The 135044-nt window shown below is 45.6% G+C and overlaps 3 protein-coding genes across 3 annotated transcripts; all 3 read left to right on the top strand.

The window, feature by feature from the left end:
• Positions 1-8333: 8333 nt before the first annotated feature.
• On the top strand, positions 8334-22962 carry gigyf1a (GRB10 interacting GYF protein 1a; the record flags this gene model as incomplete). The annotated part of the gene is made up of 23 exons (XM_079215951.1): positions 8334-8368; positions 10063-10192; positions 11241-11336; positions 11536-11653; positions 12384-12492; positions 12869-13077; positions 14034-14311; positions 14481-14604; positions 14824-15015; positions 15792-15946; positions 16132-16297; positions 16470-16759; positions 17236-17336; positions 17462-17562; positions 17647-17720; positions 17819-17956; positions 18174-18386; positions 18490-18710; positions 18875-19032; positions 19158-19321; positions 19674-19718; positions 22009-22153; positions 22862-22962. 23 exons carry the CDS (start codon positions 8334-8336, stop codon positions 22927-22929), a joined length of 3330 nt encoding a protein of 1109 aa, XP_079072077.1. The 3' UTR covers positions 22930-22962.
• Positions 22963-29865: 6903 nt separating this feature from the next.
• On the top strand, positions 29866-40488 carry wrap53 (WD repeat containing, antisense to TP53). The gene is made up of 10 exons (XM_079215952.1): positions 29866-29947; positions 30061-30244; positions 31644-31739; positions 32507-32615; positions 33301-33389; positions 35343-35566; positions 36606-36817; positions 37409-37512; positions 37663-37806; positions 38901-40488. The coding sequence occupies exons 1-10, from the start codon at positions 29893-29895 to the stop codon at positions 39130-39132; spliced, it is 1449 nt and encodes a 482-aa protein (XP_079072078.1). The 5' UTR covers positions 29866-29892; the 3' UTR covers positions 39133-40488.
• Positions 40489-52891: 12403 nt separating this feature from the next.
• efnb3b (ephrin-B3b) lies at positions 52892-123417 on the top strand (the record flags this gene model as incomplete). The annotated part of the gene is made up of 5 exons (XM_079215953.1): positions 52892-53040; positions 87855-88144; positions 116187-116279; positions 118994-119056; positions 122984-123417. 5 exons carry the CDS (start codon positions 52892-52894, stop codon positions 123415-123417), a joined length of 1029 nt encoding a protein of 342 aa, XP_079072079.1.
• Positions 123418-135044: the final 11627 nt, after the last annotated feature.

Genomic DNA, 135044 nt, shown 5'->3' with positions numbered 1-135044 from the left:
TGTAGGATGTAGAGTTCTTGGGGATTGAATGATATTTTATAGGGTGGATGTAAAATAGGTCACTTCCATGACCCACAGCGTTATCAGCATTAAGTCAACGTCACCAAAGCAAAGCGTAGATTACAATACACACGGAGGAAGAGCGACTTCATTCTCTGCTCAGGACGACTTCACTCCCCGATATCTTTAAATGGCGAACAGTTTACAGCTTCTACTACTGTTGTGGTTTTCTAATTCAGCACCTTTAACACTGCCTCTATTATAGTTTATTTGACTTTGTCGGCTTTATCCTTGACTGTGCGTCCCATCATAGTGAAACACTGGTCAGGTCTCTCTTCTTCCTGAAGGTGGTTTCTGACACACAACCCTTGTAGAAGATAGTCAGGTCACTGTCTGCGTCTGTCTGGCTCTTCAGGAAGCTCTCCAGAGTCTTCAGAGGGACTTCCACCACACTGTGGTCAGTCTGGTCATTCAGGGCATAGCCCCCATAACCAGGGAACATGAACCTCACCTCGTAAGGAGAGTTATGGTCAAACCGTGGGCAGCAGTAAGCCAACCACAAGTGTTTTGGGATTGCCAGGCGGTCCCTGCTATCTCGTTGGAGGGTCCCCCCAGAAACGGTCACCCCTGTCACCATGAAAGATTTGCCGTGGCAGAAGTTGTTGAGGCGGCGGCGGATCATGTCCAAGTACGGGTTCCAGGAAGTGTCCAGGAAGTGTGTGATTAACGGGACCACGTTGGTCAGAGTGTACGTGGAGGATTTGTCATCTGGCTCTGATTGGTGCAGGTCAGGATTCAGCGGGCCACGTTTATATTCTACAGCATCTGTGTAGTCATCCAACACGGCCTGGCTGTCCTCAATCAGAGGGGGCGTGTCCTCAGTCAGAGGAAGAGCTCTCATGTCGCCACCCTCATCGTCTGAAACCAACTGTAGGGAAAAGGAAATGAAAGGAACGTGTTGCTTTCATAATTGAAGATAATTCTGCCACAAAAGAAAAGTTAAGCAAAACAATTTTATCTATAAGATTTCTCTAAAACGTTTCCAGTTGCTTCTTGTTTGATTGGCATTAACTCCATGCAGGCATTGTCTTTACCAAATTCTGACTAGTAACTAGTAACTGGCAAAATGGCAGCAAGCAGTATAATCTTAAATTAAAAAAAAGGTCCCTTTGCAAACCCATTGTCATTATTGCCCCAAAAAAGTATCTTGCTAAACACTAAGCAATAAGTCAAACTAATACATTGTACTCTACCTGTGGCTCGTACATCCATGGTGTGTCCATCCTCCTCTTCCCATCCGACTTCTTAAAGATGTAAGCTGAGAAGACGGGGAGGCGGCGCTTGCCGTCGTACAACGTGGCGTAGCGCAGTTTGTCTGCGTACTTCTGGCAGACCCTCCTCAGGTTGGCTCCCTCCATCCCTGCAGGTGGTGTCTGCATGTAGAAGAAATGGCTGCAGCCTTTGAAGCTGCTCGCCACACTGGCACTCACCGGGGGGGATGCCGTCAGCAGGGAGAAGGACAGGACCCAAAACAGATGCATATAAAATAACACAGACACTGTGGGGGTGACATGTCCTCTCGCACACCGGCGAAGGAATTCCATCAGACGATGAGTGAATGTTCTGCCTGGTATGTCATCGAGCGTTGATGTCGCCGTCACAATCTGCTGAAGTGTAATGACAGTTGGACATGCAAAGCTGCAGCAGCTCAGGGTGGACCTATTGGCTGGACAGTTGATTTATCTGCAATGTGTGTGCAGCCATGCATCTCTGCACAGACCTCCGACAGGTTGTGTACATGTTCTAGTTGAGCTCATAAATCCACACCCATATAGTCTGTACTGTCCATCGGACCAGATACCTCCATGGCAAATTATAGGTCGATAGATCTGAAAAGATAAGGAGCGTTAAGAGTTAAGAGAGATAAGGTCGTTCACAGTTTGACAGGCCTGAGTGACCTGTATACGAGGATATGACTGATTGAAATATGAAAATTAAGTTAAGAATCATGAGGGTTTAAAAAGTTATCGTGTGGTTAACCTCTAAAATAGCGTTTTTGTTCACCTTCATTCTATACTTATTTCTGTATGCTTTCTTACCTATGATAGTAATCTTCTAGTATTTATTAGAATATTACTATTAATAGACATGCACTTAATTGTAACTAACACCTATTTACACAAAAAACAAATAAGGTGACTTTAAATTGGTGATATATCGTCCCGTTTGACTGTTTTTGTTCTTGTTGCTCTTTGTTATATTACAATTACTAATGAATAATTGTTATTCATACATATATAAGTAATTTCAACCCTATTACACATGATGCTTTATGACACAAAACTAGAGCCTTTCCTATTACGATTAATAATGATGTATGCTTTTATTATATACGCCCAATAATGATATAGCAACTTGTAATTTATTTGTATTAGCCATATATTGCCATTGCACTTATTTGCTGGTTTTCCTAACTATTTCCAATTAAATAATCTCATTTAAATGTTTAATTAAGTGTCACACTATGATTTGGTTGAGATTTGTTTTTTCTTCAGTTTGGCCTTTTGTGTTCAGCTTGATCACATGCAGGTTCAAACATGTACAATATGATTATACATGTAATTAATTCAGATGATACACACCCGAAATAGTGAAGTTTATTTAACATTTAAAACTAGTGTTCTCATCTACTCGAATTCAGACTTCATGCATGTTTACAATATTGTGAAAAATGGCCCCACTTCAGAGGAGCAGGCTATGTGCGCCTATCCCAAATCATTGACTGCATATTCATAAACTGCCACTGTTATTCAACAGCGCCCCCTGCTGACTAAACTCCACACAGCCGTCCACAAAGTCTCGCACATGCTCAGTTCGACATTGCTACTCAACATACTCTGCTAGTCATTCAGTTCCCTTTCAAGGGTATTGATGGCTAATAACTCAAAATATATCATTATGCATGTCAAGCATGATGCTACTGACTGTGAAGTTCGCGAAACAACTTTGTCAGAAGTTAATGTCTATATTTTGTGACTACACGTTCCTGCCTCGCGAATGTGTATTGGACTGGCTGTTTTCGGTCTGCGCCTAAAACACAGTATTGTGCTAAAGTGGGCCTCGCTGCTCCTTTCACCGGCTAATTAAACGCATCATTAGACGCTCTGCGATAGAAAACGCCGTTGCAAAGTGCACTCGCGACGGCGTCCAGGCTCTTAAATAGGGGTGTGTTTGCCCTGCTACAACATTGGTTAGCCGCTTGTCAATGTCCAGTCACGTGGTATCACACGGACGGCCATGTTTCCGAAACACAAACAACAAGAAGAGCAGCGACTAGGAGCCAGCAGACACATACTGATACGCAGCAGCGACCGTTGGAGGAGAGGGGAAAAAATAATAAATAAAATACAGAGCACGACTTTCTGAAAGTACGATTCTGTCGAATGAATACGTTTACAGTGTTTAAAGAGACCAATGCATACGACATATTGGCTGTAGACGCGCCGTGCAGACACCCAGTCTGGTAACGTTAGCTATAAACAGTGAAGGTAAGCCATGGTTCCTCTTTGCAGCTTGTCTTGTAGCTAGCGGGCTAACGGGAGCTAACATGCTAACCTCGGCTCCAGCAGCAGCGGATGGGATTTATCTGTCTTATAAAAAAAAACAAAGAACAAGCTTTTAGAGTTTTTTTTTTAAGGTTAAAACGTTGCTGTGTCTGCCATTGTGTTTTGTTTACGTCGCCGTTGCCCGAGCTTTACACCGACCACGGAGCAGAGGTGGTCGTCCCGCACATTGGCGGAGAAGGCCGGGGAGTCTGATCCCAGCACTCCGCCCCCTCCGCCATCATATCTGGTGTCATTTGAACCTAGAAGCCAAGGCCTTTACGAGCAAAGCGTACCTTTGTGCTAGCTTAGGTGGCGAGCTGGCCAACCTGTCTCTGTTATGCAACGGAAATATGCTATTGTGGGTCGCGGGTCCCGTTGAGGCGATTGATTGGCGCTCTTTTACCCACGAGTAGATGAGCAGGAATTGGCTTGAAAGGCGAACAATGTAACGATGTGCGCTAATGTAGCTCGCAACCACTGGCGGAAGCTAATATGAATTGTTGTCAATACGTTAGCCGTCTGTACGGCGAAACAATTGGCCGTCTTGTGAGTTTATTATTGGTGTACATTGACTGTCTGCTTCAGAGTAGCTTTTCCGTCGGCTTTTCCACTACTTAAACTCGTTGTCCCGCCACATTTTCAGGTGCACAACAGTCACTAATGTTCAAATGCAGAAGAAATGTCAATGTTCTGCAGGCAACGTTATTGCTGCGTGACCTTGCCGTGAGTTTCCTCGGTACAAAGTTTGAACTGGTCAGTAAAGATGCCCGCTATTATTTGCCTGCTGCGGTTGCGGCCCGAAGACCGGGCAGAGTAAAGTTATTAAAAACTTTGAGCCATACTATCCGCATGCGGTCTGCAGATGTTGAGGTTCAAGTGAAATGTCCGTAATTGCTGCGGTTGTTTTTTTCGATTTAATTATGATGATTATTTCAAATCACCAAGTGCCTTACAGTAGTCACAATGTAATAATGTTTTCTTGTTTTGCTGCCTTTTTTAAATGACAAAGGATTGCGAAATGTAGGTGTCACAATGCTCCCCAAATTACCAAACATTTCCTCTTAAGTATGATTACCAGTATCAAATATGTCTCAGATAATTAAAGCATTTACATCAGTAGTTTAAAGAAGTTTATAAAACATGCAACCAGAGGTCTCATGGAAATAGTATGATCCAATTTGGGGCTTTTCTCTCTCTCTGTCTATATATAATAATAAACTATATAAATAGATTAAATAAATAATATCTATATATGATAATTATGTATTTTTTTAAAGTTTCAATATAAGTTGACATATCTTCAGTTTACACACACACACACATACATGGCCAACTTCATCTCCAGCTGATTTATTCAAAATGAAATGTAACCGTTTATACCCACACTGCTGTCAGGTGTTAGTTGAACCTGTCAGCATCCACATTTCCAACTGTCTGTTGCCTTAAACATGTATACTTTATATATATATATATATATATATATATATATATATATAATGTAGTTATGGTAGTGGTTATTGGTTGAGCTACGTAGAAGGTAGACTGTCAAAGTACTGTACTGGATCATGTTGTACTTGTTTTCTGTCATTATATAGCGTTAACCGATTTGCAGTGTGGCATAATAAGTTGCAGAAGTGCAACGCTGGCAGTGAACAGCACAACGCCTGCAAGCTGCGTTCACAATAACATAAATCAAATAACGTTGGTTTATATTGGATTTTAAAATTATTTGATTTAAATAGTGCACCTACACGACGGACGAGCGCCACACTTGTGTCAAAAGCTTGTCTCGACATATGAGAGGACTTTTCACACAATGCTAAAAAAAGCAGTATTACAAGTATGAGGTCCAAAAAACCTGTTGATAGCCAAGTCTTTCATAAAGTTTAAAAGTAGGTGTGTTTTTACTTCCAACCAAAAATATGGGCTTTTCGTTTGGGCATGCATCTCTGCACACTGTTGTTAGTTGGTTTGTGTACATCTACTGTACAATGCTCAGAGATAACCGCAAACAGGCAAGAGGCCGTGTGTCAGCTACTGTGGTTTAAAAAAAGACCATTGACGCGCATATTCCGAATGCGCTGTATATATGTCCAAAGAATGGTCCTAAAACAGAGAACATGTGGGATATATCCCACTTGTCCTAATCAGAAAGACTCTAATTGGGAATATCCAAACAGAATAGGTTGTTTATATATCAAACTTGGAATATTGTCATATATGGAATAACAGTGGATTATTAGTGTGCATGTTAACGTAACATGTGAGGTATTCATATTTGCTACATGTCCAATTAATGCCCTTTTTTTGTTTAAGAATCATAACTTATCAGACATGAGAGTTAAATGCATCTTTTTTTGTAATTAACAAGTTTTAGCTTGCTTCAAACATCAGATTATATAGATATATAGATATAAAAACTGCATATTGATACATAGTTTGAATGCGGACTACAATCTCAAATGGTACTCGACTGGTATGGAAGTGCGAGGGGCTTAAACCACGCAGTTGTCTGGACAACAGACGTATCTGAACAAATTTAACCAGTTACTGATTTCTGAAGTTTTAATTTGAAATGGCATTTATTCTGTAATTCGATTTCTGTTTTTTTTTTTAATTCAGCCAGATATATTTAACACACTTCTATATAAACAGCAGACAAAATCCTTGACCGTTAAACCCTATTCTGATTGTCTCACATTGTATACCGCCATGTCTTACAAAACCCTAAGCAATGTGTTATTTTGATCAATTTCCAAAGTTGGGTACAGCTGATAAAAGTCACCAGAATTGAAGGCCCCCAATATCAATCTAAAGGGAAAAGACATACATGTGAACAAACATTAGTTTGCTTTGAGGGTGATGTCATGGTTTCGACTATTTTCTGATTAATTTCTAGTGGTGGATCGTGTTCCTAAAGTTCTATCATGCGCAGAAGAAAACACCCTCCTAACGTCTTGCTTGATCAAAGGCGGCCTTAATTAAAATGCCTTTTTTGACTGATCCTCTCCTTAGATTATCCTACAATGCCCAGCGACCTGGAACACGCTGCTCTGAACAACAACATAAGTGAATGCTCGACGGTGCTCAGGAAACATAATCTGTCATTGCATAGGATGGCACATCTTGAATTCAGCTTGGCGAGATCGGGCTGGTCTGCTGGCCGCGCGTCAGAGAGCAGTGCTCCGTGCACGTGGAATGTGATGACTACCGTGAATGTTGGGCTGTTTAAGAAATGTCTAGGTTTAAAATGACCGCATCTACCATCGTAAACAGTGGTATAAGTTGTGAGTAATGGTAGCAGCCAGATTGTCAGTTTGCCCTCTGCCATCCCCCGTTGTACGTCACTATTAACATTTCTGAAAGGGACATGGCTTAGTCGCGTAAATAAAACTGCAAAGAAGATGTAAATGTTTAAATAAGGGTATCCGAGGTATACGTTTGTGTCATACAGACGTGCTAACCGTATATGAGCATTGAAGGTTGAAATTCGGTTGCCTGGATATTGGTGTAGTCGCCGTGGCATTTTCAGGAACTGTCCCCAAAACAGCTGCCTGGTTTACAAGATCGCTGAAATATACTGCATGGGATTTCTGTATGGAAAAAATATCCTGTGAGCAGCAGAAAACACAGTTGAGCGCCACACTAGAAATAGTTTGCTCGTTTCATTTATTCTGTGTCGGCATACCACAGTGGTTTTTCTCCCAGCTCCGTGTGCCGTACATAACGGGTTGATAGTTCGGATTGCGTCGGTACCTTTTCAGCGAGTCCACGGGTGAAAATAGCGTGTCGAGGCTACACTGGAAAAATCAAACAACACTGTTTTCCTATCACAATGCAGGCGGACTGCCAAGCTGTGAAAATGAATCTTGCCAACAGCTAATTTATTAAATGTACAGGTGTGACAGTATTCTTTCTGTTTGTCTTGTAATGATTTGATTTATCTGATCTCCTCTCTCCAACTCTGCTTCATTTCCAGTGGTGCAAAGGGAGGAGGACAGGAAATAAAGGAGTTACCTGGAGGGTCTCCGTCAATCCACATTTCAGTTGGAGCGAGAGAAAAAGGCACGGAGGGAGAGAGGGACAAAAGAAAAGAGGAGTGCGAGTCGCCTACTGCTCTTGGCAGCTGTTCCAGCAGCCGGTTTCAGTGTTTTGGCTGTTGATTTGTTCCTGCGTTACTTTTTTGATGACTCAATTGATATTTTTAACTTTAATGTGAGATATAACTGCTGTAAAAAAAAAGAAAGAAAGAAAAGAAAACATTATTACTAGCAAGAGTGTTTTATTTTGTTCCATTGTTAATTTCCAAGGTTCTTTTTTTTTGTTTATTTTTTTTATGTTCATCAACCCTTTTCGGCTGTGAGTAGCAGGAGCTTCCATTCTCCAAACTATAGTCGAACCCCCTTCCTTATCTAGTTAGGACCTGATAACCTGGTATTCCTCAAGCACCTGAAACTGGCAGCTATTCTCTTTGTGTCTGTGTGTTTGGGGAGCTCTGTGACCACAGCTTAAGCACCACTCAGCCTTCTAGTCACCTAAGCCTAACTAAAGCCAGCCAGCCCTAGCCTGGTCCAGCCCAGTCCAGCCTGCTCCGATCATCTGGACAGGGTAAGGCAAACGGGGGCACTCTTTTGTTTCAACATGTCCTCCAAGTTGCTGCATCTTCAGAAGTGAAAACTTAAATGTGTTTTTCTCTCAGATACTCAGTTCTGTGTGGACGTGAGGAATATGACTGCTGAGACTCTTAACTTCGGCCCAGAATGGTAACTGATCTGATTTATCTTATTATTTCTGCGAAAAAATGTTGACGTCACACTGAATATATAGAGAAGTATCTCCTGATTGTTTCTCCTCATGAATATATGTTTTTTTGGGCAGCACATTAAGCATTTTAAGTTGTAATCAAGTTTAATGTGTGCGTTATGGCTGACTCGGCTCAATATGTACTTAACTTGCTGGTTGTGGAGCTTTTGACCTTATCGCTTGGTCTTCATCAGCAGATATTTCTCCAAGTCATAGAACTGTAGGTGTTGTTATTGTGAGCTTTTTTCTGCTTTGAACTTTAAGTGAATCTTGACACATTCTGTTAAACTGTCCAGATGGTAAAAGGCCTTTTTGAATGTGTCCATTACATTTAATGGCAATTTGCCCATGTGATGAGGTCATTTTTTCTGCGTTTACAAAATCCTTTTGGCACTTTGTAAACACAATCCTTAACCAGAAAATAATGGTCAGACGAATTGATGATTTAAAATACTAATTCCAACCAACATCATGGTCCTTAGGGGTAAGAGATGTTTATTTGTACACAATGTGGATCTATCTATCCAGCAAATCACTCCAACTCTCCACATGGCAGCCTTACTTGTAGTCTAAAGTTGTTGTTTTTGGTGGTAGCTTTGAAAGATTGGTTTCTCTCGTTATCACTGACTGTGGGAAGGCGATGTTGGCCTGAGGTCAAAATGGAGGTATTGCTCAGCGGTCTCCTGTCCATCTCTCTGTCTGTCCCTCTGATGTTTCTCCTCCGCCTCTTCAAATGAATGCTTGCGTTAGGGTTATTGTGTGGGAGGGGGCGTAGCCTTCAGTTTGGTAGCGCTCAATCTCTTAACAGCCTGTGACTGCTGTGTGCATTCTTGGTGCAGTGCCAGCTTTTCACAATATTTCTCCCTTTTACACATCTGCAGCGGCTTTGCTCTCGGTGGTCCTTCCTCGCCCACTTTTATCCAGTGGCCAGTTCAAGTGCTCACCACATTCAGCATGTTTACAAGTCTTTTAATGCCTGTTGGTCGTTGCAAAATGATGTCGACCAGTTGAGGTTTTGTTGGCAGTAGAGTCGGCGAGGATGCTGGTCCTTGTGGTAGACTTCAAAGTGAAGGCATTCTGCCTCGCGTTTGGATTAATGCAACTGTTAGTGGAAGAGCACAAAGGATTGTGAATGTATAGATTTAAGTGTGGAAGAACCTGTTAGGATTCATGTTTGGTCCTGTTTGAGGGTAAGCAGAAAAAGGTAGAGGTGAATGCAAACATATTTCTTAGTATCTCACCCTCTGGCATGTTTCCTCAGCTCTCCTCTTATTCATATTCGTCGCTGCACCACTTATTTTTACCCTCTTTGATATGCCACCAACTGGTCTTTTATGATTCCTTCCTTTACCTCTTACACCACCCGCCACCCCTCCATACCTCTTGAGAGTTCCATGTGGTTTTGATGTGAGGCTGCGAGTCAATGACCTGTTTTGTCGAGGCACGTCAATGGAGCCATTGTTAAACAATAGGCCTTGGAATCTGGGCTGCTCGTAATAGCTTTAAAAAAAAAAGAAATCTTCAGATTGGAAAGTTAATATATCATCTGTGTTGAGCCAAGTATATTCAGGGGACCTGCATAGTATACCCGTTGCAGGAATTTACACCATGTTATTTCTAAGAGATTTCACTCTATTTTTCTTCCCTCTCGCAGGCTCCGTGCACTGTCCAGTGGGGGGAGTGTGACTTCCCCCCCTCCTTCCCCCGCCATGCCAAAGTACAAGCTGGCCGAGTACCGCTACGGCCGAGAGGAGATGTTAGCACTTTATATCAAAGACAACAAGGTTGGTGGCAAAGCTTTTGCAAAGTTTCTCTGTCGGGACTGTACGGATCCCAGAATACGAAGAACCGTCTTTAATGTTTTTGAACCACCGCTGCAAAATGAAGACCTGTCAGTTGGGGCTGGGCGGTATGGCCGACAATTTATATCACAGTATTTTGTAAGATTTTTGAGGCGGTTTCACGGGGGCGACTGTGGCTCAGGGTTGATGGTTCGAGCCCCGGCTCCTCTAGCCATGTCGATGTGTCCTTGAGCAAGACACTTAACCCCTAATTGCTCCCCGTTGCTGTGTCTACGGTGTGTAGATCAAAAATGTAAGTTGCTTTGGATAAAAGCGTCCGCTAAATGAAATGTAATGTAATCTATATCACGGTATTTACCGCTTGCTGGCCAACTCGCTTGCAACTGGCCAGCAAGCGGTGAACAGCTGTTTGTGTGGTGTGTTTTCCGGTCTGTCTCTTCCTGTTTTTTTTTCACCTACATTCCCCTGGGTCCTAAGTCCCTCCAAGTTTAGCTTCTCATCACTCTATATGTACCAATGTACATAACAAATACCACACAGTAATCAGCATTGCATATGTGTCTATTTGTATTGGTGCATCTCTGGTCTCTCTTTGTCCCTCCTGCATCGCTCTTTTCCATTTTTTTTATTGTAGCGGCGGAGTTTCTTCTTGTTGTGATCGTGGGCGAGCTGTACCCAGCATGCAGTTCGGCGGTGTAATTTTATAAATGTACAATTATTAGTGTTACAAATTGTTTGTCACAAACTGTTGTGTGGTGGGGTTTAACCCTGTTAAAGAGCGTTAGTTGTGGGTTATTAATTGTTGTTGTAAAGTTATAACCATGACGCTCAGCGTTGAGCTGTGAAAAATATATTTTGCTGCCTGCCGAAGAGCGACAACAGTTGTTACGGCATATGAAAAATTCATACCGTATGGAAATTTGAAACCGGTATACCGTCCAGCCCTACTGTCAGTTGCTTTTAGAATTCATGGGGGGAAAATGGTATTAAGATACTTTTTTCATCTAAGTGCCCATTGTTGTTGTTTTAGGTCCCAGAGGACATGCAGGATAAGGAGTTTGCTGCTATTCTGCAAGACGAGCCCATGCAGCCACTGGCACTGGTGCCACTCACCGAGGAGGAGCAGGTTTGTCAAAAACACGTCCACTAATACACCGGTACCTGCAGATGTCGAGCCGTTTGAGCTCGTCGTGTGATATCTCATAAGCAATATGACCTCCCTTTTGAATGCTGTTCTGTTAGTTAACAAATATGGCTGTGAGCTCACATTACTCACATTCCTCCCTTTTGCTCTTTCCATTCTCTCTCTCTCTCTCTCTCTGCAGAGGAACTTCTCCATGTCTGTGAACAGTGTGGCTGTGCTGAGGCTTATGGGAAAAGGGGTGGGCGGGGCCGCCCCAGCTGGAGTGGTCCGAGGACGAGGGGCCGCACGAGGCGGTCGAGGTAAAAACTAATGGCAACAACAACAACTCCCAGACACCCATTAGAAGAGAAATGGCACTACACATATAGAACGGCATTGATTCGGCCTAAATACACTTGTGATAAATCCACAACAACTTACGCTCAAACTAACACGAGTCCAACAGCAACAGAAACGCTGCCCAAAACCCTTGGCTGGAACTACAATGGCTGTTATCCAAGGAAAGTAACAGTTTATTCAAGCCGACGACTGAAGTCTTTATTTCCCCCTTTTCTTCCACCATCTTGCTGCAGCACACTTCCTCTTGGCCTGGCTGCATAGTCCTGCTTTTGTCCAGCCACACCTGTCTAAAACGGCCGGGCTTGTGAACTCACCTTGTGACTCACACAGCACGCCGCGCACTTGAGCGGCCAACGTAAACACTGGCCTTCCGGTTCAGGAAGAGCCAAGGAAACAGCTTGGAAGAACAGTGCCGTGTGGTTTTCATGAATTTGTGTGCACGTGCTGCTGTTTGTTTCCGTCTGCAGCTCGAAGACATTTTTTGTTGATTTTCTTAAAGTGTTTGTTATTTGAAAAAATATATAAAATGTTCGACTGATAGTGAACAGAAAATAAACGAGAGAAAGCACATTTGACTGCAGGGAGTGAGTGAAACAATCCCAACTGTCTCATCACATGTTCTCTCATTCAGCTGATGATGATGATGATGATATTAAATAAACACCTTCTTCTCCGTGTGTACATAACCAGGACGAGGTCGCGGTGAAGGTGGATTCTACCAAAGAAGTATTGAGGAACCTGAGGTGGGTTTCGGACGCGGCGTCCGAGAGATACACCGCAGCCAGAGCTGGGATGACCGGTAAGAAAGAACCGGCACACACCACTTCAAGGTTTAAATATGTCACAGCTCTAGTTCTCCTTGGCATAGCAGAGGCATCTATCCTAACTCTGGAGAGAAGCTGTCATCCAGTGTCATATGCTCAATAATCCTCTTTGGGATTTTTTGCTTTTGCGGGATGATTTCCCACTCTCGCAGACATCGTCTTTTATCTGCCGAGGCTGAACCGTATCTGCATGTCGTATAGCTTCACCAGTTGTCAGTGGTATCTGTAGTGATGAGATTTTTTTTGCCGGCCATATTTCTCTGAGATAAAGACGACTTCATGTTATGGGCTCGTTTTCTCTCTCTCTTTATCACTCAGCTGATTCCTCTCGATTTTCCCTCCTTTCCTCAGGGGTGAGCGCCGATTCGAGAAGCCGGTGCGGCGGGAGGTGGCCCGTCCCGGCTTTGAAGAGGCCGTAGCTCCCGTGGTTCCGGGGAGGAAGGAGTTCACAAGGGCTGACAGCGATAACTGGCGCATTCTCCGGGAGGAGCAGAAGGAGGAGGAGGAGGAGGGGGTGGAGCCGGGCACCAACTGGAGACTGACTGGACTCCGCAGGGATGGTACGAGAATTACAAGCATTTGTTTATTTATATTAGTGAATCACTGTATGGCTTACCGCAATTCTCAAACCGCAGAAGGCACAGTATTTGTTAAAGGCAAAGTGTGCGTCAAAATGTCATTTTTATGCTGCAGAGATGTCCTGGTTTACACATCATATTCTACAGACTACAGAAAAAAAACAGGTGTAACTAGTGGTGCAACGGATCATAAAACTCACAGTGCGGATCAGATCAGCACAAATACAAAAAGGGAGCAAATACAACTTTTAGAGGTCCCTGATCAAGAGTTTTTGTCGTGATACTAATTGCTAATCACTGATGGACCATATGGGCAGATACAGATCCCTTTTGTTGTTTTATTATAGTAACTGGTCTACGAGCTCCATTCAACCGCTCCGAAGTCAGTGTAAACCATAGCAAATTCTAAATGTTATCCTTTTAACTTTGTTATAGTCATCTATAGTGTTTTTTCTTCTTAAAGACACACAATTCAAATGATAAGTAACTAAGATTGTATTTGTATCACTTAAAACAAATCATTGACAACGGTCCGTTACACCACTAGCTGGGACCATTTAAATCTGTGTGAACAACATTTTGTATATATATATATATCAATATCCTGGGTAGAAGAAAATGATGTATGTTGTGACTGTGCAGCAGCTAAACAAAAGATATAGTGACACCTACTGGCAGTAAAGTGAATCCTAAATGACAGTCAGGTTTCAGCTGAAACAGAACTGGACTTTAAAGCCTCCACAGTTTCTGCGGGCAGTCAGGTTAAAAGACCACATGGCCCGTGTTATTTTTCTTAGACTCTAAACAGGAGGTGAGATATAACAGATCCCAAGACATAACCACATGATTGTCCAAGCAACTGCTGTAATTTGGAAATGTGTATCTCCTGAAACCTTGATGCTGTACCCTTGTTTAATACTTTATATTTGTGACTCCAGTCCAGTTTGACACTGATGGCAACCCATTTCTTTTGGGGTTGTCAGATGGTGGTCCTCGCTCAGCAGGCTGGCGGGAACATACCGGTCCAGAGAGTCGTCGTCGGAAGTTCGATTTCGATTTCCGGGACTCTGATGGTGTTCATGTTGGTGGGGGCCGCCGGCGAGCAGGCAGTGAGGGACCAGGGGATGACCGGGACGGCCTGCCGGAGTGGTGTACAGACGATGAGGACGGGGAGATGGGCACGTTTGACTCCTCTGGAGCTTTCATGACTATGAAGGTGGGTTCTTCATTTATCTTCCAGGCCCTGGTATTGTAAACATATTCTCAATATTTTTTATTTTATTTTACGAAAACAGTGTTGGAACAACAGGGACATCTTCTTGTATTTCGACCCTCATTACTATTTGTTACACTCTTTAATTTCAACTTTTTCTTTTGGTCAAAAGGGTGGGAAGGATATAATCCTGGAGGAGGAGTTTGAGTTTAAGGGCATAGATGAGGAGGAGGAAGAGGAGGAGGACCGCTTCGCTGACATTGAGAGGAACAATGCTGAAGGAGACAAAGACAAGGGTGAGGAAAGATGATTTTGTTTCTGTGTTGTTTCTGTGACCAAAGTGAGTTAAAATCCAAATTGTTAATAAAACAACTATGTATGAGCCTTCTGCATCCTAAATGTGCAAAACACCAAATGGTTGGCTCCAGTTTTCCCCAGTTGATCACAGGCCCAGGAGGAATGAATTATTCATGATTGTGGCATCTCACTTCCTTTCCTCCGCTCTTACCTCACAGAGAGTAAAGAAGCAGGCTCTGCTGGAGGGGATGGCGAGACAAAGCGAGCGTCTCCCTCCTCCTCTCCTCCCGCTCTCCGACACTGCTCCCCTCCATGCCTGGAGCCTCGGCCCAGCAAAGCCGGCCCAGTGGTGGACAACCTTCAGCTGAACAACAGCCACCTCGTCATGGCCAGCAGCACGCCCAGTGAAGGTACGTCTGACTGCAACAACATAAAGATATATTTAGTTAGCAGCGTTATTATCTATCTAATTCATATACTTATTTATATATATATATATATATATATATATATATATATATATATATATATATATATATATATATATATATATATATATATATATGAGGCGAATAGTACGTGTGAAAGGAGACTCCATGATGTGGAGAAAATACAAATCGTATAAGTTAATTTGTAAATATGTGATACAAATAAATACTGTGTCAAAGTACAGCAGGTTTACAAATTTTCTTCACTTTGTCAGTGGATCAGTTTGAGAAATTAAAAGGGACAAGTGAATGCCATCAAAACATTGACAGGATCTCATTCTTACATGAATCTCATATTGACTGATTCTCACCAATGAACTCAAGTTGGAAATGTTCTCTTAACCTCTAAGTCTTTTTGGAAGCCCCTGGAGCCACCAATACGATGCCAAAGAGTTGACTTCCAGACCCTCACTAGCCAAACATTTAGCGACTCGCACGTCCAGATTTGAAGGGCTGATAATCCTGGCTCTGTAACTTTAGAGCTTTTGGATTCTTGCATTGAGCCAAGCTCTTCAAGTCTCGGGAGTGCGTGTGTGGGAGGAATTTCAGCCATGTTGATATTTTGGTTTGATACACAATATGTTTAGCCCCAGTCACTTAATATCTTGTTTACTGAACCCGCTGTTCCAGCGCCCCCACACACACACACACACACACACACACACATCTCCTAAATCTTTTTTTTGTTTTTGTGTCAGACATGGTTACGGTCGGGGGCTTCAAGGTCCAGCTGAGCTCCGGCGCCCCCACCTCCTCTGGTCTGCCTCCCCCACCCCCTTGCTCTGCTGCTCCTCTTCTCCCTCCACCTGGAGGAGACGCAGAGGACGATGAGGGCATGAAGCACCTGCAGCAGGTAGGAACAACAGAAGGCCCATTTTAAGATGCCGTCTCAGAAATACGAAGCGCAGTCGACGCTAATCAACGAGGGATTATTTTGCTGCAGAATATTCAATTTAATCTATGAACTGTATCCATATTCATTATGTATATAAATGTATGTGGTGGTGTAATGACACGCCTGTCTGTGTGCACACATAGGAGGCAGAAAAGATGGTGGCATCACTGCAGGACACTTCTTTGGAGGAGGAGTGCTTCACCCAGGCTCTGCAGCAGCAGGATAGCAGGAACACGGCAGCCGCTCTGCCGCTGTCACACGAGGCCGCCATGAAGTGGTTCTACAAGGACCCACAGGGAGAGATCCAGGGTACATTCATAGATGCTTGTCCACTCATACAGCCAAGTGTAGCACATGGATTCATCAATATTGATATTGTCTGGACTAATAGAAAGGAGGTATGCAAGGGCAGTCACATGGCGACAGGTTTTGCTTTGTAAACTCATCTCTTCCTCTCTCTGTGTGTCCGGCCCACGACCAGGTCCGTTCACCACCGTGGAGATGTGCGAGTGGTTCCAGGCTGGCTACTTCACCATGACCCTGCTCGTGAAGCGGGGCTGCGACGAGGGCTTCCAGCCCCTGGGCGACGTCATTAAGATGTGGGGCCGCGTGCCCTTCGCCCCAGGGCCCTCCCCGCCGCCCCTGCTGGTGAGACAGCCACCACCAACGCAGCGCCCGCAGCCCACCCGGACTGTCAGTCAGAGCTCAGCCAATGTAGAGGACGCGGAGGGCAGGATGCAGAGGAGAGGGAAGATTGATAGACAGATTACGGTAAATCAATGATTCATTTTACATTTCGTTTTACTTGAGAGATTTGTGAAATTGCCCCCCACTTGTTATCAGACTTGTAATTGTACCTGTGTTACAGCCAGTATCTTAATTAAGTTATAAAACCATATTATGCAGTGGCTTGCAGTAACATCACTGCTTGCATGTAAGATTCAAATTAATGGAGCAGTAATATAGCATCTCAGATATTGTCACATGTTTTCTTGAGTACCTATGGACGTGGCACATTTTCAGATGTTTGTTTATGCATCTTTTTTTACACCATATTTAGGATATGCACAGTTCCTGTTTGGTCCATTTGTAACGTATCTGTACGTTACTCATTTGTAAAGCAGTCTGCGGTTGTAACTAATGGATATTCCATACAAGCAATTCTCTCTTAGCCATATCACACTCTATATGGATGTCTTTTGGTATCGTGGGTTTGAGTAATGACATGGTAATTGTCATTTTTTCAGGCAAACCTGGACCCGGATCGCCTGAAAAAGCAACAGGAGCTGGCAGCTGCAGCTCTTTATCAGCAGCTCCAACAGCAGCAGCTATTCCAGCTCATTAACAGGTAGAAATATAGGGGAGAGGGTGTACATGTCTGGACGAGTGTACATAAATTGATCGGGCTCCTAGTTTCTGTAACTTTACAAAGGCTTTTACTTTCAGTGTTTGACTTTGCTTTGTTGGTTCCAGGTGCAGTGAGCAGGGTATCATGCCTTCGATGAACAGGTCGATGTCAGTGCCAGATACAGGGTCCATGTGGGACATGCATACCTCAGCTTCACAGTCGTCAGGTACGTTCCAGACTGCGACCTGGTTGTGAGCCACAACACATGTACCTGATTGTGCTAAATTAATCCAATTTTGTTTCCATGTAGGCGGTGAAGCCGGTCTTTGGGACATAACAATGAATCCTTCTACTCAGGGTCCAACTCTCGAACAGCTTCAAAAGGTGGGTTCAGCTTGTGAGGCGTGTCGGATGCGAAACCAGATTGCAACTTTTTGTGGTGTATATTAATCTGTGCCTTTTACTCGATTTGACTCCTTCAGCTGCAGCAGGAGAGGCGAGACGCTGAACTCAGGGCGAAGCGTGAAGAGGAGGAGCAGCGTAAGAGGAGGGAGGAGAAGAGGAGGCTACAGGAGGAGCAGAAGAGGAGGGAGGAGGAGGAGCTCTTCAGGCGCAAGCAGGTGAGGAGTGAAGCATTTCCCTTATCACTGTCTGTTGCCTTAGGCTACACATATTTAGCCAGTTTTTTTTTTTTTTCGTGTTTTGTACAAGAAAGGTTTAACCTTTTACATGAAGATGAAACGCAATAAGAATTGCTGTTAAGAGGCTTTAAGTGCTGTTCATTGAGTTGTAAATGATCTCTTTTAAAGTGTTTCCCTTTGTCCTTTTTTCCGGTAGTGTCGTCAGCAGCAGGAACTGATCATGAAGTTGCTCCAGCAGACCCCCCAGCAGCAAGGTCCTGGGGCAAGTGGCTCAGGCTGGAGCGGGTCTCCCTCCTCTGGGCTATCCAAGTCCGGGAAGCCCCCGGCTCTGGCTCTGCTGGAAATGCAGCAGGAGGCGGAGAGGCTCCTGAAGCAGCAGCAGCAGCAGAGAGCGCAGCAGAGAGAGCGCGTGAGTAAATTAACCGTTTCTGGAGTTTCAAACAGAGAGCCTGTTGTCGGGAACGCAAATAGAAAAAGACCCTCGTCACAATTATTTCTCTATACTTTTGCAGCACTCCGCCCTTTCGATGGGCAGCTCCTCCATGGGAGGTCAGTGGGCGGATGGAGTTAGCATGTGGGGCGGGCCTGGCAGTATGGAGGGCAAGGGTGGCAGTGTGAGCTCTTCCGGCAGCATGGGCATGTGGGACGAGGCTGTGAAGAACCAGGCCGGCCTCCGCGGCAACAGCAACAACAACATGGGCTTGAAGAACAGCCGCAGCAGCCCCTCACTCAGGTACATGGACAGATTGGATGAACTCAAATGAATATTTATGCACACCAATGCAATTTTTGACGGCCTGCTAGAAATACTGCGCACCTCTTCCACACTCACCGCAGCAGACATTGTTTTTCATGGTGAACATATTTAAGATGCACTGAACCGCATGTTTTCTGCAGTGAGCAGTACATGATGCGTCGCAAGAGGACTGAGGAGGAGGAGAAGCTGCTGAAGCTGCTGCAGGGCATGAAGCCTCAGGATGGCTTCACGACCTGGTGTGAACAGATGCTGCACGCTCTCAACACCTCTGCCAACAACTCTTCCTCCTCTCTGGATGGTAGGCTTTTTCACCCTAAACCTAGATAATTTGTGTGTTTCAAGTACTTTTAAGTAAACAGATTTCAACACATTTTCCCAAGTTTTTAGCATCGCTAATCATTTCAACCGCATGTCTTTATTTAGTTGCCACAATTGTGGCCTACCTGAAGGAGGTGGAGTCTCCCTATGCAGTACTGGACTTCATCCGGTCCTACCTAGGGGACACAGTGGAAGCCAAAGAGTTCGCCAAACAGTTTCTGGAGCGACGTGCCAAACAGAAAGCCAACCAACAGAGACAGCAGCAGCAGGTAGGCTTGAGCTCGAACTGTCTTTAAAAAAATATGTATAAATAATGAACCGTGTATGTCTAAAACATAACCTGCCAGCCTGGACATACAATACATCAATACAACATGTTTTGAACCATGGCGAGGATGTGCTGAATACCAGGTACATTTTGAGGGACAAATCTGGGAAATGGTTTCTGTTAAGATGACTATCAAGAAGAGGGAAGAAAAGAGCATAATTGTGATTGTTTTTATATGAAGGTCAGATTTTAAACTACAAATAACGGGCTACGTGAAATAAAATGGAGGAACCTTTTGAAGTGTGCTATTTAAATTTATAAATCCCTCCTCTTCCCCTCTTTATGTATCCCAGTTATCAAAGGAAGTGGCTGGATTGAACATGAACTTCCCTCTGCAGGTAAATGCAGATGTGCTTTTGTACTGTACATGCAGACACTGATGGAGCTGAGTTGTTGCGATTGTGTCTTTTTATGTCTCCCGCTTCTATTTGTACAATTGCAAACTTGTTGCTGAATATCACACCTGGTCCGGCAACTTCAAATGTCTAAACACAAATCCACATATTGGACATCCTTCAGGGGGAAACATGGTCCCTCAGAGAAAACCGGGAGAAATCCCAATATGCACACATGACAACATCACTGTCTAAGTGCAAGACTGACATTTAAGTCAGTAGTCAAGTCTTTTGTGAAGACATAAAGCATGAGCAGTTACTGAACGCTACGACATTAGAAGGTCATTCATTTCTTCACGGAGGGATGGATTCGTGGATTGAAAATATGGTACAAATGGATTCTCATAGCAAAAAACACTTGACTATAGGGCTGTGGGAAAAAAATCGATACAGCATAGTAGGGCTGCAACTAACAATTATTTTAATAGTCGATTAATCGGTTGATTATTTTTTCGATTAATCGATGAATCGGATAAAAAAAGCAAAACATTAATTTCCAACCCTTTTGTTCAAAAACAGAAGTGACAGTGCAAAACATGTTCAGAAAGCACAAACAGGTTGCTCCTTGAACATCCCCGAGCTGTTAATTAAACAAATTAGATTAAAATGGACTAACACTAAAAACATACACATGTATGCTTTACATCTGCCTTTTTACTGTAATTGATCTCCTTGGAGTAGAGGCTGCTTGAGCCCTGCTTTATCAATATGTATGAAACACTGGACAGTGGGAAGCTGTACTGCTCCTCTCACGTCTGTTTGGACCGAAACCTCCAGGCTCAGCTCCACCTCATCTCAGCTCTGCATCAAGCTGCGCTGCATATAGAGTCCTCTTCCTTAAACTATTTCATTCTGGGCCTCTTACGACCATGACATCATGTTGTTGGCTAAGCCCAACTACGTGATTTGATTCAGTCTACTTTGAGTAAAAAAACAACCTGCTGCCAGATCCGCCAGTGAGCCGATTAAACGTTAACGAGTGACAGCGTGAACTGAACCAGACCGGGGGGTTACGGCATGTTTCACCACGTTACGGTTTTCTACAAGCAAGACTGAACTGTAACGGAACATACCGTAGCTTTAACGACAATACACAACCCAAACACGTTAGCTAACGTGATAGCAAGCTGACTAGCTTCCATTAACAACAAGTTTGAGGGAAATAAAGCCGCTGTAGACGCTTAACGCTGGTTGGCCAAGACTCGACACGTCACATCCAAGATGTTCTATTTTTGCTAAGATCACGACTTCAGCGTTTCTCAGTCTCTCACTCCAATCTCAGACACGCTGGCGGCTCTGCGCCGCTCTTTTTTTTCTCCGCGACTTTATGACTGCCGTAATAATCGCGCGACACAACGAATCGATAATGAAATTCGTTGCCAACACTTTTGCTAATCGATTTTTATCGATTCGTTGTTGCAGCCCTACAGCATAGTATCGTGATAGTTTGCGTGGCGATATTGTATCGATACACGGAAGCCAAGTATCGATATTTTATGTAATCAATTATGGAAGGCATCGGAGAAAGAAATGAGAAATGCGCCGTCCGCGTGTAAATCAAACGTCTGGACTTCCTGTCACTCGTAGCGCCGCTGCTCGCACAGCTGTTGCACGGCGAACAGGACAAAGTCTGCGACAAGGCGCTGGTCAATGACGTAAAAAAAAAACATAAATGAAACTGCTGACAGATTTTCCTGAAATTCCTACGGATAATAGTATGAACCCAGACACGACAGCGTTTGATGCTCCGACGTCTTTGGGATTTCCACATCAAGTATATAGCAGAAATAGTAGTTATTTTCATGGTGGATGGCAGAAATGAAAACTCTTTGCACGGAGATAAACCACAGAGATAAGCCCCGCCCCCTCTCCGGCACGTCCAGCTCGAATGACGCGACTATGCAGACTGTAACACAAGCAGTTCAGTTTGTCAGGTGCAACATTTATGAAAGTGTTGGTCAATTTGTTCCATTTTCTGCAATAAAAAGTGAGATGAACAGACTGAAAACGTTATCTTATTGGAGGAAATATGTTGACAGTTTTCCTTTGGGGACAATTTGCGGATGAAAAAAGGTAATAAATCGCAATATATATATATATCACAATGCTCAATATATCGCAATACTCAATGTATCGTGATAATATTGTATCGTGGGACCTCTGGTGAGTCCCACCTCTACTTGACTATCATTTGTACGATTGTCTTTATTTTTCTTCTCTTTTTCCTTTTTAGGACTCAATGCGAGGCATGAACCCGAGCACCCTGCAGTCCATGTTTCAAGCCAACCACATGAGCAAGGCTGGTCTCTATGACAACCAGGGGGGAAAGATGAAGAAGAAACAGCCCATGATGCTGCACTCTGACCCCAGCATCTTAGGTACGTGACCTCACCAGCATTTAATATTCCTTCCTTTTGACGTCGTTCATCTGTAAATAGTCCAAATCTATAAATAGCTAGCTTTGAGTCTCTGACCACAACACAACCTGTGCACACACGCACAGCAGCGACACACTTGCACATCAAAGTTAGATGTGCAAGTGTAAAAACAAGCCAAAGTGGAAATCAATTTGGTCTTAACAAAAGTGACCAAGGAAGATTCAGCTTTCTGGAGCACCAGCCGGAAAGTATTGCATCTTCCCGATGACTTGTTTGCACCCACTCAGGTGGTGAGTAGGACGTGCTCGTAGGGTAGGCTTATGTCTGAGGTTTATTTATGTCCCCATGAGCTGTCGGGAGTGTAAACCTGGGGACGGGATATTGCTCGCTGTAAATCGATGCAAACAGGTGACCGAACAACAATCCATATCGTTTCAATATCGTTGTCTTCTGTAGAGAAAAGAGATTTGTGCTGATTTTTAAAACATTTAAATCATTTTGACCTGTGCATGTTTCCTCCTTGGCTCGGATGTGACCCATATCTACGTTTGATTGTTAATCAACAGTACGTAAATGTAATTTGTATGCTTTGTTTTGTCTTTTTTTTTTTTACATCCCCTGCCATCCCTTCTAACTCCCCCATGTCTGACGATCCTTCTCTGATCTTACTTTGCTCTCCCTGTCTCTTCTCTCTCACCCTCCCTGCAGGGTACTCATTCCACAACACGGGCGAGTGTCTGAGCCTGAATGAGATGGAGATGGTGGAGGATTACTGATGTGACGCAGCGCAGCAGCAATAGCTACCTGAGGCCTTCTGTCTTTTAATCAGACAAACCTGATGACGAATGTGCACTGCTGGGGGAACTGGGGGTGAGGGTGGGGTGGGATGTGGGGATAGGAAGGGAGCTTGAGGGGAGGTGCAGGGTGGAGGCGCCTGGATCTGCGCCTTCCACTCTTTCCTTCTCTCTAGCAAGACGAATAAAAGAGCTCCCTGCTGCACCAGTTGATCACTTGAGCAGAGGAGAGGGGGGGGGACCGGGGAGGGGGGGGGATGTTAAAAAGGAAGATGGGTATCCTCTGGCACTCAAAAGATTAAGCACCTTATATTGAACTAATGCACTTTATTGAGATGGGATTTGAATATTATTTTTTTGTTCATGTGTGTGAATGCGAGCGTGTTGGGAATCAGTGCGCATAAACAGTACGTGTACATACACACTATCTGCGTGCGTCAGAACTGGAAGGGGGCGGTGAAGCAGTCGGCGGGGCGAATGGTCGGGCTGTTAGGTTTTCAAAGTCAGGGGGACCTTTAGTTGAAACCTTATCAGAGAGCAAATCCTTTCTCGAAAGACAAACACTGTTGATATTTCTCTTGTTTAGCATTTTTTTTTACGTTTATATAAAAAGTAAAGCTATTGAAAAAACGGATTATAAAAAAACTTGAAGATTTGCACTTGCCTAAAAAAAAGAATAACAAAAACAACAAAAAAATCAAACAAATGGGGTTAGTTCTAGAAGTGAATATTTTTGTGAATGTGTATGTACGACTGAGTGACAGATGGTTGGTTTGTGTCAGTAATATACCAGTCTGCACAAGTATTTTATTTTTCATTCTTTTGTTGCGTACCAAGATGTATGAAACATAAGAGGCCATTTTTGTCTTTTTTTTTGTTCAGATGGTAATTTTGTATTCTCATGTTAAGAGAGAGAGAGTGTGTGTGTATGTGTGTGTGTGTGTGTGTGTGTGTGTGTGTGTGTGTCTCTCTCCGTGTGTCCCTTCTCCAAACAGGGACTTGATCTGTATGTCTTGAGTGACGAGAGATGTTTTGAATGAATGAATGAGACCGAGAGAGAGAGGGGGCAATTGCACAACACATCCTTTCTCTCACCAGCTCTTCATCCCCAGATAGACGAAATAGAAATGCATACATTTGTAAATGTTAGCTTTGCGCTCATCACACGATGACCACCACTGGTTTATTTCCCTAAGCCTCTCCCCATGGGGAGCTGTCTCTAGACCTGTGAGGCCTAGCAGGCAGGGCAAATCATGAGGGACATTACTGTGTGTGTGACTTTGTGTGTGTATGTGTATTTGTGTGTGTGTGTGTGTGTGGGTGCGCATGTTCATTTTCTGTTCATAGAAATGAGTTTAAGACTACAGGTACTCATTTTTGGATGTGCTGTTTTTGTATGCGTATGAATGCACATTTGTGCCTAAGAACTTGGATAGGGTGCGTGGCCATTGAGACATTAACTCTTTTTTCGAGAGCGAGTGTGACGTGCGTCAGTGCTCAGCACAGTGTATGTAAAGTATGTGAGTTTATATATCGTAAATATTTCTAGTTCAGTCTAGGGGTGATCCATCGGAAGGTTAGTCCAGTCTGTTGTCCTGGGGTGTGATCACGTTGCCTTTTGTCAGCTCTCGAACTTGTGAATGAAAGGTGTCGAGTTGCTGACTGAAAAAAAATACAAAATAGCATCTTAATGTGCAAGTGCACAGAGCGGTGCATGAAATGTTAGCATATTGTGTTACTTATTCGTTGTTGCAATTTGATAATGACGAGTTTTCTTTTTTAATGAAAAATATATATGAATATATACATTATATACAAAGTTTAAAAAGTATTTGGACTAAGATAATGAGCACTTGGGGCTGCTATTTTTTTGTTGTGTTTAAATTTCTTTTCCTTAATTTTTTTTTTTTCCATTTTTGTTTCATTATCGCCATGTGAAGTGTGTGTATTACTTCTTAAGAAAATATTGAATGTATTCCAAAAAAAATGACAAGAAACCCGTGCTGATACAAGATTTATTTTTTTTCCCTCTGAAGATTTCAAAAATGAAAACAAAATACAAAAAAGCTTCAAAGAATTTAGCGAGAACTTTAAAAAAAAAAAAAAAAAAAAAAGACACAGACAGTGGAGAAGAAGAAAAAAAAAAACTCTTGATGGATACAGTTGAACACACTGCCTCTACAATCCTGGTCGTACAAATGGTGACTACGAATTAAAAGAAAGGACTCTTTCTATTCCATACTGGAGCTTTGGTTGTTTACAAACCACATGGATATCTGTGGGTGCAGTTTTTATTTTCATTTTCTTTCCCACGTAAGACGGGTGGGGTTTGCAAGTGCGCTTCTGCCATATGGACATTGAGTGGTGTTTTATTTTTTTATTTTTTTTCTGAGGAAGAGTGGCAGGTATCACAAGAACATGGACAAGATCCTCTAACTGGACCTTTTGTGTGTGGTTGTGGATCCTGAGACTTAATGATCAACCATGGAGCGGAGGCGGGAAAATTAAGGATAGGCTCTGTTTTTTTTTGTTTTTTTGTGGAGAACAGAGTGCAGGGCCGCATTAACCCTCGAGGGAACTGCAGGGGTGATGCGAGGCCACCTGGTTAGTGCACTCGTCTTGGCCCCGCCCCTCATGAGCGCTCACACCCTGCCCACTCACCAACTCACCTATGCACTTTTGTTCATTCAAGCTGTGAGGTACCATTTTGGGGATGGGAGCACAAATTACAACGGGAGGATTGCTACGACTTTGACAAAGTCACCGATAACGATATTCCCAAACTGAAATAAGAGACTTGGGGAGCGCGTCTCCTCCCACCTCCTGTCTGTATATAACCATATTTTTGTATTATCTTTCAGAGCAGAAAGAAAATGTGCAAATGGATGAAGGAAAAATTCATGAGACGTTGATTATATGGAGCGAATGTTCTTCAAGAAAACCAATCTTTTTGAATATAGTTTGAGAGACTCGCTGTGAGTTTCCCCTAGTTTGCCAGTAACCCTGAAATAATCAGGGACGGAAGGGAGATGTAAAAATAAAATAAAAAAACAGGAAAAAAAGAGGACTGAGGCGTTGGGCATGCAACAGTGGCTCCAAGACTGACTGATAGTTACTTATCAAAATGGAGGCTGCGGTCGCGACAAAGAGCCCCGCCAAGAGTGTTTTGATCAAGATGCACAGTGAGGAGGCAGGCATGGGGTTGAAGAGCTTTTGGCAAGGAGGCTTCCACTTCCTCCCCCAACCTGATGACTGCCTTGAGTGACTGCAAGAGGAAAAAGCTTTGGCAATGGTAAGGTATCATTCTTTGGTTTTTCTTGGCACTTGGTTGGATCTGTTTGCCCCTGGTTGATCTCGGTAGCACTGTGTTGGGACGGTGTAGTTAGTCTTTGTTTCTGTCTTCCTGCAGGAGTCTGGCTGTGCTTTATTTGCTGCCCTCCGTGAGGAGGATCTAATCTACAGCCAACCGATGAACCAGTTGACCCTTAACCTATCATTTGAACTTAACCCCTAAGAAACTTTTCTGTCTTGACCTCGGACCGGGCAGGCCATCGGCATTATCAGTTGGACAGTTACCAGATGACGTTAACAGGTTTACCAACCATGGATCCCATCTGTGTTGGATTTGAGATTTCAGTGGCGAGTAGGAGTTTAAAGAGCATCATCCACCACCTCCCTCCGCCACACCTCGGCCTGAAATTCTCCGGTGGCTGTGTGGATGACTTCTAACCGGCGGGACAGAAGACTCTCCCAGACGTCCGAGACTTGAGAGTGGGGCGGGGGAGGGGATTGGGTTTCGGTGGACGTGGCTGGATTACATCGAAGTCACCAGAAATCTCCGGCGGCCGTGAGGCTGGAGGAACTGAAAGAATTGTACAAACAGACTTTGAAACATGACAAAACACAAACGCGTAGCGACGTGCCACATAGATTCCAGAGTTCAAAAGGAGGTGTAGACACACTACATGCACACACACAAACACACACACTGCAAAAGCAACGTACACTCAGCTACAGTGGCTCTCTGGAACCACATACACATACATAACAGGGCTACACCAATATCAAATCACACACACACACATCCATCTCATTGCGCGTCAATATAAACACTGAGCTTTGTAAATAATGTAAATGTTTGTGTTTTGATTTCTCCTCCCATAGTGGTTTTGCTTTATTTCTCTGTTAAACATGCCTTAAATTGTATAGTTCAGTCCTGAACGGCGAACTGAAAGTGTCCTCCAAATGATTAATTTTAAGTTGGAAACCACCTCCTTAAAAAGTCCTCTAAAGTGAAAGAAAGATGGGAGCTTTCTACAAGTCTGTTTACTGCTGGCAAACAGGACCGGTGTGCTCTGTGCTCGTTTTGTTATGTGTAACACGGCGGGATGGAGCAGCAAGCGGTCTTCGATTGATCTGATTTTGCCAGTAAGCTTTTGTTGCCCTTTTGGTTTCTCAAAAAAAAAAGAGTGGTTTTGTTCAGATTTCCTGTTTAGATTGTTGCTGAAGCTGCAGGCTTAATAAAGGGCTGGAGTCTCCGCTGTCCGGAGCTGAGCTGACAGGGTCGGGTCTTGCCGCTGTTGGATGTACCGCTCTAGGCGAAACTAAACCAGAGCGACAGGATACAAGTTGGGGCTTTTTTTTTTTTTTATTACACTCCGGGGTGACTTGAATGTCTTGGAAGCAACTAGGTACTTTTTTTTTTTTTTTTTACAGTTTTGAGTTGTCCGATCAGGCTTGTAGGAAGCATGATGGGTAATATTTGTGGGTTTTTGACACTAAACCTTATGAGGTGGGGTCATGCTTGCTGCAGCCTTGCCGGTGAGCCGGGTAGTGCTGCTGACTGTTTGTGGTAGCGCTGAATATACAGGGAGTTGAGCAGTCAGTTGGGTGTCATCTTAAAGGAAAGTCTGCGTCCTGAACGCTTGGGAAAGTGTCTTGTTCCACGTATATGTAATTGGATTTGAGAGATTAATGCTTTTAGTCAACCAGTTTATTTTTGTATCGTTGATATCTGAACAATATGCAGTTTTTAATCCAAATGACGGCTGATATTCAATGAATATCCTCAGCTTAGACTTGTAGTACACTTGTACATTTGTTTGGGGTCTTGGTGGATCGGTACCGGCCACAGCGGACTATGTCACCTGAAGTAGCAGCAGTTGGCTCCAGTATGTCATAACTGTCGAATTGTGCTAAAAAAAAGAAGTTACTACGTTTAATGTTGTGATCAGTTGCTAAAACCATGAATATACTATCAAGTCTCTTATTGGTGAATATCTTTAAAGAATACCTATGTTTGACATTTTTAATACGCTGATGTTGCGTGGTGTTAGTTGTTGGTCGGTCAGTCAGTCTTAGAGAAGTAAAACAAGGTTGTTTGCAGTTAATTTAACTGCACTACACATACTTTTATAATCAGGTAAACGGCAATATTATGTTGTCAATATGTTGCCCTGGATGTTTGGTTGCAGTCTTAGAAAAGAGTCCCCTCAACGGCACGAGGTCATCTGGTTTATTTTAGTTCTGGTAAATGTAGTTCCAACATTATGTCATTGCCCAAAATGACATAATGCAATTTGTATCCCTGTCAGCTCAGCTCCTTTGCCTAATAAGTCTTTGAATGTTGTTAAAATAACAGCATACTTGTAATGAAACTGTTTAGGAAAAGAACAACTGAAATGTGTAAATAGTTTGGCTTTTTTGTTTTGTTTGAAGAACAAAATAAATACTAAATAAATAGCATTTAGCAGTGACGGACTTAGTATTTCTTTGTGGTTTTTCGACTGCGTGTGTGTGTGCGTGTCTGCAAAAGGAGTAAACATACAAGACATCACATAAGCGCTGATGAGCGCAGACGCACCGTGTGAAACCCACACGAGCGTGGCAGCGTCATCGGCGCAACTCTCGCGATACTATGAAAACACATGGCCGCCCACAGTCTTCCCAACTTCTCGTAATGAACTGATGACTAGAAACACTGAAGTCCCGAAGAAGGACGCCGAATATTTCTGCGAATCATTCGTGGCCTCCGGCTCACAGTGAAACCTTTTTCCGTCATCGAGGAGAAACGTGTGTGCGTAGCCACATTGCGAGCAGGCCACAACGCAGGTACGGTAGCTTCGGACTGCTAGCATAGGCTAATGCTACCGCGCGCTAACGTCAGGCGGTTGTCGTGTTTCTGTTATGGACCGACTGTTCGCAACATCTTGGCTTATTTACCAACTTCATTCAAGTTACGTGACTGGAGCATGGCGTGTTTGGAGTGAGGCGTGTGCGGATTTGTGAGTCAATTCCTCGCGAGCGTAAACTTAGCAAAAAATATCCTTAATGCTCGTCTCCAGCAGTCAGCACGTCACGACTAGCCACAGGTGTCAATAATGTGTGCACGAGCAGTTTGGGAGTGCGTTATGTGTTCCTCCCAACAAGCAACGTCACGTCCTGTTGTGGTCAGACTTTTGCTAACTCTCATGATTTCGCATTGTTTTGATATACGCTTTCCATCTTTGTGTTATTGTTTTACCTTCGTCTCCCCCTCTATCGTCCAGGCCAGTCGGTGCTGTGATGTCCTCGACCCCCAGCAGACTCAAACACCCACACTGCAGGAAGAAGCACTATCCCAGCAGCACCTACCTCACCCACGTCTGAAAAGCCCACCGCTGGACTTGAGGCCTTTTTAGAGACGTCAGGCAGAGGACTTGAAAGAAGAGATCGAGGAAACCTGAGATAGAGATGTCCGACTCGGCTGAAAGTGGTGAAGGTGGTGGCGTGGCGGGCGCAGGGCCAGACGCAGAAGCGGACAGCGAGCCCCCTCATCAGGTGACTGCTCCCTCCGTAGGTGACCGCTTGGAGGTGACCTCAGAGGACGGGGTGCCTTTGTCTGCCAAGCGGCCCAGGATGAGCGAGGAGGAACAGGGACTGGAGCAGGATGTGAAGCCTGTCACTATGCATGGAGAAGCACCTGCAGAGACGGGCTCGCTGCAGGAAGATCCAGCACAAAGTAAAGTATAAACAGCTGCACGTATCTGATGAAATGCAAGAAGAGATACAAATGCTTTCAATCAAGTTCAGAGATTAGTGACCTAACCATCACAAATGTATCTCCCTTGCCAGGGACAGGAGAACCACTGCAGTGTGAGTACGCGGGGGAAGAGGGGCCCGTAAGTGTGGGAGGTGAGGAAGAATGCCATCCGAAGGGAGATGGAGAGCATGATTCCCTTTTAGAAGGAGGAGAGACAACGTCAGAGGAGGAGCACCACGGTAACGGATCTGCAGACAGCCCCAGTGACGGACAGCGGTAAGTGGGGGAAGGAGTCCGGTTTATTTTTAACCTCTTTAGTTTCCACTGAACTACGGGTAAAGATACAGCAACAAGTGAGCTATTTAAAGGAGGAATTTTTGGTGGGGTTAGAGGTGTTGCGTAATGATTATGAAGATGTGTTGAATGTTTCGGGGATGTAAAAATAAATCTATCTATATTTCTGTACCGTCTCCTATTTCAGAAACATGTTCAACACATCTTCATTATCATTATATATATATATATATATATATATATATATATAGTAAACTCATAACACAATATCGGTATTAGATATGGTATTTTAGTAAATAGCTCTCCATTTACTAGTCGGTCTACGTTCCAACCCTCACCTACGGTCACGAACTCTGGGTGGTGACCGAAAGAACGAGGTCTCGGATACAAGCGGCCGCAATGAGTATGATGTCCTCCGTAGGGTGGCCGGGCTCAGCCTTAGAGATAGGTTAAGGAGCTCGGACATCAGGAGGGAGCTTGGAGTTGAGCTGCTACTCCTTCGTGTCGAAAGAAGTCAGCTGAGGTGCTTAGGGCCACGGGGAAGACCCAGGACACGCTGGAGGGACTATATATCTCCCAGCTGGCCGGGGAACGCCTCGGGATCCCCCAGAATGAGTTGGTAAATGTTGTGGGTGAGAGGGAAGCCTGGGTCAGCCTGCTAGGCCGGCTGCCACCGCGACCCGACCCCGCATAAGCGGATGCATGGATTTTAGTAAATGTCTGACATCATTAAGTGTCAACAAACGGTTTACTTGGCAGACTTTCCACCAATGACAAAGTAACTTGGGCCTTTCATATAAGTAACACATGTAAAAAGAATACTGTTAATCTATAAGCAACTAGACCCTGTTTTCAGTTTCCTCAGCCAAAGCCCAACAGGAAGTGGCGGGTAGGTGAGCAAGGGACTTGTTGTTTACATCTGAATATTATGGTAATTGCACAGTCAGATGCTGCTCTGCTTCCTCTGTGCATTTTATGATGGCACCGACGTCAGAAGTGTGGCAGCCAAATGCACCGCAGCATTAACCGTATATATATATATATCTATCTCTCCGTATGTGCGAGATGTAATTAACTACCCCATCCACTGTGTGGTGACACTGTCTGCTTGGTTTTCTTTGTGCAGCTCGATGCTGTGGTTCATGTATAGCAACAGTTTGGTCCTGGGCTAGTAAATTCATCGGCTGATATTTAACAGAACTAAAACCATTCTTGGCAGAACTACGCATCAAAGCTGTGGTTTCATTCATTCTGGTAACTCGATGCCCTTGGTCTTCGGGAGATGGAAAATGTAGTCTTTCAGTTTGTTGTGGGACATTCCCATTCCTGTCTGTTAAACTCATTAACTGAAGACTTTCCCTTCTCTCTGTCTTGCTTCCAGCATTGGCCTTGATTTTACCCAGAACCCCCAGATGCTGACTGGTTCCTGGACAGAGTACTCCAACGTCCCAGAGAATTACCTCAAAGGCTGCAAATGGTAACGTCTTCTAAAATCAACACGACACCTCCCATGAGGACTACGTTTTTAAGGTGTACGTCATAATTATGGAATTTGTTATTTGTATGATTACCGTTAAAAAAAAATATGATCATTGCATTGGTACAGTTTGTGAAGAGCTGCACTGATTGATCAGCAGCCGATCCGCTGGTTTTCAACAATTCGACCACGACCAGACTATATTTCAGCCAAATTTACACACGTGATTGTTTTACATTGGCACACAGCAGCACAGACGGTAAAAACACACATACACACGTCTGTGATGTTGAAGTTTGAGTGAAAAAGACTACAAACAAACAACTAAACACGGCTAAAACTTATAACGCATTCAAAGCACATATTTAAATGAAAATACAAACATGTATTTATATGTGTTGTGTGTTTTCTATGCAAATAACCACTATAGATGCTAAGACCAAATTAAAAGGATAACATTTAGAATTATTTACGGTTTACACTGAAAGGTTAAAATAATAATTTTGGGACAGTGGTGAAAGGTTATAGTTCTTAGAAAGACAATCAGAATCCGCAGGTCAGACTTTTAATATTACAGAAATCGGAATTGGCCAAGAAAATGACATGGTGCATCTCTTATGTGCCCAGGAGCAGATATTGGTCCTGGATGACTTTCACTAAAAATGAAATAAAAAGCCCCTTCATGGATGCATACAGTAACACAAAACAAACTGTGTACATGTTGTTCTCAGTTCACTGCTATTAACACACCACCTTTTCTAAACTAGGGCTCCTGATGGGTCCTGTATCCTGACCAACAGTGCAGACAATGTGCTCCGTGTGTACAACCTCCCTCCAGAGATCTACAGCTACAACTGGGACTCTCTCCCTGAGATGGTGAGCACCGTCTGGTTGTGTTAAAGCAAAGAAACCTTAAAGGAAAGAACACACTATACTTATTTAGTTTCACTGACCACAGTACATCATTGACAATTCACGTATCGTTTGTGGGGTTGACATTTAGTTAATAGCAATATGAAATAGATATGAGAGGGACAACAATGACATATTTAACTTAACATTTAAATACACTTGCATATTAATATACATTTCAACCCACATTTTATTTACCGTGATATCAAATTGAGTATCAAACTTCCCATGTCTTGGTTTTGACTAATGTCTGTTATTGTGACAAGAAAAAACATGTCAATAGAAAAACAATAGCATAGGAAAGACCTTCTGTCCTTTTAGGTTTTGAGAAATATGAAGTGGCAAGCCAGTCTCTTCATTGTATTACAGGCTGGTAGATTGGGATCACTGAACAAAAATAATTGAAATATAATCCATTTCCCCCATTAAAGAGATCTCGCACCACTTGTTAACAGAAAAACTGAGCTTTTATTGATCATTTATCACACGCTGCCACTGGCTTTTGAATGTTGCGACAAGGCAAAGCCGAGGTAGCCACATGTTCAGTGCCAGCATCACAGCCGTTAGCTCCCATCGGCCATTACGATTCGTTGCCACTGTATCTTTCAGTCTTTACCTTCCTGATGGGTTTTCTTTCATTCTGTGGCAGAGTCCGGTGCTGAGGATGGCGGAGGGGGACACCATCTACGACTACTGCTGGTACCCCAAGATGAACTCTCTGGACGCGGATACGTGCTTGTGAGTTCAACTAGATCTCAGCCAGAGCGTTCCCTGACGCTCGGCTCGTAACAGCTGGATCGATGAGACACTTAAAGTTCACTTTGAAGGTCGGCCTGTCATACGGGGAAGGATGGACACACAGAAAAAGGCGCCATGTTGTGTATCAAGGCTGCTGTCAGTCAGTGATTGGTGCTTTTTTATCTTGATTCGCTTGTGTGTTTTTTATTTCTTCAGTTTGCTCGAGCCCGTCTAATAGACTATCTGAATATGCGGGACATTGCTGTACGACAGTGACTCATCCCTTCATCTCCGTGGTATTCACCCTCGGCTGCCAGCGCGGAGATGGCTGGAAAGGCTTTCTGATGTCTCATTATGAGTGAAGAGTTGTCCTTCGTCTTGTCTGCCTCAGCCGCAATGCGCTCGGCTGTTTGAGGCCCACGGTGCTTTTCAGCGTGATTCAGCCCACTAACTGCTCTCCCGGGTCCAGACGACACCAAAAGGGCCTTATCATTCTCTGACTTGGGGCTCTTTTCATCTCTGCCTCTTTTTTTCTTTTCTTTTTCTGCCGTGTGTGTGTGCAGCCGAGCGCGCTCTAGCAGGCTTTTGAAAAGCGGTAATTGTGACATCACGGTGTTTCTGTGCGCGCGCTGTTAAACAGAGCAAACATCCGCTGGGTGTCAATGTTTTGACTGTGATGGCAGTCGCTGTGAAGTTTTTGATTTTTTTCAATCTCCACCCTGCCATCACAGTGGAGATTGAGTGTTGTTCGTGCCGAGTGAGGTGGGGCGGTGCTGACAAGTGGTCAAGTTGCTAACGTTTTTTTACTGCATACTCCCCTCCCATCCTCCTCCAGTTACTGCCTCCACCCTCCGAAAGAGCCGGCGGCTGATCAAGGCCCAGCGTTGGCACCGCTCCACCCCTACACCAGGCAGCCTTCACTGTGTGACAGGAGGGGGGGCTGGCGGCCAGGGGCTATATGCCCGAAGATGAGTTGTTTAAACGGCAAAATCGCCAACAAACGACTCAAGTGGACAGTGAACCACTTGAGAGGCCTGTGTGTATCTGCCAAAGCCTGTCCGTCATGAGGATGAGGATGCCAGCTGGAGCTGACAGACGATATTCTCCATCTTCTTCAGATCACTGCCACATATCACAAGGGAGCTCCTGCAGGGCACCGCTAGGTGGGCAGACAAGCTCCGAGTCGATTGTTAAGGGCAGAGGAACGCGTTTTCAGCAAACCTGTTCTTCAAGGACCTTTTTTGTTTCCCCCCTCCCTCTTTTCCCATCTCCCATTTTGTTTCTCCCCCTGCGCTCTTGAACTTCTGTCTGCCAAAAGCCGTGTGTTGTTGATGCCCCTCCTGTAGAGAGGGAATAAGGGGCCCCTGTTATGGCTCGGTTAGGTTGCACTGAGTTCTAGGCATTGCTCCAAGCTAGCAGCAGTCTAGCATTATAATTGGGCATTTCCCTGCTCTGGAATAAAGCTGCGGCGCTGAGGGGCCATAACGAAACACGGCAGCAGTGGTAGGGGCTAATTTCCTTTGTCTAATTGAGCCGCAGCGATGTCTCGGCATTTGTTCAGCACCCAGTAATTAGAGTTAAAAAGGCATGGCTCAGTCTTTGGCCCTGATTTGAATCAATAAGAATGGTCTGTGGTCTTGTCCCCATAATGAGGCATAGCGCAATGCTGTGTATCTGTTTTGATGCATTGATGCATTGAGGTGGAGGCGGTGCAGTAGAGGTTAGGAAAATAATCAAACAAGACGTTTTGTGGCCATAAATAATGTATATTTCAAAGAATCTCGGCAGCTTATTTCATTTGAATCTAGTTTGTATCCTCTGCGATGCTTGTACAACACTATTTGATGCCACGGGTTACTTAGTTGTACTGCCACAGTCAAATGTGCCACTGTGCTCGAAGTCCTTTTCCAGTACGCCTTGATAACTCCGCCCCCTTTGCCGTGCTTTCTGCAGTCTAGCCAGCAGTAGCCGGGACAACCCAGTCCACGTGTGGGATGCGTTTCACGGGGAGGTGCGAGCCAGTTTCCGACCCTACAATCACCTGGATGAGCTGACGGCCGCCCACTCCATCTGCTTCTCGCCCGACGGATCGCAGCTCTACTGCGGCTTCGACAAAATGGTCCGGATCTTCTACACCGATCGTCCGGGAAGACACTGTGAGCAGCGGCCCACCGTCGGTCAGTCATCAGCCGCTCTCACACAGTCTCAGCTCAAAGCATCACACTGGTGGTTTTGCACGATTTAGCCATTAACAAATCATGTACACTTCACGGTACAGGGTTTAATCTTCCATATATGTTTATTGCAGTTGCTTTACATCAAAAGTGAATAGCCATTTAAACCAATTTGATGTGTTCGGGCCTCTCGCATTATGTATTAATTTAAAGACGGGGTTGTTATGAAAACTCTCCGTGTTGTTTAAGGGTGCTTACTTTGAGTGACGAATAAATCAAATCAAAAGATTTGCGTTCGCAAGCTAGGATCTCAGAAAATCAGACCCACAAGACAAACAATGAGTAAGCGGGGACGAAGGTAATGTTGAAGTCGGTTGTTTTCTTGTATTCAAAAAGTTGCAGTTTGACAGCTTGCTGTCACATCTAACAGGCTCGAGTCTCCTTGAACAAATCAACAAGGACAGCTTTTATTGTGTGCTTCTGACAAAAGAAAAAAAAGAGAACTAAATGTTTACTGTGAGGACTTTCTAATCTGTCACAAACTTCAAGCCAGTTTCAGCTCGCTGGCAGTCTTCTGTAACGCACAGCCGTTGCGGTTTCAAAAGTTTGAGACTTCATGTCCTTCACGATTCCTTTGTGTTGTTAATTGCATAAAGTGGCAAGATATGCAGGATGAGTTGTGACTTTTCAGATGGCAACAAACAAACCTGATATCAAATCCAAAATGCTAAAAATATTGTATTTGTTATGAGTAAAACTCAACCCTAAACTTTGCTCCCCACTCACCATGTTGCTCTGATAGATTGTTGTCTTTTCAGCTTGGCCTGATAATGAATAATTGCACAAATGTATGGTAAATCTCAAGAACACGTTATGTAACCCGCGAGGACTCTGCCAAGTCCTCTGCTGCTTTGTGCAGAAACAAACGTGCTGAAAGCCATTTTTAAGGAGTCGACTTTGAGTCAAAGTGATTGGGAGCTGTGTCGTCTTGTGAGCCTTTTTAAAAGCCCTGCCAAATGTCACTCTGTCGTCCTCACTGCAGTGAAGAAGCAGGGCCAAAGTGGCATCATCTCCTGCTTTGGCTTCAGTCCCTGCCAGTCTGTTTACGCCTGTGGCTCTTACTCCCGCTGCGCTGGCCTCTACTCCTGCCAAGACGGCACCCTGCTGGCTCTGCTGCCGACCCGCCACCACGGAGGCCTCACCCATCTGCTCTTCTCCCCTGACGGCAACTACCTGTACACCGGTGGGCGCAAGGTGAACACAAGCACACTCACACACTCGCATACAGAAGAGACCTGCTTGGTATTAGTGCCCAATTCTGCTCCGTGGCTCCGTTTTTATTTTCCTTCCAGACAGTCTGGAGGCTCCTCTCGATTTGACATCGCACAAATTGTGCTGAATGTTCTATTCGGGGTTCATACGGTCATGGAAAACCTGGAAAAGTCATGGAATTTTAAAATGTTTTTTTCCAGGCCTGGAAAAGTCCTTGGAAAAAAATAAAATCCCAAAGATTTTGGAAAAGTCATGGAAATTTGTTATATTCATGTTCATGACGTTCATTTACGCTGAGTTTGAAATAATTGCTTTTAAAAGAAAGAAGCTCAAAATATTAGCAGGCATACGCTCTATAAATGTTTATTCTTTTAATCAAACTATAGTCTCATTCATTTGTCATTTAAGGTAATACTGTATGCTTTGGAATTCTCATTGTTAGTTTAAATACTAAATTTTCTCACTTTTTCCATGTATACACATGGACTTAATGTACACTCGTTAAGCGTGTGTGTGTGTGTGTGTGTGTGTGTGTGTGTGTGTGTGTGTGTGTGTGTGTGTGTGTGTGTGTAGGATCCAGAGATCCTGTGCTGGGACATAAGGGAGCCGGACAAGGTTCTGTTTTCACTCAAGAGAAACGTGGCCACTAACCAACGAATCTACTTTGATCTGGACCAGTAAGTTTACGTCACTAACTAAAACTCTTAATCTGTGATACTGCCCTCGAGACCACATACCGTATTAATATGAGCAATCTGCCGTTCATCTAGTTTTCCTGCATGTGGTTTCACGTGGCTGATAAACGTTGCATTATGTTGATTGTAAAGGTCGGGCAGGTACCTGCTAAGTGGTGACACAGAGAGAGTGGTGTCGGTGTGGGACACCAAGACAGCGCCACCTGATGGTAACGAGGAGCTACTGGAGCCTGAGCTCAGGTTCCAGGCCCATTGGGACTGCACCAATGGCATCAGGTATGAAATCTAACACATTCCATTAGCCATTGAAGTATAACGCCACGATCACATTGAAGTTGACTGTACTTGGACTGCCATGGAATAAAATGATTAAATGAGCCCATTGGCATTAGTTGTTCAAGGTGAATTGTAATTGTAGAAAATATAATCAGCAGAAATAATATGTAGAAATGGAAGCTTCTCGTTTATCCAGGTCACCGGATATGAAATACAGCCACACAGGAAGCCCAATAGCTCTCAACTAACTGTTAATAAAAAAGAATCATGTGGAGTTGTGCTGATCGAGGACCATCTCGGGGTTCGACGAGGCTCAGAGTGATCACCGATTCCTTTGTCAATGTCAAGATAATATTTGGCTCGTTTTGCCATTAATGTCTGAAATTATTAGTGGTAGTATGAAATAATCTTTCCACGTCAGCTTCCCTGCATCTAATGAACACAACGCTGACACGCACGCACGCTTGCATGTTCTAAACGTAGAGCAGGAGAGACGGAACACATCTCTTCGGTTCAGCTTTGCTTTTCTTTCGTGGTCGTTAATATAACGTTTGAATCCGGGTTGGCTAAAACCTAATTGGACTTCAATGCAAACGGACAACTGTGAATAGGGGAGAGAAAGTAAGCAGTCCTGTTCAGTGACCGTGTTGCTGTTATTGTTTCCTCCCCCAATTATCATTCGCACGAAAGCGGAGGAAATGCAAAACAAATCGTCGGAAATATTTCAGATAAGGGAAGAAACGGTGTCCAGTTTTTGAGGTTTAATTTTACCTAACAGTATGGCTGCTTTGTGAGAACGGGGAGCAATAACCAACGCTTCTGTGTGCGCTCATGAAACATCCACTGGTCTATTAGAAATGATGTATCTGTGAATGTTCTATTAATATGTATGGAATGTGGACATCAATAATTCAGCTCTTAAGACTGTGAAATGCCTCTCTTTAGTTCCTTGTGTTTAACATTTAAATGTACTTTAAATGCGTAACAAGTGCAGCGCTGCAGCGCCAAATATCAGAAATATCGCTTTTCTTGAATCCCTACAAAAACACATTCTCTTTTGCATTCTCCTTATCCTCCATTTTCCTCCTCCGCAGTATTCATCCCTTCATGCCGCTGCTGGCAACATCCAGCGGTCAGCGTCAGTTCCCGTCTCCCGGCGAGAGCGACGGGGACTCGTCCTCTGAGTGCGAGGGAGGGGACGCCGTGGCGTCGCCTCAGGAGACCCGACAGGACAACGCCCTGACTCTGTGGTGGGCCGGCCCGCTCGGCCCCGCCGCCGAGGGGAGCCCGGAGCAGCCTGAAGCTCTGCCGGCCCAGACTGAGTGACACCTGCCATGTGATATTTATTTCGGGAATGCTTTCTATGGAAAGCTCTTTTTTTGTGTGTCTTTTTGGTCATCAGCAACATGAAGTCCTCGGGTGGGAACGTCTTTCAGGGTCATTTTTAAACTTCTCGTTACCTTAAATATTTACAGCCCACGTAACTTGCGCCCTAACATATCATCTGCAAGTTTACAACATTTACCGACACAATTGCAGAGATCAAAGTTAAAAGAGTTGGTGAGGGCAGAACTGATTTGTAGGTTTCTGTGTGCAAAGTCTTCACTGTTGTAAAACCAGTTCAGTAAATATGAATTGGAGCGATATGCCCGAGACTGGTCAATGCTCAACGTAGGGAGGTTTAGACCAATGTCAAATAAATTGGATTGGGACCTGATGGCTCTCAATTTAATTAGCGGAAGAATGTTTGTTTGAATACGATGAATGCGCTGAATGTGCTTCCTGAATTGGAAAAATTTGGAGGGCCTTGACTGGCGTGAAGCAGCCCAGTGCCTGTCTACTGACGGAGCCTCCGACCTGAGTTGTATCTGTTGAGTGTTTGTTTATGTGTGTGTGTGTGTGTGTGTGTGTGTGTGTGTGTGTGTGTGTGTGTGTGTGTGTGAGAGCGATCCCTAACTGCTATAGTTACAGGAAGTGCCATTTGTTCTTGAGCTTTGCTTTTTGTAAACTGAGGGGATCTTTTTTTACCGTCTTTTTTTAAAACTGTTGTCCTGTCGCCCCGTGCATGCCCACAAATGTATATTTTTGTAAAGCCGTGATGATCATTCTTACTTTTTCCGAATGTAAACTCTAAGCAGCTAGCTTGATTACCATAACAATCTGTGAAAGTCTGTAAGTAGTAAGCAGTAGTGGGTGCACCTGGGAAAATGAGGGATGTTTATTGTTTTATTGTTAGGTTTTTTTCTTCTCCAGATTGGGCTACATGTATATGTGTGTGAGTGGCCATGTGGCAGCACAAAGCACGTTGTATTTGTGTAGTTGCATTAATACTGTACTGCAGTGATCTGGTCAATGCTAATGTTGCCATCAGTTGGGTGTGCTTTGCTTTAAGGTTGTTTCTTTGCAGGTAGATAACCGGAAGCACAGCATGATCCAACTCAAGCCTTGCATCTTTGACACAGAGGGATCGATCCACTCTGAAGGCTCTGCTGATCCAGATTTCACTCCTTGAACTCAAATTTGTTGCCAAGCGATAGCAGCTGCGACTGTGCAGCCTCCATTAAACAATACTACACAGGTCTGCATTACAAGGAAGCATTCAGAACCATGTAGGCCTCGATCATGTGACCTGTAGATGTTTTTTATTCAAACTGCAGTGAATTAAAAGCGTATCTCTTCCCACTCTTCTTGGTTTTTGTCCTTTTTGTTTAAAGTGGTTCAGAGTTGAATGCCCTGTAATACATCCTCGGTAAATGCACCATGATGCTCTACCCGAGTCGAGGCAGCGCTTAAAAGCTAAAGGGACTATTTGGCTTTCGCTTATGAGATGGAAGCTATTCATAGCTTTCACCTTTTCCACACATTCTGTATCAATGCGCGCACACTTGTGTATTTGATTGTCTGAAACCACGGGGGCAGAAAGCCAAGTTGGAGAGCTGCACTGCTGTGTTGTGCAGGTTGCTTAGCGACCGTCTCCGCCTTGGGAGAGGAAAGTAGATGGAAAGACGGCGAGGATGAATATTGGGGGCAGAGAGAGAAAATAAAAGCCAAGCCTGTGTAATAAATAATCCAGTGGTTAAGTTATTGCTACCGGTTCGTCTGATGGTCTGGACTCGGCTTAATCTCAACCTGACCACGTGTGAAGTGTTGCGATGGAGTAGAAACAGAAAGTGATTCGTTTCATGGCCCACAACTTTACTTCACTTTTTGTTTCGCTCTCACCACCTCATCTAGCTTTGGCGAAAGCAGCACCAGGCCACAATAATTTGTGATTATAAAACTCACCGTATGCTATTTCCCCAGCATGGAACCACAAACGGCGATTAGCTTGTGAACACGGTGGAGCGTTTAGCAGCTAAAAAAGACCCTGTGTTTCCACTGAGGCTTTTTAGAAAAGCAGAACGAAGCTAGAAAAAGAGTGTTGGACTAAAATGTTGCTCCTGTCAATGTTTACAGCTCGCTGTCACCAAAAATATCAATCAATGCCACAAACCTCTTGAGCCTTATATCTACAGATGGAGCGGGTCCTCTTCAGCCATGTTTCCAGTGTAGCACAGAAAGGGCCAAACACTAGCTCTAGAGGGGGCGGGGGCATTCTGCATATTTACATGACCTGAAGGCCACCTTTTGTTAAGATATAGCCGTGGAAAGGGAGGGATGAGCGGAGGGCTGTTCAGTTGGTTGGAATCTGCAGCCTCACCACTAGATGCTGTAACAAAGTGTGGGATGTTATTATCCTGATTTAAAACAACTGCATTCATCGAGTTGGTGCTGCCGCTGTAATCAGATTTCTGGCCTCAAAGATCTTTAATCCACTATTCTGGATTGTATGCAGTTTCCCCTCACAACGTTGATTGCATCTCATGACAGGATCCCAGTGTTGGATTAAGCATGTTAAAACAAAACGTACAGATTGCTTTATCTCATGATTCATTAGAGTCCACCTTGCCAACAATTCAATTATTGCATTGAATATACATTTTATGATATTTTTGAACATTCGTCTACACTTTGTTTGTATAGAAAACGCTATATGTGGCTCCTTCGGGAAGCCCTTCGAGCTGCCGCACAGACGATGCCGAAGCCATTATCTTCATCCCAAGGTGGCTGCAGTGTAGTCTTGCCACTTGTGCAGTTAATGAGCCAATCCACATCAAGTGTTGCTGTGTTCTCGGCCTCCATTTGCGCCGCATCCTGAGTGAGTCTCCATGGCCGCGCATAAGTGGCTCCCATTAGAAGGCCGTGCGCACACACCAACTTAACGGTCCGCTTACTGATCGCCAGAGAGCGTGCGGAATAGTAAGTAATGGGATCTCGATATTAAAGAAAGACATTTGAAAACAATTATTCAAATGGGGTGTCTGCCTGTTGAATCTCCTAATCCCACAGTGAAGCACTCAAGCAAACACTCAGCGGCGTGACCCCGGCTGAATTAGCATGGGGGGGAAGAGGAACACAAAGATGCTCAAATGTCTAGACGGCTCTCTGGTTTGTCACTCTTGCGCCTTTTTGAAAGGAAGAAGCTTTTTAGAATATGAAGCGGGGCGAACAGATTTGCTGTAGCTTTCAGAGGTTGTCATACGTGGCATTTCTCGAAATGTCAAAGGGACGGCTCCTTTATCTCCGGGAGACTCTTGAGTGTGTTTGGCAGGCGCTTAGCACTCTGACCCGGCCCTGACACGCCGGCGGAGTGGAGACGTTGCATCCAGTTTTTCTTTGCCGACTTAATAGGCTGTGGGCCGCACGCACGCAGCTGCCACTTGGCGTCACCCAAACCAAGTGTTAATCGTGCCGATCTCAACCCAATCACACACTCGGGCGACAAGATGTACCATCATCAACAAACCCCCCAAAAAACTTTTTATCCTGACTAGAGAAACATGTCAGTGCCTTGTTCGATCCATGCGTCCAGTGGCTACAAGTAATGAAGTGGCCCCTGACTGTTTATATTAGCTATCACCTAATTATTCGTACCAGGCAGCTTTAAGTCAAAGTCCAACAATACCTGCATTTGATACGTCTTGTACCCAGATCTAGAAAAGAAAAGACAATTTGTTTGTGGTTTTGTTTTGCCAATCACCGCAAAGCGATCCTTTTGATTTAATGCGATGAGATTGGCCCACTCCCCCGGCAGCTACAACACATTCAGCATTCAGCACATTCTGTTTTGGTGAAGTTGAGCAGGGCATGCTGGATGGAGTTGGCAGTTCAGATTAGCAGGATCCCTCCACATTGTTGGAAAGTATGACTGTACATGCCTGATTAAAAAGTATGGTGGTTGTGGAGGCACATGATGCAACTCGGCCCATATATTTGATATACAAAACCCATGGAAGTGGCATTACCTTAAAAAGTAGGAAGCACTTTTACACATCAAAACCCCAACCGTACAGGATAATAAGCTGCAAAATGAATATGTTCCTTTATTGGGTGATGCATCAGTAATAGTATTCCTGAAATGGAGCTTAAGCTGTAGTTCAGAAAGGAAGACTCTCTTTAGGCAAGTTAGGCAAGGCAAGTGTATTTGTATAGCACATTTTAACAACAAGGTGATTCAAGGTGCTTCACATAAAACCATTAAAAGCATCAAAACATAATGCAGAGAAAACAGGATTTAAAACAGATAAGAAAACATTAAAACAGTCAAAAAGCTAAATAAAAAATGTAAATGTTATAAAAGTTGCAGTGCAGTTTATGAAATAAAATGCAGTAGTGAGATGCAGCAATTGAATCTGGATCAATTAAAGGCAACAGCAAACAGAAAAGTCTTCAATCTGGATGTAAAGCAGCTGAGGGTCTCAGCAGACCTGCGGCTTTCAGGGACCTTGTTCCAGATGTGTGGAGCAGAGAAGCTGAACGCTGCTTCTGCATGTTTAGTTCTGACTCTTGGAACAGAAAGTAGACCCGTCCCAGACGACCTGAGGGGCGGGGATGGTTCATAAGGTAGCAGTAGATCACAAACATACTTAGGCCCTAAACCATTCAGTGCTTATTAAACCAGCAGCAGGGTTTTAAAGTAAATTCTTTGTTTGACAGGAAGCCAGTGCAAAGACCTCAGAACTGGAGTGATGTGATCCACTTTCCTGGTCTTAGTGAGGACTCGAGCTGCAGCGTTCTGAATCAGCTGCAGCTTTCTGATTGACTTTTTACAGAGGCCTGTGAACACACCGTTACAGTAGTCAAGTCTACTGAAGATAAATGCATGGACAAGTTTCTCCAAATCCTGTTGAGACATAAGTCCTCTAACCCTTGATATATTCTTCAGGCGATAGTAGGCTGATTTTGTAATTGTCTTGATATGGCTGTTCAGGTTGAGGTCTGAATCCATAACTACACCTAGATTTCTGGCTTGGTTTGAGGTTTTTAACATCAGTGATTGAAGCTGAGCGCTCACTTTCAATCGTTCATCCTTGGGACCAAAAACAATTACTTCTGTTTTATTATTATTTAATTGAAGACAATTCTGGCACATCCAGTTATTGATTTCTTCAATGCATTTAGCCAACCCTTGTATGGGACTATAGTCCCCTGGTGATGTAGTTATGTAGATTTGTGTGTCATCTGTATAATTATGATAACACACTTTGTTGTTTTTCATAATCTGAGCCAGTGGAAGCATGTAGATGTTGAACAGAAGAGGCCCCAGCCTTTACATGGCTGGTCATTCATAAATAACTCGGTCTCTAATTCTCCCTGTGATTACTCTATCAACTGATTGGAGGGTGTCCACTTTAAATCAACCAATCAGATGTCCTTAACCTTAAGTATCCTTAAGTCAATCATTTCGTTGCTGTCAAACTTTTAAATAGGTTCTCCACTCTGCTGCTGTCAGTTGTCATTTCAGTGTAAGACGATATGCGACCCTCCTCCACCCAAGGCAACTCCAGCCAGCATTCAGTCATGCTCCTTATTCATCATCGGATTGCAGCAGCTTCATTCTTCACCACCACCACCACCAGTGTCTGGACCCAGGGGAATTCTGCCTGATCATCAGAACTCAGCATCACTGCCCCCGGATTGTCCTTTCAGGATAGAGTCCAATCGCCAAAGACTTTGCACTATTCAAATGTTTTGGATATGTAATACATGTATGGTTAAACTCAAAATAAATCTCTCCTGATTGAAATATACATGACGCTCTGACTGAGACCCTCTGATCATACTGTGAGTCAACTTTGCTGATTGTGAATGAACTCGTCGTCGAATGAACGCTGTCGCTATGCAAGCATGACATTTTGTTCAGCCGTTCGCGGTTCCCAGAGGATGGAACCTCCTTTTCCCCAGCGCCACCACGAGGTCCGTATTTGTGATTTTGTGTGAACAACTTTTTGGATGGATTACCGCGACATTTGGTCCAGATGTTCAATGTCCCCCTCGGTATGCATTGGTAATAATTTTGGTGACCCCTTAACCTCTTTTCAAGCGCCTTCAAAAGTGCAATAGTTTTGCTTATGATCGTAAGCCTCAACTGTAGCGGTTTGAGTTTTGTGCTAATTAGCAGATGTTGGCATATTAAACTGTTTAAAAAAAAGTATTTTAACTATTATACTTTCTATTTTATTGTCATGTTTTATTCTGATGTTAGCATTCCTCTCGAAGCACCACTGTGCGGCCCTCACAGAGGTGCTAGCTAGCTCTTAGAGGTGCTAGCTCGTTCTCGTGTTAGCGTTGTCTTGTTAGCTCGTTCTTGTGTTAGCGTTGTCTTGTTAGCTCGTTCTTGTATTAGCGTTGTCTTGTTGTCCGTCTTGTGTATCTAGTGTCGTGTAGCATTCCCGCCTACAGGTGATCAAGGCCTCCTCCTGTTAACACAGTTAGGATAGAAGCTGAATCACAAAGTAGTAAACGGCTTCATGAGCACGTATAAAAAAAATGAAACTCTGATTGATCTCAGCCAGTAGTCGAATATCATTTTCACTCAGCCACACTCTCTGCTCATTATAGTCGGACCAGTCTGAAGTTCCTGATGACTTAAGGTTTTCTTCCCCTTCTAGAGCCCTGATTCTGCATGGATTTTTTTACAAGTCCCCACCGACCCATTTCATCAGCCGCCAAAATAGCCGCATTCCTATGAATACATCCCATTTCCATTCCGAGAGGCGGCGACGACGGCTGTGATTGACGCGTCCTTGTTCTCTGGTTTACATTAGATGTGAAAATAATTGGCATCTGTATTCTTGCACATGCTCTGAAGCTAGGGAAAAAGTGCAGCACCGCAAGGTTTCAATTCACTCCGGAGACTGATCCCCCTCCTATTCACTCCAGATGTGGAGGCACGCACACGGATATCTATCTGGAATGGCTGGGAAGATTAACACAGAGTAAAGACGTGTCGTATCATTATATTCCACGGTTGCTGACAGGTAGAAACGAGTAGCGCCGCATTGATATTTCCCTCACGGATATGTAAGCCCGGGAATATCAACTTTAAGATATGTACTCGCATGTGTGCCTCTGCCGTCCCTCTATCCTTCAGCCTCATCCTCTTCTCATCAACTCCTCCTCTCCCAATCTCCTCTTCCTGCTCTCCACACGTTCCCTCTGGCGATCCCTGTAGCGAGTTATCATGAGGGTGAGCCTTTTGAAGTACATTAAGCATCCAGTATCCCGGCCGGCCCTGGCAGATTGGATGTGATCTCGGCGGTTTAGCCGGGTGTGTGATGCCGGGGGAGAGTAATTGCTTGGGTAATTGCACTCTGGGGGGAAAGGTAGAGCGGGAAGGCCTAAATTCATCCTCCTACTATGCCCTCAGGCTCCATGGACAACTGTTGTCCCAGAGCCTGGCCCTTCTTCACACCTTTCCACAAACCACCCTCCCTCCCTCCCCTCCCCACAGTGGCTGGAGGGAGAGTTCTATGGAGGAGTCAGCGGGTTGAGAAGGTTGGAGGGCGGAGCGGTGTCGGGGAGGAGCAGGTGGAGCGGTGGGCCGGGTCAGAGGAGCCTCTGCTCGGGGCTGAGGAGACAGATGGAGGAGGAGATTAGGAGGAGCCCTGATGATAAACTGGGAGGAGGAAGAGGAGGAGGAGGAGGGGAGAGGGATGAAGACACAACAGAGGCCAGGAAAGCCAAAGTCCCATGTGCGAAGAGATGTGTGTGTGCGTGTGTTCTTGTCCTCATGAAGACTGGAAGGTGAGGAAAACTCCTCCCAGGTAGCCACGTCGTGGGCGACCTGCACTTCATGAGAGGGATGCTTCAGTGTTAAGATTTAGGGGTTAAAGGTCAAGTGTGTAGGATTTAGTGGCATCGAGCGGCGTGGTTGCAAATTGCCACGACATGAACACCCCTCCCTTTCCAAGTGTGTTGGAGAGCCACGGTGGCCATGCAAAAGGTTCCTCTCTGGAGCCAGTGTTTGGTTTGTCCATCCTGGGCTACTGTAGAAACATGGAGGACTCCGTGAAAACGACCTGCTTCCCGCTATGAAGGGCACATTCTGAGCTAATAAAAACCCAATACAAATAAATTTGCACGTGAATACGTTTCCCCGTGAGACGTAACTGAGAAGGCAGTTTTATGAGAGACGGGGTGTAAATCCTGAACGCTGGATAGTACCTGGCTTCACTCCCGGGGCCCGAAGTGAATACAGCTGACTGTCATCACTCTTTATGTGAGGCGGGACAGAAAGGCCACGCTGTGACCCAGTTCCATACCACTCATCATGTGCTGCAGTGGTTACAAGATCACAGCATGAATCTGAGGGACTGGGAGGAGGAGAATTATGCTAATTCAATTTATATGAATTTTCTGACTTTAATGACTAATCTTTACTCTCTTGTAAAATATTGGATATATATTTATATATATTCTAATCTCTTTAGGCATCTAGGATGAAACAAACAACGGTTGTGGGCAGACATCTTTTAAAGAGGGTTCCAGCCAAAAGGTCAGTGTATAGAATGTACTTCAAATGACCTTCTATGAGTCACGATGCCACCAAACTTTATTTTTCTCAGTATAGCTGAAGGAAGGGTTTAAGATAAAGCGATCGATCACTTCCTGTATGGAGGATTTCTGGCCTGTGACCATGGAAACACATTCAATTGCACCTGAATCACGCGGGCGTAATCCTGCAATGTGCAGCTGTGAGGTTACGCTGATTACTGTCAGGCGGAGGATCTGAGGTGGAGGGCAGAATTAGAACAAGAGTTATGTAAATTAGGAGAAAGTCCTCAGAAGTGTGGCTAAAGAAACACACACAGGCACACACACACACACAGGCACACACACAGGCACACACACACAGAGCTTAAGTTTGCAGCTGGAGGTGGGTGTGTGGGCGAGATCAACTGTCAGGTACAAATTGTTTACTAGTGCAGAATCAGAGAGTCACTCCTTATGTGTGATTTCCACATCACATGTTGCTCAACCCCTCACCTCCCCCTCATTGAATCCCCCCCCCGTAACAGGAAGATACGACGAGGTGTGTGTGTTGGCAACAGATGAGTGCTGCAGCTGGGAGGAGGAGGAGGAGGAAGAGGAGGAGGAGGTAGAGGCTCACAGAGACAGACAGATGCTGAAGGATAAAGACGTGCAGCTGAGATCTATCAACTACGAGGGTGCGCCGACACAGACCCACATCCTCCTACACACACACACACACACACACACACACGGTTCTGTACCACCCTCGGTGTGAATTTCACTCCCACCAGGGTGCATGTTTTCCCGGTCTTAGGTCTTTGTGTTGCCGCCACCGTGGGTGTCTGTGTATGTGTCCGCCCTTCACCTTAACCCTTAACATGCCCACTGTTCACCGTGCACTCCCTGTGATTGCCTCTATGTTTGCAGCTATACATGCTGTGTGTGTGTGTGTGTGTGTGTGTGTGTGAGTGTGTGTGTGTGTGTGTGTGTATGTGTGTGTGTGTGTGTGTGTGTGCGTGTGTGTGTGTGTGTTTGTGTGTGTGTGTGTGTGTGTGTGTGTGTGTGTATAGTCCATAATGTGTGTGGCGAGGTCTGGCAGCTGGAGCAGACTGTAGCCAGAGTCACCAGGGAGAGGATGCGGTTGTGAGGAAGAGTTGAAGGTCGGTGCAGCAAATGAGGTCAGCGTGAGTAAATAAGCCCTAATACACACTGACAGACTGGCTTCGGGTGTGTATGAAGCAATACAAATGCATCGTTACATGCCTTCCTTCCTTCTGCATCGTCATATCGCCCCAGAAAGTACATTCAGTTATTCAGCACGGCAGATCGGCTGTAGGTGGTATGGCTGAGTCACGTTAAGCCTGAAACCGGACAGTTTTCCCCACACAGATAGATTCCCCAGACAGAGCAGGAGGTTTGTTTTTCACACCAGCGCCACCTCTGAACTACTGTTGTCTCCAAACCGGGCCGTCTTCCTCCGCTACATTTAGCGCCGTCATTGGCCCTGCCAAGGTCACAAGAGGTCAGCGCAGCGGAGACGACTCCTTCTCTGCTTTTCTTTTTTCCTTTTTTCGTTCCTTTTCTCCGACCATCTCCATAAAGCCCTCCCCGCTGGCATTTGTTTCTTGTTTGGATCTCCAAACCTGCAATTACATTTTTTTTTCTCGTTGAAAGCATGCTGTAATTTTGCATCGCAGAGGAAATGCACTTTAGTGTTTACTTGCAGATTGCCGTTCCGCCTGCTTCGAGCCCCCGTGAGGTCACTTGTCTGCTCTGCTGAGGGTGCCCTTGAGCAAGACACTAAAGCCTTGCCAGCTTCAGGGCTGCCGCTCACGCAGATCAGATTTTTATATTGTGTTTTGCCCCCCTCCCCCTCCCTCCATATGCTCTCCTCTATCTCGGTCTCACTTTCTCTCCCTGGCTGTGCAGGAACAGCGGGAGGTGTGTATTGTGCGTTGGGTTTTGTCTTCCCCTCCCTCTCTCGTTTCTAAGTGAAATATTTTCCATTGAGAAGTATTAAAGGTATCTTCCCCTCTTTGTTTCTGTGTGTGTGTGTGTGTGTGTGTGTGTGTGTGTGTGTGTGTGTGTGTGTGTGTGTGTGAGAGAGAGAGAGAGAGAGAGAGAGAGAGAGAGAGAGAGAGAGAGAGAGAGAGAGAGAGAGTGTGTCTGGATCTGTGTTGTATTGCAGCAACAGTTTGAGGAACTCGTGGATTTCTACAATGAGGCATTGCGGGCAGGACTGGGTGCTGAGCTTTTGCACACGATGGGTTTATATCATGTGACCACTGTTCAGACAGTAAAATTGAGAAATCTGGGGAAAAAAGTTTTACTTAACATGGCACAGAAATAATGTGTTGACGGTTTCAAACTAGATTTTGGAGGCGGGGAGGGGGTTTAAAAAGAAAAAAAGGAGCCAAATGCACCGTATACTTCTTAATGTGGGGCTCCAATGATTTAGCATTGCACACATTTTCGGGACTCTCAAGTGTAGATAAAAAAAAATGACCTGGTCAAAATCCTCAAAAAAGTTATCCTGGTTTTTAGCAGAGGTCAAACTCAGACGCCAGATTAACAACCTCCTAAATGCCCACTTATTTCAAACCCCTCTCCTCCAATCTACTAAAGCAGGCTCGCTGTTTTAAAATATAGTTTTAAAGAGGACTTGTGAAGAAACCCATCCGATTATCTCAACCCACAGCTCGAGAACTAGCACCATATTTGCGTGCCATATTTTTTTGTTTTTTTGGGAGGGGGTATAGGGCTTAAAAAGACGGCCCGTAAAACGGAGTGTTTCAGGTAAATTCAGATTATATTTTTTTTGTTTTGTTTTACTACATAGAATCTGAACATGTTATAATAGAAAACCCAAATAAAAGCATGAACCTGCACATGAGCATGTATCCCTATCCCCTTTAAGTCTCAAAGCTAAGATAGCCCTGTTGTCGTCACTATGACGTCACCTTTTCTTAAAATTAAGAAAGTTCCCTCCAGAGCTTGAAAAGACATTACACTACTGTGTTACAGGCTGATCAGAACTTAACGAGTACACTGAACCTTATGCATAAAGTGCTCCTCAACGACGTTTAGGTTTGTGTCTCAATTGTCGTGTACTTGATTTTGATTCTGTGGAAAGTGATGACATAAAGTGTGGGATTGATGGAGAGTAGGCTGAACTGTAACACTGTAGGATCTGATTCTGGCCTGGCAGAGACTTACAAGTGCAGTGGTGTCATGCGGCGTGTCTACCGCATGGGGGCAGTACAGTCTCAGTTTTGCCCGGCTAATCCCTGGACCGCATCAAGCTGAATGGACCACTTAGAACTGTCGCTGCTGGATGCTGGGACTCTTCCCCTGCTGTCAGCGGGAGGAGGGAGGGAGGGAGGGGGGTCGCTCTCACCCTCCCACACAGAGAGAGGGTGTTCTTTTTGTTTCGCCTGGGCTGCAGACTTATGAGGTGAGTCCAGTCCAGTGGTCATGGTGACATCACCCCTGTCAACGAAGTATTTCTTTTGTAGCAACCTCGTAGTGTAAGATCCTACTTTTAATTTTATTGTTTTAAACATTGTCATAATATCATGTCTCATGAGCTCATGCTGCTATCTCAAGCTATGATCTCTATATTTTGTTTAAATAGTTTAAATACTCCCATAGGGACTTCCAGCATTGCTGTGACGTGTGTGTAATATCCTCACAAGAAGTCCAGGTGGATCTTTTCAATGGGCCACATGTGATGCCCGCTGCAGGCGTTGAGGGCGCTCTTGCTCTTCCATCACGGCGCTGAGCACAGATGGGGGGGGGGGCACCTTGGTGTGTGTGTGTGTGTGTGTGTGGTGGTGGTGGTGAGCAATAGAGCAGAATAGAGCGCCAGGGAGTCCAGAGGTCCGAGCCGGGCCCTCGATACCTCCCCCCCCCTCCCCTGAAGAATTGCGCTCCGTCAGTGCGCCCAGCCTGCCAGTCCCCCCCCCCCCCCACCACTCATCCACGTCCCCTCCCTCCCTCCTCCTCTTCTTCCTCCTCCTCCTCCTCCCAAACAAGCCAGTCGGTCTGTCAATGTGCTGCGAGCGTTAGAGCCAGTCAAACCAGTGGGATCGTGGAGCAGAGAGACGGTTGAGATAACGAATGAAGCGAATCCAGACGATGCGCCGCAGCAGATAGCCGGCAATTTCCCCCAAAAAACCGGGGACCGACGATCACAACTCGCATCTTTATTTTCTTTCTCTTTTTTTTTCGCTTCTTTTTTTTGGTGGGGAAAAATAAAAATCACTTCACAAGTTTCCCGCTGGCCTCTCGTGACACCGTGAGAGCGGAGGTGCTTTTCTAGCTTCTCCGGGTTGTTTCTCTTCAGTTTGAATTGATTCTTCGACTTCGGATCTAGATTTTTTTTTCTCCATCGAATCCGTTTGCTGAAGGATTCGCGGATTTACAACCCGAGGTTGAACCTGTGCGTCCTCACAAAGGGAGGATAGTCCGGATTGCAATGCGCATCGAGCCCACCCGAGCACCAACATGTCTCTAGGAGGATGGAGCCGCGGACACGAGTGACATCTTCTCCGTTTTAAACCGCGAACCGGCTCCTTCCTAACGGGACTTAACGACACATTCCGTCCTCCTCAGCCCGGCCTGACATGTCGGAGGGCAGCTCTCCTTTCCAGAAAACAAGGTAATGGGAGAGAAACCACGCAGAGTCGGCGCGGACAACAAGGGAACATTGTTCGGAAGAAGACAATCAGGGCGCACCGAGAGGCAGCAGAAATAGCTGCTGGGTGGCGAAACGTGTCCACAGGACTCCATTCCGTGGAGTTCTATTTGAGTCGAGGAGCACTGATCGGTGGAAGAAGAAGAAAAAACGACAAATTGATGGGGAAAGTCATGGGATTGGCACTGAAATAGTAGCTACACGACCGTGCACGCGCACAGCCGCTGACGCTTTTGGAGAGCCGGACGCGCGGATTGAACAAGTTTCTCCTGCACAATTTTTCCAGAGCCAGCTGCTTCTTCTTCTTCTTTTTGTTGTTGTTGTTGTTGTTGGTGGTTTTGGTTCGATCCAGTCCCATGAGGTTGTACACTCCACACTTTGACTGCCTCTACCTATCAGCCCCCTCGGCTGCAGGCGCACCTCCATTGTTTTGAGAAATCTCCTCGCTCGCCTTAATACTCAGAAGCAGCAAAACACACACACACACACACACACACAAAAAACTAAGTATATATTTGCCCATTTCTTTTTTAAATGGGGCCACATGTGCTGGGCGTCAGGGTTGGAATGGCGTGTCGAGGAACTGGGAATAGATTGGGGATCCTGCTGATATTCTTACTGGATTTACTGGCGACGACGGCCAGCAATATGGAGCCCATCTACTGGAATTCCTTGAACGAGAGGTAAGAGCAGTTATCACCGGCTATTTACACGTTTCAGATTATATATATATACATTTTTTTTTTAACTCATCCGAGTAATCGCTTTGATTTGAAGAGGAGGATTGGGTTGACGTTTAATTTATGTAAGTAACTCTTAAGTGGCAGCAATGCAACGCGGCAGACACAAGACGTTCCATAAGGTCAGCAATTTGCTGCTGTGTGTGTGTTTTTTAAGCCAAGTTCTCTGCACTATCTGTTGTTTGCAATATGGTCCAATACAAGCACATGGATACACCTTGAGTGTCCCACTGGCTGCTCCAGCTGTACAAAATAGAAGCGGTGTGGGATGACAGAGAGGTGAGAGAGAGAGAGAGAGAGAGAGAGAGAGAGAGAGAGAGAGAGAGAGAGAGAGAGAGATAGAGATATGCTCTAATTGCTGTTGCCGGGTGACCTTGATCTGAAGTCCAGGCCCTGGCCCGCAGGCCTCCCAAACACCCACTCGGCCCCTCTCGCTCATTTGCATCTTTCTTCTTTTTCTCTTCCTGTCCCCGGGAGGAAGGTGTCGGGCATTAGCTGAGGAAATGTCATTTTTAGAAACACCTCTCGGCCTGTCCGGGCCCTAACGACCGACACCACTTTTCTCACACCTCTGCTAATTTTCCAGTGTCTGAATGGACGACCGGTGGTGGCGGGGAAGAGGAGGAGGAGGAGGGGGGGATAACAAGACGGCCTCTATGTATGGAGTTTATTTTTATTTTTTAAGGGACACCAGGCTTTAATTCTGGAGCTTTGACATACATGTTATATATCTCATCTTAAAGCCACCAAACTATCCGCCTCAAGGCAACGCTGTCCTTGCTCTCATTTCTTCAACATTTGCCGACATGACTCACTTTATAATGCCCCCCCAAAACAGCTACAAAAGCAAATTCAGACTCACTGATGCATGCTGTAGCAGCCTACCAAACCGTGCCATTCCCAGCTCACACCCATGCCAGGGGCCTTTTTTCTTTTAAAGAGTGTAACAGGTTTTAACGCGCTGGAGGCCATGGCCTGCCCAGTTTCTCCACAGATGTGACTGTGCGTGGGCCCCCGCTGTGGAGCCAGGCATGAAGCCCTTAATGAGGGCTTTTTGTCAGCAGTGGGCGGATTCACCCAACAGGGAGTAGAGTTGGACACGCGAGGGTGGCTCTCAGTGAGAAGCCAGCAGCTCGGCCTTTTGAGGCCTCGCAGGTGATTCCACGCCATTGTCTCCTAATGGAGTTTGGTGTCGGGTGGGTGTCAGGGCTCAGTGAATGGGGGGGGGCTGGCTGGCAATTAGAGGGGTGGTGGCTCCGACGGCAGCCTCCGCAGTCATTCCCACAGATTTGCTCACTCATATATTCAAAATACAAAGCCTATTGTATACTATGGAGCTTATTCGCGAGGCTTACTATTCATAGTTAATCAGCTTAGTCATTCCTCCAGTTTATTTTCTTGGCCCCTTTTTCTTTTCTTTTCATTTTTTTCTCTTTACGCACTTCCATGTTCTTGTTTCTCCTCGGCCCCGACGAGAGCAGCAGACTACTTTACTTTCAGCTGCCTGCGGGTGAAATAGGTTTTTGGCCCTGGGCTGAAATATGTTGAGAGCCCCAATGCTCGTCCAAATAGTGTGCGTCTTCCAAGGACTAAGTCCTGAGCCCACACGCATGCGGCTTGTACTTCTGAGGCGAGGCGCAAAGCGAGCGGGAGCAGCCGTCTACATCAAGCCGGCGCAGGAGTGTGCGTGTGGTTTCACATCTCGTCCGTGCAGCAAATGGACTGTCACATTGTTAACCTCTCGACCTCTGCTGGTTGCTCTGCTTTGAAGTTCAGACCGTCCACCTGCAGCCTCCTCTCCTCCCACCCTCCTTTCCGCTTCTGCGAGCAATCTCCAGCTCCCTCTTCTTCTTTCTTATTATTTTTCCTCCTCCTCGTGACGCTTCGATTCCAACGGCTTCTCGCCCCCCCCCCCTTTTCTTCTTCTTATTCTTCTTCTCCTCCCTGTCACTTTCCGTCTGTCTCTATCTCTACCTCGCTCCGTCACTCCGCCCACCCTCCGGTGCAGTGACCAGACGTAGCAAATTGGAAACATGTGTCACATCCAGCCACTAATTATAGCGCTACAGCAGCCACTGACGGACCGAAGACGTGTTAGGAGTGACAGAGGTGAAGAGGAGGCCCCCTCTGGGCCGAGGACACGCTTGCCTCAGACTCGTACTACCTGAACACCTTCCGGAACACATCATAATAATAACTAGAAACGGTCACGCTGACGTAAGTTGCAGTAAAATAATAGTATCGAAATGCTCGCAGGCCGCCAAGCGCTGCATCCACCCTTTTATTGACTGCTCCATCCGTTGAAATGACTCCGGCCTGTCGGAAAGAAAAGAGACAGTGGTGCTCAGGGAGGCATATAAGCAGAGCCCGGAGCCGGGAGGTGAGTGAGAAACACGGGGAGCGGTGGAGGGAGCGGAGGCAGCCCTAGCCCTAAGTAAATCAATAGCAGTTAAGTCTCAAGTGCCAATACAGGTTTTGCTTGAGGAAGAGAGAACTGAACCGGAAGGATCACCTTGGGAAGTGCCCCCCTCCCCCCACACACACCCGAGACATACATTATCCTTATCTCAGCATCTCCTATTATTGGCCTTACACGGCTGCCCTAATGAAAGATCGAATCTTACATCACTGCTCACACAGGTCACACTAGTGGTGGACACACACACACACACACACACACACACACACACAAATAAAATGAATGCAAGTAGAAGTGCGTCTCTGGCTTTGGTCACTCCTCTGATCACGGGATATGGAGTTTGGTAGTTTTTGGCCCTTTTGCGAGTTTGATTTCCGTGTCTGTTCTGATTCACCCCCCCCCACCCTCGCGTTCTCAGCTTCTCTCCTCCTCCTCCTCCTCCTCCTCCTCCTCCTCCTCCTCCTCGTCCTCCTCCTCCTCTCCATATACCCCAGTAAAAGGCTGTAGATTATTGTAAACGGCTGCTGAGGGTGGGCGTCTCCCTCGCTCGGCGCTCGCGGTGACTTGTAATACAACTATTCCCCCTAAGATCCACATTAATATTTAATCCCCCCCCACCACCCTCCCCACACACACACTTTCCCGTTTCTCAATAATTCATTAATCGCCGGCTAATTGGCGCCGGATAAAAGACTAGCTAACTGGGCTAAGTGTTTCAACTACAAAAAAAAAAGAATCAGTAGAAAAAGACTCCTTAAAAAAGAAAAATCACTGGAAATCTTCTTGGTGAGGGCATTCTGGGACTGAGAGTGGAATAAGTGTTAGTAGGTCAAACAGGGTGTTGTATCAAAGGAGCAGCATTCCACCCATTTATTGATTGTTTGGAACCCCACACCCGTCCCCCCCCCTCCATAATCTCCACCCGTAGGTTTCCCCGTCATGAATAATGCAGGCCTCCGCCGGGGCTTTTTCTGGGCTGTGTGGATAAGTAAGCAGGAGCTCGGTAAGCCTACACGCATCCTTAGGCGAAATGATTAGAGAATATCCACTGGGTAGCTTTTATTTTATTTCAAGAGCGAGGGTGTGTGTAAAAACAAGAGAAGGAATGTAGTGGAGAGGAGACAGAGAGAGAATAGGAACCACATTGCTCGAGCCGCCCGGCAGCAGCTCCCTTTCTCTTCCCATCTCCCCTTCTCCCTCGGTGGAAAAAAGAAAGAAAAGAGAGGAGTGTGCGTAAGTTTACGAGCTGCGAGCAACAGGAGCTGTGAAAAGAGGTTTCAGCTGATGTGGCAGAATGGAAAGGCCAGAGGGGGAGGGGGGGGGTAAATGTGGCCAGAGGCTGGAACCATTTTCTTTCTTTCTTTGGCCATTGCAGGCAGATGGACACACAGGTATGCAGACAGACTGTGAAAAATCCATACACGTGAACGGACGGATCTATTGCATGTTCTCGACAGACGCCCACAGACACACACACACACACACACACACACACGTAAAAGAGACTCAAGGGGCTCGACTTCCCCTCCCATCGATGTCGGACACATGTGTAAAGAGTGTGTGGTCCTGATGTATCTTCTTTGTCGCAACAAACACACACACACACAGACAGGAGAGAGGTGAGGGATTTGGCAGGCGTCACGGACTGTTGTTCCACTCGGAATTCATTCATTATTTTATCACTCGATTATAACTTTATTTGGCAGGGGCAGTGCACATTCATCAACATCATAACAGCCATAAAGTGCTGTTGTAAATGTGCTGGGGTTAGCTAAATAACTCATTTACTTCCCCAGTCCCTGGGGCTTCAGAAGTGACTTTGGGATTTTTGTAATTGTTAAAAGTGCTGATGATTAGGATGAAGGAGATTAAGAGCGTGTGGGCCGGCTGAGCTGGTTCAGAATGTTGGAACACAAGCGGCAACAAGCGGCAACTTTCCTCGTCTGGAAGCACGCACAAACTGGAACGCGCACACGTTCACAAGGGCAGTGGTGGTAACAGTTATCCAGGCCTATAGGTCTGAGGGGAGGGGGGCGGTCACATGTGACCCAGCATCACTGGGCAGATTGCCCAGGGTGGCTGAACCCAGAGCCCCTCAGCAAAGCCAGACAGCACACACACAGACACACATTGGCCTCTCATTAGCTTGCTTCACAGCACACCCTTCCTAAGCAGGATCATCCAATCCTCCTGGCAGCATTTGGACTCGGCCAGGTCAATCCTCGCTCCCCCCCGGGTGGGACGAGGAGAGCCGTAATGAAAGTGTGTGTGGACTTTATAGAGTGCAATCTGGAGGCAACCTCTGTCACGCTGCTCATCACCTCCTCTATCCTTTCTTTTCCTCACAGCCCTTTTTTCTTTTTCCTCCTCCTCCTCTTCTTTCCATCCTCCCCCTCTTTCTCCCTCCTCCGTTTTGTTTGGGCTCAGCATCACGAGACGCCCCGCTCCGCCGCTCGCCCCGCACGTCTCCACAACTTTGGGTCGGGCTGCTTTTTCAGCAGCTATACCGCGGCTTCGCCGTCATTCCAGATAAACAGCACAGCAGCAGGAAGGAGTTGACGCTCTTGTCATTTCATTCGTGTGTGTGTGTGTGTGTGTGTGTGTGTGTGTGTATTCTGGTTTGTGACAGAGGATTTGCTGGTATGTGTGTGTTTGTGCCATGAATACTAAATGGTGTGTTAGGATCTCCAGGCTCGAAGCCCTTCTGATGTGTGCCATGTGCAAAAAGTCTCTTTATTTTGTCTGCAATTGACTCATGAACCCTTGTTTTCTCGCCAAAACCTTCCATTTTAATAAGTTTCTTTCCCCCCTCCCCAACCTGTTTTCAATAAAAATCAGATTGTTTCAAGTATTTTCCACGATTATGTTGAAAATGTCTCGATCCCAGTGCAGCAACCTGCATTATCCTCACTTCTTTCAAGATGCAGGCACTGGGGAAAATTCTAGAAGGGTGCTGATTTCCGACTGAAAACCTGATAAGATTTCTTTCTTTTTTTTCTTCTTTGAAGAAAATCAGGATTTTAAGACTCTTATAAAGCCCTTTTCCCACTGGAAAAAAAAACACCCGCTAACAACTGGCTTTTGCCTTCAGTGGGAAAAGTTGCAATCGGCCAGTTCATTCCCGGGACACATGACTGAAGTAATTACAGGTATTTATCAGCTGCAGCAACAATCGCCAATTTTTTTGCAGATTTTAACATGTTTAAAAAAAAATGCCGAATACGTGCACATTTTGTAGAAAAAGAGTATGCTCCCCTCAAGCAACTAGGTGGAGTCCCCTTTTGCATAGCCCGACACATGATTAAACACAACCTGTAAAATGCAAAACAAAAGACAAATGTTGTTCCTCGGCAGCCGGAGTTTAATTTCAGTTTTCGGCCTTTTTCGCGTCCTGTCACTTTCCTCAGCACTGAGCGCTCCATCACTCTTATCTCGCCGTCTTGCTGGTGGACGCCGGCCCAAAATGGTTTTGTAACTGAACGCTAGAGAGAGAGAGAAAGAGAGAAAGAGAGAGAGAGAGAGTCTTCACAAGAGAGACAAATGAGGGGGTTTGCTGTTGGACAGCTGTGCCTTGTCCCAGCTGAAGTTTTGGCAAACATCTCTGGACCGACATGAGCAAGAGGGCAGAAATGGAAGGAGTGGGGGCGTCGTCGGGGTGAGACGAGGGAAAGGGAGAAGGTCGGGGAAGGCAATGGAGAGCATGAAAGAAGACGGCGGGGGGAAGGCCGGTTATTGAGAGAGAGATGGATGGTTTGATAGCGGTAGTGGCCGATGTGACGCAGCCCAGACAGGGAGGGTGACTGATGAGCTACAGGTCACCACCATGACTAGCTGCTTCCTGCTCACATACAACCCAACCGGCCCCTCATTCCTCATTACTGACACGTCCCATAATATTTATCCCTGTGAAGTCCAGCATGAAACCTGGTAAGCCTTAAAGGAATTCACTCACTTCTCTTTGGGCAGAGTGGGCTCTTTGATCGAGTCGGCGTGGAGCGGTTTAGGAGACTGGCAGCTGTTTCCCCCTCTCTGTGTTTACTACAGCTCATGCGATGAGATGCCGCAAACACCCACTTTGTGCTTCAACTTCACACGCGGCATCTTGCGCGACTAACCGCTGCCAAATGCCTCGTAGCAGAACAATGTGTTGATAGACTTAATTTGCCAAAAGCTAAATCAATTGCTTTTAAAGAAGAAAGCTGCAGTGTTCCACTGTATAATCAATATATGAAGTTCATTGCACTCCAGGATGAAGCATTGTAATTGACCACCTTTCATATCGTAAAAGAGAGTGCTGTGTGTGTGTGTGTGTGTGTGTGTGTGTGTGTGTGTGTGTGTGTGTGTTTATGTGTGTGAGGGGATAGTAATACAGTGATTGAAAGACGCCCAAGTATTTCTTGTGTAAGAGTCTTATTCAAAAGTCAACTTTGATTCCGGTCTATTGAGGCTCCAGTCAAACGGGGCCTCTGCCTCGTCTTTGATGGATTTCATCCCGCGTCATTGCCGGTGAGTCTCGGAGTCCTCGCTCTTTGATTCCGCAAAACGCACTCCAAATAACCCGACGTTCTTTCGGATGCTTTTCTTTTTGTTCCTCCATTGTAGCCGAGGTGGAACACAATCTCACAAAGTCATGTCAGGAATAACAAGAAATGCTCCGTCAAATGACAAAATGGACCTAGAAATGCGAGGCGCCCAGCCGGCAGCTGTTTCTTTTATTTTTTTTTTTACTTGCTGAAGTGGTTACAGGTGGCCTTTCCCTTTAAATACCTAATGTCACATTAATATGTTTTGGCATGAGAAGCTGTTACCAGTAGATACACAGTAGAACACACGAAGCCGCAAAGATAGTAAACATACATGAATCACCATGCCTGCAAAGAGTCTGGGAACAAAGCAGAGCAACTAAAAACACAACACAGTATATGGCTTTTTATTTGGTTAGAGGGGTGGATCCTCTGCCGGTTGCAACAGACGTTTGGTCTCTTGTGTGGGAGACCTGTTACTCCAAAGCATCTTAGCTTTAAGACAGTCATTACAATGGGTCAGAGATGATCCTTTTGCTAAGAGGCTTCGGTATGGAGCCTTGTCGTCCCCGTCCCCCCCTGCTGCTACAACGACCCGTCCTCTTGAAACTCGGGTCCCTTCTAAACAAGCGTCTGCATCGCCCCATATGAGCACCGGCCTGCTTCTCTACCTCCTATGTTTTGTAATATCAGCCATCTCCGACGCCCAGCACCTTGATTATCTTCCCAGGCTTCACACTTTCTTCTCTTTTGATGCTTGTGTGTGTGTGTGTGTGTGTGTGTGTGTGTGTGTGTGAGAGAGAGAGAGAGAGAGTGTGTGTGAACATATGCATAGTTCTAATTAGGAGGTAAAAGACCATTCAGTCCATCTGGCTTTGGCATTAACCAATCGTTCTTACGGTCTATGGGGAAACTGACCTTGGCTAGCTGAGCGGGGGGAAAATAATTCTGCTCTATTTTCCTGCGTTCTGCATCGAATATAACTTAAGTGAGATTGACGTTAAAAATGAAAGATTGAGATGTATTCTTCACTTTTGAATGCAGAAGGTTTGGGTAGCTATAGCTGTTACTGGAAGTTGTCAATGGGCTTGGATCACACACTGAGATGGAGTGTTTCTGTTTAAATTATATTATGTTTTTATTATAACATAATAGTCTCAACATTACCCTCACAAATTGATTCCCTTAAAGGAACAGTTCCACATCTCAGGAAATTTACTAACAAAATACTGACTTTGATGACATCATGAAGTAGCTCATGGGAGTTGTTGTCTTCGTTGTTAAAAATCGATTTGACGAGACTCGAGCAGAAATAATGTTCACGGACAAGCTAGTATATTAGATTTGTATTCATGTAATCATATTAAAAATAACTTTGTAAAAAAGTTGTTAAAATGTCACTGTGGGTATTAGCTTGGTGGCTGGCGTGAGCCACTTGTCATAGCGGTGTATTGTAGTGAGGGTATTGAAATATCTTATCAATAAATTTGATTACTTTGTTGCAAAATGGCATGCAATTGATTAAAAAAAGATGCTGTGTGGTTGAAAAAATGCTCAGTGGTTGGCAGACTTCCTCCCTCGCTGATGTATCATCTGATGTATTTTGCCAGTAAAAGTGTATCAACCTGAAAGCGGTGATTTAGGGACGAGCACAGAAGTAAACTGGCGGACTGCCTCCAAATGGTGTTTTTTTTTTTTTGCAGTACATGGAGTGCTCCGCAGTGCTTTGTTGTGTAGGACAAGAAACTCTAACACGATCCATCTTGTATAAAAAGAACGGTGAAGTGGATTGTTGTTCCCCCACCCCTGCAAAATGGCTTTAAAACACGACAGAGCTGCTTCTTAGCGTTCTTACCCTCCTCTGCTCTCTCTCGCTGTCTCTCTTTTCTCTCTCTGTCCCTCCTGCCTTTGTCCTCATGTCTTGCAGTCAGCGTTAACACACACCACCAGCATTCATATTCACACACACACACACATACACAGCCAGCCATGCATGCACACACACAGTGGAGGGCTTGTATACACACACATATTCATGCATGCACAGATGAAACATGTTATTGCTCTCAGTGCTGGAAAAAGTCCAAGTGGAGGGGTTGAGTTTCTTCAGAGGTACATACCCCCCCTCTCCCTCCTTCTCTCTCTCCGTCAGTAGCGTATCCCTCACTCCTTCCTTTTCTACTCTCTCTCTCTCTCCCTCCTTCACTTCTTCCTCCTCCCTCCGCTCCCAGTGAACAAAAGACCCCCCCCCACAGCGCTTTCACTGAAAGCCCTCACACACACTCGGCACTGAGGCTTCGCACTCTCCCACACGCACTCTTACCCCTCTCGTCGCCTGTAAAACCGGTCCACTTCTCCGCACTAATCCCCCCCTTCATTTCTTTTGTTTTTCCTTTCACTTTCTCTCTCGTTGCCTGTCTCGACACCAGTGTGCATATCCTTGTCTTCATATCCAGCCGTTATCATGTTACAGCTAGTTGGCAGACAGTAAGATGTATTCCCTCCCTTTAAAAAAAAAGAAGAAAAAAAAAGAATTGCTTTCTTCATTTTCTCCCTTTTCCCCCTCTCAGTTTGTCTCTCTTGTTCTTAGTGGGTGGCTTTTTGATGTGTAGTCTCTGTTTCTCCTCATTCGCTCATCACTGTCCAGCAGTAAATAGGTCCTCTGTAGTGAAGACAGGATGAATAATCGTGATTGCCTATCACTGTGGTGTAATTTGGGAGGAACTGTGAGCCGAAGCCGGGCCTAGACACACACACCCACACAGACACACACAGATATATATATATATATATATATATATATATATATATATATATATATATATATATATATATATATATATATATATATATATATATATATATATATATATATATGAGCAGCTGTACCACTCCCTCAAAATCAGGAAGCCTTTCCCTCATTAGCTACCCCGTCCTCTAACATCCCCTCTAAAAATCGTTCTTATTCTTTATCAGTCTTGCTCTCCATCGGACTGCAGCTGTATTGGAGGTCCCCAGCCACATGAGGGGGGAGAAAAACAGATGGATCGCCTTCCTTTCTTCCATCCTTTCTTTCATCCTTCCTTTCTTTCCTCTCTCTCTCCCTACTTCCCCCACAAGGCAAATCAAGCCAGAAGAATGCTGGTGAGCGGGGGGGGGCAAAAGCTTTACTTTTCGACAGTCTCTCTCTTGTGTCATTTGGTTTTCGGTTGATGGATGGGTGGAGCCACTGTGGGTCACTGTGCCGAACACGTGCAGTCCCGTACCTTGTGCACACATGTTCCCGTTGCGTGGCTCTGCTAGCCCGCTAGCTCTCTGGCTGTTTGGTGTTGCCGTTTGAAAAAGTATGCGTGTGCGCGCGTGTGTGTTTCTTTGCAAGCTAACACACACAGCTGCTGTGGTATTTGTATTTGGTTCCCCACTCTGTGCGTTACAGTAAAGCCACTGGTCCCAGTTAGGCCCATAGCCCATCTGGAGACTTAGTCTTGGGTGGCCGTTATATATATATATATATATATATGTGTGTGTGATTGTGTGTGTGTGTGTGTACAGCTGAGCATTGCAACGTGTCCAGTTGGAACTTGGTAAATCACCCGTATTATCTGATTTATCAAAGCCTTAACATGGCTGCTGCAGAGCGGCGGGAACAATGGAGCGATCATGCCCAAGTGCTGTAATTCAACTGTTTGTTTAAAAAAAAAAATGTTATCTCCTTTTAATCAAAACCTTTGCTTTTCTCCTTATGTTTCCTCTTAAAGTAATCACTGCTGTGACGAGCGAGCTAACTCTATTATGGCGGTACTTAGCTAGAACAAAAGAATTCACTGAAGGTCTTGTTTAAGTGCTTCTGCACCCTCATGATGCCCTTGCATGCTGAATAGAGTTTTATGTGCGCGCGTGTGTGTGCGCGTGCAAGTGTGATTGTGTGGATGTCAGGCATGCGTCATGCGTGGGTGCGTGCACTTGTGTACATGCCCTGCGTGGGTTTGTATACAACCCCCCCTCCAGCACACCCCCACCCCTGTCCCTCCATTGCCGCATTAGGCATTATTTGCAAAACAACACAATCATGTGAGACAAAGCGAGGTTTCTGGGCGAGCATGAAAAGAGAGCGTGGTAACAACAGGAACTGGCCTGTACCACTTGACCCCATCTCGGGAGGGACGGTGATGAGGTGGTGATGAGGTGGTGTGTGTGGGAGTGGATGGGGGGTGGAGGTTGTAAACCAGGGGAGAGATAATCCCTGCAGCCACAGCGGCCTCCGTGTGCTCGGGCTCTAACGTGGCGTGCTGGGCTGTCAATCACTCAACAAAGCTGTCTGTAAGGGGATTATGAACCCACGGACCCTTCCTCCTCTCCCTCACCCCTCCCTTTTTCTCCTCCCATTGCCTTTTCCCCTCTCTTTTTCGCTCCAGTCAATTTTGTTCTTCTTTCTCTTTCCTCCCGGGGGCCAACTCTTGCATCCCCGCCTCTGTTTTTTCCACCTTCAAACCGACCCGTCAGTCCCCTTGTCCACTGTCCCCTCACAACAAAATGCGTCTTTCTCCCAACACACATTCTGCTTTGCTGTCTGAAGCTTAGTTTATCTTCAGCTTTCCATCCGTCCTCCCTCTGTCCTCCGTAAGCCCCGTTTCTCTCTCTCTCTCTCTAATGCCCGTCTCGCTCCTTCTCTATCTCTTCGTCCCACCCGTGTGTTATGCCTCACCTAGACAAGAGACAGGTGTGTGTGTGTGTGTGTTTTTGGAGGTGACAGGTGTCCCATACTCAGGCTGAGGAAATAGTCCTTGCACCTAGACACACAAAACAGTCAAGCCTTGATCGACACCTGAGACTTTCTGTCCTTTTCGTGGCCTGTGCACCCTCAAAACCCACTTGCACCAAGAAGCTGTCGTCTGGATAAATGTCACCTCTCCCATAAATGTGACGAATAGCTCGCAGTGCTATATCTTATCTCTCCGTCCTTAGCCATGCTGTCTTTAAACCCAACCACTGCTTCAACCGGCTCCTGCGAGGTGCTGACAGAGGCCCCTCCTCCAGCAGTCACCCTCCATTAATTCCCAGTTTTTCCTCACCGGCTATCTCTCCATCTATCTGTCTGTTAAACGTCCGCTTAGTTTAAACGTCTGTCAGTGCGCAGACAAGCTCTCACTCTTCACCTCCGCTAACCGGTCCTGTTCCATCTCTCTCTGTCACCTTTTGTTTTTAACTTCCCCCCCCCTCTGTTTTTGCACGCGCCATCTCTCTTCTTCGCCGTTTGCCCGCTCGCTGGTGACTCGACCAGTTTGGCCAGTGGATTACATTAATTGGTTAATCTGCCACAACCCTGTGCACACTGTCACTGCTTTAATCCAACGTCCAGCACTCAGAAATGGAGAGTGGTCTTTCTGTGAGGAGTGAAAGAGATTAGGGTCAATGTTTTTACAGTTTTACATTAACTTTTAATTAAAGTTCACATCTTTCGGGCAGTTGTTATTTATTTACAGGTTTAGCGTTTGTCTATTTCTATGTAATATTACAAAAAGGTAGTTTACTCTCTAAAGGAGACATGATCATTTTAAGGTTCATGCGTGTATCTTGGGTTTCTACTAGAACATGTTTGCATGTGTTAATATTCAAAGCCACACATATAGTCTGTATTTACTTGTATTCATCCGTTTTAGCGCCTGTCTCTTTAAGCCCCCCGCCCTCCTTTTCCCCCGGAAAAAGCTCAGTCTGCTCTGATTGGCTTAAGAGAAAGAAATATGGCATACCTTTGCAAAGGTGGTTCTCAAGCCGTGGGCGGTACATTTTACTGAGCATGCATGTGACAGAGGAAGGGGAGCCTGGCTTGTTGAATCACTTTTCTGATCTAGCCCCTAAAACACTGACTCTATTGGGACTCCAGATATCCAAAATATGTGCACAAGCAATACCCAACGTGTGTTTTTCATGATACGTCCCCTTTAAAAAAATAATTTCTCAAAAAGCCATTTTTATTTTGCATCAGTTATTTAAGGAATATATCTGTATGTTGGCAAACACATATTATTTTTGTTATTTTATTCAATAACCTCAGGGGCAAGATTAGATTTACTTTTTCCCTACCATCATTTTAAATCAAATTAATTAATCCAACAGTGGTTTTCATGGCTAGATTTAGACTTCTTGTTAACAGTAATAACCCTGAAGGAAACCATGACGCAAAGAGACTTCAATTAAAAACAGTGAGAGAAAAAAAGAGAAGATGAAGAGACGCTGACATTTAACAAGCATTCACTTCAGCATTAGGAAAGCACGATTCGACAACGATGGAGAGTAAAAGTGAGCGCGATGGGAGACGAGGCAGATAGCGGGAGACTTAATGCGGGTGACAGGGTTGTTATCTAGCAGGCGGCTGATGGTTTTAACAGCTGTATTATCTTGTGTATCTTATATTGGATTAAGCTTCATTCTCTCACGCGCCTCGCACCCTGATTGACGCTCTGATTAAAGACATCCACTGGCTGAGAGAGAGGGAGAGAGGGAGGGTGAGGGATGGAGTCAGGGATGGGGAAAATAGAGTGGGCAGTGCTTGATGGGCTGTGAGGGGTCAGCCTCACCAGTCTCTAATGGATTAATATAGGCATGTGGCTCGCAAGAGAACAAATACCGCACTGCATTTTCCAATAGAAGGCTCCCAGCGGTTTTGCCGCTATAAAAGTTTTAATGGGAAGCAGCGGCACAATTTGGCGCAATTAAAGTGGGCTTACCTGGGCCCGTGGAAGAAGGAAAAAGCAATATAAGCATCAGCCAAAATCGTCTGGTTTCCAGCTCAAACAAGCCAAGAGGGGTGAAAGGGGAGAGGTGAGAGGAGGTGCGAAGACAATATGAGGTCTGGCTGAGTGAGAAAGCTCTTAGATTTCTGCTCGCACCTCCAAAATCCTCTGGCTATAAATATTATTGCGCAGAGCCCAGCAAGTGAAATTGTGCAAGTGTTTTGTGTTGTGAATGTGTAATTTATACCCTCAAATAAACAATTATTTTGCGTTATTCATGCCCACCCATGTGCATGTAGATTCTGTTTTTCTTTTTCTTTTTACAATTTTCTTTTACTCCAGTTCAAGCACTGTTGACGGAGGGAGCAAAAAGGTGGAAAGCAGAATTGTATTTTAAAAAGAGGAAGCATTGTAAAAGACGTGAACGCGTCACACCTCTTATTAGAAACTGTGACTCTGATCTATTGGCTCTCATCTCACACTCCTTTTATCTCTCTCTATCTCTCTATCTCCCATCTTCTCAAATTCTCACCCTTCGCTCGTACCTATCTCCCGCTATTTCTCACTCGTTCTCTCTTTCATACCCTGCAGTCTCTCACCAGCAAAAAAAAGAAAAACTTCTCATGCTCAGTTTGGTGTGCAGCCTGTCAAGCTTGCTTTGAATACACACACACACACACACACACACACACACACACACACACACACACACACACACACACACACACACACACACACACACACACACACAGCAGCAGCATATACTCCTATAACTCTAGCATACAGCCAAGGGAATAATAGAATCAAGGAATACTCTGAGATAAAGCGGAGGAGGGGGCGAATAAAAGGATAAAGCAGACTGAGAGGGATAGAGAGCTTCATATTATTAATTTAGCTGGAGAAAGAGAGAGAGAGGGAATTTCTTTCAATCCCCCCCCTACACCGCTGCATCCATAAAGCTCTATAGTGGCACACAATGAAGAGATTGTAGCAGGAGGGGGGAAACAGAGAGGTAGATAATCCATCCCTCTATAAACCATGGAGTTAACTGTTTCATAGCACCGGCCTGGCCCACTTTCATTCCTCCGTGATCGAGCCTCTCGATCTAATTTCCGTCTCTTTTACGTACTTACTTTCATTTTTTTGGGTCTTTTTCATCTCCGTCCTTCCATCCCTCCCATAGTTCCTCCATCTACCTCTCTGTGGGCTCTCTTCCTAATCCGCCAACATTTCTTCCAGACCTATGGACTGGAATAAACCTGCCCACACACAGCCAAGATTGGGTTTGTGTCTGTTCCTGCACACACATTCAGTACATGCACACATACACACACACACACACACACACACACACACACACACACACACACACACACACAGCTCTCTGTGTCCTATATGCATGCGTCACATGCCAGCGTATGATTTCAGAGAGAGTGTATGTTCGCAGTTGGCAGAATATCTCCTCATCTGGCACGGGAAGAAGGGAGGGCGTCCCACAGCGAGGGATTACACCGAGTTACACACACACACACACACACACACACACGCACACGCACGCACGCACACACACACACACACACACACACACACACACACACACACACACACACACATTTATTGGCACATATTTTCACATTAAGAAATGCAAAGCCCCACGCTTTCAGCCACACACAGACTTATTTGGGGTGGCTCACTCATTCATACAAATGTTTCAGAATTTTTTTTTTTTATTAGGAGTCGAAAAAGTTTGAAGAGGAGTTCAGCCCCATGTGAGAGAAAGTGTAAAGCCTCAGAAGGTATTGTGCGTCACTCCCTGAGGTTGGGGGATGCGTATATATATCCGCATCGCGGGGGGATGTCGACGCAGCTTCATGTTGCCATAAACCGAGCTGTCTCGGCAGGATGCGTCTGGCGCTGGGTAGCGGCTTGCAGCCTCTCTGCCCAACAAGAAGTGAAATACCAATGAAATGCATTTCTGTAATGGGCCTGCTGACAGTGCAGTAGCTACAAGCACAGGGAGGAAATAGTCTCCAGCAGCAGGCTGTTACTGTAAAGTGTTTCTTTGTCTCGGAGGAGAGATTGAAGGAGACCCAGCTCCAGCTCCAGCCCTTTGTATAAACCTGATTGATAGGTGGGTCTGACCTTTAACACCTCTTGAGAAATCCAAAAGTCATTCTCTCACCTTATATTTAGTCCCCTCTGTATCTGCTACACATGCACACACACACACACACACACACACACACACACACACACACACACACACACGCACACACACACGCACACACAAACACACACACTTCCAGACAGGCCCTGGACGGAAACCTAATTCTGTCTTTTCTTTCGCTCCTTTTAAAAAAACAACCTCCCAATTACAGCCACTCCATTCTCCCCCTCCCTCCCTCTCTCCTTCTTCCCCTCCCTCCTTTCTTAACGAGCAATCTCGTTAATGTCAGGGCGTCTCTTTCTCTCTCTCATTCCTTCCCTCATTCAGGCTTTTGGCCCATAGAGAGAGAGATATGAAGAAGAAGAGATAGAGAAATCAGAGTTCAGCGGAAAGAACAAGTGCCGGATGAAAGAGGGTTGAGGGGAAAGGCAGGGTGTGGGCAGAGAGAAGCCAGAGCCTCCGTAATAATGGCCAGACAAGTGTGTGAGATTACTGCCCTGGTTTCACGGGGGACATAATTATATGCTGCACAGGCTGTCAGAACGAATGAGATGAGGGGGGCTGTATTTAGTGATGCACCACTGAGAGATTGGTGAGGCGAGGGCGATGACTAAATCTTCACCACAGCTTGTGCACTTCCAGACCTGTGTGTGTGTGTGTGTGTGTGTGTGTGTGTGTGTGTGTGTATGTTCGCGGGATGAGTAATGTTAAGCCATTGAAAGCTGTAAATTATTCAGGGGCTTCATGCATGGAAACATTATAATTCCATGTCTGAGTGTGAATTACCCTCCGTTTTAACCCCAGGCACATATCTCACTCCAGCCCAAGGCCTCATGGGAGATTAAAGGGAGTAAATACTATGGAAGCCGGACCAGCATATAAACCACATACAGCACCTCGGCTTTACTCTGAAAGGAGTCGGTTTGAATCCATCTGACTGCTTGTTATCGCTGTCTGCTCCTGAGTGTCCCACATGCCTTAGCCAAGAAGAGATGGCCAAATTAAAATCCGGCCCCTCTGGTGATTGGTGTCAGGCGGTTCACGCCCGCACTTCCCACCGAGTGAAGGCCGCAGGTGTTTCCAATTCATCTGGTTCAATTACCCCAGCGTCCTCTCACTGGGATGTTATTTACTGGCCGCCCCTCTCCTCGAATCCAACTTGTTTTGGGCTCCGTTAGGAGGGGATCTCCGAGATGGGTATAACTATCTCTGTGATATCAGTGCAGAGAGATGCTGACAGCTTTTTAGTTTTACAGTGAATAAACCCCAGGACACAAAGACAACGAGCGCTTTTGCAAACGACAAAGATCCAGATCCATCCACATGGGAGGCATGTGAATTTGTGCTGAAATACTAAAGAGATGGCCAATCGGGGGATACAAATAATTAAAAAAGCACAATAATAATGTTATATACAGTACATCACCCAAAATATGCTCTCTTTGCTGTTGACAAAGTATTTTTATTGACGGAATATATGACTTTCTAGACACTGGAAATCTCTCCCGGGCTCTCCATTCCCACAAGGGTCAGCTCTATTAAAACATTTTCTAAAGGTCATCAGCCCAAAATTGTGTGTCACCAATGTTGGGCTCAGGGCGAAAGATTGACGTGCTTTTACTTTACCCTTACGGGTGAATGTGAGTTTTTATTTTTTTTAATGCTCGTGTCATTTGGCCTTCATGCATTCAATATCATAGCAGCACAGCATACAGATACACTTATAAGGGAAAACAAGGTTGGTGGTGGATTTGTTATTCATTCAGCCTGTATTGTGTGTTTGTAATGCCACCACTGCCTCCACATGCAGAAAGTGACAGTTTTATGACCATTCATTAGGATCTGTCTAAATACACTCCGGAACAAAGCACTGACTTATGTTGACATGACAAGAAGAGCAAATGGGTTCAGCGAAGACCTAAATTATACATCACACAAGACATTAAACATCACGAGCTGGTAACGCACAGCAGAATGTTCCTTTAATCTGCAGCCGGTGGGCCGTCTTCATGCCCTCCTCCGACTGCATTGTCACACTAAAGCTTTCTCCTCCAACAAGTCTGTTTCCTCCTCGCAGCTGACAGGAACTCAAGTTTGGGAGATGCAAGGTTGGAGTTGGTTTCTAGGGTGTGTGTTTAGTTGGGTGTGAGTGGGAGGTGAACTAGCATGCAGCATTAGTTCTGCTTGAGCTGATGTGTTAATTAGCCAGCCGGGTGCATAGATAATTAATGAGAATCATGATTAATGATTATACAGTATGTGCGGCTAAGGCGGAACGCAACCCTCTGATAAGGCGGAAGGAGGAGGAGGAGGATCACTGGCGATTCACCCTCTGCTGCGTGCCCGTCGTGTCTTTGTGTGTCTGCGAGAGCTTGCACGTGTGTGAGTTTTTGCATCTGACTGATGTGTGTGTGTGTGTGTGTGTGTGCGCGTGTGCGTGTGCGTGTGTGTTGCCAGGCGTGGGCGTTGATGCCAGTGTGAGTTAGCAGGCCTGGCAGTCGGTCGGCCTAATAACAGACTGCAGCAGGTCAGGGGGGCATTTAACACTTCTAAACACACGGGCAGAGTTGCCCACTGATGCCAGATCAGGAGGAAGACCTCACACACAGATCAACAGTGGAAAGAAGGACATCAGAACTGATCTGTTGTTGTTACTTAGGCAGGAGATCATTATTTACCCTGCAGACAATCTCCCCATCAAGTCCTTAACGTCTTAGTCTTAGCTTTCTCCAACACGCTCTCTGTGCAGCAAGATTATTTCAAAGGGCTTTCCAAAAAAATCAACTTGTTTCACTCATTTTCAAGTCAAGTCACATTTGTCTTGATTCTAGAGCAGCAACATTTCTTGTCTGGAGATCAATGAAATTATTTCTGAAAATTTTTGGTTGAAATATTCTCAACGCACATCCTCCTGCTCAGCCGTTGCCATGTTGAGAGTCATATGGAGGCAATATATATTCTCTGAATTTGGCATTTTAGTTAAAACAAAAAGGTTTAAAGTTATTTTCCCCTCAAAAACAAAATTCCATGGGTATATTTCATATGCGGTCAATTTTTAAAATCTTCGTCAATTTGATTATTTGTGTAATCAGTTAATTGATAAACATAAAACATCTGCTGTTCTCAGCTTCTACTACATTCTCTCTTATACGTCACTGTAAATGCATTACCTTTTGGTTGGGTACTGTTGCTTTGGCACTGAGAAATTGCATTGGCATTCCCTGACATTTCATACACCAGTTGCATAACATCATTAAATGTCTGCTGAGCAACATTGCGTCCTTGTGGCTAGAAAAACTCTCCTCGAGGTGGAGGTCCAGGTTGGCGAGTTCACAGGACAACGTCCCACTGCGGAGATATCAAATATGACATTATTTAAGCTGATAGCATAAATTGAGTTCGCATATTAATCTTATCTTAAATTCCCTGCCAGAGCGGGGTCAGACCAGAAGACTAAATTAAATTAATTTTGAGTTAAACACTGCCCAGATAACATTCTTCTGATTCTTATTGAGTTTAGAGACTGAACTGAGGTGATCTCATAGATGAGTGAGTGGAGCGGTAGCACCAGCACAGGGACCGGGTTCAGTCTCCAGGTGGGCCCCATTAAGTATGAATAACAAGATAAATGTGTGTTTGGCAGATAGAAGCGCCCACTGAACGGCAAACGTAGCAGTCTGAGATGTGGAAGAACGCTCAGGACAACCCATCCGCAGTTTGTCCGCTATGAATACTAACTCCACGGTGACATCAGCACCCCGTGGCAAGAGGCGGTTTGACCGCTGACCCGCGCACAATCGAGGCCTTGACCTCTCATTGGTGCAACCAGCAACATATGATGCTATCTCGCCCAATGGGGCCGAGGCTTGGGAACAAGCTGGGAGGGGGGAGGGGTCAGAGGGATGACATACCACTGCTCGCCCTGTTTGTGTGTGTGTGTTAATCTGCTTTGTCTGACAGGATGCACCATCAGCAGTCAAGCGTGACCCTTGACCTCTAACCTCAAATAAGGGAGGATAGGTGTGTGGAGGTCCACCCCCCTCCTATTAACAGAGAGTTAGAGCTATTTATATATGTGTATACATATATGTTTAAGGGTGTTTGTGCGTCATGGCATGGGGGGATCGAGGAGGACGGAGATGAAGAACAGTGTGTTCTGTACTTTCTCCTCTCTCCTCACTGCGCTCTCTGATGAGGAGACAAATAGCTATTGTCATCAAAGAGATGCTGGAAAAAGCAGCTCGCGCTGACGCTCCCTTTGTGGGGATGACAAAGGCCATTTTCAAGCTCTGCGTCTATCTCTGTCACCTCCTCCTCTTTCGCTCCGCTCCCTTTTATTTAAACCCCTGTCCTCGCCGGCCGGCCCAGGCCGCCCTCCTCTCCTTTCTTCCCCCTTTTCTCTCACGCTGAGCCTGCCGTCTCCTTAGTCATGCCTCTGGCCTTTTCTTTTTTTGTATCCCTTTCCTTCTCCCTTTTCCTCCTGCTATGTCCTTGCCTTCAACACTTTCGCTTCATCTCCCGCCGCCCATCCATCTTTCCAACCTCGCTTTGCCCCCAACCGTCCTTTCACCTGCCACGCTCCTCTGCCGGGGGTCGACCCAATTATTCCTCACTCATCCTTTTTTTTTTTCAACATTCCCTTCCTTTTCTCCCCTGCGACGCCTTGACACACACACCTGTAACCCAGCATGACATCTCAGAGGCTTTCATCCATCCCTCCTTCTCTCCTTGCTCCTTTTTTTAAGACTATTTTTCTCTTGCACAAATTTACGTAAGTACTCTAACTCTCCGTGTTTTCCTCTAATTCCACGTTTGCTCTCTTTTCTCTCCATGTCTGATGTTGCACCTATTTATGCGCCTGCTGCCTCTCCTTCTCGCCATCTCCCTTCACTTTTTAGCTGTCAATCAACCAGTGACGGAGGTTTCTTTTTGCCAAACGCACGAACATGCACCCAATTCCAACCAGTTGAGCTCAGTCCAATTTCTCTCTTTGAAGAAAGGAAGACGTTTGCAATCCAGAGATTTGGGTGGTATGTTCATGGGAAAGCAGACGGAGGAGAAACTACTTCTCTTCCTCCGTCTCCCTCGTTCCCTCCCTCATTGTCAGCCGGTGGTCTCTCCGGAGTTCCCCCCGAAACAAAGGGAGGAATAAAACAGTATTTTTAGACCCTTTCATTTTTCTATTACCATAATGATTCGGGCTTTGTAGAATCGTTTCATGTGTATTCAACTGTGTGCCATGTTTATGTGTGTGTGTGTGTGTGTGTGTGTGTGTGTGTGTGTGTGTGTGTGTGTGTGTGTGTGTGTGTGTGTTCAACAGGGTGTGCTGGGTGTCTTTTCTGCTGCACTGCTGCTATCCTCACTCGGGAGCCCAGAGGTTGAAAAGCAGAGCACACACACACACGCACACGCACACACACACACACACACACGCACACCCTGCAAGTCAGTCATACTCATCCCCAGCCGGGCCTCCTGTCTATTTATTCCTCGATTCATCCGATTCTTTATTTATTTTACACGCTGCTTCCTAATGCAAATAGGTTTGTCTGCTCCCTGCCGAACGGTGGGAGCAGCATGGGACCCGGAGTGAGTGTTTCTCTGTTTGTGTGTGTGTGTGTGTGTGTGTGTGTGCAGGCGAAAACGTGAATCTGTTTGCATGTGGGAGGATGGGTGAGAGTTTATGTGTGTGTGTGTGTGTGTGTGTGTGTGTGTGTGTGTGTGTGTGTGTCTGCCTGTCTGTGTCTGTGTCTGTGGGACCCAGTGAGTAATAGAGCCAAAGTCCTTATCTGTCACCAGAGAGCTGCCTGGCTCTCTCTCAGCTGTCAATCATCCAGCCCTAGAGACAAACACTTTGCTTCAAACACTATGAGAGGCAAAGAGAGAGCGGATGAGGGATGGATGAGGTAAAAAAAAAAAGAGAGAGAGAGAACTGCAGGTGGGGAGCGGTGAAGAGAAGGAGGGATAAGGAAGAGATGGAAAGAAAGAGGAGTGCAGCGGGAGGAGGCAGGTGTGGAGGGAAGTGAAGGACAAAAGGATAGAAGTTGTGATAAAAGTGAGGGAGAAGGAGGCGATGGGAGGGGGTATTATTTCAACACCTCTGTTATGTGTGCTGCAGGCCCCGCAGGTAAACTGGGAATGGAGCTTTAAAACACTTCACCTGCATGAATTAGACAGGCCCCTTGAAAATACCCGGACGACTTTTGAAAAAGCCACTCTTTAGAAAATAAAGTGGGAGAGAAGTGGCGAGGGGCGCGCACAGACGAGCTCAAGCACACACCCACACACGGCCATGTGCACACACACACACACACATACACACACACACACACACACACACTTTCTGGCAAAGCTATCAGCACTGAAATATTGGCATGACACACTTCAATATCCTGACGTGAGTGAATAGGATTTTCGATGACCTGGAGGCTTTCTCTTTGAGCATGTTTGTGTGCAGATGTGTGTGTGTGTGTGTGTGTGTGTGTGTGTGTGTGTGTGTGCATGTGCATGTGATTGTACTCATGTGTGTCTGTTTGCAATTGAGGCAGCCCCCAGCGGGCCCCGGACCCTGTCTGTCCTACTTTCATGGACGCATCCCTCCCTCCCGGACTGCTCGGACTCTCTGCTGTAGTGGCGGGCTAACTGTTGATTTTACCGCGGGGCTCCGCAACCCCTGGGTCGAGCCGGGACTGCCGCTCCAGCGCTTTCCCATAAGCCCTTAAAGCTTCCTTCAGCCGGGAATGGGATGAGGAGTGAGGGTGAGGGGGGGGGAGCCAAAGAGGAGGGGAGGTGGAGGGGGGGTGGGGGAGAGCAGAGGGTTTGAGCCCCAAATCGCTTCAAGATGCGTTCCACTGGAGTCAGAGCTGAGAGTCTGGGAGTCGGGTAGCGCTGCTCGGAGCCTGTGGGGGAAACCGAATGGAAGCCAGGTTCCCATTTCCAATGGTGGATTAAGCGCTGCTGCATATACACAAGTTCCCTGTTGGGACACACACAACAAACACACACATATCCTGGGATTTATATCCTTAAGAAAACCGTCTGAGTATAATAATTCCCTTACCATAACCTTATCCTTAACCCAAACACATAGATACTACATATTTTATTCATAAGCCTAAGCTTCAAAGATGAAAAGTGAAGATGGAATACAACAACCCCAATTTACAGAGATGGTGTCACCTAAAAAATATAGTTCAACATTTTGCGAAATATGCTCAATCTGTATACCAACAGATCCCCAGAAGTAAACAATACATTAATTAATTATACAAGTCTGTGTCCATATCCTGTACCATAGACTGATGAGCTGATTGATGTGTTCCTGGTTTTTGGATGGGACTCTTTATGTGGGTTTTTAAGGTCGTTGGAACCTTTATAAAATTCTCCCACCAGGAACCAACAATGGTTCTCTTATGGGGGACAAGGTGAAGAACCCAAAATGGCTAAATGGAGTGTAGGAACTTGGAGCTGAGTTGACAGGTTCCGGGAGTTGGAACATTTAGTTGGAAAGACAGACACACTTAGCAGCTTGGTTAAAAAAAATAAAAAATCTATGTCCCAGGAGCCCTGCATACTTGGTGGCCCCAAGGGGCCCCTATGGATTACACTGCTCTCCTGACACCGTGGCCTGACTGAGCTTAAGTTGAGTCGCCTTTAACTAAAGTTTCAGACTCCATGCACCCTGTGGCCTCTCTGCAGCAAAGTTGAGCCTACACACACACATCCTCCGGGGTCACAGATGGGGAGAGGGGACCCTCGACTACATGCATGAACGTATGTGGAAACACACACACACACACGTGCACAAACACACATAGCTTTGGAGATGTAAGTGACCCCCACTGTGGCAGGTCAGCGTCTCACCTCACTCCTTCACTCCCAGAGGGACGGCCCTTGGATGGTTCTCTGCATGTGTGTGTGCGCCTGTGTGTGTGTGTGTGTGTGTGTGTGTGTGTGTGTGAGAAGCATAGAGAATGAGAGCCACTGCATGCATTATAACCTTCAGTCCTCCAGAGCCCTGTGTGACCTAATTAAATTAGCGAGGTGGTTGGAGTGAATGAGTCGAAGCTCAAAGACTTTTCCCACACCAGGCATTAAGGCCAGCTGCCACCATCCATGTGTGTGTGTGTGTGTGCATATGTCATCGTGAGCTGTACTCTTAAACACACTACCGACCTCACTGGCAGTCACAGGGGGTCTGGGGCTTGTGTTTGTGCGTGTCCGTCTCGAGGGTCTGCTTGAGGCTCTGTCGAGGGGTTCACATGCGGAGGTGTATCCATTTGTGAGCTGGGGGGCCCTCTCAATCTCTTCCTCTCTCTCTCTCTCACACACACACACACACACACACACACACACACACACACACACACACACACACACACACACACACACACACACACACACATTTGTCAGGACTTGCGGTGCTCTGTCACCACACACCTCCACCAGACGACCTTAATGGGCTCAATCCAGACTGCTGCAAATCATCCAGAGTACATGCTGAAAATAGTATCTGGGATACTGTTTTAGGTTTGTATGATCCCCAAAGAAATGGTTGGGTTTTATGGTAGGACACTACTTTAAAAAAAAAAACTACTTTATTTCTCCACTGGGGCTTTAGTGCATGTCATCATGTGGAATGCTGCCAACACGGCTGAAAACATGGCAAAATAATAGGAGGACAGGAGGAACATTAACAATGTTGCTTGTTCCAGCTTGTAAAATGTTTCATATCATTTTCAATTCAATGTCTTAAATATAGAATATGAATTAGTGTCACTGTCTTGGGGTTTGGACTGTTGGTCAGACAGAATTTGCCATTGGAAGACATTACGTTGGGCTCTGGGGAATTTGGATGGGATTTTATTGACAAAAAGATTAGAGAAATCAATCAATTCATCAATAAAAAATGAAAGTAATCATTATTGATAGTCACAGACATGGGAAAACAATCGTTTACTATTGATTTAGTAAACAATACATAGTTGCTGTACAATGTAAATCTCAGAATGTGTTGAATCTTCAGATTAATTGTATTCAGCTAAATGAATCATTTTATGAAATACATACTTCATAAAAAACACTGTAATAAGCATTAAAAGACAGTAAAAGTAGCAAGGTTTTATACAGAATATTATACAAAGCAGAACATTAATAATTTAAGGATTAGTTTTAAAAATATATAAAAATAGACACCACTCAGCTGAAGTACGTGTAAAACACTGAGATTTAAAAGCATGTTCCCAAGATGTTCAAGTGCGTTGTAGATGAACATGCGATTATTAAACCATTTTTCAAACACATCTTCCTGGCTAATAGTTTATTAAAAAAAAATATTGCATAAATCCATCTCTGTAAGTGTTTTTGAACTCAAATGAAAGCAAAGCGCCGAAACCACTGAAGTGACACGGTTTTGTTGGAGGAGGAAGAAAGACGGGAACGCAGAAGGGTAAAGAGAGGTGGAGGAATGAGAAGTGGAGCGAGGGAGGATGGGGTGGGGTGAGACATGAACAACAGAGCAGCGTCTAGAAGTCGCTTCTCCTGAATGTTTGGAGGAGTCAAAAGAAGCCACGAACAAAAGTTCTGAGCTGCAGATGCAGGAGCGGGGGAAAAAAAAACAGGAACATGGATGCAAATGAGAGAGAGATGAGGAGGGAAGAGAGAGAGAGAGAGAGCGAGCGAGCGAGAGAGAGAGAGAGAGAGAGAGAGAGAGAGAGAGAGAGAGAGAGAGAGAGAGAGAGAGAGAGAGATGTTTGCTTGAGAAAAGTTTCGGCTGACCTGAATATGGATGCATTGTTCTGCTTTGTTCAAAGAGGAGAAGAAGTCTTCTTCCACAGTCGGTTAGTTAGTTCTGGTTTCTCTTCATGGTGCAGCCACAAGTTTCAACTTAATGTGATACGCTCGTCTGCTGCATTGTATCATATGGATGGTAGAGCACTGCAGGAGCGCAGCAACAAGAGAGATGAAGGTTGTGTGTGTGCGTCTATAGGAGGGACAAACTGTGTGTGTGTGTGTGTGTGTGTGTGTGTGTGTGTGTGTGTGTGTGTGTGTGTGTGTGTGTCTATGCGTGATCTTTTTAAATGCCAAGGCATCCAGCTTGCCTCCATCCTGTGTCTCCGTGGCTACGCCGGGTGTGATATGTACTGGATGTGACACAGACGCTGCAGCATTCTGGACTCTGGACAGGAGGATGTGTGTGTGTGTGTGTGTGTGTGTGTGTGTGTGTGTGTGTGTGTGTGTGTGTGTGTGTGATGACAAGGACACAGTTACCTTCAAAGTCCCATGATGCCAACTAACTATTCAAACATCCTCTGCATCCTTACCTGCTGACTGCCACCTCCCGTCTCTCCCTCTCTTTGCATCATCAGTGGTGTCTCTCTACCTTTCCCTCCACCACCTCACCCTTCTCATCTTTCTCTCTCTCTCTTTCCCTCCCTCTCTCACCATATGGAAACTATTACCGCAGTTGTCGTTTCTCACCACCAACATTCCTGAGGGCTTTCCAGCTCTCACTGACTTTACATCAACCTTGTGCTTCTCTCTCCATGTTCACGCTGCTCTTCATAGTTGGCTTATCTGTCATTATGTGGCTCTAATTGTTCTGTTTAGCCCTTCAACATCCAGCTTTCTGTTTCGTTATGTGTAGATTAAAATCTGCATTAATTACGTTCTTTTTTTGTTTGGGGCTACATAGAGTAACAAAGTGAAACCACAACATTGAAATATCATTGCCTTGTTATGGTGTAATTTTAACCATGTTTAGAGTACATTTTGGTCTCCACCAACCTCCTCCCACTGTGAAGTGAAGCCAAAGCATCCCAAATACTGGAGCTGCCATCTTGCGCCTTTGACCTAATTTGTGGCCAGATTGTGCGTAGTAGTGATCGTGGCAGTGGAGCCGGAGTGTCGAAGCCCCGCCCATACATCCACCTGAACCAATCACACGCCGAGTACACCCACAGCGTAGTGTTAGCACGTGAGAATCCCAGCTGTCAACCGTGGCCTTTTTTTATAGCGTCAAATAACTAGTTAAAACAAAACGTCTCAGAAAATGAACACTTGAACATACATCAGCGTGACACATGGAAGGGGGTGGGCCTTAATGACCTCTACTGCAGCCAATCACCAGGGGGTGAAGGAAGGAAATATATGCTTTTATAGCTCGTTTGCTGCTAAATGCTCCACAATGTTTACTAGTGAGCTGCCGCTGTACCGTTCCATCAAATGGTCATAGTCCTCAAAGTTTATGCATCATGTGAAACACAATTCCCCCCAAAAAAACATCTTCTATCTTGGATCTCGACTAGAGGTTTAAATAAGGTTCAGCGTGTTTGGTTTCTTTTATATTGAAGACATTTGTTCAAACTGTGCTACTTGCATCCACCTTTTTCTAACTAAACGGATGATAATTTCTAAACAAAAGTTCTTGGATGGTAAGTTCCTTTCTCCCTCTCCCTGTCCCAGTTGAACGAGCATCCTTTCCATCATTTCATCCATAATAGAAATGTTCGGAGGTATCTGGGCCATGCCTTCTAGAGAGACTCAAACTCTCATCAATTTACATTATAGCTCTCTCTCCCCCCTCCCTGTCTCTCCCTAACCCCTCTCTGTCTCCCTCGATTTCGTACAAATGTATCTCTCTCTCTCTCCAGCTCTATACACACAGTCAAAGACCACTTTCTGCAGTTCTTCTCCTGGGTATATGGTTCTTTAATGAAGACAGTAATAATGATTATGGATATTTTAAAACCCTCTGACTGCCCTGTGCACTGACGGAAGCAGAGGCTGCCGTGCATGATGCTGAATTTAAAATAACTAAATCATGAGCATTGATTATTAATTCCGAGAACAGCTTAAGATGACAAATATTATGTCAAAGATGACACAGGAACTGGAAAATGTCCTTTTTTGTGTGTGTTTCCGAAGCACTTAGGTGCTTTATGAATTTCCAATGAACAATTTAATCCTCCTAGACTGATATACGACTGAAATAATTCTGAACAAAGTAATTCAGTAATATTTCAGAGGATGACCTCACGCACTGACAAAGCTACAGAGGATAATAGCATTTTATTTTCTATATTTTACGCAAGGCCTCAAGTTCAACCAGCAAAATGGGCTTCAAACTGCCGTGTACCAGCATTGATTACAGAATCAAAGATGAGGTCAAGATTAAAGAACGCAGTGGGAGTCAAATTGAACAGCTCCCGAATCTTTTATTGTAAACCCATCAGATGGAGCAGTGGTCCGGAGATGCACAACCGGCCAATTTTGATGGAGCTGCTGTCCTAGAAACACCGTGACCGAGACGGGATGTTTTATATACTCCCGAGCATGTGTTTCACATTATATGTGGCTGGTGCTGCACGGCGTATAGGGCTACTGATTACTACAACAGAACAGTGGAAAACGATAGCCGCTGCAGTCCCCTCTCTGTGTGGCGGCTCAGAATATCCATCGCAGCAAGTGATTTAATCCAGCGCTGAGGCCTGGAATAATATTGTTCTTAAAGTAGGTAAAACAGTCTGTCAGTGGAGTGAGATAATTTTACCCCTCCAAATCTCTTGAATCATTTCCATCATATTAGAGGAGGCGTGTTTGAAAAGAAACAATATGTATTTTAAATTCTTTCTTTTGAGACTTTAACATTTGTTTGAAAGGAAATTCATTAAAGCAAATGAAGGCGCGTTGGAATGAAGTGAATTACGGCCGCAGAGGTTTCCCATCCAAAAGTGCGGTTTAAAGATTCCATGTGGGCTTAAATGACATGTTCAAAATGGACGCCCCCCCCCCCCCCCCCCCTGTGTGTGAGTGCGTTTGCCTGTTCTTTGTAAAAGCACCTCTCCTGCAAATGAGACCCAGCGGATTTACTCGAGACAGCTACTAGATGGCCTGCAGGTGTTGCAGCTCAGCGGGTGTGTGTACGTGCACGCTCGCCCTAAAGAGCACGCTCTCCTCCCGTGGCCGATCGGTTCGCCACTCTTGAGTGTGCGTGCTCCCCTGCCGTGCGTCTGACAGCGTGTGTACATTAAAAGAGTGGGGTTTTGGGGGGGGCACTCAGGAACCCCTGTGTGTGTGATTACGCTGTGTATACCATGAGATTAGTGCAGACAGCTTTATGCGCTCGGGCCCGCCATAAATCTCCCGCCGCCACAGAACCGAATACCGCCATCGTTTATTATTCCCTAATAGATCGGTTCTTTGCTGTCTCTCCTCGGCTTCCTGCTCACACCAGGTTGTGGTTAGCTCAAGGACAAAACCCCACAGAGGATGGAGGAGGGTCAAAGTTCATGTGGAGCTTGGAGTAAATCCGCCACGCTGATTCCATTTGAGTTTATTTCATGTCCACTTCGGTGTCCTTCCCTTTAAAAAAAATGTTTTGCATCCCCCTTCTGTCTGATTTTTGCACTTTTCCCACGTTGTGATCTGTTGCAATCTGTCCGGCTTCTTGCTCTCGCTTCGTCCTTATGTGTTTGTTTTATCACTTTGAATACCACCGCTCTCTTTTGTCTCTTCATTCTCTCCATCTCTTCGTTCCTTTTTGGGGGATTTTTCTCTCACGGACTCGGTGCTCACAATCGTCTTCCCTCACCCACGCCTCCCCCTTCATATTCTCATGTTCGCACAGAACACACTGGCACACACACACACACACACACACACACACACACACACACACACACACACACACACACACACACACACACACACACACACACACACTCCCTTGTCTCCTCTTGCCGGCTGCACCTGTGTGCCCGGCTTTGGTCCGGACACGGCTCGGATTGCCGCTGTGGAATCTGGGAAATGTTCGAGCTGTCCGATACGCCGCCCAGAGCAGGTACAACTGCAGACAACATGCAGATGGACACGGAAAAAAAAGACAGAAACAAGCTCGCAGCTCACAGGAAAAGCGTCCAGGATGCCACTGCTGACTTTTTAAATGCCTTTAGGGCTTTTAAATCTCTTGTTTTTTTCTGAAATTTGTTACATTGGATTTTTAAAGCTTAAACGTTGACAACAGCATTGAAAGGGTGGGAGAGAGCGGAGGGTGAGAAGCAGGAGGTGTAAGAGGTCGGGGAGGTCAGGCAGACTAACACTTGAGTCTTCTCGGCTCAGCTCGGGGGTCGCGGCGGGGCGATACTTGGGTTGAGAAAATGATGTTTCTTCCCTCATAAAGGAGCTGCGCAGAAGAAAAGAAAGGAAAACCCACACACACATCCAACTCTTCTTCCTTCTCCTCCTCTTTCTCCTCATCCCTCCTCAGTGTCACCTCTGGCCCCCTCCAACCCCCCATGCCATGTTTCAAAGTGTGGCCACATGAATGGCTCTATTGTTAACGGCTGAGAAAAAGGGAAGGGGGGAGAGAGTGGACAGCCCAAAGAGAGATGAGGGAGAGTAGCCGAGAGAAAAAAAGAAGCAGACCCTCAGAGACAGAGAGAGAGAGAGAGAGAGAGAGAGAGAGAATGTCTCTCTCACAACAAAATGTGGCATACAAAAATGAAGAGCAAAGGGAAAACGTATGTCTGCTCAGGGCTGTGTCTGAATGATTTATTTAGACGTTATTAGACGTCACAGACGAGCTCCATGAAGTTGTTTATGAGTTCACCTCACTTCCCTTCTCCTTCCTCCCTTCTGCACGGTGAGCGTGTCCGACCCGCACGAACTGTCCTGCACTTTCACTGCACTTGGATTTAATACATCCCAAAACCGCATGCGAGGGATTGTATATCCCTGCACTTTGATTGCAGCGCGGGTTTGTTGACACTGAGGGCGTCACACAGAGGACAGGGAAAGTGTGAATTCTGAGATAAATGCACGCCTTTCTTTCTTTTTTTTTTGCTCCTACCACATGATTGGATTGGGACAAGGTGTCCCTACCCCATCGTGTTTACAGTGCACACACACGCACACTATCATTCACATACACACACACACACACACACCCAAGGTTAACCTGGGTTAACTCAGCAAATCTGAGCCTCTGAACATGGAGCCTATCAGAAAATTGAGTTCTGTCACAGGAATGTGCTGAAATTTAGTTTCCTTCTTTCCGTCGGTCTCGCTCGAGCCTTCTCATTCGCTCTCCGTTTCCTCTCTGCTTGTTCACCACATTTCTTTGGAATGTCGATATCGATACCAGTGTCATAAATGCCTCCATTTCAGCTCTAAAATCCTGCATCGGCTATCGGCGAGTGAGCAAGTCTATGCACCGAACTGATATCACGTCATTTGTCAGCCATTTATTTATCCGTACATGTTGCCCGGTCGCTACTGTACATGTGCAAATTTGAATTAACACAGTTGTTTGAAGGACATGTTTTCACAGCACAATAAAGTAGATCTTAAAGAGACTCGGTATCAAGTCCAGGAATCGAAATCTTTATTTCTTTGTAGTTGCTACATACCTTGCATGACATGTTCAATATTTTTTTCCACTCCCCTCTCTCTCTCACTTCACTGATTCCTCCATCTTTTTTTCTTTCTTTCCTTCTTTCTTTTTCAAGCACTGCACCTGCCCAGTGGCATTTTAGCTCAACACTCATACCGTCCTCTACTCAGTGTGTGTCTTTGTGTGTGTGTGTGTGTGTGTGTGTATGTGTGTGTGTGTGTGTGTGTTTGCTCTGCCATTCTGCAATGCAGCTCGACTGTGACTCAGGGTACCATCAGATACATTCACAGAATGCGTCATGCAGGAAGCAAAAGGGGCTTGTTTTTAGAAGAGATAGAGAGAGAGAGAGTGTGTGTGTGTGTGTGTGTGTGTGTGTGTGTGTGTGTCTGTGTGTGTGTGTGTGTCAGTGGGTTGCATCGTTCATGTTTAGGGAAAACTAAACCTGTGTGTTTGGATGTGGGTGGATGTGTTTGGGCAAACCTTTTGTGTTTAGCAGGAGGGCATTTGTGTGTGTGTGTGTGTGTGTGTGTGTGTGTGTGTGTGTGTGTGTGTGTGTGTGTGTGTGTGTGTGTGTTTGATAGATTTTTCTGTTTAGGCTGTGCTGCAGACGCCTCAGGAACCTCCGCCATGTTTACAGTTCCTACTCTATAAATGGCGCGAGTGCACGGGCTCGCCTGTCTGAAGCCGACAGGAGGGTGAAACATGTGCGTATGTGTTGAGTGAAGCTGAGTGCCTACCTCTCCAGTCTAAGCATTGCCTGATAACCCCGAGTGACCTGGGTAATGAGAAGTGGAACAGTGGCTTCCCAGCAGGCCTCTGGGCCCGCCTCAGCGAAAGCTCCTCCGCCGCTCCGTCTGCTTTCTCAAGTTCCCCTCTGGTGTACGCCGCCAGCCCAACACGCCAACAGATAAAGCTCCACATTTACATTTACAGCAGGTTTAAGGCTATTAGCTGGCAGTGCTAAGAGGTGGGTGTGGCCTGCATGGAGAGGGGCAATGTGGTCGGAGAGATCCCTTTGTCTCTTCCTGCTGGAGCTCTAATTATGTGTCCTGTATCAGCTGATATTGCCCTTTAGCACACAATGTTGCTTTTAGGAAACAAGTGTGTGAGTGTTGTGTCTTTTGTGGCAGTTTGGGCAAAGTTTGACCTTCACTTTTTAAATGTGCATTCCACCGCTTTTACACATTGCTACCCGACCCGTGCAAACAGTTTTATGTCTTTTGTAGGTCTGGTGGGAGACCTCTAAAGTCTGGGGAAATAACACTGCTGATGTCATGGTGATGTCATCAGCTATCAGCGTTTGGGCTCGGAGGTCTCGATATTTTAATGGGAAGCCCGTAAAAATCTTGAGTTTCACAGATTTAACAGGCAGTGAGCGCCTGAAAAAATGCTATAAAGTTGCACTCTGTGAAACGTAGGATCCGGTGTTTTCAGAGCACGTCCCACATCAGGGAAGTCGAGATATCGCAGCCCTCTTCTGCTTCTATTCGGACCGTTATGTGGAAAAATCTGTCTTTTGCCAACAACGTTATGAAGGGCAATATTAACTTTCTGGGGTGCTCCTTTATTAATTTGCACAAGTTGGTGTAACTAATGAGACGCACGCAAAGGGAATTGATGTTTTTCCAGCTGAAATTGTAACAATAAAAAACAACTTAGCCCCTTTCTTTACTGCCTATTTTTTTCTAATAGTTAATTGGTATGACTTTTTGTCAGCCTTGAAGTCGAAGCCAGAAAGAAATAATCACAGATTCAGCCCATTTGGATGAATGAAAGTGTAATTTGTTGCTAATGTGACATTAGTAGGATTTATTTAGTCATTTTAAAAGTAGAGTCGGGCAGCATAATTCTCAGTGCGCTCGTGCCTTGTGATTCTGTGTTGTTTATTTTTTAATGGTCAAACAGTTGTCTGACAGTGGAACAGAGAGAATAACTAAGCCGGTTTGAGTGCTGCGACTCCCAAGTGCTCATGTGGATTTGTTGGAAGCAGAAGCGGCGCGAGAGTCTGTGGAAACAGAAAACGCGCTTCTTAACATTACAGGCATTTGCTTCCTCCCACTTAAACATCAAAGTGTCACTTAACATTCTGTATGGGGGGAAAGAAAACCCAGCAAATCTCCTCCTTTTCATCTTCTTCTTCTGTAAACACTTGCCTTCTTTCTGCCGGTGGTGACATTTATCTTAACCTGAGATAAAGACATGATGGGTGTGTGCATGGGCCAGGACTACTTTCTGAATCCCCACCGTTAGCCACGCACGCTTGTGTGGAGCGTTAAAGTCATCACAGGCCTCAGGGGCTAAGTTGATAACTCATAGTATTTGGCCTTATCAGCAAGAGATGGCCCCGCGCCGTGAAGGCAATGACAGACTTTTGAGTCATTTGTGGAGTTTATGCCCCTCTGACTGCTGTGTTTCATGTTCTCTGCTCGACCTCTGAAAGCTGTGCTGTACAGGCATACAGCCGCCATTCTGCAGAAAAAAACCGCAAAAACCAGGGTTTTGACCAATCGGCAAGATATGCAGAATTCATTTAAATTTCCATGTGAAATATATTCGTCAAAACCTGCTGCAACATTTACCCCCTTTAAGATCATTAAGACCATCAAAAGCTGTCGGCCACAGTGAAATGCTAATGATGATGATGACGATGATGAACCTTTTTATTTTTTTCACCATTTTTGTTGTTGTTGTTGCATCGGTTCAGGCTGCAGGTTTCTCCACAGATAGCAGGTGTCAAACCGTCAGGTAGGCCGTAAACAAACAGACGGCCCATCATTCATATCACACGAGGATGACAGACATCAAAACAGCTAATTAGCAAACTAATTAACTGTACCTACCTGAGATTTGGCAGCTCGGTTCCGCGGTGATGGTTGTCTGCCTGTGTGTCTTCCTCTATGGACGTGCTTCAGTTCTCACTTCCCCGAATACGAGGGGCGGGAAAGAAAACATGAAAATGAGTTCTGCCAAAAAAAGAAAGTAAAAGTTTTTGTTGTTTTGCGATATTTCCCATGCACACACTCAAAGTGAGCGTATTCATTGCAAGTCATTTTTTGCTGACTTCACCTCACATTCGTTTGCAGTATTTTTCTAGTAGTTTTGGATGTTGCTCCCGTTCCTCCACTTTCGCATACATTTGACGACTTCAGATGTCTTTGTGATCTAAATCTACATCTGAGACCAAGCCTATTTTATATTTTTTGCAGTTGTGGTGAGCAGGAAGAAAAAGCATAATCGAATGCTGTCCTAATAAATATGTTCTCTTTGGCTTTGGATCGGGGCTTATTTTCCCCATGTGGACGGTCAGCCGGTGGTTATATTTCCTCTGTTTTCCTCCACCACTTCACGGGGTCAACCGGGGATCGCGTGCAGTTGAAAATAAGAAAGAAGTAGGAGAAATACGAGCGTCAAAGGAGCCATCTGTTGCTCATTCAGCAGCCAGGACAGGTGTCTCTGAGCTGGTTTCTACTGCAGGAAGCAAACGACTACATTTAATCTTTCTCTTCCTCGTTCCTCCCTCCAGGTTCAGGGACGATAAGGGCTACGTTCTGTATCCTCAGATCGGGGACCGGCTGGACCTCATCTGCCCGCCGCTGGACACGGCCAGGTCCACGCCGGAGTACGAGTTCTACAAGCTCTACCTGGTGTCGCTGCGGGAGCAGGCGGACCGCTGCGAGGTGAGCGGCCCCCCGAACATCGTGCTGACCTGCGACGAGCCCACCCGTGAGCGTCGCTTCACCATCAAGTTCCAGGAGTTCTCGCCCAACCTCTGGGGCCACGAGTTCAAGAGCATGCACGACTACTTCATCATCGGTGAGTCGAGGGAGCCGATCCAGAGATTAGGGGACGGAGTGTGTGTGTTTGTGTGTGTGTGTGTGTGTGTGTGTGTGGGGGGGTTGTTATGATTGCACGGTTGATTTTCTGATTGTGTCTGAATGTGTTTGTTTATTCCATTCATGATGATGATGATGATGATGGGGATGATTGGGCGGTTGTGTTTAGAGTAATTAGGTTTGATCCAGCCCACGGGTGGAGACAGTACAGGACTTACACTGCAAAAAATGACCAGATGAGTTTTCAGGAAATTTCTAGGGTCTTATTTTTTTTGTATTTGACATGCTGAAATTCATTATTCATGGAGAGGGACCTAATGAACTTTCACTTGTTTCTCCTTAAACATACTTATTTTTCAAGCAGAAAGAAAGAAAAAAACGTAGATTCTTCATGTTTTGCAGCGTGTCCCTGGATGTGTCCTTCAATGCAACTTGTGTGGGATTTTGTGTTGAGTGAAGTATGGTTACATTTGTTCTTCAGCGTCGTTTTTAAGTGTGTGTGTGTGTGTGTGTCTGACATTGCTTTGTCCGATGCTGTGCGGGCCTTGGGCCTGTTTATTGTTACTGCCAGCCTCGCAGTGACTGCAGATGGAAAAGCGCAGTTTGTTTTGGTTTACTCAGAGGGTTTGTTTGGAGTTATGGCCGCGTGAAGACCCGATGAGGTCATCGCAACGAGCCAGAGCCAGAGCGCTTGTATCGGACGAAGCAATCTGCAAGTAAAGGTCGAGTCAACCGAAACCTGTGGGTTGTTTTTAAATATGGCACAAGAGCCAAGAACGAGCGTGCGGCGCTCACAATTGGACACACACACACACACACACACACACACACACACACGCACACGCACAGACACACATAAATATTCCAATACAAATACAAGCACTGTAAAAAAAAAAACACCCCAGGAGTGAGAAAGAGTGAGCAGCATAGAGAGACAAAGAGAGAGAGAGAGAGAGAATGAGAGAGAGAGAGAGAGACAGACACCCTGTTTGATTCCCATAGCTCTCCTCCCACGCACCTGCAAGCTCTTTTCACTCAGGTGTGCAAATGCTCTTCTCTCTACTTTTCATCTGCGTAGAAAAAAACAAAAAACAGAACAACAACCCCGAAAAAAACCAACGTTAGAACAAGTAGAGCCAGGAGGAGCAGGAAGCTGGGACAGAGATGGAGAGACAGGCCGAGAGAGACGGAAAAAGAGACAAAGAGAATATAAGATCTCTCGAAGTCTGTGAAGTCCCTCATGCCTCTTTGTGTTCTATATTTGTTCGCCGGTTTCAGGTGCGCTCGTTTTCTCCGCTATCAGTCCTCACAGCCGGCGTGTTTGTGGAGAGAGGTGAGGCACTGTGCATATCTCTCCTGCATCATTATCAACATATAAGTATTTCTCTTAGATTAGATATGAGGAGGTGAGGTAGCAATGCAGTAAGCGGTTTGTGTGTGTGTGTGTGTGTGTGTGTGTGTGTGTGTGCGTGCGTGCGTGCGTGCATGTCCAGGGACCAAATGATACAGGAATGTTGGCTCGATAAGCAGGGAGTGAAATTAATGCAATCTGATACCTGCTGATACCCGATTCAATGACTGACAGATGTTGAACAGCCACGTCAAATATGGCTGCACTAACAGGATTCATAAAACTGACACGCTGATGGCTAAATTAATCTATTTTGGCGTGGAAAATCTTTTTTATGTGTAATAACACGTGTTAAAAGATTGGGCCTTTGTGCATCTTCATGTCAGCACCGGGACCTTATCTTAGTGTGCTAATACTTTATGGTGTGCTAATGTGGATATTTATCATATATACATGAACACATATATCGGTGCATTTCATGGCATTGGTGTTCTAGTATGCTGTATCTTTTAAAGTCCATTATGCTCTGTGCATAGTATGAAAACTCACTTTACTTGAGTTGCACCGTGTTGCATTACGTCTTAGAGGTCCATTCATTACGTGTGGACTCAAAGCTATGGGTTAAAAACTAAACTTTGTATCATATTTGCTCAAACTGCCACTATATGCTGACAGCAGCACATAAGACAAATAATAATAATAAAAAAAAGACAGTTCCTTTTCATCCTTTTAGTGCTCCGAAAGGACATTGCAAGATTCCGAGGCGTCCCAAGAAAAACAACCTATCGGAGCCCAGAAGTCTCTCAGCTGTTAATCATTGCAGCGTGAAGCTCGTGAGGCTCGTGAACTCTGATCCAACCGTCAAACTACGGCAGCATCAATATGAATCAAGGTTCTGTTACCGCATTAGCTATATCTTGCCGCAAATGTTTTCACAAACATGTTTTAGTTACCGAGAGTGTTTGCTTGCTTTTGGCTCTACTTTTTTCTCCAACATGGCAGCCGGGTCACAAACGTTGTCATTGTACCACTAAACAGCACACTAACATGTTTCTGAAAACATGTGAGGCGCGAAACAGGCGGCGCAGTAACCGAATCTTGATTCATATTCATCCGTTTGAATTCACGAGCAGTGATTGACAGCTACATTGGAGACTTCTCGACCCTGATTGGTTGTTGGTTTGTTTCTGTTTAGGGGGGGATTAGGGGGGGTGGGGGGACTTGCTCAGGTCAATATGAAAAAAAGATAACAAATAATCAGCAACATGCTTGTTATGCACTATCAACAACGCTTTTTTTTAAGGGACGGCTCCAGTTTGTTTCCACCTTTTGCGCTCTTGTGCAGATCTTCCATCAGTAAACATTTTTTCTTTCTTTTCTTTCCAACATCTGTTTAAAAATGTATTGCCATTGCAGTAAAGTACAAACAGTCACAAAACCCGTCGCGGGCACACGGAAACATGCAGGCAGGTGGACCACAGTCTCCATTTTGCACACGTCCTCTCCGTGATAAAAACACCTTTATCTTCGCACACAGACCAGACTGATCGATTGACAGCTCCAGCCTGATCAATGGCGGCTGCAACACAAGGTCACACACGCACACACACACACATTTGAAGAGGGATAGAGTTGAGGGGACGCTGGAGTAGCTGATCATGGAGAGCATTTGCTGCTGATAACTTATAATTGATAACGTCGCCAGATAGCTCGCGTGCAGTGTGTCCATGCCCTTAATGAAGAATCGCATGCGGCCTCTCGCCAGAGCTTCTGTGCACTTAATGAGCCCGGGAGATAATTGATAATCTGCTGCTCATTTGGAGCCACGTATCCTCAGTAGCTTGCGCGTGTGCCAACCGAGATTTTTACAGCGGGAAATCTTGTGCATGCCGAACACGCGGCGGACCGGCTTGTTCCCTGAATTCAGTTACAGTAAATGTATGTTTGTGCATGTGTGCGAGGGCGCCAATGTATGCGCGAGCCTCGGGGGAAACCGCGCTTTAATTAACCTATAACATAAGAGGGTTTCATTTGCACAGTGCAGCCAACCATGGCGGCACGCGGCTCGTGGTGATGCGGTTGGCGGTTAGAGTGGCGGAACAGTGGGGGGGAAACGGAGGGCAGTGGAGGTTAATTTTCAAAGTTAAACTCATTACAGATTACCGGTAACTTGAAGTCCACTGGGTAATCTGTTTCCTCCGCAGTCGGCCACCGTGCCGCGTGGTGAATGCAAAACCAAAAAAACACCCGCTTTAGGGGTTTCATTCAGTCGACACCATCGACGCGTGTCAACTGCTGATGGCTTCTGGAGAAAACCGTACAAGCAAAAAAAAAAGAATCCCAAAGTTTCCTTTGTTTTTGCGGGTCACTAACGCATCACAGATGGCACTGCGTTGTAATCAGATTACTCAAATCCCATTAAATGTAATTCATTACTTCTGTATCCCGCGGAGAGGAGCGAAAGAGTGGGGAAATTGATTAGTTATACTCGCTGATTGATGTTTTCATTCATAACGCGAGGTCAGAGTTTATGTAAACCCATTTCTCTGTCACACTCTCTCCTATCCCCGTCCTTTCTCTCACTCACTCTCTTTCACTCTCTTTCCAACTGGTTAGTTTGTGTCTCCCTCAGTCTCTTCCACCCTTTTAGTTCCTCCTCCTTTTCTTTCGCCATTCAAATCCCACCACACACACACACACACACACACACACACACACACACACACACACACACACACACACACACACACACACACACACCAAAACCTCAGATCAAGCCTTTCACTGCTTTTAATGAATCCTTTGAAAGCAGGCGCCAGGGCCTTGTGAAACACACACCGCTTGCATGCATGCATGCATGCACACACACACACACACACACACACACACACACACACACACACACACACACACACACACAGAGCTTGGTCTTGATGACGTGTTTCCTTAATCTCGTCGCGTCTCCATGAAGATGATCTGCAATTTATAGGACAGCGCACACATGGGGAGAATAGGGGAATTGTTGTTAAAACTGCTCCATGATCAGCAGATTTTGAAAGGCTCAGTTCACCCAATTGCAAAAGGATTATTTCTCATGCATGCAAATATTTTTTATTTAAGTTTATTTAAGTGTCGAGATATTTTCCTCTGAGATTTTTTATATCTAGTATTGAGGAAATCTACAGCATCACTATCCTTGTTGCTCTGGATAATCCAGAGGCCTCACTGCGTCCTGTTATATAAACAAAATAGTCCCTATAACAGCTGATGACTACTTGTACTGTGGATTATTAAACATACTTCTTCCAAAGTAGTTAAACAACTCCCATCGTGCACTAGAATGGGATCAAATACAACATTACCAGTAATGGGCTTGGCTAGCAGTCGAAGCAATGTCTCTTCCTTTGGAGATTGAGTGATGGAGGTGAAGGCCGGGAAGACGTAGAGAGGCAGAGGCAGAACAAGGAGGGGACACTGGGAGGACGTTGGACCATGTCTGTGCAGAGGGGAGAGGAAAGAGAAGAAAAAAAGGAGGTGGGGGTAGAGAGAGACAAAAGTAAGAACGATGGATTAAAGAAGACAGGGACAGCTCTCTCGTTGTGTGTGTGTGAGCCGGATGGGAATGGGATGTGAGTGTCAGTTGACAGGCACAGACCCGGCTTCTCATCTGCAGGGTGACACTGAAACAACACGGCCACTTTCAATCACGGTGGCTGCGGCTGCTGCCGCTGCTGTCGGGGGACACACGCACACTCATATATGTTTGAACACACACCAACGGGCACACCAGCAGTGAATGATTGCAGCCTCACAGTCTACATCCATATGACCTCATACAGGAGTGACCTCTCTCTCTTTCACACGCACGCACACACACATGTCACTGATGTTCCTTGGTGCTCCCACTAACATATGCATGCTCACATCGCCGTACACAGAGGCTTTCGCATAAATATATGCACTCACACACACACACACACACACACACACACACACACACACACACACACACACACACACACACACACACACACACATTGACGTAGGCTTGTGGTTGTAAACACGAAAATAGTCTGGAAATAGCCCACACACACACACACACACATACACACACACACACACACACACACACACACAAAGATTGGTTGCAGTGAACAGGTCAGTCGGCGTGGGACTGCAGTGTTGTTGTCAGGCAGAGTGTGTGTGTGTGTGTGTGTGTGTGTGTGTGTGTGTGTGTGTGTGTGTGTGTGTGTGTGTGTGTGTGTGTGTGTGTAAAAGCGTGCGCACGGATGGTGGTTTGAAATTGTGCATTTGTTTTGTGTGTGACCGCGCGGCCAGCACGTGCACGTATGTAGGGTGGACATGAAGGTATTTTTTTTTTCTGTTTGTGTGCACATGAATGACTCCCAGCGGTGTGTTTAGGGAGCAGGGCCCCCGGGGCTTTGCGGAGAGCCCGGTGCTTGCCGTCGCACAATAGCGGAAGATAAACAAGCCCTCCTGCTAATATGAATAATAGAAGAGCTGACTCGGGCCTGCGCACCTAGAAAAATAATGTGTGTTTGTGCGTGTTTGCATGTGTGAGTCTTTGTGAGTTTTTTTGGGGAGGGGAGTTAATGGTGTGTGTCTCTGTATACAATGGCGTCTTTTCTCCAAAATTATGTTCTCTCTCTTCGACTTGGTATTGTTTTCCACTTCTCGGTCTCTCTGTTTGTCTTTCTTGTCCATCCATCTGCCTCTTTTCCTGTTTTGTGTCGTGTGTGTGTGTGTGTGTGTGTGTGTGTGTGTGTGTGTGTGTGTGTGTGTGTGTGTGTGTGTGTGTGTGTGTGTGTGTGTATGTGTATGTGTATTCATATGAATTTGTGAATCTTTATTTGCAACTTTTGGTCAGGGTCTCTGTGTGCAACTTAGGACAGGGTGGGGCTACGTCTGGTGTGTGTGTGTGTGTGTGTGTGTGTGTGTGTGTGTGTGTGTGTGTGTGTGTGTGTGTGTGTGTGTGTGTGTGTGTGTGTGTGGTGTGTGGTTGTCGGACAGCGCGGGGCCAGCGTGGGGCCGGCGCAGCGCGTGCAGAAAGTGATGTCGAAGTGTTCAATAATGCAGAGGTACTCACTGGTTTATTTATCAGGGTTAAGCTGAAATAAATGACACAGAATCCAGATGGGGGAGAGAGAGGGATGGAGGGAAGGAAGGAGAGAAAGCACGAGAGAGAGAGAGAGGGAGAGAGAAAGATACAGACAGACAGATAGACAGACAGATGAAAGGAGAGAAAGATGGGGAACATTAGTGAAACGGAGAGTGAAATAGAGGAGAGAGAAGAGACAATGGAGGAGAGGAAGCGGAGAGAAACACTGCACTGCAGCTTAAATGAGCTGCACCTCGCCGCCGCTCTGCGTTAGTTTATGATTCCCCATGTGCATACGTGCGTGGCTGTCTGCGTGCGCGTACGTGCGTGTGCATGTGTGCTTGTGACCGGGCAGCACACAACTTTGCGACTGCAGTGAGGTGAGCCAAAGTGAGAAATTCAAGGAGCGGACGGGCGGTGGGGAGCGGTGGAAAGCAGCAGGAGGGGGGGGGGGAGGATCCAGGGACTGTGAGAAATCTATATCTGCTGAATATTTGATCAAGTTTAAGCCCTCAGATTTGAGCCTCCTGCCAGGCTCTAAAGCAACCGCAGACACAGGAGAGAGAAGAGGAAGCTGCAGGGAGGAGGGCGGAGGAGGTAGAAGCGAGATGACCACGGTGAGGGGCTTAGAGCCACGGTAGGGGTTGTTTTAACAGAATAATCCCTCTGAATACTAAAGGCTTGTGCAGCACTATATATCCCATCGGCGCGTCTGTCAAAGAGGAAGAGAAAGTCTTGAATGCGAGATGTGAAAAGTGGTCGTACATTCCATTAAACATAAAGTAATACTAATTTCTCAGTCATTAATTTAATGACGTTAATGGTTTGAAACCCCTAAAAAGCACCAGCTCGAAAACAGCCCCAAAACGTAATGTTGGGTTATTAAAATGGTTCACACACACAGAATATTGAGACTTTTTCAAGTCAGGTAACAAAGCCTCCCCACCCATATAAGGGCGGCTGCTTGTGAAAGGTTTACATTTGTTCTTTCGAGAATCACATCGTTAAGAAAAAAACTGAAATCCCAACAACATTAGTTCGAAAAAAACAAACAATTTAAGGCTTAAGGGGGACCATTTAGTTTTACATTTAAGCTCCAATGTTGGAGAACCAACTCCCCCTCAGTGTCGGATCAGATGAGTCAAAACCCACCTGTACAGTCGTATATAATATTTTTTCAAAAATGTTATATTTTGTTTTATCCCTCTATGTTTGATCACTTCTCAAAACCTCAATTTTTATTGCATTTTCTGTGAAAGATGTTATTTTAAATCGTTTGTGAAGCACCTTGTAACTGCACATTTAAAAAGGCACAAAAGAAATTAAGTTTTATTATTATTATTATTATTATTATTATTATTATTATTATTATATGACCACCCACGAATGTGGTCTGAGTGATCAGATCTCAAAGTGTCCTGGTGCATTCATACCTTGTAATCGGATCACCTGACAGAAGTGCTTCCATCACCTCAGGTGTGAACAAGGCCTGAACTCAACTGCAAAATCTCTGCCAAACTCTTTACCTTTTTTCTTTTTTTTTCATTCTCTTCCGACCGCCGTGAGTCCGGCTGCGCGTGCGGTGGCACACAAGTAAAAACTGTGTTGCACCTTTTTTCAAGCGCGTCGAGGCTCTCACATGTGTTGTGGCCCTCGGGGGACACGCCTCGAGTTCGCTGCAAGGCGGCCCCTGACAACTACTTGCGAGGTGGACATGAGACTGCTTCTCCAGCCGGCAACACATTTTTCACACTCCACTAAACACATCGAATTCTCGGGGCGAGCCGCCTCAGTTAAACTCTCATGTGTGAAAATTGCTTCAAATAAAGTGCAAAAGTGGAAAATGGAGTAGAATAGGCCAGTACGGGGTACGGTGCAACGGACCCGACTAATTCTCCCTCTAGAGATGAAGTTTATTTGCATCCCTCAATGGATGAGAGAGAAAAGACAACTCTATTGAGAAGCACCATGGTCAACTCAAGTGGTTTAGATGATGAGATTTCCCTGAGCTGCACTGCACTTTGTCCCTGCACTGTCTCATATGTAACTTTATTATATGCGTGCGAATATGTACAGTACACACACCGCTGTGAGAGCACTGTAAACATGCAACATACTGTGTGTTGACACCTAAGCCGGGGGACACACAATAATGTGGCAACGATAATAGGGGGAGAGGAGAGGGACGGGAGTGAGCTGATGTGAAGTGACATTGGGGGAGAGCGAGGGATATTTGGGGAAGGGGGGGACAAAATAAAAAAGAGAGAGAGAGAGAGGGAGAAGAGAAAGGGGAGGGAAAAGATGAAGAAAAAGAAAAAAAGATGTGTGTTGAGTGTGAGTAAGAGAAAGTGACAGATCGCCTGGCCGATTTAGGTCAGCAATCAGAGCGGCGCTACTGTCTGGGAGATTGGCTGTGAGTGTGATGTTGGTCTGGGGCTTTTTGTGCGTCCGTGCGGGCGGGAGGGAGCATTCACCAGTGTTGGCGTGCGCTTGCGCGGGCGCCATGTTTGTGTGTCCGTCTGTTTCTGTGGAAGGCTGACTGTGACAGTTGTTGTGTGTGTGTGTGTGTGTGTGTGTGTGTGTAGTTTGGTTTGGTGAGGGTTGATTGCGTGATACGTCTCTCCTGTTAAAGGTCAGACAAGAAGAATCCCTCCCTAATTGGATTGAGCCTGGTTTACATTGTATGATCCATTTAACCTCCCTACACTGTCTGTCTGTCTCTCTCTCTCTCTCTCTCACACACACACACACACACACACACACGCACACACACACACACACACACACACACACACACATACAGGCGGATACACAAACTTTTCTCGTTCCCCATCGCAGCTTGACAAACAAAGGCGTCATTGTGCTGCAGCCTTCTGTTCAGGAACCTTTTGCAGAAGGATGTGTTACCCGGCAATTAGACATGGGGGAGTTCAGAACGAGCGCACCTCTCTGCTGACCTCTGCCATCAGGAGAAGGCATTAGCCCGCTAATATAGCTTTGATTTAGTGTCCAGGTTCACGCAAACATGACCTCCGATCAACACAATGAAAACCTTCACGCAGACAGATGCGTAGCCGAGCACAGAGACCAACTCTGTGTTTGAACGTTTCTGAGAGTGTAATTAAAAAATGGCTGAAGTAAAGGCATAGTTAGCCTAGTTAAGCATAAATACTGGAAACTGCTAGCCTAGCTTCATCCAAAATACAGAAATAAAGCAACAGTTGCTCTCTTATTTACACAATGAATCTGTACTGGCTTTTTCCTGAGCGTGAGATGAGAGCTGGAGTTAGCTGTTCAGTCTAGCTTAGCATAATCACAGGGCAAACAGCTAGCATCCCGACAGCCAGGAAATGTATATACGTCTTCTCCTCTAACCTTTAGAAAGAAACAAAATGATGTTGAACTATTCCTGCAAGAGGCACACCGCTGCTGCTTTTTATGGGTTTGTCTATAAGTTTCAGACGTGATCTTTGCCATGTGTGAGGGAGATTATGGTGCTCTTGGATTTCGAGTTGGACCCGGCAGCTGTTCAGTCGAAGGAGATGGAGAGAGAGAGGAGGGAAAGTAAATTACAGGCAATCGGGCGAGCTGGCATAATTTGAGCATGCAGCAGGAGCGAGGGGGTAGCAGAGGAAGAGGTCGTCTTTGGACACACTGATGAAAGAGGATTTCTGTGGGCTGCTGCGAGGAGACAGAAGAAGAAGACAGTGTTGACACTCAGTGGAGCAAGAAGGCCCGCGGCTCAAAGACACAAGGACAAACAATCGGCCGCAAATCCTTTTTAACCACCATTTAAGCGGGCCCTAATTACCCCAAAAACTCCACAAAGAACATCATTATCACTTTGCGCTCGTGCACGCGCGCGCTGTGTGCGCGTGTGCACGTGTGCTCCACTTGTTTATTGAAGAGTGGATCATTAGCGGACTGGCTGTTTACTTGTTCTCGACTAATCGTCATTGTTGTGAGATACTTTGGGGGCATTTCACAAATACAACAAGGCATTTTCTGCAATTTTCCTCCCCCCCTCTCACCGTCAGAGCCCAAATCCTTCCCCTCCACACACCCCTCCACCTTTGTTGGCTGAAGGATCTCTTCCTTTCTTCCTTGGCCCGGTGTATTTCTACTCTGGGGTCAACCCAAAAAAAGCTTAATTTGATGCATGTTGCTCCGGAGAGCCAATGGTTTTGATAATCGCTTAGAATGCGCAAAAAGCATGAGCCCCCCAAAAAAAGGCTGGGAAGTGGAACGAGCGGCGGAACTAATGGTTGTGATGTTGTCACGGCCCCTGTAAGTCTGTGTGACGTGCTGCAGGGCCAGACAGGGCGAGGCTCCACGCTCGCAAATCAGCGGCAGAGTTTGGCATCTTGAATGTCACGGCGGAGCGGAGCTCTGAGTAAGTGATACAGTACAGGGGTTTCAGATGAAGACTGCTTCAAGGAGTCCCTGTAGGTCTAATATTAATCCGTACTGTTCCCTCTGGGGGACGGGGACGGGGGGTGGTGGGGAATATCGCCCACATAAGTACCATACATCTGCCTCTGCTACATACGCTTATTACATATTGATGACAAAGTGGGGGGGTTGGATAATTGAATATCCTCATCATGGAGGAGCGCTTGGTCTCGTTTCTCCACTTGAGACTACCTCAAGTGGGTGGGGGAAGGTGGAGTTGGTCTGTGTGTGTGTGTGTGTGTGTGTGTGTGTGTGTACCCTTTTGTCCGCCTGTGCCCACCCCCCGTCTCCAGTTGTAGATCCAGGCCCCAACCACGGCCCCAGCTCTGCTAACCATTGGTTTAATATATACAATTAAGAAGCTAATTAGAGTAATTAATTCAGCCAGGGCCGAGGCCCAGCCTGGCCCCTATTCACAGCTTTGGAGCTGCCATAATCCCCCTCCCTCCACACAACCACACGCACACACTGAGTGCACAAAGAACAACACACACTCACACACCGCTATGCCCTCATTATGAGCGGGGGGCTTTGTCGGCCGTTGTGTGTGTGTGTGTGTGTGTGTGGTGCCAGGGAAGTCGGAGATGAAGAAAAGGGTGTAAATAAAGACAGAGAAAAAGCGAGGCAGTCAGTTGGGTATAATGAGTGAAAACAGTGAACTAATTCATCGGCACCTCCAGCCGCGCTCGGTTGCTCTCTTTGGCGGCGCTGCAAGAGAAGAGGGCCCCGTTGTGGCGAATAGTGTCTTACCTCATCTGCAGCAACGGCTCGGCTGTCATGGCCTCTGGGAGCCGGCCGGCTGGGGGGAGAGACGCTGTTTAGTGGAGAATGCTCGCTCTGTTTTATTGGTTTAACCTTTATTTGTCCAGGTTTGTCCCTGCAATGATTTAGGAACTGTTTTCACAGGCCTGACTTTGCCAGGCAAGCGCCATTACATTATCGCGGGTCCATTTCAAATTATTTGAAACTTTAATTAAGAATAAAGTCCTATTTTGTACTTTTATTTCACAATATAACAAAGTGAACAGGGTGGCTTGTTAGTCTTTGGTGATTTATGCACGCGCCATAAACCTTTGATTGCTTGCTTTTGGCTCGACTCTCGCTGCACAGAAAGAAGAGAGTAAGTAATTCCAGGTTTGTTATTTTTGGAGTGTGATTAGGAAATGTGTGATGAACTGAAGATTAGGGGAGCGGGGCAGATTTACAGCATTTTGAGCACGCCGCTTTAAACGGATTACTGATAAAGTAATCGAAGAAGTTTTGGCGGCGGCTCTCTGGAAGAAAAAAGGTCACTCAACCCACAAATATGACACCGGGTGACAAATTAGTCGCAGCTTATTTAGGGCTGCCGCGTTACATGAGATGCTAACACGATTCTGCCTATGTGCTGGGATTTGTGCTACCTTTTTATTTTATTTTTCTATGCTCCTGTGGAACTGATATTTTTAGCTAAGTACCCCTCATTGAAGACATTGACGTTGAAGTGCACTCTTTTTGCTCCCCGAGTTTCCAGGGTACATCACACTTATATCAATCTTTACGCCACCAAATCACTTCTTGTTATGTGAGATTTTGTCAGTTTGCGAGAGGAAAATGTCTCCCATCTGCCATGTTTTGGCATGCTGTGGCACCTTTTTTCTATTTTTTTACGGGGCCTTTAAAGAGCTGCTATCAGTCCTTAGAGGTAAGAGTTGTGGGCTTGTGATCTTACAAGAGCTCTGTGTGTGTGTGTGTGTGTGTGTGTGTGTGTGTGTGTGTGTGTGTGTGTGTGTGTGTGTGTGTGTGTGTGTGTGTGTGTGTGTGTGTGTTAAAATATGAATAAGCCTGAGCTGTATTTACCATAGAACCTCCTACTTGACCCTGTTAAAGGTTCCACTCAGGTGGTCTTTCTCTTTTTTTGTTCTCCGCTTTTGTCTGTCTCTCTCTCTCTCTCTCTCTCTCTCTCTCTCTCTCTCTCTCTCTCTCTCTCTCTGCATGGCACACTCATTACTCCTTCAGTTGCTCTCTATCCTCTTCCAGTGACTTCGCAACTCGAAGACGGCACAAAGAAAGTGAGCGGTGAAGAGATGTAGTACATGCGTCCCCTTTCGCTATCGGGTCGAGCAGAATAACGACTCACCCGCTCAAATATCACGTGCGCAAAGAAGAAATCGGGAAATAAAAATGTTGCTATACATTTCCAGAGCGGCTCAGAAAACCCACATATTGTCTATATACATCATCTGAATGCCCTGTAGTTTAATGAGGCGGTGCATATCCTAGAGGTCACAACGCACCGTTTTATACAGTGACTTTGGGAACTAGCGTCATCACGCATGAATACAATATGGCTCAGTGGATCCACAAGAGCCTTTCAGTCAAACCCAATCGACGCAATTCCAAGCCTGTTTAGGGACCCCAGTATGCAGAAATATGAGAATACATCATTTCTAGAATAACTTTATTGCCTTAAACTGCATTGGATTAGCATAATGTGGGCATGCCTGTCAAGGGGAGACTCGTGGATCCCAGTAGAAACCCTTTCTATTCAGATATCTTGAGGTGAGAGGTCAAGGGAATATTTGTTTTTCTCCCCATTCGCCAAAATAGCCTAACCTCGGAGCGTTATTTCGATTTCTTCCCGACATCTACAGCCTCCGAAGAGCCGTAAAGTCGGCCAAGGATGCTGGTGTCCATAAGAAGGAGTGGAAGAGGTTAACCAAGCACGTATCTGCAAAAATAGTTGTGACATATACTTCGGGATAATTTACAGTCACAGTTGCAACAGAGGTTTGCTTCCCACACCTGTTTTGATCAACCTTGACAGACTCTGCGATACGTGGTTTACTTTGGCGGCGCGAGGGTGATCTTATCAGGCTAATAAAGCTTGCTGAACTTGAAAACGGAGGTGACGGAGGGGGACGGACAGATATCTTTCAGTTGTCGGATGAAATAAACTCCCCGTCAGGCAAACGGGCACGCAAAACAAGCGCCGAGAGAAACCTCGCACTAATGAGCACGCACAGGTTTTTCCAGTCCCCGCGTGCTGCGGATGATTTCACTTAAGAAAGCGAGACCAGGAGATTAGACGCTTAAAAACACACATTTGGGGAGGAGACTCCGACGGACTCCGACGGACTCCGACGCTCGCATGCATCAAGCTCCGAGACTCGTGACGTGCAAATAAGATTTACGACGTTCACATAAACACACCACCAACCTGAAGACAGACTGACACATGCGAAGAGCAAACACACCCACATTTCTGAAAAGCAGACAAGCAAAGGCATGCACGCACACACACACACACACACACACACACACACACACACACACACACACACACATGCGATGAAAAACAGACAGACTGCCGTACAGCTAAGCACACAGCTTCTAGCAGGCTGCTTTAATCACAGAGGAGCTAAACAAACACAACTGTCATCACTCTCTCTCTTCCCTCACTGTTGCACACATATAGAAATATACACTGGCACACACATTCAGTACACGCACACACACACACACACACACACACACACACACACACACAGTATATAATTGCCCTATGCTTTCTGCTGTCCATCATCTTCCCCTTCATATCCAACCCTTCTTCTTTCCACTTTCTCTCTCTCCAATCTCTCCCCCGAGCAGTGTGCAGGCGCAGATGTCAAGATGTATTATTTCGGCTGGCTTGCTCCCATGTTTTGTGTATTTGTGTGTGTCTGTGTGTGTGTGTGTTCCCTCTTTTGGAAACAAGAATAATGGTGTGTGTGGGGGGGGGGATTGGTGGCGAGGAAGAGGAAAAGGGGCCGTACTGGTAAAGATTAGTCAAACATTTCTGTGTTACAATGTACATGCCTGTGTAGACTAAAGCATACATTACGAGGAGAAGAGCACACACTCTGTATTCAAGTATTGCAGTCATGGTTCAAGGACATTTAAGACAAGTATACACACACTGGAGCATTGAATTGGATCTGTGTTGATCCATTAGAAGGACCTCCATGCTCGTCAGGATTGTGTTATAGCTCAGTCTTGGCTGGTGCATTTAAACACTCGAAGTGAGCCAGGTTTAAAGTGCTTCTGTGTGTGTGTGTGTGTGTGTGTGTGTGTGTGTGTGTGTGTGTGTGTGTGTGTGTGTGTGTTTCTGTATACACAGTGTCTACAGCCTATGACATAGCTGCTGGTTGAACGAATGGTATGCAATGAAAGAAGGAAACTTAATGGAGAAAGAAAAGAGAGACTGTTTTTCCATGTCTGCAGTGCTTCTTGATCTATGAGTTGGGGCCTTGCAACAGGGTGATGGCCCCTCGTGGCCCCTAACATGGAAAGAAATGATAATAGTAAGAGTGATAGATTAATAATAGCCGTGGTAGTTCAAATGTGTCACTTCTTTTAGCTGATCTTCTTTATACCAACTATAAAGCGAGGAATCTCTGTCCTTCGCAGATCCTAAGACCCGTTCATGCGTTCGCCTTCACACAAGGAGCCCGGAGATGAGTCAGCATTTTGTGTTTTCTGGTTTCTTGTCTCAAAGTCAAAGGACTTTTTGATTGCGTTTTTGGTTAGATGCCTGACATGAGACAGAAGTTTTGTTATATGAGATAAAACTAATAACTAGTCCATCGTTAGCTTGGTGGTGACCGTGCTGCAGTTGGTTTAGCGCTTAACGTTTGCAAAATGTGTAAGTATCAGAAACGTTTGATTGCCGCAGAGCTTGACTTCTGCAATAATTAAAAATCCAATGGAAAAATCCCATTGGCCTTTTCCTTGTGGGTCAACCTACGGAAATCCATCATCCCTGCAGCACTCGATTGCTGGAGACCCAAGGGCGTGCAACAACAACTTACATTTTTGGCCAGTAACTTCTTGTTTGTTGTTGTTGATTTAGTCCTTCCAGATAAGCCACGCCCAGTTATAGCAATTTTGAATTGTGTCCAAATCAGATTTTTAGCTGCTCCTGCAATTTGGAACAGGAGATTTTTTGGGATGTTCCATACAATTTGGCAATAGCTGGCCCTCCAAATCCTGTGGCCAAGGTTTATATTACAAAAACAAAACAAACAGGCACTGCACTAGTGTATGTTTATTTTCCTATAATTTGAGTGAGCAGACCCCTTAACACAACAGAGAGCGTACCCTGTGCCATGGTTTCACCCGATTTAGTTTGCCCACCCAAAATCAAATCTTGTTTGATTTTGGTTATTGCTCTCTCTATCTGCCGCTAGATCAACACCTAACTTTTTTCCAGGCTTCCAGCGCAATCTATTTTCCTTTAGCTGGCCAGCCAACAACAGAGTGCAGCCAAGAGCCTAATGATGTATAATGCAGATTAGCACTCTGTAGGGAAGTACTTTAGCTACAATCCTAAATAAAGTTTTCCTTAATGGCAAATCCAATTGTTTCAAAAGGTCCAGTCCAGCTCCTGCAGTGGGTAGGGCTTCAACACTCTATCACCAGAGAGAGTGCGACAGGAATAATTAGTTCTCTCTCTCTCTCTCTCTCTCTCTCTCTCTCTCTCTCTCTCTCTGTGTGTGTGTGTGTGTGCATTGCAATAAAAGATGAGAGACCCAGGTATTCATGTTTATTAGACGGTGGACCTGAAAGCTGCACTCAGACTCATTAAAATGTTTGATTGTGTTGCCGTTTATGTGCACGTTTTTCCTTGAGCGCACCATTTATCTCTCACACACCCACACACAAACACACACACACACACACACACACACACACACACACACACACACACAAACAAACAAACGTGCACCATGTTCCAGCGACTTTTTGTCCTTTCTGAGCTCTCGTGGAGTTCATTAAAAGCCTTAATTAGACTGACAGCTATGTGTAATTACAGTCTTTAAGATGTACAGCTCCTCGGCAGGCCCACTCCCTCACTGTCTCTTTTCAAACGTCTTTGTCTGAGGGGAGAAACTTGGCGTGAGAGCACTCACACATGTGTTTGTGTGTATTGAGGAGGCCCAACCTGTAACTTCTGGGTCTTTGACATTTGCCATTAATATCACCAGAAAGGGCTGACATTTACGAGGCCATTTCCCCTAACGGCTCCAGCCTCCCATGGACTCTGCCTTCTCCCATCTTTCTCTCCCATTTCCACCCTCTCTCGTTGTCCTCCTCCTCCTTCACACCCTTCTGCTTCCCTTCTTCTTAATTTAGAAACACCTCCCCTCTCCCCGCCGCCATCTTCCCGCTTGCTTTGGCTTTCTCTCTCTCTCCTGCTGCGTGTCACAGATCGCTGTCTCGTTCGTCCCTTCAGACCGTTGACCCACTTCCCTCTTCCCTGCGTCGTTCCGAGCTTCCTGTTTCACCAGACGTTTGTCCTTCAGCCGAGCAACTAACCTCCCCCCTTTGCTGCCCCGATCTTTTTTTTTGATTTCGCCAAAACAAAGCATAACCCATATATCAAACCTAAAAAGTAAGAAATAGACCTGGTGTCATTTGATCGCTTGTCCTTCAGGGAGGTTTTGTATCATGTCAAAATTACTTTTTTCCCCCGTCTTTGTCAAGCATACCATTTCAACACTGGACACTGAGATTAGTTTTGATTGTAAAAGGAATGGAAAGATACAAAATACGAGGTATCCACGCTGTATTCTCACCGCGCCCTAAACAGGATCATGCGAAATTCCTCACCAACACCCCTATTGTCTAAAAGTCCCCATCAGCTACAAAGTGGCCTCACGTCTACTATTGTATCTGACAGCTCGGTGTCCCAGAGAAAACTTTTGGCTTCTGACACATTCAGTGTTTTTCCGTGCAGCTGTTTTTCCTCGTCCGAGGGTTTGCCGCCCGTGGCAGAGCCCAACGCGCACACGGCGAAGGGTCGCCTCTACGGCGTCTTCGGCATGTGTTGTGGCAAGCTGCCAATGCTGTAATCCGCCAATGACAGACAATGTCACAGCGAGGTTCTGCCTGAGAGGAAGCCTCGACAAAGAGTGGGATGGCAGCGAGGCTGGAAACATAAAGGCAATAATTGAAAGGAGAGGCAGAGGGAAATGTTGGAAAGGAGGGGAAGCAACAGTGACTGGAGGAGAGCGTGATCGCTGCAACATATGGCTGTTTTCTTCTTTCTCCACCCTCCTTCCCTGTAATGAAAGTATGACAAAGTGATAGGAGACGTGGAATTGCAAGTTAGGTGTGAGTTGTCTCCCGCTTTCCTCTTCGCTGCACCGAATGCATGCTCAAATTGAGACAGTAAATCAGGCTAATGTGAGACTGAGGGCTTTTATTTAGCGATTGTGTGTGTGTGTGTGTGTGTGTGTGTGTGTGTGTGTGTGTGTGTGTGTGTGTGTGTGTGTGTGTGTATGTGCGTACATTGGGTGGAGGGGCAGGGGTTTGAGGGCACCCTACTGGCCTAAAAAAAATGACAACATGATGAATTATGGGAGCATTAATGTAAGAGAGGGAGAAATCTCTCCTGTACTATTAGTCATGATATGGTATCCAGTAACCTGTGTCGTGTCTCACCCCCTCTCATACAACAGGTGTGTGTGTATGTGTGTCCACCCTGAAAGCTATAGCCAGAAGGAAGACACAAAGCAATGGTGGGAATTCCCTGTGACAAGTTTTCAGTTGAGGCACAGTCGGCTCAGCGACATGACAAATCTCCATTCATCAAAATCACCATAGGGCTCTTCAAGAAGTGCTCATGACACAATCGTAATGACAGGAGACGGCAAGTGTTTTGGCTGCTAGGAAGTAAGGAAGGAAAGAAGGAGGGGAAAGAGGGAAGTGAGTGATGGACTTCTGGTTTAACCCAGATCCAGGCAGGAGGAGGAGGAGGAGTGGACAACCAGAGGTGTTTCGACTTTATTCTGGGAGCAACTTGGGAATAAAAGAGGCTGGGTAAAAAAAAAAAAAAAAAAGAAGCATTAGCAAAGAGCAGGAGAGACAGTGACAGGGAAACGGCGATGCTGGCGCTGACCCATTTCTCCAGGCCTCCAATCGTGAAGCTGAGAAGATGCAGAGCGGCCTCACGCAAACCTCAAGACGGACACATGCCGCCAGACGGCAGCAGAGGAGGACGCACAGTGGGCTCTGAAGGGCCGCCAGACGGTGCCGTGTTGCTTCTTATTCTGGGCGACCGCTTGCAAAATCATCTGAGCCGGCGCTGGGAAATAATATCACGTTCAGACATTCTGACATTCAGACAATCATCCTGCCGCTCAGCGATGTCAGCCTGCGTCACCTACCGAGACACGTATAAAAAGGCTTTGCGGGCCTTTAAAAAAAAGAAAAGCCTTTCATAAAAAAAAAAGAAAAAAATCAGTGCTGCAGAAGTCACTCCGGGATCCACTGATAAGCATTCATTAAGTATTGATAAGTAGTCATTGAAGTATTCATTCAATATGCATGGAGGTCCACTCAGAGGTGCACTTGACAGGGGTTTGCCGGGATAGCAGTTTCTTACAGGTTTGTGGAAGTTAACGGATAGATACTCGCCACACACACACACACACACACACACACACACACACACACACACACACACATAATGCCCTCGCTGCCCCGGGACGGGAACATTGACCCAGTTGTAAGGAACATTGGTCGTGACTGTCCTACATGGCTAGCACTTTACTGATGTTACACAAGGCTCATCCAGCCACTCACTGGGCCTCTTTTTAATGACTCCCTCTTTTCTTTCTTTCGTTCTGCCGGTCAATTATGCGTGCCTATGCTCCGGCGCTGACATTCACTCGCCGCGGATTATTTTCTCGTCCGGGATTTGTTTCTGTTCTGGTCGTTTAATTAACGTGAGAATGACTGGAGAGAAATCTACATCTGTGTTTATGCCTTGTGATGCCTCCTCCTCCCTCCCCCACCCCCCCATCCCCTTCCCTCTCTCCCTGACCCCTCTCAGCCCCATATATATATATTATAGGAACTGTAAGCCGCTTTAGGGGGTTGTGCGCAGATTGTTTATTGACGCACAGGGACACAGTGACCACACTGTGTTCATGTTGCAGTCGGCAGCCATCATTAACCGGCTGTACATCAAACCAGATTATGAGCTGGGGGGACGTCTCCTATACACACACACACACACACACACACACACACACACACACACTCACACTCAATGACCTCTGCATACATACATGCATGCAACATTTAGATGTATGAAAACGAGAGGTCACACACACATACAACATGACTACACCAAACTGGATTACCAGTATGGTGTCGTCTCAATAAATTATGAGCTGGATTTAGTCCAAGCCAAAACAACCATGTGACAGAATACCGCAGCATTTTTCAGACCTCCAACAATATTATTTCTTTACTCGCTGCCTCCGTACTAAAGCATGAAATGGCAGCGGATCTGTCACAAGCAATCAGACTCCCTCTCAGTGGTGTGCGTGCATGTGTGTGTTTGTCAGATGTAGAGATCAGGTGCACTCCACACTCTAGTCCTCCTTTTTCGGAACTCTGTTGGGCGATGTGAAGAGGAGGAGGAGGAAGGATAAAGGATGAAGGAGGAGGAGGGGAGGAGGGGCTGCTGTGCCGTGGCCCAGTTTGTTGTGTGTGTTTTGGTGCTGGAGGTTAATACGATGTGATTCCGAGTTGCCCACCCTCCAAGCGCACGGGACATCGAAAGACGGAGAGACAGACAGACACAGAGAGAGAGAGAGAGAGAGAGAGAGAGAGAGAGAGAGAGAGAGAGAGAGTAAAGAGGTGGGGTGGTTTGATCGTAATAGAACAGGATGGATGGAAAGAGAATAACTGCTGAGAATTAAAATGTCATCGGGCACAGAGGAGAGATCAACCGCACGCAAGCAAAGACACTGAGATCATTTTTCCCTGGTGGATTGTGTGTGTGTGTGTGTGTGTGTGTATGTGTGTGTGTGTGTGTGTGTGTGTGTGCGTGTGTGTCTATATGTGTGTATGTGCTGGTTGCGTGTATGACATGTCGAGTTTTTGAGGTAATGGTGTCCTCTGTGGAGGCATGTGTGAAATTGGTGGTTGCGTGAGATTCTCTTTGAATTTGTGTGCGTGTGTCTGTGTGTGTGTGTGTCTTTTTGGTCAGCATGTGACACATCATGTGAGTTCAGCCTGTGACCATGACTTGGCTCCCGATGTGGGCCTGTCCATGTCCCACATGAACCTGTATGAAGCAGTTTAAGAGAAGTCACAGATCGCTTGAGCCATACCTGTGTGCGTTTTAAATCACATTATTGCAGAATACAAATGAAAATGGAAATGAAGAGTTCCCATCAGGATTCAGTCAAATTGGTTGCCAGCCAGGAATTTGGCTTTAATTTGTTCGTGCACTTTAGGTAGTAAAGTAATTAGATTTATCTTACCCTTTCAGCATTGCATGGGTCAGATTAAATGTTCTATTCCGTAAAGAAGAAAGAAAGAAGAGAGAAAAATCTAAATTAAAAAAGCAGATTTTTTAAATAGAAACCACCGTCACCAAAGCAATGCCATATTGTTGTGCTATTTCCACATTCAAAGCACAACACAAAGAAAAGTGGACGCTATCTATATTTAACAGGCCGGCACATCTTTATCGGCACAAATCTCGCTTTACAAACACATCATCAACTTTCTCCCAACCGCATGCATACCGCCACGTCACCGCGCGCAACAGAGGCGCCGAACGCGCCGACGCCTTTTGCGCCGTCCTCGTTTTGGGGATCAAGTGCGACCACAACAACAGTCAACAGTGGGCCTTTGTCTGCAACAGTGAAACAAGAACGCTGCACTTCTTGTAGAAACAAAAAGTTTGGAAAGAGATCCACGCTATGTTGGAAGTAATGTAGTGTGTTGTGTATTTGGAGACGGAATGTGAAAATAATACTCGCCCGGTGTGGTTTTTCTTTTTTCTTTTTTCATGCAGGCAGCTAAAATAATGCCGGTTCTGTTTCAGTACACAACTTAATGCCTTTTTTCCCTCCTCGCCGCAGCGGCGAGGTAATGGCTTGTGATGGCTTCGTTAATGCGTCATAGCCAGGTTATAAAAGCGCCATGAGAGATTTATGGAGACTCTTTTAGTTACAGGAAGTTTCGATGGCGACATGAGTTTTTTTGGGGTGGGAGGTTGGTGGGTTGCTAGGATGTGGGGAGAAGGAGAAAATAAGGGAGGGAATCCTTCAGCGTCAACCTCCAGGGAGCGAGGATCAGGTTATATGCTCTTCATCATCTAGATGACACACATGGAGCTCATCAAGCCTCTGGAGAGTGAGGACTACAAATTTAAGTAGGAAGGCAACTGTAAATCCCACCCCAAGTACCCTCTGCACCCCAACCACACTACCACCATGCAGACACACACACAAACACACACATTTCCCAGTCTGCCCGAGTGCCAGACTTAGTTTTTGCAGAATGTGGTCCAAAAGCCAAACAAGTGGAACTAAAAGGAGGATTTTAAAGGCAAAGCTGCTGTGAAGCAACACATTGGTTTTAGGTTGATTTGCACAGATGGGCACACTTTACACACACTTTACACACACACACACACACACACACACACACACACACACACACACACACGCAGTGCCAGTGTGCCTGCAGACAGAGCGAAAAACTCCCACTTGCGTTTGTGTCTTTCACGTCACATTTGCATTCGTGATCGTCACGTTCGCGAACCCGACGCACTCATGATACGGCTACCACGCCATCACACGCCATCACACGCCATCACACGCCAGAGGCAGGCGGGGGTGCTCGGGTAACGTCAGAGAGCGAGCAAGTGAGCTTTGTTCCTCCTGGCCCTTGTTTGCTTGTTTATTCATTCCGTTTGTTCTTTAATCTGCTCTTTTTGCTGCGCGCCACATTCCCAGTGTTGCTCCTTTTAATCTGGCTGTCAGCGGGGGAAAGATGCACCCACATCAAGCTCGAGGCATGTGTGTGTCATTTAGGTGTGTGTGTGTGTGTGTGTACAGTAGCGGGCTTGGACTGTTGCAATAGCCGGGCCACACATCCAGTACTTGGACAGCTTCACCTCTCCTATAAAAGCCTCATAACTTTTCTAGTGACATTAATCTGCCCGGGAGTCCTGGTGGACCCCCTTCCTCTCTGTGTATTATACATCCTGTCATCTCCAAGTAAAACATATTAAATCAACCTGTCTCGTTCCCATGTCGTCAAATCCTGACACTTTGTCCCGCTCCTCGGCGTCTGATTCAGTGTGTGAGACACTCCATGCTTTCCACTAAGCGCAACGTAAACCCATCCGCTTTGTGATGAGACGCTCCGGGAAAATGTTCTGGGGGCGTGATGACGTCATACAAAGACTGACAAAAGCCACACAGGGTAGGAGGGGGTGGAGCAAACACAGCACTTTCAACCAGCATGCTGGGGTTCGTTGTTGTCGAGTTATTCTAGTCATGTTGTTTGTGATGTGCGTTTCCGTACTTATTTGTGTTGTCTTTGATGTTATTTCACTTTACTTTAGCACGTCAATTTTTTTTCAGAAAGGTCTTGATTAAACACACATTTTAATTTTAATAATATCCCCTCTCAAGTTGCAATAAATATTTAAAAAAAATTCTAATAACAAATAAATATTTCATAATTTTTTTTTCAGTTGGTATTCTAAATAGATGCTAGAATTAAACATGAACTGAACACAAGGATGCATCAGTTTGAAGTAGATATATGCAAATATGTGCAAATATGTGTGTATGTATGTATTATAAAGTAGGAAGTCTTTAACAATGAAAACTAAATTCTTATTTGTGACATAATACAGTACAGCAATGTGCATGGCATTTTTGTTTTTGTTTTGTGAGACTACCAATGATTTAAAAATCACAAACCAGCTTGAGGCCAATGACACAGGACCCCCCCCCCCCCCCCCCCCCCCCCCCCCCCGCCCCCACACACACACACACACAAAACCCATTCCCTTAAACAGCACATTACACCAAAACCTGGAATGCGTACGTGATGTCGAAATCCCATTTCAAGCAGAGATTCTTGAAATCAGGCGGTAAGACAGCACTTCTTGCGACTTTTTGAGCAAAGCCAAATGTGAGTCGTGTCCCAAAGTAGACAGAAGGACGTGATGGAAATAACAAAATGGGCGAGCACACAAACTCACATCACTCACACAGGAGCAAGTGTTTTGCTGCGGGAGGCCGGCTGTCACTCAGCATGTGTGGAATATATAACCAGGGCTGCGAAACACACCACAGGAGGGGGAAGGAATAGAGTGAGATGGCAAACACTGAGGTCCGGGGCTGCGTCTTCATGCAAATTAAGTCGCTTTGCATAGTCCGCCGCAGCGGGTGACAGTCAACATGGAGCATGTCAGGAGGGGGGGGGTGGGATTTAAGCCCCCGAGTGAATGAACGATGCGAGATATGAGTCCACTTTTACGCTCGGCAGCGAGGATACAGGCCGAGAGGAGGCCTGACCTTGGTAATAACAAGAAAGAGAGACTCTCCTCCACTCTGATCCTTTTCTATGGACTAGATACACACACACACACACACACACACACACACACATACACACACACACACACACACACACACACACACACACACACACACACACACACACACACACATGCACACACTCCTCCCCCGGCCTGCCTGGCTGCCTCCCTCGGTGTGTGCAGAGGCCCGCTGTGCAGTCTGATCGAGGTTGACTGCGGTATTATTTCATTAATTAAGTTTTTCCACTTCCTCCGCTTCTCCCTCCTGTCTTCCTGTCGAAAACGAGGGTGGCGGAGCGACGCCCTTCCTCTCCTCCGTCCTCTAGCGCTTCACACCCTCCCCTCCATCACTGCTGATCATTGTCTCAATTACTCATCCTTCCCCTGTCTCCCTATTTCTCCCTCTCGCTGCTCTTCCTCCTTTCTTCTCTTATCTCATCCCAAATTGCTCGATACACTCCTCCCCACTCTCTTTATTTCCCATCTCTCTCTCTCCCTCTCCTCCCAAAGTGAGATGGGAAAGAATTGAGGCACGCCATTCCCACATCTCCCCATCTTTCCCGTTCTCATCTCTAGCCTCTCATCAGGATTTCACAGGTGTGATAATTCAAACCTGTGATTTGCCGATATCCACTTTCGCAACATTTCCCGCGTTGGGCACTTTTGATGGTGGGGAATGTTTTCGATCTCTTTGATACGCTTTCTTCCCGAGTAACAGAGCTCCACAGAAATAGGGCCACCACCTGTGACACATGTAATGGATTTGAAAGGGTGGTTTCGTGATGCAGTCCACTGCTTTAACAAAAATGTGCCCTTGTGATATTTGTGACCTGTTGATTATAAATAACTCACATTTGCAAAATCACATATGTGGAGGCTCTCCTGGTTCAATTTGGCTCTCAGCCGCTCTGTCTCCCTCTTCTTTGTATCCATTACTGCTGCACTTTTCCATAATGGAGACATTAGAGTATTTTACCTCTCTGCTATCTATCATGTCATCTAAACTCCTTCCTTAGTTTCTGTTTTTAACTGCTCTACTTTTTCTCTGTTCCACCGCTCTTCCCTCTTTCTATGAACCTTGTCTTCCTCCCTCCTCCTCCTCCTCCTCCTCCCTGTGTCCACTGGGCCCTGATGGGTCATCTCCAGTGTCTCACAAAGTCTCCTGTCCCCATCATATCACAAACAGCGTGTCACAGGCAATCAGTCTCCCCGCCTCGCTCCTCCGCATGGCCTCATCCTCCTCTCTTCCGCCTCGTCTTCGTCACCTCCCTCGTCTCCTGTCACCTTCTCGTCCTCCTTTGTGTGTCAGGAGTTATTACTCTCAGATATCATAGTCATCTGCCCTTCTCTCCCGGACCAGTGGACTCCATCCATTCCTTCGAACTTCAGAGCTGCGACATCTTCATCACGTCTCCAGAGATGCATCTTTAGCTTGAGGATAATTAAGATAGATGATACTTTTCAAAGAATGCATTTAATCATGGATTAATTTGGCTTCATTTGATTCCCCTGAACAAGAATGCCATTAATTAAGTAAAATAAATAAATAAAGGTGATTTAGGTGCAGTGGCGTTTGTTAAATTTGTTTACATTTATCCACTGATAATGGAAACAGTCCCACATAAAAATATAAATATTTTTGTGCATTTTATTATTAGGAAACATACAGAAAACACATTTATTTGCTTTTTCTGTTTTCTGCTTCCTTCTGTATATTAATAATTTAAACCATGGATAATTTGACAACGACTGAATCAGTCCGTTATGTTGTGCTATAAATCTGTCCGTACTTAAAATGATATGTGTTCATAAAAGTGGTTCTTGCTTGAGGCCCAATCTTTTCTGAATAATGTTTTCAAAAACAAGTTGATTGCGACATCTGAGCAGCCCAATTAAATTTAAAAAAAGCTTACTTCGTTAAGCACAAACTTAATTTCCAATCACTTGAACTTCATTTAAATAGATTACATCTTCCTCCTACATAAGTGTAACAGATCTCACGCATACGGGAAAAAATACTATAATTTAAAATGCACGGGCAACACAACAAATAGTTGTGTTGAGTACAAATTTATTTAGAGTACAAACTTATTTCGCAGCACTTCTTTATATATCCCCTCATCCATCCCTGTCTCCTGGCTTCCCCACCATACTGCTGTTCGCCCTGACCCCCGCCTGCTTCTCTCCTCCTCCTGCTTTCACACTCTGCATCCTGCTGAGATGGAGGGAGAGAGAGTGACGGAGGTGTTAGAAGTAAAGCTGCCTCTTTTTCACACCTCCCTCTCTCTCTCTCTCTCTCTCTCTCTCTCTCCATTCTCCATCCCTCCCTCTCTGCCTCGCTTCAAACAGGCTAATCTATAGCCTGAAGCTGAGTGGAGGGGCTGAAATTATTATTTCTTTTCTATTTATTTCAGGAGACAAGTTGAGGGTTAGCCCCGGGGGGCTATAGAGGGAAAATAAGGAGAGACAGGTGGTGTGTGCTGGGGTGTTGATGGAGGGAAGAAGAATATGTTTACTGTCTTTTTTTTTTTACTATAGCCACTGTGGCAAAATAACTCTTTGTGTGATGGAAAGGCCGGAGCGATGAGTGAGAAGTTTGTCTACAAATTACTCTGATTCTCATCTCCATCCCTTACCCCCTCCTCTCTTTTCTCTCTCTCTCCTCCTCTTGCACTCTCCATTTTCATGTCTCTATCCCTCCAATTTTACTGTTTGATCCCACCTATCCGGATTCTCACTGTGTGTTCCCTCCTCCTCCTCATCCTCCTCCTCCTCCACCTCCAGCCTCTGTGACCTGCAGACCAGTGATCTTTAATGCATTCGCAGACATGCTTTATGTAAGAAGAAGTGTTTGAGTGTTACAAGGATTCATGCCCACACACCCTCTTGCCTGTGCACTTAGTCGGCACTGCTTGACCTCCTTCGGCCTCCCTCCTATAGCGTCGCCGGAGAGCGTTGGACTCCAGAGCCGGTTAGGAGGCTGATTGCATGTGTGACGCCGTATCTCTTACTATTCTGATTGAATTGTTGCATTTCTTTTTTTTCCAGTGTAAGGAAAAAACATTTAAAGCTTAAAAATTCACGGTAAATCCCTCATTGCCCGTATTAACGCATAAGTCCCGTAATTTCAAATCCCAAAATTATTTTAATTCGCTTAATTAAAACATGAGCACCAGTGATGGTAATGGGGTATTACACATTGGAGCTTTAACTCATTCAACATACTCTGTATTCTCCCAGTTTCTCTCTACACACAGTGTTTTGTGTCTCAGGGGCGCCGTTTTATTTTATATCCGGCCTTGATTGGATTACCATTCCTTTTTTTCTTTATTTTCAGCCGGTCCACCCCCCCCCCAACCTCCCGCTTCTGCTATTTCACAACCCCAGCAGCAATAGCACCGGCCTTAAAGCGGTTGATACCATGCAGAGCGGTGGGGGTGTTAATGAATTCCAGTGGTCTGCTAAATGAGGACTTATTAAAGTGCCGCCGCCACATGGTTTGACATTTCAGAGTTTCTGGTGGATTTTTAAATCGCTGCCTCTGCAAATGTCACTCGCTGCCTCTGGAATGGCCGACCATATGAATAGAGGCCATTGTTGGCTAGATCGGGAGAAAGTTAATTTGTGTGGCTTTAACGGATGGCTTTTCACCGTGTGTGTGTGTGTATGGTACTCGGCTAATTGTGTCATTTTGTGTTTTTCCATCCCTCCAGCTACGTCAGATGGGACGCGTCAAGGCCTGGAAAGCATGAGAGGCGGAGTGTGTGCCACGCAAGGCATGAAGGTGGTCCTGAAAGTGGGGCAGAGTAAGTCCTGTCAACTCTCTTGTCCTACATTACTTTCACACACACACACACACACACACACACACACACACACACACACACAAACACACACCCGTGAATCCACCACTCGTCTTTGCACGCTCACTCATAACACACACACCATGCATCGCACACCATCACTCACTTAAAAGGGATTGTTCGGGTGTTTTTGAAGTGGGGTTGTATGAGGTACTTATCCATAGTGTGTGTATTATACCTACAGTCAATGGAGAGCAGACAGGAGCCCCTCACGGGAGCAGAGCAAAACGTGTTTTAGACATCTAAAGAAATCAATATCAGTTCAAATGTCAACCATATTTAAAATATTTAGCCTAATACTTAACCCTACTTCAAAACACCCAAACTATACCTTTAACACATGGTACGACTACAGACATCGGCTCCGGGCCGCTGCGTCTCACACCATCTCCCATCTGCACAGTACAGAGCCGTGCACGTTCCTCACATGACATGCAGCCTCTTCCACTTTCAAACCGTCCCCCTTATCTTCCCTCGTTCTTACACACGCCAGTGAAAACACGTACGCACTCGCCTCTTTGTTCGTGTGTTCTCTCTGAGCATATTAGGGCTCGTTAAGTGGTGAGAACAGCAGAGAAATGTGGGATCAGTCAGCTCTAATGAGCCCGGTTGACTCCCTTCTCACTCTCCCTTGTACCGCTGACTCATGCTGGACACACACACACACACACACACACTCACAAACAGACACACACTCAAACACACACATTGCGACTTGTCCATCCCCGTGTGGGGTATACATTCTAGGTGAATTCCAGGTAAACCTAAGTTCACACATGCAAGGAGCTGAGCACATACACACTCACGTTCACAGCAGCAGGACACACACACACACACACACACACACACACACACACACACAGCAGCAGCAGCAGGACACACACATTTCCCCACACGGCTGACCTGCCAGTGAGAGCAAAAATGACTCCATTCAGCGCCGAAGCACACAGTCAGTGATTTTTAATGACTCGTAGCTGCACACACTTCTAATTTGTTTGGAAAAAAGAAATAAATAATTCACAGGTAATGACCCTCACATACAGGCTTTTTAAAAAAACAGCAAAAAAAAAGGAAGGAAAAAAAGGCCATTTAAGCATTTTCACTGAGATGCGCATTCCTACACATAATAGGCACCTGTCCTTCACACGACCCCCCGCCCCCACACACACACACACTGTCCCGCGTTATCAGGCCTTGTGTGTGTCTTGTTGCACATTGCTATGAGCCAAGTGGCGCTTATGTGGCTCTATCAGCCAATGAGATCAGCACAGTCAGCTACGCTCAATAGAAGCACCACACGCGTTTCTTTCCCAGTGCTTTTCCCCCACACGGGCACTGGAAACGCTACCTTCCCCACACGCACGTATTCAAGCCACTCTGACACAACTCTGTGAAGATCTAAGACACACTTCTTTCTGTTTGTCATCTTTCTCTCCCCTTTTCACTGGAGCAACATTGCTCGCCTCCCTTTTCAAATTCCCCTTTTCCCATTTTTCATCACTTCCCTTTCACTTTGCATGCTTGCCACCTCTCCTTCCGACTCTCCCCTCTCGGTCCTCCCTCTCTGTTGTTTTCGCTCTTCCTCTGTCTTCCTGTCTTATCTGCTGTGTGGCTGAAAGGTCACGTCTGTGTTGTTTGTCATCTAAATAAGCGACGTGCTGCCTCATGGTGATCCCTGATGAGATATGCCGCTCTGCTTCACTCCCAGGAACGGACACACACACACACACACACACACGCACACACACACACCCTCCCTCTCGTTTCTATTGATCCAGACAGCACCGCCCCTAACTTCTGTTTGGTTGACTGTCATGAGGGAGCCGCCAACCATTAGCTTTACACTTCTCTAAATGTCAGCATGTATAGGGTTGCCGGCCACACACACACACACACACACACACACACACACACACAGCAGTCCTGCGCATGGCACGTAATACAGTGTGTGGGTTTACTGCACAGTTTCATCCATAAGCACCCCATGGTCATATCCATTTTTGCTCTCCCCCTGCTGCCGCAACGACCAATAACAGACTTTCTTTTTAAAATGTTGCATAAACGGCGGAGCTGAGTCGTCGTGCGTCCCGATATAAAAACTCTATTCTTCCGGCCTCCTGTTGGCCAGATGGCTCAGAAGCCAACAAAATGAGTATTTTCTGAACCATCTCTTTCAGCGGTGAGGAGTGGCACTTGTTCAATATCTGCATCTCTGTGTGTGTGTGTGTGTGTGTGTGTGTGTGTGTGTGTGTGTGTTTGTGTGTGTGTTTGCACGTGTCACACAAACGCACTTTAATGCCATCACCATTACTGAGGGCTTGCTAGACAGATGGCCTGATTTAGCGACTACAGATTACAAGCCGTTATGGCCTTGTGTAAATTAATTCTGGCCAAAACAACAAGCAGCCTCTCCTTAGTTTCCCATTCAAACAAATGGAAAAGTGCTCGTACACGGCCCATAGAAGCTCGATCAATATGTGCTCTCTCATAATGGGTGAGGAAGGGAGGGAAGCCGTTATTACAGCCCGTCCGTCTCTATTTCTCTCTCTGGCTTGCTCTCTCTTTGCTGATGTTATTGGTTCCAGCTCCGAGAGCCTCAGCTGCTGTAGTTCTTGGTATTTCTGCCACCCTACTCATATATATTTTTCCCTTCACAGGCCCATATGGGCTGCCCCCGAAGAAGGAGCCGCCAGCAGGACGCACCACCAGCAGAAACCCAGGTAAGCAGGAGAGCAAACGACGATAAGCCACAGCGGATCTAGCCACAAAATGGATGTAGGGAAAAGACTGGTGGATAAAAAGAGAGGCAGCGGAGAGAGGGAGGGAGAGAGGGAGGCGACAGATGGAGAATGTGCAGCGGTGACATGTGTGGATCTCTCTATTTAAATCCACATCTTTCTCTCTCTCCACTGTTCTATATCGCTCTCCTCCCGGTCTCTGCGCACGGGCCCTCCGAGCTAAGTGCTGCAGGCGGGGAATGGATGGCTAATAGCTACCTTGGGAGAAGCAAGAGAAGAAAAAAAGAAAGGGAAAGGGAGGAGAGGGCAGCAGGAGGGAGGGCTAGACCGGCGGCGACATTTCAGAGAGTTATATTGTCATTAGTTTGGGTGGCCTGGATTCTTGAGTTCCGTCAAGAGGGAGAAAGAAAGAAATGAGAATTACGGAAAGATGAGGGAAGAGAGACGAGGAGACAGGGGAGTGATGGAGCGGGGTGGGTAAGTGGGAGGCACATGAGGAGGAAAAAGAAAGGAATAATTGAAAAGCAAAAAGGAGCAGGGAATAGAACATGGAGAGAGGCTAGATTCATACTCATACCTCAAAGTCATTCAGCGGAGGAGAAGTGATCTGCTCACGTCTCCCTCTCTTTATTTTGACTTCACACCTCGTCCAATCACTTGTCCATACCTCACATAGGTGAGAACTGCATGTGTGAAGTGAGAACAATACTATGCATTGTTTGTAGAAGAGACAGATGACTCTGGACACACTCCAAGACTGATTTACATCGTAATGAGGGATTTTACACATTTTTGACACTCGCACAAGGACTTATTAGCACACACTCATCTGGAATGATTTTGACTCCTGCCACGACAGCAATGCCAGCATTAATAATTCACGTGTGAATCACTTTAGCTAATAACTGGAATATTGCTGGTTGTTCACGATCATTTTGTTTGTCTAATCTGATCCTCTCTAATGATGTAAACGAATGCGTGATTAGGTCATATGAACCTCCCTCAGAGGCTCGAGTCAGTCAAATCAAACTACACAGATATCACACACACACACACACACACACACACACACACACACACACACACACACACACACACACACACACATACAGCCAAATCATTCTTTAAAGTGGTGGCAGGATTCTAAGATGTTCATTTTGGATAAATGGATCACATATCTGTTTGGCGACAATAGAAAATAGTTGTTCTTAAAGGGACAATTCACAACAAATTAAAAAATGCATATTTCGCAGTGTACTCGATAGCGCCAAAATACAATACATTTGAAAAATTCAAAACTTTCCGGGAATCACGACCAGGTAACTCAAGTGAAGCCGTTTCATAAAGGAACTATCTATCTACCAAAACTACACCCACCAGCCATATTTCCGCACAAAAGAAGCGCACATCCATACTGCTAGTTCACCTAGAGCTTAGCTAGCTACCAATACAGCTCAGCCGGGCGCCATTCGTGTTTTTAATCTTGTGCTGCCACAAACACGAACCTCTTGTCCACGATTAGACGCACGGCCTCATAATCATTACATCCAGGCCATCCAGTTGACTGTCTCGAAATAGCCTGTAGCATGGAGGTGTGGATGGCTTAAGGTTCAATATCCTGGCATTTATTCTCAACAACTTGTCATCAGTTTTTGCCAGATTAGTTGAGCACTGCAGGATAAAGCTGGTGTTATTTATACCTCGGGATCTGACATTGAAACCTGGCACTGTGTGTGACTTAGTAATAGCAAGCAGTAAGCGATTTAATGATTTTGAACAGCTTCACATCTCACTCCCACTCGGTTTAAATCTGAATACACATATTTGTGTGAAATAAACAGACATAGATACAAATGTAATAGTAGCTCTGCATTACATCCTTAATCCACTCACTGCTCACGGCGATGGCAGTTTGTGTAATTGAAACAACCTGGGTGAAACTGTCAGAATGTTTTATTAAAAAAAGAGCGAAAAGGACTGTAGCAAGTTTAAAAATTACTAAATAACACTTCTTCTGCATCTTCCATTGTAAAACCAGGTGCTGTCACGTCATCAGAAGCCCAAACTACCAGTGCAAAGAGCACAGGAGTGTATGCCATACATAAATGGATAGATCAATAATCATTTATAAAGTAGTCATAATGTGGGAAGCAGCGATGAAATGCCACGATGCGTCAGAGTTACTGGTGCAGCATTAATTATCTAATCTTCTCGGATCTCCTTTAATGTATTCATTTAGGTTGTTGATGGAAACACGCACTGAATCACACTTTATGCTGACATTTTCACAAATTTACATAAAACCTGTGCAACAGCTGAGTGGGAAGTCATAGTGTCTCGACTCTCTTGCATTAGAAAACGGTTCCAAAAAACGTGTTAAAAAAACATATACATGACCAACTATGTGAATTATACAGCTGGCTCAAAGACTACCACCTTGACATGTTCTTTCATTTTTGACCTGTTGAATGTAAAATGTAAATGTTAAAAAAATGTAGGAAAAATGTACTAGTGAAATAAAAAAGAGGGGCCGGGGGGGTGTTTAAAGTCTGACGCATGATAAAAAAAAGAAAAGGAAACAGAGGTGGGAGTGAGAAGTGGAAAATAGGGGGAGCGAGAAGAGAAGGCGGAGGAAGAGAGGTGAAGGGAGAGGATATAATAAAGAGAGCCGGTGAAAGGCGGCGATCATAATGGAGATGGAGAATGAGGGATGGTGGGTTAATGGAGAGAGGAAGAAAGCGGGAGGAGGAGAGGGAAGCGTAATCGACGTCCGGCATTAGCGCTTTGCTCCCAGTCAGTCCGGCGCGACGGGGGGCGCTGAGCAAGCGGGGGGTGTGGGGGGTGTGAGGTGCGTTTGCACGTATTTCCTCGCCTGCTTGTGTCCGTCCGTGTGTTTGCGTTGCTAGGCACTGAGCTCAGACCAAGGTGGGTCATTACGGCTACAATAACCCGAAGATGGAGAGAACCACGGAGCGAGGGAGGGCGAGGAGGCGGAGGAGAGCGACAGACAGGGAGAAGAGAAAGAGATGTGTGCCAAGAATAATGATAGGCCAATCCAAAGGCTCTATATAGCAGGGATTCGCATTACCGGCCTTAACCAGTTCGCCACACACATGAACACGGTCCAGGTGCCAGAGCTTTAGCTGCCCCCCCCAGTACACACACACACACACATACACTAATGCACACACTCACAAACTCACACACATAACCAGACCATCATTCACCTGCTGAGTTCTGACCCAACCTCCCGCTGAGAAAACTGTGAGCTCCGAGGCTGTGAAGATCTTAGGTTCCAGGCAGACACACAACAGACAGAGGCCGACAAACAGACAGATAGTGTGACAGACAGTTTGATAATCAGACAAACAGACAGGCAGGCAGGCAGGCAGACGGAGTGTGTGGTCTGGTGGTAGAAGCAAGACGGGGAGGCGCTCTTCATGTGGCCGGCTGAAATGCTAAGTAAATACAGTTGTTCAGGCGAGGGAAATAGAGTGTGTTACCTTGATACACTCTGCGGCTTAGCCCGGCTGTCCACAAGAGTTTACACGGCGCAGCACTCTCACTCTCGCACATGGACATCCCTCTCCCATTTTATAAGCACTGCTGTCCACTTCATTACATCAATAAAGAGACCACATGTGAGCGTCTGTGAGATTTGCTGCATTCCTCCGGGTTAAGTCTTCACAGCCATCACTCGCAGAGCTAAACCACCGCCATTACTCATGTCTTTGTGGGAGAGACCCGTCAGGATCGGTATGTTTGTTTAAAAGCTCATGAAAACTTAAATTGCAAAAGCAAGCTGCGTTATTGCTCCGGTCTGTCCGCGGCGATTATAAAAATGTATGTATGGGTCGGAGGGAAACACTGGGAGCAGCCAAGTAAGATTGTTCTGTGATTTTGTTTCAGGCGGAGCGGGGAACTCCACCCAGTCCCGAGGAACGAACAGCTTCGGGGGTGAGGGTGGTGGCGAGAACGGGCCCCTTCAGGCCTCCAACATCGCCCTCATCGCCGGCGCCGCGGGAGGCTCGGCTTTCCTCCTGCTGGTGACGGCCGTGATCTGCGTGGTGTGCTACAGACGGCGGCACGCCAAGCACTCGGACACCCACCACCCGCCGCTGTCGCTGTCCTCCCTCACCAGCCCCAAGCGGGGAGGCGGCGGGGGCCTCGGCAGCTCCAACAACAACGGCTCCGAGCCCAGCGACATCATCATCCCCCTGCGGACGTCAGACTCGGCCTACTGCCCGCACTACGAGAAGGTGAGCGGAGACTACGGACACCCCGTCTACATCGTCCAGGAGATGCCTCCTCAGAGCCCGGCCAACATCTACTACAAAGTATGAGACGGCCTCTGCTCCGGCCGACTGGACACACCCACCTCCCCCTAACCATTACCAAGCAATCCCCCCGCGCCATACGCAGCCGCAGCAAAGCTCGCCATCACAGCTCGCCATCACAGCTCGCCATCACAGCACTGACCCTGAACCCCTCGATACTACCAGTATTGTCCCATAACCCCCCTCCCCCACCACCGCTTACTGCCCTGTGAGCCCGGCCACAGTTATGTTCTTAGCTGAATAACCCTCCACTCTACCCCACCCCATTCTCACACACTGGGCCACAAAGTGCGTGTTAAGGGCAGAGTCGCATTGGTACATAGCCCTTTTTAACAAGGCCCTCACGAATGGGCAAGAGCCTCTGAGAGCCCCCTTTCTCGTTAACTCAGAGCTAAACGAGACCCACCCCGCGCTGAATTGAAGAGTCGTCCCCGTAACGCCAGCGTGTGTTCGTGTGTGTGGCCACACACTTTGTTTCTGGGAGGACGGACCTGGCGTTGGGCCTTGCGATGTTTTACAAAAGAAAAAAAAAGAAAAGAGGACTTCAACAAAAGAAGAACGACCCCCTTGATCCCACTTAGCGCCGGAGAACTCTGATTCCCAGAGGCCATACCTGCCTAGCTCACCGGCCCCACCCCTCAGAGCTCCATCAGCCAACCAGAGACCGGCCCCTGCCACTAACTCACCAATAGGATTCTAGTTTGTTTGTGATAGTTTCTCCTGAGAAAAATAGGGGCCTCGGACTCACCCAATCAGCAAAGCCCGGGCGGCGGTCACATGACCCAGGCCCAGGCCTGAGCCTGAGGAGGTCTGTATATACTCAGAATCTTGTATATTTTAATAATGTGTGTGTGCGTGCGACTGTGCGAGTGTGCATACACATTGGATAATAATTATGGCGCTGCTGCTCCACATTAGACGTGTGTGTGCAGTTAGTGTGCTTCAGTGCAGCGACTTTAGCATATGAGTTTGCATATGCGGGCGTGGGGTTCAGTTTGTGTGCGCTTTGTGTGAGTGACTGTGCGTACGCGTGCGTTCTTTAGACTTGTCTTAAATACCAAAACACAAAATAGTGAGCGAATATCAAAAAAGTGAGATTTTTTATCGCTATCAACCATTATAGATTATATATATGAATATCCAGTAAATAATTTCTAGATGTTTTTTTTTTCCTGTTTTCTATTGCTTTATTATTTTTACCCACTCTGTTAAACTACACTTTCGTTGCTAGAATTTTTTTTATCTGCTGTTTTTGTTTTTCACGATTTAGAACAACCTTGTTTCCTTCCTTTTCCCTTTGCATTGTATATTAATTTAATCCCTTTTTTTTAATTCTCCCGGCGAACAGAGGTTGTGTCTCTCTTCCTCTCTTCCCTCTCCCATTCACTCCCTCCCTCCCCTTTTCTCCTCCCCCTCCCTTCTACCCCGTCTAGGGTCTCTGAACTCTGTGTATATTTTTATAGCTCCTTGTACTATGCTGTAGTTTTGAAGTTTAGACCTCGTTTGTGGAAGTGTTGAGGTAGAACCATCGATGAAAGTTTTTTCTTTTTTTTCAAATGCTTTTTTTGAAACGCAGAAGTGAAAAGAAGTGAGGGGTGAGGGGGTTGATGGTGGTGGGGGGAGGGGAGGGTGAGAGGGGATGAAATGAAAAAGAAGAATAAAGGAAAAAGAACAGGGCGAGAGAGAGAGAGTGCTGTCTGGGGAGGAGGAATAAAGCGGCGTCTGAATGCAGAACTTAAAAAAGAAAAAAGAAAGGGAGGGAGACAAGGGAAGAAAAGACTGTGAAGGAATTGCACACTGAAGAGAAAGAAGCTGAGGGAAGGATGGGAGCGGCAGGAGTGAGAGATGAAGGATCCCAAGGAAAAGAAGGATGGAGAGAGCAAATGACAAGAGTGGCTGGCAAAGGAGAGAAACATTTTCTTTGAGCGGACTGGTCCGAGCCGACGGACCAACAGCTGAAACCCATTTTGGAGGAGTTTGAACTTTAACCATGGAAAGGACAGATCTCATCACACACACACACACACACACACACACACACACACACACACACACACACACCCACACCCACACAAACACACACACACACACACACACACTACTGTGGCACATTCTGGATTTACCCCCCTGATTTCCGCCAACATTTGCGTTGAAATGCATCACACACCCTCTGTTTATTACAAAGGCACACACACAGTGCACTGCAAGCCGCGGACACGCACACAAGAGAAATCCCCCTCTCCAGCAGTCATTTTGACACACACTCACACACACCATCCCACACAGCCCAACACAGATTTCACACCTTTTAATGACTGTCACGAATGCCTACTGATTACATTAAGCGACATACATTTTCTCTCGCCACTGCTTACTTTCGCTCTCTCTCTCTCTCTCACACACAAACACACGCACACACACACACACGCTCACCCACACTCAACAGAAACGCTGATTGCTTTCATATGACTATTTCTGTGATCAAGACTGACCCGATGGACACGGGAGGGATGAAAAGAGCGTTTGTGTGCGCTGTGTTTTTCTCCACTTTTTCTTTCACATGCCCTAACACACAGACACACACACAAACACGCCAGTGCCCAGTACCTCAACCTTGAGGACAATAACACAAAGTTGTGTTCAGAGGTGCAATATGTTCACATGTGCATACTTAAAAAAAAAAAAAAAGGTATTTAGAAAAAAAAAACAGTTTTGTGTTGCTCAAACATGTTTATGGCTTTTGTGTAAAATGGGTGGCAGTGGAAAGGCTTAAGCTTTTTATTTCTTCAGACACACACATAAGGCCTCCAGTGACGTAGCCATGTTTTTCTGTGTGACGCCAGTGTTGAATCTGGACCTGACGACGTTTCTCAGCTGTGTTTTGTATCAGTATCTAACATTGTATATGAAGATATCTTTCATACTTAAGTGTCACATTTGTCTGAAATGGATTTGTTCAACACACGATGATGATGTTCAGATTTTATACCATGGATGAGTTTGGATTGTATTTGACTGTATCAACATTGATTTCAAAGACGAAATGAAGGGGTGGATGACTCCTCAAATTCTTCTTTTTGTACAACTGCCGACTTGTGTTTTTCTTTTAGTTTTTTTCTTTTTTTTATGTATGCTGTTCAGTCTATGTCTATTTAAACATGCTCAGAGTTCCTAAAATATCCTCCAAGCCAAATGAAGTGTCCGTTCCTCTCTCTCTTCAACCACTTCTGCAGCTCTGTGGGAGCATTCCCATCCAAAATGACAGTATTTTGTTCAAAGATGGCCGCCGCCTACAAGGGGGGAAACAAAACGTCTCGGACATTACGGCATCAGCTCCGACGAAGAAACCCCCCCCGCCCGCCTAACCCTCTCAGCAGAATGTCAAAGTATCTCTTGGACTCAAAGTTTTATGTTTTCCCCTCTGCTATCGTTTTTGATTTCCACGTCGATGTTATTTCAAAGCTGTGTCTCTGGCTCTCACTGTTTGTGTTTGACTGGCCGACTCAACGTGTCGGCTTTTTCTAGAAACCACGGCCATGGCCACTGGTTGTCATGTTGAAAAGAGAAAGAAGAAAGTGCTGTTTCTGTGGAGGAGAGAGAAAAAAAATAACGAAGCAACTATCGCCCAGCTCCCTCACCTCTCCGTTGGCGAAAGTGTGTGTGTATGTGTGTGTGTGTGTGTTCATGTGTGTGAGTGCGTGTTTCTTTGTGCCAATCCAAGCGGAGGCAGTGGAGCGAGGTGGTTCTCGTATGTAACGTGTTGAGACTTTGTATTTGGGACACCTCTGTCTGAGAAAGGTTTTTTTTTGTGTCCTCTCCTCTTCTCTCCTCCTTACCTCCTTGTCGATCACGGCGACCCCTTCCTCCCTCCCCCGTCCACTTGCCCCACCCCTCCCAAACACACCTTGAAAAAGAGAGGGAAAAAACTAGTACATTCCTGGTTTGGAAAAAAAGGTTGAATAAAAAAAAAAAAATGTTTAAGCACCACTCTTTTGGTCCCGTTGTCTCATTCATGATCGTGTAAGAGACTGCTGAGGTCTTTTCTTCTGCTACTGTGTGTGTGTGTGTGTGTGTGTGTGTGTGTGTGTGTGTGTGTGTGTGTGTGTGTGTGTGTGTGTGTGTGTGTGTTCCTGAGGCCCACTACTAACCCTGTCTTTAATAGAAGGTCTCTCCCCTTATCTCTGCTTTGGGCTTGTCTCAGCAGGGGCTCATTCACTGCCTGTGCTAATAACCCTGCCGTTTCAAACACACACACACACACACACACACACACACACACACACACACTGGCTCTCCTACTGGCGTTATCAACAAGTTATCAAACCCAGCTTCGTTAGTGCAGAGTGTTGCTTGGCAACGTATTGACAGAGCTGATTTCATTCTGTGTCTCCCTCTCCAAATCCCCCTCCTCCGTTTCCCCCTCTAGCTTTGTGGCATGTTGCTATGGTAACTGTTGGCATCTTTTGCCCCCTTCCAGCATCCGTGTGTGTGTGTGTGTGTGTGTGTGTGTGTGTGTGTGTGTGTGTGTGTTTTATGGCCCTTCCAGAGCACGGTGTGCCATCAGGGTGGCCTGTAGGCTGAGGTGACCAGGCAGCTGCCTTTACCCTTTGATCTGTGATGTGTGAGAGTAGATCACATGCCACACACAAACACACACACACACACACTCACTGACCCCAAACTACACAAACACCAGCACATGTCTGCATGTAATCTTCTGCAGTGCCACCCTATTGATCCTGGTAGACACTCGCCACTGCCTCCGCCATGACAACCTGTCATCATAGCCGAGGCCAAGTACAATAAACATCCGTTGACCAGCGGCCTGCTGCTAATCCTCCAAACACCTGCAGCAAGTGTCGCCCCAGACTTCTGCAGCCATGTTCCTCTTCGCTTTTTAAATGCACAAAGGTTTTTTTGGGTATTTCTTTTTAAACCCACAATCTCATAAACCATAATCATAACCTGCTTGTGAACGGTTTGGAATTTAGAAGTAGTTTCTAATTAGAGCTGGAGCAAATTTAAACCATTTCCTGTCAGTGTCTGTAGGCTTTTTCCCACAGCAGACATTCTGACTTGTCGGAGCAGGAAAAGCACAGGTGTTACCAATGGCATTAACGATGGCTCTGTTCTAGTAAAGGATCCCAGCAGGCCATGGCAGGGAGACGGAGCCAGAGTGAAGGACAACAAGACCCTGGCACCGAAGCAGGGAAATGCAGCTCCAAATATTTCTGATACCTGTCCATCAAAAGGCCTATTTATCTCACACTATGATGTCACTGCACACGGAAAACATTAGAGGTCCTACACACCTAGCGCACGCTCACACAGGTTCCTTCACTTTGCCTGATTAGAGAGCTCTATGGTCACAAACAAACCTAACTCTCCCGTAAGTCCTTGGTAATTAAAGAGTAACTGCACCCTTCATTGTCCATATTTATACATGCGGTTTGTTGACCTCGCATAAAAGCCTGCGTGGCTCCACCCATCTGCAACCTGACCGGCGGTCTAATCAACAACAGCAACTAAATAACAACTGAGCGGCGGTGCTGGGCCTCACGCATTAGGATGCTGTTTCCCACTTTTTTTTGTGGACATGACCAAATTGAAATAACTGACATCATAACTGTAACTGCTGAAACTTTTTCCCCCCTCTTGGTTCCCGTTTATGTCTTTTAGACGAGCAGTTACTGGTCTCATTCTCCAAAGTGATGCAAAAGGGTACTACATGAGTGAAACCCACCGGGAGTGTGTCCCCTGGGTCCTACGTTCCCCAGCTTAATCTCCTCGTAATGAGACCTTTCAAAGGGCTTTATGTTCTCAGCAATGTATGTTTCTCTAGGTCAAACGCTGAAATCACCCGGCTTACAGCATACTGATGTTATACTACTTGAAACCTTGAAACAATTTGCGGGCAAAATGGTTTTCTTCCTCTTTTTCTTCTTCTACTGAAGCCATTGATATTTCCATAGTTGCAGAACAGATTATTACCATTCAAACTGCAATCGAAACCATCTCTCTTAATTTTTTTTTCAATTTGAAATGTGAATACAATCCTTACACTCTCTTACAATCTTCATATCAACAACATAGGGATGACCCACAACCCACCTGGGCCAGAAAAACAAAGCAGCCTACGTTTCTGCTCCATCATAGCAAGTGTATAACTTACCATTTAAAGGGGCAGTTCACCCCGAAATCAAAAGGACCCATTTTTTTCTCTTACCCATAGTACTATTCATCAATCTAAATAGTTTTAGTGCGAGTTGCCTCGTGTTGGAGATATCAGCAGTAGATATGTCTGCCTTCTCTTCACTATAATTAAACTAGATGACATTTGGCTTGTGGTGCTACAAGCTTTTGGGTGAACTGTCCCTTTAAGAGATATACTTCACAGTTTTTATCCCATTATATTGTCACAGCCTGCCTATAAACAGAAAAAAAAATCAAGTGGGTTAGTTGATTAGTTTGACCTGTAGAGTACCTGGATGATTGGTATGTATTACTAATCCGCATCAACCCACCATCCCTGGATAGCGATAGCAAATAGGTAACAGTAAGCTAGTCGCTGCCAATCACTAACTCTAATACCAACCCAGAATAGTGATCATGTTCCTTGAATGGCTCACCACTGTTGCTAATCCATGGAAACCAGCAGCAATATTCCCTTCAAAGAGGAACTAATGCTAATCTAATGGCTGTTAAGCCGTAATGAGTTTGCTTGCTTCTATGCAGTCGGGTTTAAAGGAGGCCTGTTTAGACTACCGGGACTGCTGTGGTCCCCTTATCATTACATGCTCATCATTACTCCTGCTAATCTGTTCTGCTCAATGCACACACAGATGAATATTAATGCCACGGAGGATGATAGCCTGCGTGTGTGCGCGCCGCTTGAACGCACGCAGACAGATGCGGATAGGCGGCAGGAAGTCGGAGCGACACGCGCGGAGGCCCACAAAGACGAACACGCGCAATCTGGCGTGCCCTCCGCGCTTTGCCGAGTGAGACGACTGAGCCTCCTCTTCAACTCCGCGGAAGGAAGGGAGGCTCGACACACACACACGCACGCCGCTTCCCTTCTCTGATGCTTTTATCACAGCAGCAGAGGGATGGAGACAGAAAAGAATCAGTTTTAAGTGAAATCAATAGAGAGATAATCCCCTAAATTAGATTTCGAAAAGCTCCACTGCTGATGCGCAACTTAAAACCTAAGAATTGGCCCACTTGACTTACCAAATAACAATCCTCGAGTAAGACGCAGTTACCATGGGAATGAGCGAAGGTCAAGGATAAGAGGAGAGTGAGGGAGAAGTGTGGCACTCTAAATCAAAGGAAATGTACCCAGGAATCTGCATACTGACTGGGGGTAAAGCTGCTGTGATTACAGTGTCACTGTGATTAATGTAGTGTAGCGCCTTTTACGCCCAGAGGACGAGAGGCGCACGGAGTGCAGAGATGGCTCACACCTGACAGACCTCAAATGTCATGTCGTGATTCCTGAAGAGATGAAGGGTTAAAAAGGTCAAGCTGTTTGATTGGATGCAGAGGCCTTTCTGTGTGTGGCCAGACCTGGGGGCGGACAGATAGCTCTGGCAGAGGCTAATTAAACCTCAGCAGCAGAGGAGGAATTATCAGTAGGAAATCCATGATTTCACAGCACTGATGCTGGCAGCTATTTCTCTGTGCCTCAAGATTATCCCCCCCCCTTCCCCCGCCACCATTCTCTGCTCTGTCTAACTCAATCTCTCTCCTCTTTCACCACCTGTCTCTCACTAGTCTTTTGTTCTTTTTTCTTCTTCCTCCTGCTCTCTTTCTCTCTCTCTCTCTTTCTGTACCCCCCAACCTCACTGAATCTTTCTCTTTCTGTACTTTCCCCTCCATCTCGGAGTGAGAAAATGTTGCAGTTAATAACGCGCCTGATGACAAGTGCAGCTGCGATCTGCAAATGCAGAGCCGATGGAGAGTGAGAGAAAGAGGGAGGGACTGGAGAAAACGGTTGGAAAATAGCTTGGTTGCACAGTGGGGGGGTCATGTTGGACGTTATGCGATTTGCTTGAAGATATAACAACATTAATTTCAGATGATTAAGAACACAAGTTCTGTGATGCCTCTGCTTGTCACGCAAACAACTCCCGCCTCCCTCCCGCTCCCCAATCTCCCCCACCCCTTATGCCACACACACACACACACACCATTATGCGTACACACAACTGGCCGCAGGAAATAAACAAAGTAGGTTGTATTCAATTAAAAAGCTTTGCCTCTAAATCCACAACTGCGTTAGAAAGATCTCAACATGTTTTCCTGACTGCCCTTTTGTGTTTTTCCTCTCTTTGCAAATAGTTTAAAAGAACAAGACATAATATAGTCGAAAGCAATAATATTCTGCCCCAAATAGTTATGACATCAAATGTACTGTTGGCTTCATAGCTTATCAACCAGGCCGCTCATGCTTTGGCTTTCTTCCCATGTGGAAGCAGTAAAAGCAACAGTTTAAACTGTGAGTTAATCTGCTCCAATTTGACCTTCAAACCTTAGCATGTCTGGCTAATTATTTACTATCTGTGTTTTGCAGTAGGATGAATCAACGTGTAGATTTTGAATGGTAAAATATAGATCGTAATCCAGTTACAACGAACAGATATCTCACCTAACACGTTTTTATCCAGTTCATCTCACTGATTACACTGTGAAAACACTTTCTTTCTCTACTCTCCACTTTCTAACATGCACGTAACACTCGCACGCAAGAACAATACAGGACTCCAGCACAACAAGATCCTGTACACAAGTATACATTCCACCCTCATACACAGGGACCGAGCAGATAAACAAACCCGAGCAGACTTTACATAAACCGCGTTCTCAGAGACATTCCAATCCAACCCAGCAAAACAAACCCTGCGTACTGGTGTGCGGGTGTGTCACGACCAAAGTTTATTTCCAAAACACCCTTCTATTGTTTCATCTGCCAGTTTACCAGGAACCTCATTTATTTAGCTCATTGTGAAACTGAAGGATAGGCTTTCTGGCAGAGGAATCTGTGTAACTGGCATCAGGGTGGTCTTGTGGTTGAAGAAGCCCACAGCTGAAGGGTTGTGGGTTCTTTGTTCACAAACATGTACCCTGCTAAACAGGCCCGCTCTAGACTACTTTGAATGGGTGGGGCAGTAAGGTCACAATGACTGTTACAGTTAATGAGTAATCTTTTGAACTGTTGGCCTGAACAGTTTGCTGTAACCAGGAAGTAATGTTTAATGCTAATAATAATATATGTACACATGTCACCATAGCAACAGCTGTCGCATCGCCTTTGAAAGGACCACAACTTAAGCGTGCCTGCGCATTACAGGTCCAGAGCTGAAACCAACACACCTGCTCGTCAGCTGTGTGGGTGTGAGGGCACCGCTGCCAAACCGACCAATCAGACGTTAGTAAAACGTGGTATTTACATGTGGCACTTTTAGGATTAATTGGATTGAGGAGGAAGCAATAAAATACTTTTTTATCTTTTTACTTTTGGGTGCGGAGGATGCTTGGCGGCAACTGGCCAGCTGCTGACATGTCCTTGAGCAAGACAGAAAAACACAATGCACAAAACACCAAAATGAGAAAGTAGTGGAGCAACAGAGTTATTTGCATCCACTGTGAAGACTTTTCTTTCGAAGTGTTACATGACTATTGCACAAACCTGTGAGAAGTATTCACGCTTGTAGTTGGTCTAATCGCTACGCACACCGCTGCTGTACTCTTTCAAAGCGTAGAATTTATATGAAGGGACGCAAAGCCCAAGGCACTGTCAGTCAAGTAATGGTGATGAAACCATCACTGCATATTGAGCACAATTTAAGATCGGATGTACAAAAATAAACATTTGTTTTACTAACTGTGCATTGCGATAAGGAAGCGATTGAGAAATATTTGATTAAAATTTAAAAATCCTTTGAAGCCAACACTGTCTGAAATACTTTCCTACACTCCAAAAATGTTTAATGTTGTTAATAAAAATATAAAAAATACAAAAATACTTATTCTGTCAGGTAAACGCACTGATTAAAAAGAAAATTAAATATTTCCCGCTGCGATATAGTGGATTAAAACATTAAGTCTCCCATTATTGGAATATTGGAGGAAAATACGTCAATAAACCCTGCAAAATGAAAAGCAAATGCTTGTCATTTACCTCTAAGTATTTGTAGGTGAAATTATGAGGATCAACACTACAATGCTTACCCATATTACAATATTTCCTCCCCAGATTTCCACAAAAAATTGCTTTTTTTTGTTGTTACCCTACATCAGAAATAGCTATAGACGCATCGGAGAGAGTTTTCCATCTTAGGATCTGAAATCGGAACAGAAAACGCTCCAGTTGTGTGGAGGCTTCAGGGTGTGCGGTTGCCAGACTCGCTGGATTAGTCTGAACAGCTGAAGCACGCAATTTGCTCTTGCGGTTGCTGATGAAGGGAGGCTTTTTGGATGAGCGGTGCTAGTCTTGGAGGGCTTGTTTGTGCCACAACTTGATTTGCATACATTTCTAAGACAGAGATGAAAAATCTCCCATTATAGTTCGAGCAACTGAAGCGCAAAAAATATGCAGATAGCCCTCGCAAAGCGTTCTGGACGGGAATCTCTGGCAGCAGAGCCTGACTCTTGACCTGCCTGCAGAGGACGGAGAAAAGACAGAACTTCCTTATCAGAAAGCAGCCTCTGTGTCCGAGCCGTATTTCATTTCAGGTATCTCGGGAATTCGATAGGAGCGGGCTGGAACTTCATGTACATGGAAAGCCAAACTAATTAGCAATGAAAGGCTCTCTGTTTTGTCGAAGACGTGTGTGACATGCAAGATACGGAAGCGTTTTCATCATACCAATTGGTGCATGTCACACCTATTTCAAGTCTTTAATGCATCATCATCGCCGCGAGGAAGTGTGTGCATAACAAGATGAGAGGTTGCACGGAGAGCCCGGGAAGTTTTTCATGTTAAGTTCAAAGTTTAGAGCTAACCACGGGGAGGTGGATTTCTACCTGCACACATTTCCACGATCAAATTGTGTCATGAGACCTTTCTCTAAATGGTGCCTGGGCCGAGTTCAAAGCAAATCCTGTTCAAAGGAAATCTGATTTAATTTTCACTCAGTCAAGTCTAAATGTGATCATGCCAAAGTCATCCTGGTTAGCACCACACCCTTTGAGATGCTCAAGAAGGCGAGCTTCCGGATCCCTAAAGACACTTTTCAATCCATCAAGAAGGATTTCACACCACTTGTGCTGTGGCAGCCTCCCATTAGCTTTTTCCAAGTAGTAGCAGTCCGTGAGAGTAAAATGTTATTCATAATGTCAGTCTCTCTCTCTTCACAGGGCGCCGGTTCATTCCCTGATTTTGAAATTTCCTGGACAACTACTGTGATCCACAGCCAGGTGTTTTAAAAGATATTAAATCAGACATGTTTTACCTTCAGTAGCACCCCACTGTGTTTTTGGTATTCAAGATATCAATCATTGCGTGAGATTGACAGTTACAGAAATGGTTAATGTGTCATTTTCCAACGACCACGGCCTGTCGGAATATTAAAGTGACTTTTAAAAAGGCTTCTGCAATATTTTAACACAAATACTGGAGAATAGATCCC

Source organism: Taurulus bubalis (assembly GCF_910589615.1).
Source record: "Taurulus bubalis genome assembly, chromosome: 3".
Classification (NCBI taxonomy): Eukaryota; Metazoa; Chordata; class Actinopteri; order Perciformes; family Cottidae; genus Taurulus; species Taurulus bubalis.
Note: the sequence above shows the minus strand (reverse complement) of the source record. Positions and strands in the feature narration are given on the sequence as shown.

Excerpts from the sequence above, each read along its gene's own strand:
- wrap53 (XM_079215952.1), top strand. The coding sequence starts at position 29,893 with ATGCATGGAGAAGCACCTGCAGAGACGGGCTCGCTGCAGGAAGATCCA. Across the intron at positions 35,567-36,605 it reads TGAGCAGCGGCCCACCGTCG|TGAAGAAGCAGGGCCAAAGT; the intron begins GTCAGTCATCAG and ends TCCTCACTGCAG. Across the intron at positions 37,807-38,900 it reads GACTGCACCAATGGCATCAG|TATTCATCCCTTCATGCCGC; the intron begins GTATGAAATCTA and ends CCTCCTCCGCAG.